The sequence below is a fragment of the Microtus pennsylvanicus genome, chromosome 11 (assembly GCF_037038515.1).
Source record: "Microtus pennsylvanicus isolate mMicPen1 chromosome 11, mMicPen1.hap1, whole genome shotgun sequence".
Lineage (NCBI taxonomy): Eukaryota > Metazoa > Chordata > Mammalia > Rodentia > Cricetidae > Microtus > Microtus pennsylvanicus.
The window spans coordinates 36,273,150-36,395,045 of NC_134589.1; the positions used below are offsets into that span (position 1 = coordinate 36,273,150).

Genomic DNA, 121,896 nt, shown 5'->3' on the forward strand with positions numbered 1-121,896 from the left:
CTACAGAGAAACCCTATCTCGAAAAATCAAAAACAAAACAAAAAACAACAAAAACAGAAGCCAGGCAGTGGTGGTGCATGCCCTTAATCCCAGCAGTTAGGAGGCAGAGACAGGTGGATCTCTGTGAGTTTGAGGGCAACCTGGTCTGTAGAGCTAGTTTCAGGACAGCCACGGCTGTTCCACAGAGAAACCCAATTTCGAAAAACAAAACAAAAAGCAGAAAAGGAACTTCAGAATCAGTCTCTCTCACTCTCTCTCTCTCCTCTCCTTCTGTTCTCCTAAGGCCTTATTACTCAGTCCAGGCTGGCCATAAACGCCTGATCTTCCTGCCTCAACCTCCCAAGATTGCGGACATACGCCACTATGCCCATCTGTACTTCACTTTCTAATTCCTTGGCCTGGTCCAAGTATCTACTTCCAAGACCACAAGGTGGTGTTTTTCTGCCAGCTTAGCAGCCACACCTGAAGCTACTAATGTTTTAACTACAGTTTGCATCCCATGGCCCTGCAATCAGCAGTCCTGCAGCTCAGACCATAGTCTGGTGGGATTTATGGTCAACCACGCCACAAAATGTAGGTTTTTAACTAAGTATCATTCTGTTTATCAACAAAGACGGGGTAGTCAGATACTGGGGTGAAAACCTAGATTCTCTGCTAGATCAGAGAAGCCAACCAGCTGACCTTCCTTTTTGGCCAGAGACCCAGCAAGAGAACACTTCTCCAATCATCCCAAATCAAAAAAGGCCCACCGTACTTCTCCTATGCATCTCTCTATCATTCCCCTGGGTGCTCTTGTATATTGTTTTACTCTTTACTCTTTCTTCTTGAGGGGGCACCCATCTCCCAAATAAACACAGAGTCTTATTCTTTCTTATAAATGCCTGCCCTTAGCTTGGTTTCTTTTCAGCCAACTTTTCTTAAATTAACCCATCTACCTTTGGCCTCTAGACTTTTACCTTTTTCGATTTCTGTATATCTTTTCTTTACTTCTGACTCCATGTCTGGCTGCGTGACTGGATGACCAGCCCCCTGGTCTCTCTTCTCCACCTCTCGTTCCCCAATCCTCTTTTCTCCTATTTGTTCACTCTGCATGCCTGTCCCGCCCATTTCTCCCTCATGCCTAGCTATTGGCTGTTCAGCTCTTTATTAGACCAATCAGGTGTTTTAGAAAGGCAAAGTAACACAGCTTCACAAAGTTAAACAAATGCAACATAAAATAATGCATACATCTTTGTATCATTAAGCAAATATTCCACAGCATAAACATATGAAACGCATCTTCAACTACCTAGGTGGAAACAACACCTGAGTCCTCCATCCTTGCTCTGGCTAATTCCTGTCAGCTAATCAATGACTCTTCCCCCCCCACCCCAATCCCAGGTTAATTTATTCATACAGTCTCAGAGTCTCCCAGAGCAATCAAATATCCTGCAACAATAAGGGGAGAAGATAAGGCAGGAAGAATAGCTACAATAGAGACATGTGAGGTGCTCAGGAAGCAGAGGCAGGCCAAAGTCTGTGAATCGGAGGCTAGTGTGGTCCACATAGACCAGCCAAGGCTACATAGTGAGACCTTGGCTAAAAACAAACAGTCTACTGTAGTACCTGTATACATTAAGCTATGTCAGCTCTTCTCAGGTTTTTTTGTTGTTGTTGTTTTGTTTTGTTTTGATGTGCATGAGTGTTTTGCCTACCTGTATGTCTGTGTACTGTGTGTGTGCCTGGTGCCTACAGAGATCAGAAAATTGTGTCAGATCCCCTGAGACTAGAGTTGCAGGCACTTGTGAGCCACCATGTGGGTGCTGGGAGCTAAACACAGGTTCTCCAGAAGAGCAGCCACAGTGCTCTTAACCACTGAACCATCTGTCCAGCCCGTCTATGTCATTAGTAATCAGTTTTTGCTACTAACTTTTTAAATCAATTTTTCTCAAGAGTTTTTTTATTCTCCTATAAGATCTCCTATTCCCTATGTTCTAAAATAGCCAGATCTTATATCCTAATTTACCAAACTTGGTTTGAATTTTCTTGCTCTTTGCCTTCTCTTTTTCAATTGACAACTTTCACCGAACATATTTTTAGGTGTCTCATTGTATTTTAATTTGTAGTACCAACACAGGTACTTGTGCCAGTCTTTACTTAAGATACATCTTCTGTTTGGTGTTTTGTTGCAGGATATTTAATCACACTATAAACCCCAAGATTTTGTATGTACTGTAAAAAAAAAAAGTTTCTAGTTGTGGTATGGCTCAGCCCTAGCACACACCTTTAACACAAGATTTTCCTTCTTAAATATTGTAAACAGGGTTAAATGAAATCAAGTGCAAGGCCAGCCTGGTCTACAGAGTGAATTCCAGGAGAGACAGGGCTACACAGAGAAACCCTGTTTCAAAAACAAAAAATAGACAAAATATTGTTATGCCATTCTAGAGTCTCTCAAAGTATTCAATTTATTTTCCTGCACTCATATCGTACATGTTATGTAACATTTAATTAAATATGCACTTAAAACAAGAAGAACTAGAATAAACTGGTTTGTGCACAAACACTGACCAAGTACGTGGGAACTTTAGTATATGGTTAGAGCTCAGCTGAAGCTAGTTCCCAGAGGTTCAGCATTTTCTGGGTTTCATTGCTTTTGAGGCAGTGGAGAGCATTGTTGAAACAAGTGAATCACCCCATCAGTGACTGGCTGAAAGGGTTATTGGACTGCTTCCAGTCAGGTTTCACATACTAATGAGGTGAAGAAGTCAGAAGATTCAGGCTGGGTGTGGTGGTTCATACCTGAAATCCCAATACTCAATAGATTGTGGCAGGAGTTCAGGGACAGCCTGAGCTGTATAAAGAATTCCAGGCCAGCATGGTGAGATTGCATATGCCTTTTGTTCATTTATTTTTAATGCGCATGAGTGTTTTGCCTGCGTGCTTGGTGCCAGGGAGGTCAAGAAGAGGGCATCAGGTCACCTGGAACCAGAGTTACAAGGACTTTGAGAGCCACCATGTGAGTGCTGGGGACCAAACCTAGATCCTCTTAACCACTGAGCCATCTCTCCAACCTGGAGACACTTAATCCCAGTACTCAGGAGGCAGAGGCAGACATCACTGAGTTCTAAGCCATCCTGGTCTACGCAGCAAGAAATTCCAGGACGGCCAGGGCTACAGAGAAAGACCCTGTCTTAACAACCCCGAGAGCCCCACCTTACCCCCCAAAAAACACTAAGAATTCCAGACAATAGAAGATAACGTGTACAAAAAAAAAAAAAAAGCACAGGTTCAATGAGGTGTCCCAGGGGACACCAAGAAGCCTATCTTTGCCCTGCTGAGCAAGACCTTCACCCTCGAGCAAGGCAGAACCCAGTTAACCCAGATCAAAGTTGAGATCTAAGACAAGGAAAACATCCCATCCAACCAGCAGCAGCTGACTGTCAAGGCGAGCAGCTGCAGGGTGCCTGCACTCTGTCCTACTACAACACCCAGGGAGTCCACACTGCAGCTGGTGCTAGGCCTGCATAACAGCTTTGCGGGGCCACGTCTCCCAGCTCCTGCGGGATAACTAGGACAAAACTGACCAGCTGCAAACCTGCCTGCTGCATTCTCATACTGTTAAAAGGCACAAGAAACATGGGCACACACAATCTCAGAACCAAGAATAAGGTCAAAGCGGAGAGATGCCTGCAGGCCCATGACCCTGAAGCCCTGATCAAATGCCCTTCCATGGAGGAAAGCGAAAGAGGGCCAGTGAGGCCAGGCTATGGTGGCGCACGCCTTTGATCCCACCACTTGGGAGGCAGAGGCAGGCAGATCTCTGTGAGTTCGAGACCAGCCTGGTCTACAAGAGCTAGTTCCAGGACAGACTCCAAAGCTACAGAGAAACCCTGTCTCGAAAAACCATAAATAGATAGATAGATAGATAGATAGATAGATAGATAGATAGATAGATAGATAGATAGATAGATAGGAGGGCCAGTGAGATGGCACTTTCTGCCAAGTCTGACAACCCACGTTCAATCCCTGGAACCCACATAGAGAAAGGGCAGAACCATACCTCCTGGCACCTCTTTCTCTCTCTCTCTCCTCCAACACATACACCGCAAATAAATATTCTGATTAAAAACAATTTGTGTTTTTTTTTAATAACAAAAAAGAGCCAGAAGTAGGCCTAAACATGGAATCCCCAGCATTCAGAAGCTGGATCAAGTAGATCCTTAGTTAGCTACACAGCTGGTTCAAAACCAGCCTGTGATACATAAGACTTTTTTTTTTTTAAGAGTGTGAAGGTGCTCCGGCTGCCACCCCACTAATTGCCAGGACTGAGCCAGCTGATCTGGCTGCCAAGGCCAGAGGCCCTTTCCTCCCTTACTGCTATCTCATCCTTCCAAAAGCTGTGCTGGGTCCAAGACGGCCACCTTTCCTGATGGAGGAGGGCCAGTCTTCAGTAGAGGGCATACCAATATCTGTGCTTCCCCTCGGACCACTAAACAAGCTCTCAAACAACAAACACCAGCACAAATCAGAAGGTTCCTAGGCAATGACCAACAGTGCATTTGTAATGCAAATAATAGCCTTCACTCCGCATACTTACAGAAATTAACTAAAAATTACATACAGTATGTTCTGCTACTCTGACAGACACTTCTATTTTCCTGTCCCACACCCATTCATCTTTCCCTTAGTAAAACAACACAATAATTTTCTTCTAGGTGAGCACCCCTTGTCCCAGTCTGAAGTCAAGTGGTTGAGTAGTAATGGCTCAGAATCAGCTTTGGAAAACAGCTCAGACAGCAGTAGGCCAATCCATGGCTTTAAGGATGGGTCCATTGGCTGGACAGGGGTGGCGCACACCCTTAATCCCAGCACTCGAGAGCCAGAGGCAGGCGGATCTCTGTGAGTTCGAGGCCAGCCTGGTCTACAAAGTGAGTTCCAGGACAGGCTCCAAAGCTACAGAGAAACCCTGTTTCAAAAAACCAAAACAAGATGGGTTCATTAGTGAATTCCTAACCCAAAGCCAAAGAGACATACAAGCATGCTCTGGGGCTCATGGGGAAAGTGTCCTTATCCTAGCAGCAGAGCTACCAACAGCAAAGCAAAGTCTTCTCAGGACCCTGAGTTCCAGCAATGGAAGACCATCACCCCTGCCACCATCCAGCCAGTATAGGTGAAACAGTGTCAAGAAGAAACCATGTAGCCGCCCCTATAGCCCAGGCTAGCTCAGACTTGCAGCAGTCACCACTGTCTGTCTCCCTAGTGCTGGGATTACAGAAGTTTGCGGCTCTAGCGCTGCTTTCAGTCCAGGCGGCAGTTTGGATCTGTTCTAGATTGATTTATGGTCATCAGCGTAAAGTTCTGTTTATCTGCTTACTGTTGCTTCTGGTTTTTTTCTGAAACAAGGTCTCATTCTCTTTCACACATTGGTCTGAAGCTTTTGTAAATCAGGCTGACCTCAAACTGATGACAATCCTCCTGCCTCAACCTTCCAGGTGTTAGGATTACAGGCATAAGGAGCCATGCCCAGCAGCTTAAAGTTCTTAAATGTTATTTGCTGATCTCTTTCTTTCTTGTGTCTACCAGTTTTACGCACTCAGACACGTCTATCACCCCATGACCCTTCCCTTCCTTGGTTGTGTTTAGGCCTCAGGAAAATGATGGGAGGAGAAAAGTATGTTAAATGTTCAGCTTTTGTTTCTAAACTCTTGATCTCACCTTTAGCCCACCAGAGAAATGCAAATCAAAACTACAGTGTGATCCTATCTCACACCTGTCAGAACAGTTTTTATAAACAAATGACAAATGCTACAGAGGATGTGGGGGAAAGGGAACCCTTAAACGCTGTTGGCGGGAACCCAGGCCAGTGCATATATTATGCAAAGCACGATAGAAGCTTCATTTTAATAAACAATCACCATATGATCCAGCTGTACCAGTCCTACACGTATATCCAAAAGCAAGGAAATCAGAATACATTGACGTATGCAAATGCTCCTTGCAACAATATCCACTATAGCCAAGCAATGGAATCAGAATAGGAGCCCATCCTCAGATGAACAGATTCAGAAAACATGGTGTGCTTACACAATGGAGTTTATCTAGCCATAAAGAAGAATGTTGTTTGCAAGAAAATAATGGACTGTTCCACCCATTAAGTGAAACAGGCCAAGCACAGAAAGATGGGCTAGAGATACAGTGCAGGGGTAGAGAGTTTACCTCAAATGTGCAAGGCTCTGGGTTCAATCCCTAGGGCTATTTTTTTAAAAGGCAATCATAAGCTGATCTTTGTTTGTTTATTATTTTGAGACAAAGCTCTAAGTAGCTTTGAAGCCTGTCCTAGAACTCACTCTGTAGACCAGGCTGGCCTCAAACTCACAGAGATCCACCTGCCTCTGTCTCCTGAATGCTGGGATTAAAGGCGTGCGCCCCTACTGTCCAGCTAAATTGTAGATTATTAAACAAAACTCCTAGTGCCAGAGATTGGCCAAGGAGGCCCCAAAGCCTCCCAAACAATACAGGCAATTGGTATTTGGGCTGCTTTGGGCTGCCTACCAGAATCAGTTAGCATGATCTTATGCCTTGTTTGCAGGATGTGGTGGTGTGAATGAGGGTGGCTCATAGATTTGAATGTGGAGTCACTGGGGAGTGGAACTCTTTGAAATGATTAGAAGGATTAGGAGGTGTGGCCTTGTTAGAGAAAGTGTGTCACTGGGGGTGACTTTGAGGTTTCAAAAGCCCATGGCAGGTCCAGTTTGTGTCTCCCCATCTCCCTTCCTTCTTCTTTCTCTGTATCTCTCTATATCTATCTATCTATCTATCTATCTATCTATCTATCTATCTATCTATCTATCTCCCTTTCTGCTTATGGATCAGGATGTAGTTCTCAGCTATTTCTTCAGCACTGGGCTTGCCATGCTCCCTGCCATAATGATAATAGAACTGTAAGCAAGCCCACAATTACTTCCTTTTATAAGAGTTGCTCATGCCGGGTGGTGGTGGTAGTTCATACCTTTAATTTCAGCACTAAGGAGGCAGAGGTAGGTAAATCTTTCTCTTCTCTCTCTCTCTCTCTCTCTCTCTCTCTCTCTCTCTCTCTCTCTCTCTTTCTCTCTCTCTTAAGATTTATTTATTTATTATGTATACAGTATTGTGTCTGCCAGCAGGCCAGAAGAGGGTACCAGATCTCATTACACATGGTTGTGAGCCACCATGTGGTTGCTGGGAACTGAACTCAGGACCTTTGGAAGAGTCATCTCTCCAGCTCCTCTTTTTTTTTTAAGTTATTTGTTTCATTAGATTTAATTTGGAAGTATTTTTTCCACATAAACTACATCAAGTTTTTTTTTATACATATCAATCCAAGTCCCACTCCCTCCCCTCTTTCCATTCCCTCTACATACCCTCCCACCCCACCCCCATCCAATCCTCAGAGAGGGTAAGGCACATTGCTTTGGGGAAGGTCCAAGGCCCTCCCTACTGGATATAGGCTGAGCAAGGTATCCTCCAAAGAGAATAGGTTCCCAAAACATCATTACATGCAGCCGGGATAAATCCTGGTGCCACTGCCAGTGCCCTCCGAGTCTGTTCCAGCCATGCAACTGTCAACCACATTCAGAGGGACTAGTTTAGTCTTATGCCTGTCCCTTCCCAGTCCAGCTGGAGTTGGTGAGCTCCCATTAGCTCAGGTAAACTGTTTCAATGGGTGAACTCATCCATCGTGGTCTTGACCCCTTTGCTCATGTCTCATTCCTTCCACTCCTCAACTGGGCACTGGGAGCTCAGTTCAGTGCTTTGATGCAGGTCTCTGCCTCTGTTTCCAACAGTTGTTGGATGAAGGTTCTATGATGATATTTAAGGTAATCATCAGTCTGACTATAGGGCAAGTCAAAATCAGGCCCCCTCTCCTCTATTGATTGGGGTCTTAGCTGGGGTCATCCTTGTGAATTCCTGGGAATTTCTCTAGAGCCAGGTTTCTTGCTAATCCTATAATGGTTCCCTCAATCAAGATATCTCTTTCCTTGCTCTCATCTCTGTCTTTCTTTGTTCTCGACTATCCCATTCCCTCAAGTTTTTCTCAACCCTCCCCTTCTCCCCCCTCTTCCCCTTCCACACTCTCTTCTTCCCCTACCCCCATGCTCCTAATTTTGTCAGGCGATTTCTTCAGTCGAGAGGCATTTAGGCTATTTCCAGGTTCTGGCTATTACAAATAATGCTGCTATGAACATAGGTGAACAAATGCCTTTGTAGCATGATTGAGCTTCTTTTGGGTATATGCCCGAGAGTGATATTGCTGAATCCTGAGGTAGATTGGTTCCCAGTTTTCTAAGAAACTTCCATACTGATTTCTAAAGTGGTTGTACAAGTTTGCATTCCCATCAGCAATGGATGAGTGTTCTCCTTACTCCACATCCTCTCCAGCATAGGCTATCCTTGTTGTTTTTGATCTTAGCCATTCTGACAGATGTAAGATGATATCTCAGAGTTGTTTTGATTTGCATTTCCATGATGGCTAAAGATGTTGAACATTTCCTTAAGTATCTTTTGGCCATTTGACATTCTTCTGTTGAGAATTCTCTGTTTAGTTTTGTACCCCCATTTTTCAATTGGGTTATTTAGAATTTTGATGTCTAATTTCTTGAGGTCTGGCAGGTAGAGTCTGAGGACATTCTGGTCTACAGAGTGAGTTCTAGTACAGGTCAGCTAGGGCTGTTAAACAGAGAAACCCTGTCTCGAAAACCAAAAAAAAAAAAAAAAAAAAAAAGAGTTGCTTCCAATGGAGTGTCTTGGACACCAACCCAACCACAAACTCTTCAGCCTACAATTTGTCCTGCCTACACCATGTCCTGAGGCAAATATGGCACAGAAGTTGTGGGGGTGACCAACTGATGACAGGTAGAGCTGGAGATCCATGCCCCTGAGAGGGAGCTCACTGAGGGCCGGGACCCAAAAGCAGGATACCCCAGAGTCTTAGGATAGAACTAAACATGAATGGCAAAAAAGAAGTCAATGAAATGGCTTCTAAGGCTATTCTGCTGTACCCATAGATGGGTACCTAGCCCAACTGTCATCAGAGAGGCTTCACACAGCAACCGATGGATACAGATGCAGAGACCACAGCCCAACATTAGGCTGAACTCAGGAAGTCCTGAAGAAGAGGGGCAAGAAGGATTGTAGGACCCAGTGGTATTAAGGGTCACCACAAGAAAACTCACAGAACCACCTAACCTGGACTCATAGGGGCTCACAGAGGGAGCCTACATGGGACTGACCTAGGATCTCTGCAGATGTGTTACAGTTGTGTGACTTATACTGTGGGACTCCTAGCAGTAAGAGCAGGAGGTGTCTCTGGCTGTTGCCTGACTTAAGGACCCATTCCTCCTGCTGGATTGCCTTCCAACCTTGGGGAAAAAGAGGGTTTCCGGTCTCACTGCAGCTTCATATACCAGGGCTGGTTGATATCCATGGGATACCTGCCTATATCTGAGCAGAAACAGCGGAAGAGGAGTGAATGGGGTGGGGAGGGGGTTCTGAGAAGAGGGGAGGAAGGGGGAGCTTTGGTTAGGATGTCAAAACAAGAAAATAAAAAAAAATAAAAGAGTTGCCTTGGTCATGGTGTCTCTTCACAGAAATAGAACAGTGTCTAAGAGGAAGACATAGGAAACCAGGCTGCGACTAGCCGAAAGCTTTCTCTCTGCTTCCCCTAACAGTGCTGCAAGGGCCCATGAAGGCTGCAGAGGAAAGACTTTCCTCAAGGCCTACTCCGCTCTGGACTCTGCCTGCAGCAATGCCAACCAGGAAAGCAAGATGTGAACCTTTAAAAGTGGTTATACTGACTTTCAGCATGGCATGGCCATTAAATTCTTTTTTTTTTTTTTTCGAGACAGGGTTTCTCCGTAGCTTTTGGTTCCTGTCCTGGAACTAGCTCTTGTAGACCTTAAACTCTTTTTTTAAAAAAAAAGATTTACTTATTTATAATGTATACAGTTTTCTGCCTGCATGCCAGAAGAGGCACCAGATCTCATTCTAGATGGTTCTAAGCCACCATGTAGTTGCCAGGAACTAAACCCAGGGCCTCTGAACAAGCAGTCAGTGCTCTTACCTGTTGGGCCATCTCTCCAGCCCCGCCACTGAAGTCTTGAACTCACAGAAGCTGTGACTGTCTGTATAAAATCTTGCCTGTCAATATCATGCCACGGAGGGGGGATGGGCTTGTGGGACCCCACACTTTCCTGAAGATTTATATAAAAATAATAGTTGGTCAAGGGAAGGACATTTTCTTCCATGGTGTAGACACCAGTAAGGAGCATATGGAAACAGCTCTAATGAGAGCTGGAGTAATGGCTCAGTGGTTTAGAACACTGCCTGCTCTATTAGAGGACCCAGGTTCAATTCCCAGCACCCACATGGCAGCTTACAACTGTAACTCCAGTTCCAGGGGACTGGACACCCATGGCAAAACATCAATGCACACAAAATAAAATTAAATAAGTTAAAAAAAAAACTAATGAAAATGTTCTGTCACAAGGAGCGGGGGAACATGAAAGTAGAAGGGAGCTAGCAGCTGGGAAAAGGAAAGGAATTAACAGTGGGAGGAGACAAGAGGAGGGAACCGGTAGGGGTTGAATATGGTGTAAACACATTATATACATGTATGGAAATGTCTTCATGAAACTCATTATTATGTACAATTAGCATGCTAATCAAAAAACAGACAATTACCATGTTTTCTCTCTCACATGTGATCTGGAGGAAAGGACAATGATCTGAAGGCAGATGAGCTGACGGAAGGGCAGGGGCTGGGAGTGGAGGGGAGAGGAGAAGAGAAAGATGAGCTGACGGAAGGGCAGGGGCTGGGAGTGGAGGGGAGAGGAGAAGAGAAAGAAAGCATGATGTTCAGAATGAGTACCAAAGAAACCATAATTCTGAACAACTGATATGGGTTAATTTAAAGAATAAAATTTTGAAAAATAGTAATTAATGTGACTGGAGAGGTGGCTCAGGGGTCAAAAGCACTGGCTGCTCTTCCAGAAGACCCAGGTTCAATTCCAGCACTCACATGGCGGCTCACAGCTGTCTGTAACTCCAGTTCCAGGAAATCTGATGATCTACCTCTTTGACTCCACAGGATCCAGCATGCATGTGGGGCATATAAACTCACATAATCACAAACACACACACATGTGACGTGCATCCACACACAGACACGATAAATAAAGTTTTAAAGTAAAAACTTAAAAAAATTAACTCATGAGATGGCTCAGATGGTAACGTGCCTGACATGCAAACCTGAGGACCTGAGTCTAATGCCCCAGAACAGACAGACGAAACCCAGGCACCATGACACATACCAATAATCCCAGCACTGGGGAGGCAGAGGCAGGTGGAACTCTGAGTTTGAGGCCAGCCTGGTCTTTAGAGTGCATTCCAGGACAGTCAAGAGTACATAGAGAAACCCTGTCTGGAGAAAAAACAAAAATGGAACACTATTGTGAGCTCTTGGTGTCAACTTCTGGCTTCCATTCATACATGCACACACACACACACACACACACACACACACACACACACACACACATTGAACTTCAAAAATTAAAAGGGGTGTAGAAAAATGGCTCAGTGGTTAAGAGCACATACTTCTCTTTCAGGGGATCTAAGTTCAGTTCCCAGCACTAGCATCAGGTAGATCACAACCACCTACATAATTTAAGCTCCACGAGACCCAATAACACCTTCTGTCTTCCACAGGTACCCCATATAAATAATAAAAGTAAAACCTTTAAAAATAGTCAAATTGAGCCAGGCAGTGGTGGCACATGTCTTTAATTTCAGCACTCGGGAGGCAGAGGCAGGCAGATCACTGTGATTTCGAGGCCAGCCTAGTCTACAGAATGAGTTCCAGACAATAATAATAATAATATATCAATAGGGAAGTGTGGCACATTCACAACTCTTTGTTTCTTGAAACAGAATTTGTGTTACAGCAGCTCAGCTCCGGCGGTCCTGGAACTCTCTTTGTAGACCAGGCTGGCCTCAAACTCAGAGTTCTGCCTCTGCCTCCCAAAGTGTGCCACCACTATCCAGCTTTTTTTTTTTTTTTTTTTTTGAGACAGGGTTTCTCTGTAGCTTTGGAACCTGTCCTGGAACTAGGTCTTATAAACCAGGTGGACCTCAAATTCACAAAGACCTGCCTGCCTCTGCCTCCCAGGTGCTGGGATTAAAGGCAACCCGACAAAAAAGGAAAAGAAAAAAGAAAAAATTGTGTAGTCCAGGCTGGACTTGAACTCCGAGTCCTCCTGCCTCTGCCTCCTTTAGCAAATCCTACTGGTCTGCACCACCAAAAGTGGCTAACCATTCACAACTCTTAAGAGGAGTAAGAGAAAGTATTCTTTTAGGAAGTTTAGCAGACATACATCAGATGACCCATCAAGAATCCTTCACTCCCGTCTCACGACCTTCTCTACTGGAGTGGGACCACCTACCTACCCCCTTCCCTAAACTCCACTGGAAAATAATGATCTGTGATATCTGTGGAAAGTTTACAGAAGGTTCTTAAAGGTGCATGTGTTGTGGGAATTCATTCCACCAATAGCTTTCGGGATTCAAGCCATAGGGTGTGACTTCTGTGTGTGGAAGGACGTGATCTCTTGTAAAGGAGAGGAAAGGTCCCTCACGCTCCCTTGGGAGGTCGGAGCAGAAGCAAGCTTGTGTGACTGCTCACATCTCCCCGGGGCAGAGCAGCGGGACAGGGCGGCTTCCACCTCGTTCTGTATTCTGTGAGTCTGTATTTCCCTTTGAATCCCTGTAACAAAGACAATTTGTAACTCTCGCATCGCCTCTCCCATTACACAAGCATTGGCATAGCCAATTTTCCTGCCCACAACCGAGACAAAAATGCCAGGAAAAGTGAGGGGGAGTCTGGCTACTACTGAGTTACTCCTGCGAAGGCCAAGAGTTTAGCACTCTCAGTGAAGGGATTATAGGCATATCCCACTATATATGAATTATGATTTTTATATTATTATTTATATTTTAAAGATAGCTTCTGGGGGCTAGAGAGATGGCTCAGCGGTTAAAAGCACTGACTGCTCTTTCAGAGGACAGGTTCAATTCCCAACACCCACATGGCAGCTCACAACTCTCTGTAACTCCAGTTTTGGGGAACCCGACACGCATGACAAAACACTAATGCACATAAAATAAAAAAGTAAATAGATTTTAAAAAACCCAGAAAGATAGCTTCTGAATGATATTTAAAACAACAACAGCCTAATGATATGTGGCAGATGAGCTGGAAAACAAACAGGCAGGCATGGTGTTTCCGAGGGTTTTCTCCTCTGCTTGGCTTTGACTACAAAACGCCCTGGGAGTTGGCTGGACTCACTCGGATGGTGTGGGGCTCCCGTGCAGCGGGGCAAATGTCACTTTGTTCTACAAACCTGTCCTTAGGCCTCCCGTCTAATTTCCCCAGGGTCATAGGCCTCAGAACAGACATGGTGCTTCTGAATTTGAAGGATGAACCCGAACAGCGTCCCGGTTCTGCAGGGAACAGCGTGTCCTGGGAAGTGATAGAGAAGGCGATCACAGCGAACGCCAGAGCAGGCTGGTGACGCAACAGGCAACAGCTGGCCCGGTCACCACGCAGCTCATGCGAGGAATTAACTTGACCTCAACAATTTGAAAGAATAACCCACTTCTGGAGATTAATTTTTCATTGTTTGGTAAAGCAGAGGTATTACATACAAACTTTAAATTAAGAATTCCTTCAGGTCTGATTTTGTATACTCAGCGCTCTAGGAGGCCTTTGATTCTCTCTCTCGGGCATTTTCCTCAAATAGATTGGGTGAATCGATGGTGGGCATGGTGGTGAACGAATCTCTGTGCCTCTGCGTCTCCCTGTCCGTCCCCGTCCCCGTCCCGTCCCCCCCCCCCCCCCCGTCCCCGTCCCCGTCCCCGTCCCCCCCCCCCCCCCGTCCCCCCCCCCCCTTCTCCCTTTACCCTAGAGGAGCTTATGTTACTCCGGCTGTCCTTGCTATGTCTGGTCCTTGAACTTCTGATCTCCCTTGCTTCTCCTCCCAAGTACTGGGATTTCAGGTATATATGTCCCATGTCCCATGATTTTTTTTGGGGGGGGGTTTGGTTAGTTTGGGTTTGGTTTTGTTTTTGAGGCGGGGTTTCTCTGTAAAAACAGTCCTGGCTATCCTGGAACTCACTCTGTAGACCAGGCAGACCTCGAACTCACAAAGATCCGCCTGCCTCTGCCTCCAAAGTGCTGGGATTTAAGGCGTGCGCAACCAGGACCAGGCTTGAGTTGATTTTTAAAGGTGTCTTTCCACTTGCAGAGCTCCCATCAGGCATCCCTTCAGGCTCTCTGGTCTCTTCTGAGTCTCTTTTTCCTTCAGATACTGACCAGAGTCAGAGTCTGGGCCTGCGTTCCCTGATGACCAGGTTCTCCTCACTCATTCTCTGAAGCCCTACCTACCCACTTTCCCAACCTTCCGCTATAAGAAAAAAAAGTATTTTTCTTTAGACTTTTTATGCGTTTGAAGACCACCTTATAACCCTTTTTTTCTGAATTACTAACTGAAAACCAGAGGCAGCTCCGTCTATTGATTCATGCCTGTAATCTCAGCACTTAGGAAGCAGATTCAAATGTTCATGGACAGCTTCAGCCCAGGCTGGCCTCAAACTCACAGCAATCCTCCTGTCTCAGCCTCTCCAGTTCTGCATTTACAGCCAATGTCCTTTCCTTGTAATTTATCGGGCTGGAGAGTCTTGGTTGTCATGGGTGTCTGTAGTTTATCTAGATTCTAAGTAAGGTTTCTAGAGAGAATTTAAAGGACCCTGAGAGCACAGAAAAGTAGCAAGACTGAAAACTAAGAGCCCTGAACAGATATTACTCTTCAAGAAGTGTAGCAATTTACTAACCATGAATTCTCTGTGGACCTCACAGGTGAGTCTGCCATAGTGTCAGCAGGAGGCATTCAGGCTTGGCCATCTCTGGGTGTCCATGTCCCACGGTGGGTGCGCCCCTGCAAGTCTGCGATTGAAGAGAGTGGCCTTAGAGAGCTTCCGAGAGTACATATAGTCCTATGACGCATACAGGCTGGAGGAACTGCTAAAGACATGAAACCCAAGGCAGAGCCTACTGAGAAAGTTTAGCCAAGAAGCAGTATTAGAGAAGGAATGCACGCAGCCCCCCAAGCTCCTAACCCTAGGAAGAAGCAAGCCTGGGTCAGGGAAGAGGCGAGCCTGGGCCAGGGAGGAGGTGAGCCTGGGTCAGGGAAGAGGCGAGCCTGGGCCAGGGAGGAGGCGAGCCTGGGCCAGGGAGGAGGCGAGCCTGGGCCAGGCACATCCGGAATTTCATGGACAGCGCTGCAGGAAAGGACTCTGACCCCAGGCTTCCCTGTACATAGGTATAGGGACACAAGAAGGAGTGTGGAACACTCATCAGCAGGGTTCTGATCTGAGAATGGCCATGGATGTAAGAGGGATGTATGGGGACAAAGGGATCTAAATACTAGGGTGTTATCTGCTAGTGACGTCATCACTCCTTGCTGAGCTAGCTCTTTGCTAAGTTACTCAGAGATAGAGAAAACTGCCTTAGCAACCTAGCATGTAAAGGGTCTGTCTGCCCCGCCCCATGCCTTTGTTTTTCTTTGGTACTGAGGGTCAAGTCTTTCATTTTGCCACTGAGATACACCAACCCTGGTCCCTTTTCCTCTTCTCCTTTCTTCTCTTTAATTTGCTTACTTATTTATTTAACTGAGATAGCGTCTCACGAGGTAGCCCAGGCTAGTCTCCATGTCCAGCCTTTAACTCGATTTGCTGGTCTAGAACTCAGGGATCCTCTGATCTTGATCCTCTGCCTGCCAAGTGCTGGTATTAAAGGCATGCGCCCCCATACCTGGCTACCGTTTTCTCTTTTTGAGGGCCTTGATAAAGAGCTCAATCTGACTTTGGACTCACAGCAATCCTCCTGCTTCAACTTTCCAAGCATTGCACCACACCAGGTTTCTCTCCCTCCCTTCCTTCCTTCCTTCCTTCCTTCCTTCCTTCCTTCCTTCCCGGGCTAGTCTCAGATCCCAGATCATTCTGCTTCAGCTTCCCAGGTGCTGGGATTACAGGAATGAGCCACCCTGCCACTCTACCTGGCCTCCTCCCTCTCTCTCTCTCTCTCTCTCTCTCTCTCTCTCTCTCTCCCTCTCTCTTTTTCAGGACAGGATTTCTCTGTAACTTTGGAGCCTGTCCTGGAACTCACTCCGTCACTCTGAAGACCAGGCTGGCCTCAAACTCACAGAAATCTGCCTGCCTCTGCCTCCCGCATGCTGTCCTTGCCTCATTTCTAAATGTGGAATTTAAATGGAAGCAATGCAAAGAAAACAATGAGCCATACACGACAACCGATACTACTAAAAGTGGTTGGGGTAGTGATTCGTGAGGTACAAACCAGCTCAGGAATTAAAATGTACACCACAAGGACACCGTTAGAACTACAGAAAGGAGCCAGGCAGTGGTGGCGCATGCCTTTAGTCCCAGCAGTCAGGAGAGAAAGATAGCTGGATCTCTGTGAATTCGAAGCCAGCCTGGTCTACAGAGTGAGTTAGCCAGGACTACACAGAACTGTAGAAGGATGTTTGGCTCCCAATTTCTTTCTTCTTCAGGGAACAGGGATTCCTAGGACCTTAGTTACTTTTCTGTTGCTCCAGTAATACTCCCCGGCAGAAGCAGTCTAAGAATGGAGGGTTTGCGCTGGCTCACAGTTGGCGGCTGTATCTATGGCTGTGGTAAAGGGACAGTGTCAGGAGCCTGAGGCCGCGGGTCACATTGCATCTGATGGCAAGAAGCAGAGAGTGAGGAGTGCTTGTGTTCAGCTAGTTTTCCCCTTCCTGCACAGGGACCAAGGAAGCCGCTCTCTTTATTTTCCTAGGAGCCTGAAGAATCTCAACTATGCCGTTCTCAGCAGACCAGGTTTTTGCTTGCCTGTTGAGTCACTTGGCAAGAATTTCCTGAGCACTCCCCATGGGCTAGGACTTTCCCAGACACTTGGAGTAGAGATAGGGGGAATGGGACAGAAATTATACACTCCTGGTTCTCTTGCTTCTACCAGTCCTTTCAATCCCAAAACTTGTCCTGTCTGAATGTCCTGTTTCTGTTTCTCAATTCTGGTTTCTCAATGAGAAAGGGCCCAGTGCTACAACCAGCTGCAAATTTCAAGAAAAAAAAATCAGCCCCAGGTGCAGGTGAGGGAGAAGTGGCCACATTCCAGTAGGATAGTGTCTTTATGTCTGTGCTCCAGGCACCCCTCAGCTGTGCAGAGGTATTTGTGAGATTCCAGGTGGATCCAGAGAGCTCAGTCATCCTGACAGTGGTGTTGTAATAAGGCCGCTACTTAGTTCCGGCTGCTCAGCCCTGAAATGATCATACAGAAGCCATATTATTTGCAATACTGTTTGGCCAATAGCTTAAACATACTTCTGGCTAACTCATATCTAAAACTAACCCATCTCTATTAATTTGCCTATCACCACATTGCTGTGGCTTACTGGGTAATGTTCCATCTGTCTCTGGCAGGGCTGCATGGCTTCTCCCTGACTCCTCCTTTTTTCTCCCAGCATTCAGTTTAGTTCCCCCCCCCCCGCCCCCAGCTCTGTTCCCCTATAGGCCCAAAGTAGTTCCTTTATTAACCAATGATATTCCCAACATGCAGAGGGGAATCCCACATCACAGTGGTGACAGAAGGCAAGAGTTAATGTCAGTCTCCTCTGGGGAAACTGAAGCAGAAAACGAAGCAGCATGAGAGCAAAGTCCATCTGAAGAGAACAGAGTGAGAGACACAGCCAAAGCAGGGGAAAGGAAGCCAGAAGCCGCGCCAAGGAAGCAAGTCAGGAAGGTGTATTAGTGAAGATGAAGCCCAGAGAATCCATCTCTTCATCCCATGCCACCTGCAGCGCCAACTCTGCATGCTGGTCAGTGACGCAACCGAAACACGCCCCCTGCTGGGCTGGAAGAAAAGGACCTTCTTAGAAACCTCTGCCAAGCCTGTGTGTTTACTAAGCTAGTCACGCTGGATTTTTCTCTTTCTTTTTTTCTGCAGTGCTGGGAATAGAATCCAGGACCTCACACATGCTAGGCAAGGGCTTTACCACTAAGCTACCTCCTCAATCTACAATGTAAAGCCCACAGTTCTCAAGTACAGGCAGTGTTTTCCCCAGAGGGACAATTAGCAACATCTAGAAACAGTGTTAGAAGTCCCAGTTGCGAGAAAGTGTTACTGGCATCTAGTGGGTAGATGCTGGAATAACTGCTGAATGTGGCTGAATGCGGGTGCAATCTCCCCCAGTAGGGAGACAACACCGAGGCTAGAGAACGGTTTTTTGACACAGACCTTCTCCCCTAATGGAAGGGGTGAGGCCAGAAGAAGCTGCTTATGAGTGGCTAGAGGGGCAGAAACGAATATGGGAAAGTGTCCTTCTCAAAAGCCAGGGGAGGTTGGGTTGTGGTGGCGCACGACTTTAAGCCCAGCACTGGGGAGGCAGAGGCAGGCGGATCTCTGTGAGTCGGAGGCCAGCCTGGTCTACGGAGCGAGTTCCAGGACAGCCAGGGCTACACAGAGAAAACTCGTCTCAAAAAGCAAACCAAAACCAAACCAAAAGCCAGAGGAAGATTTTCAGAAGCACACATCGTTAAGGGTGACAAGTGATACTGAGAAGTTAAGTAAATTTATCACTCAGGCTGCAACTGTGTGTCAGTGACAGAGGGCTTGCCTGACGTGCCCAGGACCCTGGCTTCAGCTCCCAGCACTGCCGAGGGAGAAATACCGTCCATTGGATGTATCCAAAGGGCTGCACCTTACCTTTGCCCAAGAAGTTCCAGGAAGAGTAGTGTAGATGAATCACGCACGAAGGAGTGAGGACTGCAGGAAGTCATGACAGAGGCTCTGACTCCAGCACCGGCAGGCCGCTAGGGACCCGTGTCTGGGAAAAGGAGGAAGGCAGCTGAAGGGTGAACAGAATGAAGATTGGCTTTAATAATGTGTAGATGTGTGTATTTGTGTGTGGGTATGGGGGGGGGGGGTTGAGCGTGAGTGCTCTCGGAGCCCACAAGGCCTCAGGCCATCCTGGAGTTGCAGTTACAGCCCTTTGTGAGCTCTCAGGTGTGATTAGAGGGAGACCATCTGAGGCCTGCAAGCCCCCTTCACCCTGAGCCATCTCTCCAGCCCAGAACTCAGCTTTGAAAGTTGTTGAGATCCAAAAGAGGGAGAAGAGGAAAAACGGAAGGATAAGAGCAGACGGGCCCTGAGAAGAGACTTTATGTGCCTATAAATCATGTGGGGGTCTTGAACTCGTCCAGGATTTCTACTGAGCATTGATCCTGACTCACTGGGCCTGGAGAAGGAGAACCCAGGAGCTACTGTGTTTTTCTATTGGAAATGGAATCTTGTGGTATTGCTCAGCCCAGTCTTAAACTCAGGGGTTCCACGTATCATCTTGCTTCAACTTACCTCCCAGTCTGGGCCCTCAGGGATAGGCCTCCACATCCCTTCCACAACTACATTTATGTCTCTTTGTATGTTATTTGATACAGGATTTCGCTCTGTGGCCGAGGCCTTAAACTCACAACACACCCCCACCCCCCCATCCCCCCACCCCCCCCACCCCCCCACCCCCGTCTCAGCCTCCTGAGAGCTGAAACTGTAGGTATGTACCTCTAGGTCTGGCTCACGGTCTTTTAAATTTTGTTTTCCAGGCAGGATTTCATGTAACCCAGGCTGGTTTCAAGCTGTCTTTAAACTCACTACAGATTTGGAAGCATGGTGGTTTTCTTTCCAAGTGCTGGGATTATTGGAACGAACCTGCGCTGTGTTTATATTATCGCTCTCTTCCTCCTCCTTCCTCTTCTCTGGGTGTAGGAATTGAACTCAAGGGCTTTATGCACGTTAGGCAGGCACTCAACCGTTCAGCTAGATCTCCGGCCCTATATTTTTCCTTTATGTCTTAGAATCACAGACCCAAGTTTATCCTCATTATTTCTGCCTAATTGGATGAAGCTGAAATCATGGGTCAGCGAACAGTATCCCATAAACCAAATCCAGCCAAGCATCTGTTGCTTTTTTGTTTCTTTAACTTTAGTTTTTGTGCCTACAAGTTAAGAATAGTTTTATTTATTTTTAATTTAACACATCTGAAGTCATGTGGATAGCTAGGTAATAACCCTGATTGTGCCTGTTGACCCACAAAACCTTAACTCACCACCCAATTTTCCTTGTTAAAAAAAACAAAAAACACTTTTCCATTTCCTGATTAGATTGGTGTGATAGCTAAAAATACCCTGAACTTGTTTTCCGCAGGCCTCTCCCTCGTACCTGAGTGCGGCTGGAGTCTTTCATTATGTGGACTGTAATAACCCGCTCAGCCATTCAGCATCCTGCACAGAGTTCCCAGGAAACCAGAGGCATAGAGCATCTCCTCCAGAAGGCTTCCTCTGTGGACTTCTTCCCAGCGTTTGTTCGGATGGGAGCGGGGGTGGAACAACACTCACAGGCCTGTAGCCCCAGCACTTAGAAGGTGGAGATGGGACGAGTACCCTGAGTTCAAGGCCAGCCTAGCTACAGAGTTCTAGGAGGACTGCCTAGGCTACAGAGGGAGACTTAGTCTCAATAAAAGAATGAAATAAATAAACAACAAAAAATGAGCCGGTAAAGTTCTAGTTATGTAAGCATAAGGATGTGCATTCGGATCTCTAGTGCCCACAAACAGCCAAACCAGTTACGTGCATGTATAAGCCTGGCATTTTTATAACCAGATAGGAGACAGAGACTGAGGAATCCCTAGAGGTGTGTAGGCCAGCTAGCCTGGGAGGCAAGGACCAACGCCTAAGGTCCTCCGACATCCACATGTTACTTTGCATTTACACACGAACACACACACACGAACATATGCATAGTTAAAAAATAAGACTAAGCCAGGCAGTGGTGGCGCACACTTTTAATCCAAGCATTAGGGAGGAAGACAGGCGGATCTCTGTGAGTTCGAGGCCAGGCTAGTCTACAGAGTGAGTTCCAGGACAGCCAGGGCTACACAGAGAAACCCTGCCTCGAAAAATGGAAGAAAAAAAAGACTAAATTGCTGCTGTTAAAGTGACGCTGTTTATGCACCCTCTCACTCCGACTCTCTGTTTGCTGTTCTCTCTGCTTCACGTAGGTACAAGACACTGTGAACATGTGTGCGTCATTCCCGGTGTTTTGGAACTGAGTTGATGGAAACCATTCCTAAGATAAGGAGGCTTCTGTAAGGGTTGCAGCAGGCTACCTGCTCTAATGAGATGTTGAGTCAGGGAAGGACTTTGCCAAGCATATTTCTGCATTTGTGGCCTCCATGTCTGGGTCTCTATGGTTACTAACCTTCAGGAGCTATTGACTTGTTAAAGCATCAAGAGAGATCATGGGAGAAATGTCTCAGAGATTAAGAGCACTGGTTGCTCTTCTAGAAGACCGGGTTTGATTCTCGGCCCCACATGGTAGCTCACAAACATGCTAACTCCAGTTCCAGTGGACCCGATGCCGTCTTCTGCCTTTTGAGGGCACCAGGCATGCACAAGGTACATGCACATACATGCAAGTAAAACACTCATGCATATAAAATAAATAAATCTAAAAGTTTTAATTTAAGAGAGATTCCAGATAAAAAAAGGCCCTGCATCCCTCCAAATAACAACTTCCTCTGGAAAGCTTGCTTCTGTGATTGATGCTAATTGCCGAGGGAGAGGGGGCTCACCCTCGAGGTGGAGGGGAGTTGGGGGGTACCTGCCAGGGTTTCCTGCACTTAGTTTTCAAGATACCACGCTCCACTCTTAGAAACAGGTATAAAATCACATGACACATAATGACAGGCTGTGAGAACTGCATTGTTAGGAGACTCTGTCATGTGACCGTGGTGGAGCATGTTCGCACACACTTAGAAGGTACGTGTCCGTCACTGTGTGTGTGATTCAGCCTTCTGATGCAATCCACGGATGAGGCACACACTGAAGGATGAGGTGGCTGTGGGCTTCATGCGGCGTACTGGTCTGTAATAAACATTTTTCTGCAAGTAGGAGTACACAATAAAATAATGATGGTGGAAATCAGCAAAGTAACCTTGCCTAGTCTGTGTGGGGCTCTGGGTTCAATTCCCAACCTGGGAAACAGATTTTAAAGTATACAAACTACATAAGCTAGTAGCAGTCACATATGGTCAGTATCAGAGATTATGAGGGCACATACCTGCGCATGTTATGCTTTTATATGACTGGCTGTCCAGCAGGTTTGTTCACGTCAGCACCGCTGTGCTTGGATGAGCAATGCATACTATACAGGCGTAATTTGACGTGAGGACAGGTACAGCATTTAGTCATTGAGAATTTTTCAGCTCAACCATAATCTTACAGAGCCACTATTGTCCGTGGATCTGTCCTTGTATAGAATAGTAGATAGCACAGGTCTACATATTTATTTTGTTTTAGCATTTGCTACTAGGTGACAATTAGCAAGCAAAAATTCTGACTGGGATACATCTATGTCCCCTCTCCTCTATCTCTGACTTTATTTGTGTTGATATCATTTCCTTTTCATCCTTCCAATCCATTTCATAGAGAGAGATAGTGTTTTTCCTCATTTCTACTCAATCCTTAGAGGATAACGAAACTTACAGAATGTCTTTAGAGGATAAAGACATTACAGAATGGAGCTGGGGAATGCTTAGTGGCTAAAAACACTTGTCGCTCTGCCAACGGGCCTAGATTTGGCTCCCAGCACCTACACAGTGGCTCACAACCATGTGTAACTCCAGTTCCAAAAGATCTGATGACTTTTTCCAGCCTCTATGGGCACTAGGAATACACACAATGTGCAGACATACACGCAAATAAAATACTCATACACCTAAGATAAAAATAGATCAGAAGGTATTATAGAAAGTGTATTTCGAGCTGAGTGGCTATGGTGGTGCATGCCTTGGTTGGCTTTGCTAATGACAGGTAAGAAAGAAAGGGAAAAACTAAGCAGGATGTGTTAGCACTTCACCCAAGTAACCCACAATGCTTTTTTTTCTTCCTGACTTCAATGATGAATTAAGAAATACTATATCCTGGGGCTGGGATATAGCTTGAAGGTAGGGTATTTGCTTGACATGTGCAAAGCCCTAAATTCAGTCCCTAGACTAAAAACAATTAAGCAAGCAAAAACCAAAGATACCCAGACCTGATGGAGCAAGAATCTCAACTACTTGGAATGCTGAGGTTGGAGGAACACAAGTCCAATGCAAGCCTGGAGTGTGTACTCAGTTTTAGCAGTCTGTGCAACATAGCAAGATTCTGCCTCAAAGTTTAAAAAGGGCCGGGGTATTGGCTGATGATATAGGTCAGTGGTAGAGTACTTGCCTAGTGAGGCCCGGGGTTCAATTCCCAACAGTATATACATATATTTTTAATTGAGGACTAAGAATATCACTCAGGTGGTAGAATGGTGGCCTAGTTTATATTGAGCCGTGGGCTTGATTCTCAGTACCCTGGCATAGTAAGACACATCTGTAACGCAAACACTCAGAAGGTAGAGTTGGGACAATGGGGAGTTCAAGTTCATCTTCAGACTCCGAGGAACTTGGAAGCCAGCCTGGTCTACATAAGCTCTGCTTCAAAAACAAACAAAATCCCCCTACCAATAGTATCTACTATGGCTTTTCTGGTCGACTCTGCAGTACACAGAACTTAAGTTATTTAAAATTTGTTTTTAAGAGAGAGAAAATGCCACATCCAGCCTTTGGAGGTCAGATAACTTTCACAATTCAGCTTTGTCCTTCCACCATGGATTCTGTTCTAGGTGTGATAATCTGGTTTATGCAGCAACTCTTTTCCCAGCTGGGTCATCTCTCTCTCTCTCTCTCTCTCTCTCTCTCTCTCTCTCTCTCTCTCTCTCTCTCTCACACACACACACACACACACACACACACACACACGCACAAATATATAACGTAGCAATTTTTTTTTTTTAATTCACCAGTCTTTGGCGACTCCTTTTGGAATCACTTCCTTGCTTTGGGGAGCTTCCAAAAGATGCTGCTTGCTTGTTCTTCTAAAACATCCTTTTTGCCTGGTGGTGGAGGTGTGCACCTTTAATCCAGGCACTAGGGAGGCAGAGGCAGGCAGATCTCTGACTTTGAGGTCAGCCTGGTCTACAGAGCACCAGGACAGCCAAGGCTACACCCAGAAACCTTGTCTCAAAAAAAAAACCAAACAAACAAAACCCAAAAAATTAGTAAAAGGTTCATTGTCTGACTCTTCCCTGGTGGAAGCAGAAGCAGGACAAGTTTCAAGTAAGACCTTTCTTCTAACGCTCTAGGAGACCCGAGAAAAACCTTCCAGAAGAGCCAAGCGGGTCCTCAGTGGACCAAGCCAGGGGTGGGGGGTGGGGGGTGAGAGTGTGGAGAATGGGGGGGGGGTTGGGGGCTCTCGGCAGAAACTCACTCTCCCACAAAAACAATGAAAATATCAACAAATCCTCTAAAATCCACTTCAGAACTTCTGAAGTTCACCAAAGCCAAAGAACAAAATGAAAACGGACCACAATCAAATTACTCTTCGGTAAATCGGTAAGCCGGTGATGTATGCGATGCACGTGTGGTGCAGCCAGAGGGGCGTGGCTAGTGGAGGGGGCAGACCCCTCGAAAGCTTAGTTAAAAGAAACAGCCTGAATACAGTCAATGTTTTGTTCAACCTGCAGCTCCCGAAATTTTCTATTCCTCAGGAGTTGTGACTGTTTGATTTGACTGAGAACTCAGATGAACTGAAGAAAAGTGCCCTACTCTGGCTTGACATCTAGTCGGGGGAGGGGCATAGTGGTGTATACCTTTAGTGCCAGCAGAAGCAGGGAGATCTTGGAGTTGGAGACCAGCCTAGTCTACACAGTGAGTTTCAGGCCAGCCAGGGCTATCTAGTGAGACACTATCTAAAATCAATCAATCAATCAATCAATCTAAGTATTGCTTGAACTTGCTTTCAGTTGGGGTTAGCGGCTCAGACTGAGATGATGAATACACACTGTGGACCCTGACAACCAGGGGCCATTCGAGGGCCTCAGCATGGAGGCTGGAATAATGGCTGCGGAGCACTGGCTGCTCTTCCAGAGGACCAGGGTTCCACCCCTAGCACACAGGATGGTTCACAACGACCGGTAACTCCAGTCCCATGGAGATATGATGCCCTCTTCTGGTCTTTGATGGCATTGCATACTTGTGATACATGCAGGCTGGTATACACACAAAGTAATTAAAAATTAAGAGAAAAAGTGAAAGTCTTGGCACATTCCCGAGAGTCTAAATGGTTCTGTGAATGTCCAAAGCTATGCACATGCCCAGAAAACATCAGGTAACAGAGAAGGTCCCAGCCGCTTCCTTCCTGCTAACTGTGAGCTGCGGCGCTCATAAACTGTCTCACGTGTGAAGGTGTGCTCTCTTACAAAAGAAGAGATGAGAAAAGCACACACCATTAAGGAACTCCTCTACGGGGCTGTTGGCTGGTCTCCAGGTTATATTGATCAGGAAGACCCTATGAACCCAGGCTTTCAAAAACAAACTAATGACAGAGAACGCAGTTGCTACAGAATTAGCTGAAGGAATTCATCAAACAGATAAGTACCAGGAAACAAAAATATATCTTGGAAAGTATTGTCCCCTGCACAGGGCCGAGATCAGTGGATGGAAAATGTCCAAGAGGATCCCAGATTTAGACCCTACAAACTTAAAATCCAAAGACATGGGGCTGGAGAGATGGCTCAGTGGTTAAGAGCATTGCCTGCTCTTCCAAAGGTCCTGAGTTCAATTCCCAGCAACCACATGATGGCTCACAACCATCTGTAAAGAGGTCTGGCGCCCTCTTCTGGCCTTCAGGCATACAGACAGAATATTGTATACATAATAAATAAATAAATATTTAAAAAAAAATCCAAAGACATGTTCCAAAGACATACAGAGAATATGAAGAAGCCATGGTGAAGGACCTGAAGGAGCACATGACAGAGTCTTCTAGAGAGAGTCAAGTATGGTGGCTCCCAGCCTTCTGTAGCTCCATCTTCTGGTCTCTGTGTGCTCCTGCACGGAAGTGGTGCACACATACCACACACACACACACACAACCAGACACAAGGTAACACACTACACACCACACATACACCACATACACATGCTCACACACCCACACACACCCACACACATACTCACACACACCACACACACACATACACCACACCACACAAACACACACACAACATCTAGTTGTGGGTTTTAAGAGACTGCAACTCTGGTCCATCTAACCCTGCTCCTGGCATCACTGTTGGCTCTTACTGAGGAAAAGTTTGGTCATAAAGCCACATCTCAGCCATGGCTCCAGAGGCCATGATTTTAGTTATGAGAATTACCCCACTGGGTGATAGTGGTACACACCTTTAATCCCAGCACTTGGGAGGCAGAGGCTGGTGGATCTCTGTGAGTTTGAGGCCAGCCTAGTTTACATAAAGAATTCCAGAATAGCCTTGGTTACACAGAAAAACTGTGTCTCAAAAAGAGAAAAAGAAAGAAAGGAAATAATAAACAAAAATGATCCTAAGAAGGCGTGGTTACTGGGATCACAGGCACACAAAGGTGTGAAAATGTGAATGACCAGCTCAGCTCAGACTGAAATAGAAAAAGGGACAGACTCAAAAACCCCAATCAGCAAAACATCCAAACCAAACCCGGCAAGTTCTCAAGCCCCGAGTCCACAAACCTGTCCCCCATAGCCTGGGAACTCCACCCTCAACAATGTATGGAATGCACCTGTCCCTTGTCACCAGAGGGAAATTATCCACCAGGTGCAGGACGGTGCCTGAAGTCTCCAAGGACAACCTGTCCACTGACTGCACAGGGAAAGCTCCTCTCACCATGAGAAAGAAACGTTTTCAAAATACCATTGTCACCATTCCCAAAATGGGCTCTCTGACAATCATATGCAGGGACTGCACCCTTCTGTGTGAGGGGTACCTAGATCTCCCCCATCCGACCGTGCCTTCCCCCCCCCCTCTCTCTCTCTGTGTGTGTGTGTGTGTTTCACACAGGTTCTCTCTACATAGCCTAGATTGGCTTCCAACCTGGGATCACCTGCTTTACTGCTGGGGTTTTAGTACCTGTTTTAGATGGGCTTGTGCCACCATGCCCATCTTAGAAAGGCCAAAGCTCTTTTCTCTTTTAAAGACTTGCTTCATTTTTAATCATGTGTGGGGACTGTGCACACGAGTGCTGGTCCCTTGGAGGTAGATGCCCTGGAGCTAGAGTTAGTGTGGCTGTGAGCGGTCCCACATGAGTGTTGGAACTGAGCTCAGGTCCCCTGGGAGAGCAGCATGCATTCTTAAGCAATGAGCACCTAAGGGCACAGTTCTTTTTGTTTTTTGAGACAAGGTTTCTCTGTGTAGCCATGGCTGTCGTGGAACTTGCTGTGTAGACCAGGCTGGCCTCGAACTAGCAGAGATCATGAGCCACCACTGCCTGGCTAAAGGGCACAACTTGTAACTCTTCCCCAAAGGTTGCTTTTCCATTTCTATCCCCAACCAGAGCAGTCCCACAAGGGAACACAAACTGTTCCCCCAGTGAGCTAGACCTCACATAGCATGTGTGCCATCACACACACATAATAAACAAACAGAAAATAAATGTAATTTGTTTCTTTTTTTTCTGGGGGCGAGGGTATGTTTTGAGACAGGGTTTTTCTCAGGGTTTTTCTGAGTAGTCCTATATATCTGTAGACCAGGCTGGCCTCACACACACAGAGATCCACCTGCCTCTGCCTCCCGAGTGCTGGGATTAAAGGCGTGCGCCACCACCACCCAGCAAATAAATGTAATTTTAAAGGCGCAAAGGCAGTCATCACCAGGGCCAGCCACACAGAGCCACAGGAGGAGGGATGTGCTCTGGGCAGAGGGAAGTTACTCAGATTGGCAGGTTTTAGACAAACAGCGATGTCAGTGTATCCACGGTTTCCTGAACACCGAAGAGAAGAGAATGGGAACAGATGTCATTCTAGCTAATCAAACAACAGGGAATACAGAAGCAAATATATTCTTCTTAGATGACTAAGAGAGCCTCCATCAGTGCCTGCTTCCTTGTCTCTCAGGCACACATCGGGTTCACTGAAAGAGAGCCCGGCACAGCGGGAGCAGGGAAGGGGTTTCCTGGGAAGGTGACCGCAGCATGAAAGATCACTTAAGTTTCATTATTACCTAGGTGCTGTTAACAGCAGAGGCCTCCTGAGAAACCACTGAAACAGGGACATCAGAACGGTCCCTCTGAAGGACAGGAAGCTCCCATCTCCTTGAATGAGGGTGGCCCTGACCTGCACGTGCCTATGACCTCAAAGGCTCCCACGGAGAGTGTCCTTGGACAGAATGTACTAGATACAGGGTGCACTTGTGGCCGCTGTGGGTACCAGCTGTCTCTGCACAGTTCAGTTTGGCCTTCAATTTGTGGCAATCCTCCAGTCTCAGGCTCCTCAGGCTGTTTTTATGTGCATGAGCTGCCCGACTTGACTTCTTTTGTTGCTGATAGCGTTTCATTGAGTCCAGGCCGGCCCGAATTCGCCAGGTAGACGAGGATGACCTTGAACTCCAAACCTCCCTATTTCTGCCTCCCAAGCACTATCGTGGCACCATACTTTATTCATTTCTCATGACTTTTAAAATTTTCTCATCACAGTTGAATATTTTCCTGGGTCTGCTGTTACAAACCTATAATCCCAGTTACTTAGGAGTCTGAGGCAGGAGGATCATAAATTCAAGGCCTGTCCGAGCAACTTGGTGAGACCCTGTCTCAAAATGAAATTCACTGAGGTGTGGGAGCACATACTTGTAACTCTAGCACGTGGGAAGTGGAATCAGGACAATTCGGAGTCTAATGTCATTGGTGACGTAAGAAGTCATAGGCCAGTCTGGGCTACAAAAGACCCTGCCACAAACAGAAAGACAATGGTGCCCGGGCAGGATGACTCATCAGCTAAAGATGCCTGCTACCCAGCTACCTGGGTATCATCCCTCACAGAAGGACACACAGAGTAGAAGGAGACAAACAACTCCCAAAAGCTGATCTCTGACCCTCATGCAGACATCACCCAAATGAATTTTAAGTAAATAAACAAACTTTAAAAATACAGAAAGGGGGGCTGGAGAGATGGCTCAGTGGTTAGGAGCATTGCGTGCTCTTCCAAAGGTCCTGAGTTCAATTCCCAGCAACCACATGGTGGCTCACAACCATCTATAATGAGATCTGGTGCCCTCTTCTGGCCTGCAGACATACACACAGACAGAATATTGTGTACATAATAAATAAATATTTAAGGAAAAATACAGAAAGGGCGCAGTGGTGAGGCCGCTTGCCTAGCATGTTTGAGACCCTGTATCCAATCTCTAGTGCTACCCAAATCTCCCCTGTGCTGGGTAGTTTCGTGTCAGCTTGACAGAAGCTAGAGTCATCTGAGAGGATGGAAGGAACCTCAGCTGGGAAAATGCTTCCATGATATCTGGCTATTAGGCAAGCCTGTAAGGAAGCAGTTCTCAACCTGTGGGTCTCGACCCCTTTGGGGGTTGCAGACCAGATCTCCTGCAGATCAGATATTTATATTAGGACTGATGACAGTAGCAACATTAGAGTTATGAAGTAGGGACAAAATAATTTTATGGTTGGGGGTCACCACCACATGAGGAACTGTATTAAGAGCCGCAGCGTTAGGAAGGTTGAGAACCACTTGCTGTAGGGTGGCTTCCTAATTTGTGATTGACGTGAGAGAGTCAGACCATTGTGAGTGATGCCATCCTTGGGCTGGGGGCCCTGGGTTCTATAAGAAAGCAGGCTGAGCAAGTCATGGGAAGTAAGCCAGTAAGTAAACCCCCCTCACACACACACAAAACTTCTACATCAGCTCCTGCCTCCAGGTTCCTGATCTGTTTGAGTTCCTGCCCTGAGTTCCTTCAGTGATGGACTACAATGTAGAAGTGTCAAGCCAAATCAACTCTTTCCTCCCCAGCTTGTTTTTGGCCCTGGTGTTTCATCACTGCAATAGAACCCTGACGAAGACACACACACCTCACGAGTAGCCCAGTGGCAGTGTGCTTGCCTAAGAGGCACAGGGTTCTGGATTTGGTCCCCAGCAAGCAAAATGGAAACAACTTTCTCATTGGGCATCATTATCTACGAATTAGCCTTTTATTTTTCTCCTCTTTCATCTTCTCGCTGGGATTCAAACCTAGGACTTCAGGAATAGTCGGCATGGGCTCTATCATTGAGCTGCCACAGCTCCACCACATAAGGTCAGAGAGCAGTCTATTTGTGTTCCTTCTGCAAGCTGGAATTCAAATGTGCAGTTCCGGGAGACAGAACAAGGGAAGAAATGGCAAAGGCTGTACTTGTGATCCCACAGGTGCATTCGAAATCTCACAGATAATTCGAAATCTCAGAACTTGATCATTCTTTTCTGTCTATGCTCGGAAATGGGGATTTCAGTTTGGCTCTTACATTTCCCATGAGAGGATTTCATCTGTGGGGATGGAAGGATAGTTCAGGGACTGGGAGCTGCTCTTCCAGCCCCACGTTGACTTCCCTGAACCCACAAGGTTGCTCACAATGCCTGCAACTACAGTGCCAGGGGACCTGATCCCCTCTTCTGGCCTGTGCTGGTAACTGCAAGTCAGTAGCACACATACCCTCAAGTACAAAAACATGCATATAAACTAAAATAAAAAGTAAATCTGGGGCTGGAGAGATGGCTCAGAGGTTAAGAGCATTGCCTGCTCTTCCAAAGGTCCTGAGTTCAATTCCCAGCAACCACATGGTGGCTCACAACCATCTGTAATGGGGTCTGGTGCCCTCTTCTGGCCTGCAGGCATACACACAGAATATTGTATACATAATAATAAATAAATATTAAAAAAAAAAAAGTAAATCTGCGGGGTGGTGGTGAGGCACAGAAACCTTCTCTCTCTCAAAAACAACAACAACAACAACAACAAGATTTCCAGGTGCTTTGTAAAGATTTATTTGTATCTGTGTATCACGTTAGAAATTCCAGAAGAGGGTGTCAGCTCTCCTGGAATTGGAGTTATGGACAGTTGTGAACCATTATGTGGGTGCTGAGAACCAAAGTTCAGGTTTGTTTTTTTTTTCAACACAGGGTTTCTCTGTAACTTTTGGAGCCTGTCCTGGAACCAGCTCTTGTAGACCAGGCTGGCCTCGAACTCACAAAGATCTGCCCGCCTCTGCCTCCCGAGTGCTGGGATTAAAGGCATGCGCCACTACCATCCAGCTAAAGTTCAGTCTTATGCAAGAACAGCAAGTCATTCTCAGGTCCCATGGCTGAACTGCTATTTTTTCCTTTGCAGATAAAGTTCCCTGGTGAATATGATTAAGGAGAAAGCATCTTTATGAAGCCCTTTGGAGTGTGGGGCTTACCGCTTTATTAGGGGACCATAACCTCAGAAGAATTTAACCCCACAGAAACCAAAAAAAGAGACAATGAATCAGCCACCATGCTGATTTGTCTGAACTTCTGTGAGATGTGCGTGCGGCCAGGGAGGATGCATTCAGCCCTCGGCAGCGCGTGTCACATGCTTCTCCTTCTACAGCTCCGTGCAGATGGCTCTGATGACACGGCCAGTGTGAACCCTAGCCACCATGGCCTGGGACTTCCCAGAGGCACGTCGCAGACCTGCCTGGAGCCTGGACTAGGAAAAGCACCAAATCAGAGGCGAGTGGCTGCTGGAAAAGATGGTCTCCAAGGTCCCTAAGGGAACTCCTGCAAGAAACAGGCCGTGTCTGTGCCTGAGTGGCTGCTACAAGAGGAACCCTGTCAGCAATTCTTACCTTTTTGTTGAGAATAAAGGCTGTGTTTTATGTATACATACATGTATATACATTCAAGTATAGAAACATCTGTCGAAGTCATGTGCGATCTGTAGGGTTTTGGTTTAGGAAGTTTCCTATTGGGATGAATTATTCTGTGTTAATGGAGAACGGCCATATCGCTCGCTGCCTTCCCTCTTGGTTTAGCACCTATGTACTTTGCTCTCTATACTTTCCAAAACTTGTTTTGATTTATTTGAGGTGTGTAGTCGGAGGCTGCTCATTTGTTCCCGGCCGCCCAAATAATCACACCGAAACTATACTAATTACACTACTGTTTGGCCAATAGCTTAAGCATATTTCTAGCTAACTCTTACATCTTAAATTAACACATTTCTATTAATCTATGTATTTCTACTAGGTTGTGGCTTACCGGTGCCAGCATGTTACTCCTTTGGCAGCTACATGGCATCTCCCTGACTCTGCCTACTCTCTATCTATATACCTCTGTTCAGATTTTCCTCCTGACAATGCTCTGCTAAACCATTGGCTGAAACAGCTTTATTCATCAATCAACAAAGCAATATCTATACAGAAGGACATCCCACATCAGAGATGGAGTTTCATAATGCCCAGGCTGGCTACTCACTACATAGCTGAAGATAACGTTGATCTTCTGCCTCTCCTGCCCCCACCTGCAAGTGCTGGGATTACAGGTTTGTGCCACCACCACCAGCTAATCCCTGAAAAAGCCTGCAGGTAAAGCAGCAAACAACACAAATAGCAGAATAAGCATTGGAGGAATGAACTTTTTTCAATGACTCCGTAATTGTTGTGTGACGTTTTGATTGCATTCTGCTTTGAATAAGAGGGTTGAGCTGGCTACTAGCTAACCAAAATTAAGCATAGAGGTTTTGGAGGACTGAGGACAGGTAAGTCTGATTCTGAAAAGGCTGATTCTGTAATTACATATTTATTAGAAGTTATGGCCATCATGGGGATACCTGTACAAATTAAGACTGACAATGCTCCAGCATAAATCTCTAACAAAATGAAATAGTTTTTTGCATACTACAACATAAAGCATATTGCAGGTGTACCATACAATCCTATATGACAGTTATAGAAAGATCTAATCACACTTTAATAGATATGCTTAATAAACAGAAAGTGGTAATAAAGACCCCCAGAGATAGATTGCATAATACTATTATTATTATTATTGGTTTTTTGAGACAGGGTTTCTCTGTAGGCTTTGGAGCCTATCCTGGAACTAGCTCTTGTAGACCAGGCTGGTCTTGAACTCACAGAGATCCGCCTGCCTCTGCCTCCCGAGTGCTGGGATTAAAAGAGTGCACCACCGCCACCACCACCTGGGATGCAATGTTTCACTAACTTTAAATTTTTAAATGTTAATAAAAGAATGACAGCTGTGGAAGACATCAGATAGTAGAAATAAAAACTGCTGAATTAAATTAGCCTGTATAGTTTAAGGAAGTATTGACCTCGGAATGGAAACCAGGATATGTGTTATGATGGAGAAGAAGTTTTACTTGCTTCCACAGAAGAAGAAAAGTTATGGATACCATCAAAATTGATAAAGATTAGATTTGATCAGGAGACACCTGTGTGCGCCACAACTGCCTGGCTTCCTTGGCTAACTAGTGCTTAGCTCTGTACTATGATCTTCAGGAAAGCTTTGTTAGATTACAAACAAAATATTGTAGGAGCCAGCCATGATAAGCTAAATATGAACAGATCGCCCAAAGAAAGTTCTCTTCCAACCATTATCATCTGCCAGAGTAGGACTCAGTCATCGATAAATTTAACAGTGGCCTGAGTCTCAGTAGTTTACCCTAAAGCAATACCTGGTTGCAGGAAGAACCACAAACTGAGATTACCTGAGCACCACTCAAAACCAGACCATCCAAAGGAAATGCCTAACATTCCAACCGCTGTAGATAGGATCACCTGCCAGCACACACTCACCAGGACACCCCTAGACAAATGTCAGCCAATCAGGGATCCTGAACCTCAGAAACCCCTCACCCCCACCTTTACTACTATAAAAGCCCTATTCTAATTGAGCTCGGGGCTCTCCATTTATTCCAGTATGTTGGACATGCAGAGAGACCGAGTTTGCAAACTTGCATAAAATAAAGGCTCTTTGCTTTTACATACGTGACTCAGTCTCCTTGTTGGCTTTTAGAGGACTTCGCTGATTTGGGCATAACAATATCACCACAAAAGTCTGTCAGATATTCTAGACATGTAGGCTAAAGATGGATTCCCCAACGTTGCAGAGGAACCTTGGGTGACTGACAGACAGTCAGCTGTTTCTGTCATTTAGTTTTGGAAGTAGTTTGCTCTGCACTTCCTGTTTACTAAGGTAATATTATATCCTTCTGAGGTCTTGGATGGAGTTGAAGACCAAATAGTCATAGTCATAGTTTTCCTTAGTTATGAAAGGTAGAGTAGGTACAGAGTCTTGGACTCATCAAGAGAGAATAAATAATGGAGTATTTTCTCCAAATATGCCAAATACAAACGGACTGGACATTGTAATGTAATTCCCACCTGATAATTGTTCTTACTGTATATAGGATTTCCGTGTAAGAGTTAAAAACCGTCTCTTTTTATTTAGACAAAAAGAGGGAAATGTGTGATATTTTGATCGCAGTTTGACACTCCCAAAACTGACACTAAAATTTGCTTTGAATCAGAAAGTGAAGCTAGTTACTAGTGGACCAAAATTAACCATAGAGGTTTTGGAGGACTGAGATCAGATCGAGAGACAAGAAGTAGGTAAAGAGAACGTCTCGGCCCTTTTGGATGCAGGAACGAGAAAGAGAGAGAGGAGGTCACTGGTGGCTTCTCTGCTGCTTCTCTGGTCATTCAGGTTCTTATTCTGATATCTGACTCCTGAGTCTTTATTGATAAAGAATAAATAGATAAACACTTTATATAGTGATTAAAACTTGTAGGTAGGTGGCATCAAGTCAAACATTATGGCTTGTTTGCTTAACAAAATGGACCCTGCTGGAGGGACTGTTAACCCCTTGTGGTTATCATTAAAAGCAATACTGTATGTGGCCACTAGGGGGCTTTTCCAAAGTGCAATGCATAAAATTATGAAACAAGATAGATTCTATGGAGAATGACCCAAAGTTACAAGGTTGATGTCTAGTTTTTTGGCAAGGTATACCCTTCATGAATAAACCATCCCCTTTAACACTTGTTAGGGAGTGGGGAGATAACTCAGTCAGCACTGTGCTTACTTCAGGTCCCAAAACCCACATAAAATCCCTGGGTGTGACAGTTCATCTTGACAGTTACCAAGGTGGGATTTAGAATTACCATGGAGACAGGCCCATGGACATGTCAGGGACGGTATTTCGAGAGTAGGTTAACTGAGGTGGGAAACCCATCCTAAATGTGTGGGTGGCACCATTCCTTGGGCCTGGGTCCTGGAATACATACAAAAGGAGAAGGGAAGATGAGATCAGCACCCATCACGCTCTGCCGCCTGAGCAGCCAGCTCACACTCCGGCCGCCGTACCTTTCCTGCCATGCTGGACTGTGATCCTGGGAACTGTGAGCCAGTGTAAGCCTTCGTTAAGCTGTCTTTGCCAAGTAGTGTCACAGCAATGAGGCAAGTATTGAATCCAGCTGCATGGTGGCACATGCTTATGATCCTTATGCTGGGGAAACAGAGACTAGAGATTCCTGGAACTCACTAGCCAGGCAGTGCTAACCTGATTAGTGAACTCCAGGCCAATGAGAGACCTTGTTTCAAAGGAAATAGATAGTGTTTCTGAAGATCACAGCCAAGGTTGTGTGTACACATACAACCTGCATGTATGCACACATACAACCTGTGTGTATAATACATACAACCTGCATGTACACACATACAACCTGCATGTATGCACATATACAACCTGCATGTATACACACATACAGCCTACATGTGTACACACATATAACCTGCTTGTACACACACATACACATGTTATTTGGATAAAAGAGGGTTTTAATTGTCAGCCCTCAGAGAGCTAGACATTAAAATGTCACCTGGGCTCATGGTGGACTTTTCTACAGAATTGACAGAGGACAGACTAGGAGTTCTCAGGAGAAAGGGGCTTAGCAGGAAGAAAGGCTCTGATCCTAGAAATGAAATGGACATAAGAAGAAACCACGGATCTAACAGCCATAAAAATAGTCTTAGAAAACAGAGAGGCTGCCTGGGACCTAGGCAGGAATTCACGAAGTAGGTCAAGTAGCCGGAAGGGTTTCTGATGTAGCCGGATGCCCCCAAGGGAAAGGTGAAGTGTAACCAGCTAATAAAGAGCAAGGGTGGGAGACCTGGCGGGAGCAGTGGCGGAGAGAGGGGCCAGCAGGATGGCTCAGAGGGTAAGAGCACTTACCTCCAAGTCTAGTGACCTGAGTTCAGTTTCCAGGCCCCACGCGGTGGAATGAAAGAGCTGACTCCTGGAAATTGTCCTCTGACCTTGACAAGGGCATAGCGGCCAGGCCCATGGAGTATTCCCACACACAGTAAGAAAGCAGATAAAAGGTAACAAAAATGTTTTAAATGGGAGAAAGCCAGAAAGCGCAGCAGGCAATGGAGCCTCTGCTGCCAAGCCTGGGGACCTGAGTTCAATCCCCAGGATCATGGGGGGGGGAAGCAGAGAACCAACTCTGACAAGTGGGCCTCTGTCCTCCACAGGTGTGTCATGTGTGCACAAGAGTGTGTGCACAAGCTGTCTTAAATAAATAAATGGAAATTTAATGTATTTTTAAACGGTGATGGAGCTCACACTCAGGGTCCTGTGAGAGTATATACACAATATAGCTTTTCTATAATTTAATCTTGAATGTCTGGCCTTGAGTTTCTATGCTGATACGGAAAACAGTATCGCTAATTTATGACAAATTCAATTAAATTTCAACTCAGGCTGAAAATACAAGTATGGCCGGGCAGTAGTGGCACACCTTTAATCCCAGCACTCAGGAGGCAGAGGCAAATGGATCTCTGTGAGTTTGAGGCCAGCCTGGTCTACAAAGTGAGTTCCAGGAAGAAACCCTGCCTTGAAAAACAAAACCCAAAGACAAAAAAAAAAAAAAAAAAAAGAAAAGAAAAAAGAAAAAAATGCATCGTGTTTGGGTCTGGTGTTTTTCTCTGGAGTGGGAGGATGGGGATAGAGAGAGATCAAATTCTCAGTCTTGACCTTTCTTTCTGGTCTTCTGCTGGCTGATGTTTGGCGTTGAGATCTATCAACTTTTGAAGGTGAGAACCAGAATTTACCCACTTTCATTCCAGACATTCCTCGGTGCTTGCTCCAGTCTTCACCCGAAAATTCAGAACTAATTCTAGGTTGTGAGAAAACTCTGCAAGAGACGGACTAGCGTGTACGGCAAAGGAGGGCAAATACACATTCCTGTCCAAAACTGAATTCCCACCCCACCCCCCAGCCACGCGAACGCCGGTGTCTGCTGAGGGCGCTGTTCTGGCTGTGCAGCCTCATTTGGCCGGAGCTGACAACCGAAGTTCTTGGCTCGCCTTGTTGAGATGTAAAACCCCAGCCTTGGCCTCCGTCAGCACACAGTGCTCCCCTTGTCAGGCTGTCCCCATAACTCACTTTCAGCCACAAATGGTCGATCACTAGAGGAGGGCCTCCTACGCTAATCTTGTGGGACCTTATCTCGGCTTGGCTGCTTCTGTTCCTAAGTTAGGTCACATTCTGAAACATTGGTGGAGAGGATTGCAACCTAAGTGTGGGACTGTGGAGGGGAGACTTCCAGCCGGAGGAGCATGATTTTGCGGCAGGTTACCCTTTGGTATTCCTTGCCCTGAGTTACGTGGCTGTTTGGTTTCAGCAAAACAGAGGCACCCTTTGCAAGGTCTCACAGTGACTTCCAAGACCTTCAGACTTTCTGATTTTTAAATGTTATTTATGACTAGGGACAAGACACACAAATGCCGCGGCTCACACGCAGAGATCAGAGTTAGTTCTGTCCCTCCACTGTAGCTTGTAGGGAGCGCCCTCAGGTTGTCGTCCTTGCTGGCTGCACTGGCTAGTTTTTTGGTCAACCTGGAACAAGATAGAATCACTTGAGAAAAGGGAACCTCAACTAAGAGTGCCCCACTATTTGGCCAGTGGGACATTTTCTTGATTAAGAACTGATGTGGGAGGGCCCAGCACCCTGTGAGTCATGCCAGTTCTGGGTGGTCCTAAGTTGTACAAGAAAGCAGGCTGAGCAAGCCAGTAAGCAGCCCTCCTCCACAACCTCTGCTTCAGTTACTGCCTCCAGGTTCCTATCCTGACTTCCCTCAGTGAAGGAGTGTGACAAGAACTGTAAGCTAAATAAACCCTTTGCTCCCCAAGAGACCCTAAGGAAGACCTGGGCAAGCTCGTTGCTTCCCAGAGCTACCTCAGAGTCCTCCACAATTCTAAGAACAAGGTCTAGTCAGACACAAACACAGAGGTCTTCTTGAATTCTGGTTTCCTTCTGGGCACCGTAAACTTGGAGCTTTATAAATTAAGAAGAGCTCACAAGTGTGCTCTGGTGGCTTGCGCCTCTGCTCTGAGCACCTTATGAGCTTGAGGCAAAAGAATCGCCATGAATTTAAGGCCCCTCTAGTCTATACAGCAAGTTTCAGGCCAACTTGAGATATAAGGGGAAACCCTATCTCTAAAATGCAAATTACGGGGCTGGAGAGATGGCTCAGCTTGCTCTTCCAGAGGCCCGGGTGCAATTCCAGCACCCACATGACAGCTAGCTAACAACCCTCTGTCACTCTAGTCCCAGGGGATCTGACACTCTCTTCTGGCACCCACAGGTACTGCACACACTTGGTGCACACAAATACATGCAAGGAAAGCACCCCTACACACAAAACAAACAATACAATCTCAGCAACAACAAAAATCTGGTTGTTGAGTTGGAGGGGTGGCTTGCTACCAAGCCTGACAAACTGAGTTCAATTCCTAGAACCCATATGGTAGAAGAGAACAAATTTTGCAAATTGTCTTCTGACCTCCCTCTCCCCTACACACATACACACACACACACACACACACACACACACACACACAGAGAGAGAGAGAGAGAGAGAGAGAGAGAGAGAGAGAGAGAGAGAGAGAGAGAGGCACATATACAAAATAAATAAAATGTAATAAAAATAAAGGATTAAAATAAAAAATTGGATTAGATTGCTTATATTCTTCCTAGTGAGTAGCTAGCTGCCTTTCTATACTCTAGATGCAATGCCTTTCAGATATGGACATAATATAGCTTCCCCCACTTTGCATTCCTCTTATGGCACGGTTGAGCATCCTTTGGCTATATACCCAGAAGTGGTATTGCTGGGTCTTGAGAAAGGTTATTTCCATGAGTCTGTGTATGCTCTAGAGTTTCTCTTGCCACTGATGTGCAGGCTTATTCCACTGCAATTAGCAGGAAGAGAGGGAATTATTTCAAGTCTTTGTTGAATCCTCTCCCATCTCATGCGTCACTTCCCTTATTTCAGCCAGCTGTGGCTTTGGCACACTTCCAATCGTGAGTTCTCTCTGTGAGATTTTATCTAGATCACCTTCCCTAGATCCCATTACTGTAGGCCCACTCTTTTTTTTTTTTTTTAAGTTTTTCGAGACAGGGTTTCCCTGTGGCTTTGGAGCCTGTCCTGGAACTAGCTCTTGTAGACCAGGCTGGTCTCGAACTCACAGAGATCCGCCTGCCTCTGCCTCCCGAGTGCTGGGATTAAAGGCGTGCACCACCACCGCCCAGCTCATTTTTTTTTTTGAGGAATTATAGTGTCTTGATTTTTTTTTATGTTTTTTTATGTCACTACATTGGGATTTAAACATGTTATTTAGTTTCTTATTTTTCTTTAATTTTGGTTTTTCAAGACAGGGTTTCTCTGTAGCTTTGGAGCCTGTCGTGGAACTCACTTTGTAGACCAAGCTGGGCTTGAACTCACAAAGATCTACCTGTCTCTGCCTCCCAAGTGCCATCTTGGGATTAAAGGTGTGTGCCACCACCGCCCGGCTTATTTTCTTTTTTTATCAGTCATATTCTTTCCATTGTTGGAGTACTTGCAGTGTTGAATTCAGAGAACAATCTTAGCCCAGGGACTTAGAGTGCCTGGGTTCATTTTCTGCTATTCCCCGAGTGAGCCATTAACCGGAAGAGCAACCACAGCTGCTTGGTATCAGGTCTATGCAAATATATCATAATATATCACATAGTGTATGCAAATATACTAACCAACTAATAACAATGGCTCCTTTGACTTCAGCAACTGCTGGAGGATAAATAACCAAGGAGACTATGGGGTTTAGGTGGATTTTAGCTAATGAGATTGGAGTGGGAAGGAAGTGGGGTGAGGTAGGCTAAGGATTAAATATTAGTCAACTTGGAAAAGAAAACAATCAAAGTGGGTAAAGGAGTCTGTAAGGGGAGTCAGGATATTGTTAGGGTCCGCATGTTTTGAAGATTGTTAACTCTGTGGAAGGTTTAATTAAGAAATAAAGTAAGGAGGGGATAAGGGTGAGGGAAAGAAGAGGAGACTAGGAATAGTGAGGGAGTGTGCGAGAAGTGGCCTGAGAGCGAAGAATGTCCTTGGTGAACTAGATGGGGAAAAGAAACAATTCTAAAATCTAACTGAGCCGTGTGCAAACAAACAAAAACCAAACAATCAGAAACCTGTGTATGCAAGGTTGAAATTTAAATAATCCGAAATGAGAGATAAACAGAATCTTAGGGATTGACCTGTTGCGCTGAGTTGAAAGGTTAAATTCTGATGCCTCTGACTCCAGGAGGTTCCACTTAGGGCTGTGTGGGGAAGGGGAGAAGGGGAGCCAGTGACCTCTGTAGCCTCAGTGTTCTTGGGGTTCTGGATGAGAGGAAGGAGAGACTGCAGTCCTCTTTGGTAGTTCCTTGGGACCCCTGTACTCTCCACGGCTTCTGGTCCTGTAGGTCTGGTGGTTCTGAGGACCAGCAACCACTCTGGAACATTCCACAGTTATCTTTTATCAGGAAGTTTACCCCAGCAGCCCCTCTTGGGAAGGGATTCTGACCTGTAGTTGGTTCTTCAACACTTTGCAGCATTGAGGTTCCAGTGGAGGTCCACATGTTTGTCTGTGTTCTGACTGCCGGGAAAGCATGGGGAGGGGAGGGGAGAGGGTGGGGGAGAGAAAGCTTGGTTGGTTTTGGTTTCTGTGGCTTGTTCTGAATGTTCACTATGGAGAAGGTTGAATGATAAGCAATTAAAGGAAGAGTTAAATTATATTACTTATGTGTGTGTGCACAGGTGGTACAGTGTGTTTGCACACACACACACACATACACACACACACACACACACACACACACACGGAGATCAGAGAACAACCTTCAGGAGTTGATTCTCTCGTTCTACCATGTGGGTCCTGGGGATTGAACCTGGTTGTCAGTCAGACTGCCTACCCTAGGCTGACTGTCAACTCCCAATTCTCCGGTCCCCAGCTCTGAAGTGCTAGGATAATTGGTCTCAGTTGAATTTTAACTTCTTGTGTGACACGCTCTCAGTAGCTGGGATGAACAGATAGCACCCTCAGCAAATCCAGAACAAAGACTTTTCTCTTTTGCCTTTATCCATTAACCAAGGAGCCCATATGTGAGAGTTTTAGGTTTTCTTTCTTTCTTCCTTCCTTGCTTCTTTCCTTTCTTCCTTTCAAGACAGGGTTCTCTGTGTAGCTCTGGCTGTCCTCTGTAGACCAGACTGTCCTCAAACTCAGAGATCCACCTGCCTCTGCCTCCCCCCCGAGTGCTGGGATTAAGTTGTGAGCCACCACTGTCCAGCTTTCAGTTTTCTGGCTGGGAATGTAGCTTAATGGTAGTCAAGTTGCCTAGCACACACAAGATCGTGTGTTCAAATTGCGTCACTGAAAGAGAAATCTCCTAGCCCTGCCGTCCGGGAAGAAGCAGGGGTTTGCTATCAGTCTGGTCTCCTCATCACAAGGGGCACTGTGCTGCACTTGTTGTTGTGGGCTTTCTTCTAGCTGACCTATTTGTCCATTAAATTTGTGGTGCTGCGCTCGAACCTATGACTTTGCCCATGCCAGGCCAGAGCTCTACAACTAAGCTATAGATGTTCTTATTCCCTCTCAGTTGAGTTGTTTTGGAACAGTCTGTGGTTGTTCCTGCGGGCCTGAAACTTGCTGGGCCTTTCAACCCCCGATTCTCCGACCTCCACCTCTGAGGTGCTGGGATAACAGGCGGGCATTGGTTTCAGTTGAATTATAACTTCTTGTGTGACATGCTCTCAGCAGCTGGAATGAACAGTACCACCCCCCAGCAAATCCAGAACAAAGACTTGCCTCTTTGTCTCTCTTTTCTCCCCCAACAGCAGGGCTTCTGCTGCTGGACAATGACTGGCACCTTGCCCGTGGACTCCGTTGTCCCACATCGTTACAGAAAATCACCACGGCTTGGGAAATGAAGCTTTTCGGGCAAAGATATTTTGCTGGCACAGTATCCTAACTCCTTTCAGAATCTGGAAAACTGCAGAATTAGGAGAAACATCCTGAGGAAAGATGGAAGAACCAACGCAGATATATCAGGAGAAAGACAAAGTCATTACTGTCTAGAAAGGAACAGTGAAATAGCCCATGAAAGAAGAATCAGGAATGCAGAGGTTGATGGGGATTAAAATGTTTCTTTGAGAAGAAAAAGGAGTGGGGACTCATTTGGGAAATACGGATTGCTCTTTAAGCATAAAGGGAAAAATATACTATTGAATTTCAGATATTAAGTTTTCACAAAACCGATGTGGCACTGTCCCGTGGCATCCAGTAAGTTAAATGTAAGAAGGTGGCTGAGCAAAGAAGCTGTAAGTTCCCATTTTACAGAGAATGTGGCCGGTGGATAAAGCGTGAGGGTTCTCCTTAACTTTTTGCAGGCTGGTATCAAAGAGACGCTCACAACGGCCTTGACAAGCTATTGTGCTTGTGTTATTGTCCTGGACCAGAGTCAGGAGTGTGGGAAGGGCCTGTCTGGTATGACCATGGTCTCCTCCCCTGGATCATCACTGGGTACACAGGGTTATTGGAAGAACACAGTGGTCAGGATATGACAATTCTGAAAAAAATTGTCCACTGATTTCAAATATAAAAGGATACCAGAAAACAAGACTGCATATTTAAAGTTAAAGCATATCTTTTTTTTTTGGTTTTTTGAGACAGGGTTTCTCTGTGGTTTTGGAGCCTGTCCTGGTAGTAGCTCTTGTAGACCAGGCTGGTCTCAAACTCACAGAGATCCGCCTGTCTCTGCCTCCCGAGTGCCGGGATTAAAGGCATGTGCCACCACCGCCCGGCTTAAAGCATATATTTAAGGCCCCAAATAGCCACAAAATGGAGACACATTCCAAAGGACAACCCAGGGGAAATACATGAGACCACTTGATAAAAGATAAGAATCTAGTTTTGTTTTGAGACGAGCGAGGTGCCTCTATGCAGCCCTGGCTCTCCTGGCTGAACTCAAAGAGATCTGTCTGCCTCTGCTTCCCGTGTGCACCCCCATGCCTAGATAAAGATGAGTATTTACATATTTTGGAAGAAAACTAGGGAATGGGGGAGAAAAACATAACTAAGAAGGTCATAAAAACAACAAAGGGAGCCGGGCAGTGGGGTCTCATGACTTTAATCCCAGCACTCGGGAGGCAGAGACAGGTGGATCTCTGAGTGTGAGGCCAGCCCGTTCTATAGAGCTAGTTCCAGGACAGGCTCCAAAGCTACAGAGAAACCCTGTCTTGAAAACCAAAAAAAAAAAAAAAAAAAAAAAAGAATGAATGAATGAGTAGACAGAAATCTGACCTTGAGTTACCTAGTAACCCAGGCAGGGCACACCCTGAGTAGTAACTCGGGGTACAAAGGACTGTAGTATTGACAGGAAGTGTGCGGAGCAGAGGAGGTGATTCATCGTGTGCTGTGAGACTAGGAGGTGCATGGTGACAGTGCATGTGTGTGTTTAATATAATTGGACCAGGATATAAAAAAAAAACAAACAAGAAAATTAGGTAAGGGGCTGGGAACAAGGAGAAGTAGAGAAGAAGATTATGATTTGACCGTGAAAGACTGTAAAACGCCACTGCTGGGAGGTGCAAACGCTGCCATTGGGGCAGCAATGAATCAGCAGAAGTCTTGAAGCAGGGAAGTAAAAGGGACACATTTTGGTTTAGAAGTACAGCTTCCCAGCCATGATGGCCTTGATCCCTACGGAACGGAAGATGACCTTGAAGTTCTGATCTTCCTGCTTCCTCTTCTCCAGTCTTTCAGACCTGGGCCACCACTCTTGGTTGGCAGGGTCCTGGGAACTGAACCTAAGGTTTCACCCATGAGAGGCAAGCCCTCTACCCACTGAACTATAATCCCAGTCCTTCAGTAGTGTTTGCAGTCTTCAAAGTTTAAGACATTTCCCAGAAAGGTTAAAAGAACCAAAGTCTCAAATATGGGGGGAAAAATAAAGGACCAGGCTGGGAGGAATGACACTTTCAATTATGACTCCAAAGAGGCCCAGCACGGTAGAGCATGTCTTTAATCCCAGCACACATGAGACAGAAGCTGGAAGATCTCTGTGAGTTCAAAGCCAGCCTGGTCTACACAGCAAGCTCCAGACCAGTCAAGTTTATATAGAAAGGCCTTGTTCAAAACAAAACAAACCCAAGAAATCACAAAGAATATGTTACACAGACATCAAATGTCTGGGAAGACATTTCTTAGTGGAACTGCTAATGTATAGACTCTATACATAATTTTGAAAGAAACGTCTCCAACCTTTGTGGGTTGGGGATGAAGCTCGGTTGGCAGAGCGCTTGTCTAACAAGCCCAGAACCCTAGTTCCACCACCGAGTGACATCCCCAGTTCTCCATCGTCAGATTTTAAATCCCAAGAGCTCCTTTGCTCTCGAAAGTTTAAGTGTTTCCTTATGAAATTGCATGTTGCTCTTATTTAGTTGAAGAAATAGCTCTGAAAGTGTCTTAGTTAGGGTTGTTATTGCTATGACGAAATACCATGACCAAAAACAAGTTGGGGAGGTTTATTCAACTTACACTTCCGCATGACAGTCCATCATTGAAGGAAGTCAGGACAGGAACTAAAACAGGGTCAGAACCTGGAGGCAGGAGCTGATGCAGAGGTCATGGCTTGCCCAACCTGCATTCTTTTCTTTCCCCTCCCCGAGACTGGGTTTCTCTGTAGCTTTGGAGCCTATCTTGGAACTAGCTCCTGTAGACCAGGCTGGCCTCGAACTCTTGGAGATCTGCCTGCCTCTGCCTCCTGGGTGCTGGGATTAAAGGCATGTGCCACAATTTCCTGGCTCCAATCTGCATTTTTATATATCCCAGGACAACCAACCTACAGGTGGCACCACCCACAATGGACTGGCCCTCCATCAATCACTAATGAAACAAATGCTAGGGTGCCTGAAGGCAGGTGGATCTCTGTGACTTCCAGAACAGCCAGGGCTTACATCTTGCCTACAGCCCCAGCTTACGGAGTCATTTTCTCAACGAAGCTCCCTCATCTACGATGACTCTAGTTTATGTTTCAAGTTGACATAAAACTAGTGACTTAGGGTTTCTATTGTTGTGAAGAGGCACCATGACCACAGTAACTCTGATAAATGAAAACTTTTAATTCGGGTGGCTTACTTACAATTTTAGAGGTTCAGTCCATTATCATCATGGTGGGGAGCATGGTGGTGTGCAGGCAGACATGGTGCTGGAGAGGGAACTGAGAATCCTACATCTTGCAAGCAACAGGAAGTCAACTGAGACAGTGGGTGGTATCCTGAGCATAGGAAACCCCTAAGCTCATCCCCACAGTGACACTCTTCCTCCAACAAGGCCATACCCACTCCAACAAAGCCACAGCTCCTAATAGTGCCACTCTCTATGAGATTATAGGGGTCAATTACATTCAAGCTACCACAATGAACAAGCACAGAAAGTAGGTGTAACTTTTGGCTTACGATTTTCTCTCTTAGTAAACAGGTTTCTTAACACTGCTTTCTGTGTTTGTTTTGCTCCTTGTGTCCTGGAGGCCTTCACCTCAGGTGAGATGATGCCTGGCCAGGCGCTCCCATCTAATACTGGGATGTCTCTAGAGTCTACATGGTGATGGATATAGGAAGCCTTGATGTTACTTTAAGTACGTAGGTCTGTTTGTCGGCGTATTAGGAGCTGAGACAGGAAGAAGGTTTGGGGAGAAGACTATCTCAGTTTGCACCGCTGAGTATTCTTCTCTTTGCTCTGGAACCCCCATCACTTAGCCTGGATCTCTGAGACCCTGTATTTTACATATCTGAACAATAACTGCCTGGCAGGATGTGAGTGGGTGGGCATCAGACTGCCTCCTGTTTTTTCCTGCCCACCCTTCTGTTTTCAGCTTCTCCTTTCCCCAATCCCAAGATACATATTGTCACCAGTCCCTGAGGATTTTTAATGAGCTTAGTGAGGTCTTTATGTGGTTAGTGATACTCATCATGTCAACATTATTTTTCCACTGCTGGCTTAAGAGTGTGTGGTGTGGACTGAGCTCCCAAGGTCCCAATGAGGAGCAGGAGGGAGAACATGAGCAAGGAAGTCAGGGCCGCGAGGGGTGCATCCACCCACTGAGACAGTGGGACTGATCTAATGGGAGCTCACCAAGGCCAGCTGGACTGGGACTGATGGAGCATGTGATCAAACCGGACTCTCTGAATATGGCTGATAATGGGGGCTGACTGAGAAGCCAAGGACAATGGCACTGGGTTTTGATTCTGCTGCATGGACGGGCTTTGCGGGAGCCTGGTTTGTTTGGATGCTCACCTTCCTAGACCTGGATGGAGGGGGGAGGACCTTGGACTTCCCACGGGGCAGGGAACCCTGACTGCTCTTAGGACTGGAGGGGGAGGGGGAGTTGGGAGAGTGGGAGGGAAATGGGAGGTGGGGAGGAGGTGGAAATTTTTAATAAATAAATAAATAAATAGTGTGTGGTGTGGTGTGGTGTGTGTGTGTGTGTGCAGAAGTCAGACATCAACACTGGGTAACTGATGAAGACAGGTTCTCTCACTGGACATAGAGTTCACTGACTTGGTAGAACAGCTAGCTAGCTAGGCTCAGGGATCCTCTGCCTCCATCTCCCCAGTGCTGGGATCACAGGTGCCTGTTTCTGTGCCCAGCTTTTTAAGTGGGTGGGGGCATTGAGTTCAAGGTCTTCAAGAACTTCACCAACTGAGCCGTCTCCCCAGGGCCAAACCTGTGCTTTTCTATTAAGACAATTATAAATTAACCAAAGAGTTCTGGTGTGCTGGGCAGTGGTGGCGCACGCCTTTAATCCCAGCACTCAGGAGGCAGAGGCAGGCGGATCTCTGTGAGTTCGAGGCCAGCCTGGTCTACAGAACGAGTTCCAGGACAGCCAAGGCTCTTACACAGAGAAACCCTGTCTCAAAAAAACAAAACAAAAAGACAGTTAGTAGTAGGGCTGGAGAGATGGCTCAGCAGTCAGGAACACCGCTGCTCTTTTACTCGCTCCCTCCACGGGCAGCTCAGTTCCAGGGGATCTGACACCCTGACCTATAGACAGCAGGCATACACATAGAATATAAATAAATAACTCATTTGAAGGAAGAGTTAATGGGGCTGGAGAGCAGAACCAGTGGTTAAATGCACCTGTGGCTCTTAAAGAGAATCTAGGTGTGTTTCCCAGCACCTGTACGGCACCACACACATGAATACACGCAGGTAAAACACTCAAATATATTTTTAAAATTAAAGATTTTTGGTTTTATGAGACAGGGTTTCTCTGTGTAGCCCCGACTGTCCTGGAACTCACTCTGTAGACCAAGCTGGCTTCATAGAACTTAGAGATCCACCTGCCTCTGCCTCCTAAGCACTGGGATTAAAGGCGTGCGCCACCACTACCTAGATCCATTCTTTTTTCCCCCTGATCTTGTTCATTTATATTTACACAAACAAACAAAATAAACCACAAAAACCTCAACTGTTGCTATAGTATAGTTTGGCAAAGGAAAAATACAGTTGTTGAAATCATATTTTGTTTTTGTTTTGTTTTTTACTAGAAGCCAGGAATATTTTAAATACTAACTTTTATAAAAGAGAGAACAATAGACAACAGTTGGCCAAGGTGGTGAAAGAATCACACAGCTCTGCTTCCTCTCTCTCCAAATTTTCCATAAGAGGGCTCAGCCTTGTAAATGAAAAATACTCCTCTTACAGCTAAACCCAAAGAGGGTCCATCTCACAGTCCCACAGCTTTACGGCTAAGCAGTTCCCCCTGCTGGGCCAGATGAAAGGCTTGCAGAGACCCTGCTGAGAAGTACCTTTCTTTCTCTCTCTTCCTTTTTCTTTCTTCTTTTTTTCTTTGTTTTTTGTTGCTGCTGGTTTTTTTGTTTGTTTGTTTGTTTTTGAGAGCAGGTCTCTCTACCTAGTCCTAGCCGTCCTGGAACTTATTGTGTAGACTACGCTCACCTTGATTACAGAGCTCTACCTGCTTCTGCCTCCCAAGTATTAAAGGTATTAGGGGTGAGCACGACCATGTCCAGTTTTATTTTTATTTATTTCTCTTTATTTACTAAAGAAGCAGTTTCTTAGTTTGAGATCATTGTATTTGGGGATGAGAAAAAGGGAGGCTGTGCACTGAGACTTTTTCCACAGTTGGCCTCTACTTGGGAAAAACAAAAGCCTGATCTTGCCTACATTTTCGGGTACCCAAACAGAGAAGCCGGGAACGTACATAGCACCAGTGGTTTTGACAGTAGCGTCAGTACCCGGACAGCCTTTCGCTCCATTCAGAACACACTTACTGGGTGCCTCTTCACACTAAGGACTGTTCTCCTCACTGGATCCTGAGATGTAAATCAAAACAGACAAAACTCCCTACTGTGGGGGGACCTTCAGAAGAGTAGTGAAAAGGCGATCAAAAATAAACGTAAGAGCTGGGGTTGTAGCTCAGTGGGAGAGAGTGCTTGCCTATCAGGTATGACGTTCTGGGTTCAAGTCTCAGCACTGCAATAATAACAGCAAAGATTAGTTTATGGGAAGCGTTAGAACGTGGTGTGTGCGATGGGGAAAAATAAGGCAGAGAAAGAAGATTCAAGTGAGTGGCCATTTGCAGTGCTGTTTAGGATGAGCAGAGGAGGCCTGGGTAGGATGCACCCCTTAAGCAAGATGTAAAGCAGAGAAGGCTAACACTTAAGGTAACCGGGGGTAAGCACACAAAAAAAGAAAGAACAGACAAGCAGGTGACCACTGTGGTGGGCACAGAATAGAGGGGGAGAGATGGGAGTTAGTTCTCTGCTCGGTAAGGGAGTGGGCCCAGAGTAAAAACTGGAAGCTGCCCACGTATGCTGTCAAGAGAACAGAGGATTAAGGGTTAAAACTGCAGAGTTTGAAACACCGAGGAAACTGAGTAAGAGGGCTTGCAGCTGGGTATGAGATCATTGAGCTAGACAGGAAGAGGGACAGAGCTCTGGGACAGTGACGGCCGCCTGGCTGGCCTCCTGAAGCCCTTGAGGAATATGCCTAAGGCACTGCTGACCTTTGATGTAGTGCTGACTCTAATTCAGGTAACTGTGACCAACTAAATCATAAGTAAATGTGACTTTGCAATAGGACACTTGGACTTAAGAGACCACCCTGTAGACATGGAGCCAGAAGGGAAGGAACAAAAAAACACTGCTGCTGCCATTTCTTGGTGCCCAGGGATAGAGCTGACTGTCAGCTACAAACCGATCATATAGATGTGAGGACAAAGAAGTTAGTGTAATCACCAGCACATGGGACATCTGCAAGGTTGGAGGGGACCCTGGGCAGTGAGAAACAGCTCACAGATGGTCAAGGTCAAAGCTAGTGTCGGGGATGGACGGAGACGCAGCACCTGGTCATCTCTCCGTAGGAACAGGGGACAAGCATAGAGCATGTGGGTCTTCCACTGGGCAGCCATGGAAGCCCGGAGAATCAACCAATCTCCATAGAAACCACTTCGGCCTTTGCCCAGTGTCTGCCATTGCTCTAAAAACTCCTCCATAGCATGGTGTCTTCCCCTCTCTCAGAAATCCCTTCCCAACTCTAAGGAATTTCTCTCACTTTTCCTTCATTTCTCACTTCTGTAATATAACTTTTTTTCTGTTTTTTCAAGACAAGAGTTCTCTGTGTAGCCCTGGCTCTCTGGCTCTTCTGAAACTCAGGTGAACTCACTGAGATCAACCTGCCTCTGCCTCTGCCTCCCGAGTGCCACCACCACCCGGGTCCTGCTAATTGCTCAGCTCCAGCTGACCAGCATCCAGTCTCCCAGCAATGCGAAGGTGTCACATTAGCAGTTCTGCTATCTTGTTTACCACAGCTGGTTACCCAGCCCTGGCTAATCAGAACCAGAGACTCCTAAGTCAGAGTAACAGATGGCCTGATAGTCTTTAATCTTCCCTCTGAAACCCCAGAAGCCAGGCCACCATTGTCTACCCTCGCTCTCAACATTCTTATCTCCCACACGCTTACAAAACAGCTTACAGAGCTTGTAATACTTAGGGCTTTTCTAGCTCAAAGTTCCAAAGTCCTCCCCTAATCCTCCTCAAAACAGCGTGGTCAGGTCTGCTACAGCAATACCCCATGATCCTGGTTCCCACTTGTCTTAGAGTTACCATTGCTGTGATGAAGCTCCATATAACCAAAGAACCTAGGGGAGAAAAGGGTTTGTTTGCTTATCCTTCCACACCACAATCCCTCAAAGGAAAACAAGGTAGGAACTCAAGCAGGGCAGGACCTGGCAGCAGGAGCTGCTGCAGAGGTCACGGAGGACTGTTTGCTGGTTTGATCTTCATTGCTAGCTCAGCCTGCTTTTTTTTTTAAAAAAAAAAATTATTTTTTTATTATGTATAGTGTTCTGCCTGCATGTATGGCTGACGGCCAGAAGAGGGCGCCAGACCCCATTACAGATGGTTGTGAGCCACCATGTGGTTGCTGGGAATTGAACTCAGGACCTCTGGAAGAGCAGTCAGTGCTCTTAACCACTGAGCCATCTCTCCAGACCTCAGCCTGCTTTCTTATGGAACCCAGGACCACCAGTCCAGGAATAGCATCACCCACAATGGCAGGGTCCTCCCACATCAATCACTAATTAAGAAAATGGCAGATAGGCTTGCCTTCAGCCTGATGTTATGGAGGCATTTTTGAAGATACGTTTGTAATTATATTTATGTACAAAAAACTTTGCAGTATATTTAACCCTGTTTAGTGGCAAGTTCTTTGGCCTTTGCCTTTTCCAGCTTGGCAATTCGAGCCACAGAGTTAGGACCCAGGACGCTGCCTCCCCAATGGCGGCGGATCTCATCATATCTGTCGTTGTAATTGGTCCTAATAGCTTTCACCAGTGTAGCCAGAGCACCCTTGTCTTCTGAGTTAACCTCTGTGAAGGCAGCAGTGGAACATGTCTTCCTGTGGATCAGGTGCCCCAGCCAGGCCTTTCCCTTGATGATGTAGTAGGGGACCCCCATCCTCCGACACAGAGCAGGCAGGAAGACCACCAGCTGGGGGGGCCATCGTGGGCCATTACCACCAGCTGAGCCTTCTTCTCCATTGAGGTGCTGAATGTACTGGCACCCTCTAAGCCACCACCCTGCTCGAAGGACAGGTGGTATCCTAGCTGGGACATCCCCTTTGCCTGCAGCTTTCTTCTCAGCATGGCCACCTTTCCCTCTTGGCCTTCTTTCCCCTGGGCTTCTTGGTCAGCTGGAGGAGAGAGCTGGAGGCATTTTCTTGAATGCCCCTCCTCTTAAAGGACATTAGCTTGTGTCAAGTTGACAGAAAATTACCCAGCACAGACAAGGGTCTCACTATGGATCCCTGACTGGCCTGGAAATGCTGTGTAGACCAGGCTGGCCTCAAACTTGTTATGTGACGATCGAAGTCACAAAATAATCCCACACTCGTTCAGAATTAAATATAATAAATGGTTATTTGTTTGGGGGAAACTCGCAGATGGCTGTCCTGGATCGCAGACCTCTGTGCGAGCGGGGAGCAGGAACTGAGTCTGGCAGCCAGAAGCAGGAGCTGCATTTGCAGTATGAGAGGCCAGGCCTGGGTGGGCTGGTATCTATCTTGGGGGCTGTTGGCCAAAGGAGCTGCTGCAGCACCCCACTGTGCTCTCACTTAGTGATGCGTACTTTTGTGCTGAAATGTATAGAACAAGATACCCATCAACTGTGTCTTACATTGTTTATTTATGTATCAGGCAGTGTGCGATCATGCTTTTCCAGTAAGGGTGTCTGTGAAAGGGTAGAGGATTGTTGTTCCTGGTTTCGTTTTGCATATCCTTACAAGTTCCCTTGAGATGTTTGCTACCTAGCCTAGATTGTATGTTAATGATTATTTATGAATATATTTGTACAAATAATCCTCATGTTGAGGTCTCTTGAGTGTAAGTCCAAGGGTAGATGATGTACCCCAACATTTGCTGTTTTGTCAACACCTTTGAACAAAGTTCATGTTAAAATGCTTAATAGAAGAGAATATAAGAAAGAGTAAATACCTTATATGTGTACCTAAAGCAACCTTTTTATCGTACTGATAGAAATGTAATAATGTAGGATAATCAGTCTTCAATTGCATATTTCACAGTATTATAGCTTGATGTCCTAATCATATGTATATATTATTTGAAATTCCATGCATCTTCCTGTCCATATTAGTTATCCATTTGTCACTTCATGGTGAAGTATTTCTTTCTAAGGGAATTATCCATTGATGCCTGATAATGTAATATCAATGAGATATATTTGATATATATATATATCTGTTGTATGTGTGTGTGATATGATTATGAGGTTCTAGGCCTGACAGATATGTGGAGACCATAAGACAACATTGTGGTATTGACTTTCGGCTCTCTTCATATGGTGATCAAGATTAGGTTACCAGCCTTGCACATCATACACATTTCCCACTGGGCCATCACCCTGATAAGTTGAAACATTAAGTCAGTAAAAAGATTGCCTTCTTTTCAGATTGGAAACATGTTTTCATATTTATATAGGTTAGAGGATAGAGGAACACCGGACAATTTGAATAATAATACCTTTTCGCAATTGAAAGTGATAAACTGCTATCTCTTTCAAGTATTTGGATATAAACTGGGATATGTAAAGGGCCCCACACTGGGCACCATTCTGTTGACTGAGATTCTGTCCTGTTGGGTCCTGCAGTCATTCAGTCCCAAAGAATCACACAGAGGTCTACATCAATTATAAACTGATTGGCCCAGTATCTCAGGCTCTTCTTTTAACTAATTCTTATAACCTACATTAGCCCATTATTCTTGTCTATGTGGCTTGGTATCTTTTTGGGGAGGCAGTCACATCTTACTTTTTCTGCGGCTGGGTCACGACAGCAGAATACGTCCTCTTCCCAGAATTCTCCTGTTTTCTACTTCCTGCCTGGTCACCCTGCCTATATACTTCCTGCCTGGCTACTGGCTAATCAGCATTTGTTTAAAATATAATTGACAGGGTACAGACCATTGTCCCACAGCAATTATGTAGCTAGAAATGACGGTGATCTTCTGCTACTCCAACCTCCTGTTGGTTACAGGTGTGAAACACCACACTAGTGTTTCTTGCATGCTAAACAAGCACTGTACCAGCTGACCCACATCCCCAGACCTCACTGAACTTCTGAAAGAGGTTTCTTCCTCCTCTCTCATGGCTTCTTGGACTCTCTAAGATTGACTGTCAGTCTGGTTTTTTTTCTTCCTTTCTTTCTTTCTTTCTTTCTTTCTTTCTTTCTTTCTTTCTTTCTTTCTTTTTTTGAGACAGGATTTTTCTGTGTAGTTCTGGCTGTCCTGGAACTCACTCTGTAGACCAGACTCGCCTTGAACCCAGAAATCTGCCTGCCTTTGCCTCCCGAGTGCTGGAATTAAACGTGTGTGCTACCACCACCTAGCAGAATGCTAATCTAAAAATGATTAGAATCATAACAATCATAACAATCATTCTGTTGTCACGGCCACCTCACAGAGGCTGGATACCTGCCTGTCTTCAGCAGTCTATGTTCCACTGTAGCATCAGGCAGTGTGTTCTGGGATGTTGTCTAAGGCTAGATGCCCTCCTAGCTCACTACCTCTGCTCTATGGTCTGATTTCATACCATACTATCTGGACTGTGAAAGCGGACCCTGTGTGTACAAGCTTCTCTCAGGTCTCTATTTTCCCCGTTTTTACTCTACCCCCCCATACATCTGGGGACAGAGACAACAGTGGCCAGAAGGTAACAATATGAATGGATGTTTTTCCTATATAGCTGAGCTTCTGTATTTTCTAAGCTGGGCTTTGCCTCCTTTTCCCTTCTCCTCTGCAGGAAAACTGGCTGCTTTGAAAAAAAAAAAAATTGGGAAGCTCTATTCTGTCTGTCCCAGGTCTACTGTGTTTTCTGTTCCCACTCACTTTGAAAAGTAAAAATGTCTTAGTTAGGTTTTCTATTGCGGTAAAGAGACACCATGCCCATGGCAAGTCTTTTTTTTTTCTTCATAATTTTTTTTAGATTTATTTATTTATTAATGTATTCAGTGTTCTGCCTACATGTATCTCTGCAGGCCAGAAGAGGGCACCAAGTCTCATTACAGATGGTTGTAAGCCACCATGTGGTTGCTGGGAATTGAACTCAGGACCTTTGGAAGAGCAGGCAAAGCTCTTAACCACTGAGCCATCTCTCCAGCCCATGGCAAGTCTTATAAAGGAAAACATTTAATTGGGTCTGGCTAATGGGGTCAAACGTTTAGTCTATTATCATCATAGCGGGATATGGCGGAGTGCAGGCAGACATGGTGCTGGAGAAGAAGCTGAGAGTTCTACATCTGAATCTGAAGGCACCAGAAGTGAACTGTCACACTGGGTGTGGCTTGAACAAGTGTGAGACTTCAAAGCCCCTCCCCTTCCTCCAAGGCCACACCTATTCCAACAAGGTCACACCTCCTAATAGTGCGTTCCCTGTGGGCTAGGCATTCAAATAGGCCATACCTATTCAAACCACCACAAAAAACAAAGGAAAGTCTACTTGTTTCTCTCACTTAAAATATAGAACCATAGAGCCACACTAGTTAGGGGCTGGAGAGATGACTTGGTGGTTAATAACACTTAAGCTCCCCTAGCACTTGGGTAAAGTGGCTGGCAACCACTTGTCTCAGGGATCTGACACCTTCTGATCTCCTTGAGCAATGCACACCCACGATACACACACAAACATACAAGCAAAATATCCATACACATGGGCTGGAGAGATGGCTTAGCGGTTAAGAGCACTGACTGTTCTTCCAGAGGACCTGAGTTCAATTCCCAGCAACCACATGGTGGCTCACAGCCATCTGCAATGAGATCTGGCGCCCTCTGGCCTGCAGGCATACATGGAGGCAGACTTTCTATACATAATAAATAAATAAAATCTTTAAAAAAATATCCATACACATAAAAACAAAGGAAAACGTTCAAACGATAATAGAATAAATCTTTGAATAAACAAAACAAAGAAGAACCCACGAGCCGCTGCCTCTGTAGGTGTGGCGGGTCTGCCGAACAAGCACTGGGCCAGGCTGAAACCCAAACTGGTATAAAGATGTATAAATGTCCTTGTCTGGACACTTAGCTGAACACAGAAAAACAGATCAATCAAACTGGAATTCGCACAGTTACTCTACAATGTTTGCCTTGGTGCTTTCCGCTCTCACTATATTTAGTATATTGTGCTTATGAGCTAGCTCATTACTCTGTGGTAAATTTATTTATTTTTCTTTATTTAATTAATTTTGAGACAGGGTCTCAGTGTATAACCTTGACTGGCCTGGAACTCAGAGATCTGCCTGCCTCTGCCTATTGTGTGCTGGGATTTAAGGCGTACATCACCATGCCCAGCTCCTCTATGGTAAATTTTTGTGATGTACAAAAATATTTCCATAGCCCTTCACACACATTAGGATGGCTATAATATTCTTTTTTTTTTTAATGTGAAAAATAGCAAGCACTGGTCAGAACTTAGAGAGACTGGAGACTTTCTGCAGTGCCTGTTGGTATGCTGTGGGAAATAGTTTGGCAGTTCCTCAAAAAGTTAAACATAGAATTACCATATGGTCCAGCAGTTCTACTTCTGAGTATATTCCCCAAACAACTGAAAGTACGGGTACAAACAGATCTTTGTACTTTAATGCTCATAGCAGTGGTAGTCACATTTGCCAAAAGGTAAGAATAACCCAAATGTTTACCAACAAATGAACGGCTAAACAAAGTGTGGTGTGTATACACAGCAGAATATTAGTAAGCCTTAAAAAAAGAATGCAGATCTACCCTTGAGACATGCTTACTTTGAAAACATAAGTACCCGAGTTTATTCCCCATAGCACACATTAAAAACAAAACTAACGCCAGGCAGTGGTGGTATACGCCTTTAATCCCAGCACTCGGGAGGCAGAGGCAGGTGGATCTCTGTGAGTTCGAGGCCAGCTAGGGCTACAGAGCAAGTTCTAGGACAGGCTCCAAAGTTACAGAGAAACCCTGTCTTGAAAAACAAAAAACAAAACAAACAACAACAACAACAACAACAAATGACTAGGTGTGGTAGCGCATGCTTTCAGTCCCAGCACCCGGGAGGCCGACCTCCGAGGCTCACTAGCCGGCAGGTCTCAATTACTTGGGCAAGCGGCAGGCCAGTGAGATACTCTGGCTCAGAAGATAAGGTCTATGTGTTCCTGAGAATGACGCTGGAAGTTGTTTTCTGGCCTCCACACATATGGGAGTGTAGTTGATTGTTTTACTCTTTTTCACTCTTCTGGCTCTTTCCTCTTTGGGGGGGCCTACCACCCAGTTTCCAAACAAATCCACATGGAGACTTATTATTACTTATGAATGCCTGGCCTTAGCTTGGCTTATTTCTAGCTAGCTTTTCTTAACTTTATCTTGTTTATCTTTTGCCTCGGGGCCTTTACCTTTCTTTAGTTCTGCATGTCTTTTCTTCTTATTCTGTGTCTGACTGTGTGGACGGGTGGCTGGCCCCTTCTCTTCTCGCTCCTTGATATCTCTTGCTTCCCTCTTTTTCTCCTATTTATTCTCTTGGTCTGCCAGCCCCACCTACCCTTTCTCCTTGCCTTGCCGTTGGCCGTTCAGCTTTTTATTAGTCTAGTCAGATGTTTTAGACAGGCAAAGTAACACAGCTTCACAGAGTTAAACAAATGCAACATAAAAGAATTCAATATATCGTTGCATCATTAAACAAATGTTCTACAGTATAAACAAATGTAACATCTTAAAATAATATCCCACAACATAGGTACACATATGCATACGCACAGGAGCATACAAAATGCAAGTCTGATGGATGCTATAACATGGACGAAACTTGAAAAAAATCTCCCATTAAAAAGAGATTTATTTATGTATGTATATGAGTTCTTTATTTGCATTTGTGACTGCACGACAGAAGAGGGCATCAGACAGAAAAAGGCATCAGATTTCATTATTGGTAGTTTTGAGCCACCATGTGGTTGCTGGGACTTGAACTCAGGACCTCTGGAAGATCAAGCAGTGCTCTTAACTGCTGAGTCATCTCCCCAGCCCCATTAGAAAACACCTTAATAAGCCAGACACAGAAGCACTAATGTTAATTAATTCCACTATGTTAAATACCTAGTTCGCTTTGCTCTGTTTGTTTGAGTCTCATGTTGCTCAGACTGGTCTTGAACCAGAATTTTATCATCACCCTATTAAAAAAATCTGAACTAAGTAGTGACCCCTTGTTCTGCTTTTCTGTCTCTGATTGCCTATTCTAAATCCCTAATGTAGAATGCTGTGGTGGTTCACGACTTTAGACTCAACACTGGGGAGGTAAAGGAGGGTTAAGGCCAAGAGTTCAAATCCATCCTCTGCTACACAGCAGGCAGTGCTCCATTCTCTTGTATCTAGACAGTTTAGTCTTACGAACAGTGTAACAAAGCCAAGGATGTTGATGCAGGCCTGGGATCTCAGTAACTGTGAGGCTAGGGCAGAGGCTAGGGCAGCAGGATATGCTTTCAAGGCCAGAATCAGCTGCAAAACAACATCCTGTCCCCCTCAAAAAAGTAAGAGTCAACAACAGAAAGTTGTCCAGCTCAGGCTACCAGATTATGAATGAATTGCATCACTTTAACTTTTCCTACATAGACCAGGCTGGCTCGGAACACATAGAGATCTGCCTGCCCTTTGTCGAGTGATGGGGTTAAAGGAGTAAAGGTGCACTATCACACCTGGCCTGTAAGTTTTTAAATTATGGTTTATTTGGAGCTCTCATCACAGAGAGGGAGAGAGAGAGAGAGAGAGAGAGAGAGAGAGAGAGAGAGAGAGAGAGAGATCGATCATCTAAGTATTTTGCCTTGAAACTTGGTGGGTTAGGCTGGATGGTGGTGGCACACACTTTTAATCCCAGCACTAATATGTGATTTCATAGCCAGCCTGGTCTACAAAGCTAGTTCCAGGACAGCCAGGTCCTGGCAACAAACAAACAAAAACCAAACTGGGTAGGTTGGGGGCTAGAGAGATGACCCTAAGGGCACTGGTTGTTCTTCCAGAAGACCAAGGTTTGATGTCTAAAGCAAGCAGATATTGTTTGGACACTGGGCTGACAGTGTCTTGGGAATTTTATGACTTTTGCTGGGCTGCATTCACCCCCTCCCCCTTAGTTAGGTCCTGTCTAAAATGGAGTTCTTTCTCAAAATGGAGTTTGTTCTGCTCCTTCATCTCCCAAATGTTGGGCTAAAAGGCATGCGCCACCAATGTCCGGTAGTTTGGTTTGGTGTTTTGAGAACTAATACTGAAGACACCATGTTTGATCACAGGACATAGAAAGATCAAGCTGGACCTGGGATGGTGACTTCCTCCCTGCTGGAGAGGTCTAGTGTAGGCATGTGCTATGCAGGTTGCTAGGGAAGAATTGTTCTCAACAGTCACATGCAGTCGAGGACCCTGTGTGCAACGTTGCTGACCACCCAGGAAAGGTGTGCCCATTGGTGCAACAGTAGCACATCTGTTGACTAATGACCAACCACTTCCTGAGTGGAACTGAGGCCTGCTCCACAGGAAGGAATTCATGGCTGGTCTTGTAAACCTGTTCAAACGCCTTGTAACTGGGACAACCTTAGTGAGGATCCTGCTACTGCTGCTTTGCTAAATGGACAGGATGTGTCTGTAAAATTGCCTTCTAAATAATTACGTTTATCCCCACAGATTACTGGTATTGTCAGCTTCGGTCAGAGAAGATTCTTTCTGTCCTATGCAGTGGTCACAGCGCTAAGAATAAGTGACTGTTGAATGCTCAGGGACAAATGGGAGATTTATATCACCTCCTCCAAGGTTTAGGGACCATGACAAAAGAGAGAATAGAAGGGATGTAGGAGCCAGAGAGTGGCGTGGGTCGTGACAGACTGCTGTCTTCCAGGCATGAAATGGCCATTGCATTCCTGAAATCCCAGCACTGTAATTACCTACACAAGACTGGGTCCAAAAACATCCTGTTATTGACAGGACAGGACTTAACTGACCCCACCCTACCCTGGGGATTGATAGATAGTTAATGTGTAGTGGGGGAGGAGAGAAACATTTTCGTCAGTAGGATAGCCACGGGTCAGGTGCCCATGCTGCTATTTATAGTCTAGAATCTCTTACCTATGCTCCTGTGAACCCCAGTGTAAATCATCTGGACACACACACACACACACACACACACACACACACACACACACACAAAAGAAAAAGAAAGAAGACAGGACATGGTAGTAAATAGGAACCCGTTGGGAGGAGAAAAGGGAGCTGAGCGAACAGGAGGGGTAAGAAAGGGCAATGAGATGGGGATGTGAGTGGACACTGGAGTGGACCCTCACACTGGACCCCAAATAGGTCCTCCATCTGTTTCTGTCAATGATTTCGTCACAGCAATAAGAAAATTAACAAATATAGTCTGTCTTTCTTTCCTCCCTCCCTCCCTTCCTTCCTTCTTTCTTTCTCTCACTGAATTATTTGACCATTTCATAGTCAAAATACCAGAGTGAAACATACATTGAAAGAGCTCATTTCAATACCTGTAGTGCCGAGTATCAGGAGTGGACATTATTGTTGCCTCCGTGATTTATGCTGCTACAGAATGACTAAGACATTGAGAAGAAACTGGCCTAGTGATGCATGACTTTAATCCCAGCACTCAGAAGGCAGAGACAAAGGTTGAGGCAGGCGGATCTCTTTGAGTTTGAGGCCAGCCTTGTTTAAATAGTAAGACCTTGTGTCAAAAACACAAAGAACTGAGACTGTCATCAACAATTATAGAGGTAACATCCTTGTTAAATTGCTAGATCAGAAAGATGCTACATTGAATTCTTGAAATCACACTGAGAAAATTAAATTACATAAATAGCAGGCGCTTATAAGAATAAAAAAAGAGCGGGACAGTGGTGGCATACGCCTTTAATCCCAGTACTCGGCAGAGGCAGGCAGATCTCTGTGAGTTCGAGGCCAGCCTGGTCTATGGAGCTAGTTCTGGACAGCTAGGGCTGTTACACAGAGAAACCCTGTCTCGAAAAAAACAAAAAACAAAAAAAGGCCGAGGATGGTGATGCACACCTTTAATCCCAGCATTTGGGAGGCAGAGGTAGAAGAATCTCTGTGAGTTCGAGGCCAGCCAGGTCTATAAAGCGGGTTCCAGGACAGCCAAAGATACAAAGAGAAACCCTGTCTTGAAAAACCGAGAGAGAGAGAGAGAGAGAGAGAGAGAGAGAGAGAGAGAGAGAGAGAGAACGCTGAATTATTTACTAACATCTCTTTGACTTAATTTCCGTTTCTGTTGAGTCCTATCACAGCCACCACCTATTTATCTTGAAAAAGATTTATGTGTACTTATGTGTACTAGGCTGCTTCCTATTGTTGTGATAAAAAACACCATGACCAAAAACAACTTGGGGAGGAAATAAAGTTGTTATTTCTGCTTGCAACTTATAGCCATCAGGACAGGAAGTCAGGGCAGAACTCAAGGTAGGAACTTGGAGGCTGGAACTAAACTGGAGGCAATAGAGAAGTGTTGCTGATTGCTGGGGACCCTTGGCTTGCTCAGCCTTCTTTCTTATATCTCCAGGATCTGCTGAGAACAGCACGGCCAGAATGCACTGGGTCCTCATACACCAATTATTAATCAAGAAAGTGTCCCCCAGACTTGCCCCTCTCTCCAGAAGGCCATAGCTTATGTTCACAATACAAGAACAAAAATCCCACCAGCACAGTGTGCCTGAGCTTATAGTATGTGCACCATGTGGGAGCAGGTACCTGAAGAAACCCAAAAGGGCATCAAGTCCCCTAGAATTGGAGCCTGTGGTGTGGGAGGAGGGAACTAGGCAGGGTCCACTTCCTGAGCTGCAAGCACTCTTGCCCAGTGAGCGCTCTCCAGCTCTGCTTAGCATTAAAAAAACAAATCCACTCATTGTAGGTTTTAGCTTACTGTTAGGTTCACTTTTTTACCAAATTCTTCCAGTAGTCTGAGAATGTATGTCAGACAAACGTTGATTTACTGTAAAGGAATTTTTACTTCTTAAAAAAAAATGGATAAACATACTAAAAAGTTACAATATAAACGGTTTTACCATGAAATACGAGCTTTCTTCGTGACTCCTAGTCACTGGACAGAGGGTGTTTAAGAAAATTTAAAGCCGGAATCTAATGAAGGATTGCTAGAGTGAAGTGATTTCCTTGAATATGTCATTTTCTTTTTTCTTTTGATTTTTTGATACAGGGTCTCTCTGTGTACCAGTCCTGGCTGTCCTGAAATTCGCTTTTTAGAGGAGGTTGGCCTCGAACTCGGAGATCTGCTGCCTCTGCTTCCCAAGTGCTGAGAGAAAAGGCATGCGCCACGCCCGGCCCAACTGTGAAGAAAAAAAATCAATTCTACACTTTTCCCAGAAGTTCAGGAGGGCTCTCGTCTAAAGCTCAGTGAGACAAGGCTGTGCTGGAGAGCCTCAGCACGCCGTGGAAAAGACTGTCACAACTCCGGCCCCGCCACCCCAGGGATCCGCCCTTCGGGAACTCGCACCCGCCGCCCCTCAGGCGGTCCCCGCTCTTTCTCCCAAGTTTTCCGCCTGCCGCATTCCTTCCCGGGCGCGTCGGCGCGCGCTGACGTCATGACGCCGCACACGCAGCCCCGCCCCTGCAGAGCTCGGGGCTGGGACGGAGCCGGGTTTGCTCTCCTTTCCGGAATGTGAGGCTCTGGGTTCGGCAGTGCACTGTGTTCGCCCCGGTCTTGCCGGTATCCCGCGGCCGCCGTCGTCGCCGGTGCTCGGTTCGCGCGCGCACGCGGAGGCCAGGCGGCCGGGGTCGTGAGGCGCGCGCTCGCGTGGTCGCCGCCCCTCGGAAGCCTCCGGGGCCGCACACGGGTTCGCTACGGAGGGAGGCGGGGGCCTGCGGGAGGAGGCGGAGGAGGAGCGAGGGAAGATGGCGGCCGTGGAGCTCGAGTGGATCCCCGAGACGCTCTACAACACCGCCATCTCCGCTGTCGTGGACAACTACATCCGCTCGCGTCGCGACATCCGCTCCTTGCCGGAGAATATCCAGTTCGACGTTTACTACAAGGTACGACCGACCTGCTTGCTCGGACCCCGCCGCCGCCTCCGGGCCGCACCCCCTTCCACGTCCGCGGTCGGGCCCGCAGCCCTCGAGGCAGGGTCCCCTCGGAGACCGACTGCGGTGGCGGCTTTCCGATACCCCGCCGTCCCCGCGTCTGCCCCCCGACCTGTGCGATCCGGGGGGTTCTTGTGCGAGTGCTGCCCGCCATCCTCTCAGAGGCCCTGGTTAGGCCCACGGGAAATGCCCGGCTCAGCACGGTCCCACTCGGTCCTCCTGTCGCTGGGGTATCCTCCGCCCTGTCCTCTTTAGTGTCAGCCTGATCTGGACTTTTTTTTTTTGCTGTGATCCTCCCCCAGTTCTCCCCGGCACTCGTCCCCCCACCCCCCGTACTGCTTTTCATTTTTTTCCTCCCTCCGCTGTCGGAGTTCTGTCCATTTTTTTCCTTTCTTCCCTCAAAACGAAGTGATTTACTTAGGGATTATTGGAAACGGTCTGTGGGCTTCATTTGCATGTTCTTGAAAGCTTTGTGTGGTTTCAGGTTTTGTTTTGATTTTTCGGCTTAGACTCGGTGTTGAGTTAGGGATTTCACTAACAGGGGAGTGTGGACCGGCTCTTTAGAAAGGACGCAGTGAAAATCACCGAAGGAAAGAAGTAGAAATTATGCCCACGTATATGAAAATATATGAAAAATAGGCAATTCTGCAGCATTTCTAAATCGCTCCCCCTCAAAAATCTGAACTGAAAGTCTTCCAAGTTGCTCTTCAAGGAGTTTCAAGGGTAGGTGTCCTTAGACGTGGACAATTTTTGCAGTGTTCTGAGAGGGAGGAGAACTTTGGGAACTCGGAGCCTCCCTTTTCCTCTCCCCACATTTGAGTGTGAACACTGGATTCATTCACTGACTCCTGCTTTGAGTCAACGAGAACTCCAGTTTGCAGTAGCCACCTTTGCAAAATATGACCGGCAGAGGTTTTATTTTTATTTTTAGATTTTTTAAATACTACTTGATTAGTAAGTTGTCTCCAGTGGTGTAATTTGATATTTAGCAGATGTGTACGTTCGTTTATGTATGTGTAGTGTTTTAGGGCGTTTGCTTTATTAGAGAGATTGTCTGCTTTTTCCAGCTTGAGAACATTTTTTCAGAATTAGCAACTGACATACTGCAGTCTATAAAATCCTGCTGCTTTGCACCAGCTCCTAACATTTAAAATCATTTCCCTCCTAAGTATTTGGAGGAGATTCATTTTGACAACGTGTAGTATAATTTTTGGATTTAGAAGAAAACCTCCCTCCATTCCAAATGGTTTTGATACACTGATTTACTTTCGTGTGTAACTGATGTTAATTTTATGCATTTAAGCTACATTAATCCCAAGGACAAATTAGTCTGCTATTCTCAAACCTGGAAAACTGCTGCAGTGTGTGCTATTTCTGTCAGTTTTATTAAATCGTATGCAGACGTGTACACCTTTTGGAGCCAATCATTGGGAATCTAACCAGGAAAGAATACTTTTACTACTTGAATTCTGTCGAAATACTTTAGTCTCTTTTATTTTCGTTAAAAGGAAAGCTTTTCCTTTTAAGATTATTAGTGTGAGCAGTTAGTGTTCTTGGCATGTGTCTGGTCTTCATGGGCTTCAGTTTTCTTCTTTTGGGTACACTGTACTATTTTATGGTTAGATACGTGATGTGAACCCTGGTGCTGAGCTGGGAGCAATGTTAATACTTTCCTCTTTCTACATTATTGTGTTTAAGCCTTGCCATTCAAATGAGAGGTAGAGGATTGAGAAAAGGCTTCAACTGTTGTAGGCCTGTCTGTCCTGGAATCTGTAGACCAGATTAGCCTCTTTTTGGTTTTTTGAGACAGGGTTTCTCTGTAGCATCCTGGAACTAGCTCTTGTAGCCCAGGCTGGCCTCGAACTCACATAGATCCTCCTGCCTCTGCCTGGGATTAAAGGCGCCACCACTGCCCAGCTCAGGTTAGCCTCTTGACTCAGAGATAAACCTGCTCTGCCTCACTGGTGCTGGGATTTAAACCTGAGGCACAGGTCATGTATATATGGAGTTCCAAAGTAGCCAGACCTACATTGAGGGATCTGGTCTCAAAAAATGAAGAAAATAAAAATAAAGGCCTAAGCCACCACTGTGGCTACAAAATTTTCATTTTGATACAATGTTTCACTAAGTTGCCTGGTATGGCCTTGAATTACCACCCCCCCCCCTCTTTCTTGCTTGGAGACAGGGTTTTTCTCTGGGTAGCCTTGGCTGTTCTCAGGCTGGCCTTGACCCAGACATCCACTTGCCTCTACCTCCTGATTGCTGGGATTAAAGACATGTGCCACCACCACACTGCTTAAGTTGCTTTTTATTTTATTTTTTATTTTTTTAAATATTTATTTATTTATTATGTGTATAGGACATTCCTTCCATGTGTGCCCGCATGCCAGAAGGGGGCGCCAGGTCTCATTACAGATGGCTGTGAGCCACCATGTGGTCGCTGGGAATTGAACTCAGGACCTCCGGAAGAGCAGTCAGTGCTCTTAACCACTGAACCATCTCTCCAGCCCCAAGTTGCTTTTTAAAATAGCATATATTTGGCTATAGAAATGCTCAGTGGTTAAGAACACTTGTTTTTGAAGAGGACTGGGGTTCACTTCCCAGCGCCCACATGGTAGTTTACAACCATCCATAACAATATGATATACAAGCAAAGCACTCATACACATAAGATAAAATAAATAAAATTTTTAGCCAGGTGTAGTAGCACAAGCCATTTTAATCCCAGCACTGGGGAGGCAGAAGCAGGTGGTTCTATGTGAGTTCCAGAGCAGCCGGAACTACAAATGAGACAGGTTGTGGTAATCTGAGGTACCTCTATAGGTAAGTTTGCAAGGAGTGACTGTCATGGATTAGGAGCTAAGAAACTTGCTCAGGGTAAGGAGTAGTAGTCTTGAGATTCTTGTAGGAAAGCTGAACAGAAGGTGGAGATAGCTACTGAATTCTGTGGTAGGAAAAACTGGCTAAAATACACAAATGAATATACAGCCAGTAGTAAATAGGTGGCTATATAAAAGTTGATACCCTACAAAATAAATGACTTTTATTCCTAATGTTTTTCTCCAAGGGTGGAATCATTTTGGCATAGAAATGGATAGAGCATACTGAAAAATTGTAAAACAGTGTACAGATTGATTAATAAGGCTAGGTGTCAGGAACCTAGCATTTGAGGGCCTGCAATAGGAAGATCACAAATGCAGGGCTTCCGTAGCCTTCATATGGAGACTGTGTCTCAAAAACAAAAAAAGCAAAAACTTAGTAAATTGGAGCTGAATTTGGTGACTTATTCTGTGATTCCAGGACTAGGGAGGTGGAAGAGACAGGAGGGTCATTGCAGAGTTTAAGGCTAGCCAGGACAACAGTGGTAGGCTCTTTCTCAAAATTAATTGACTAATTTATTAAGATTCTTAAAGATTTATTTACACAGTGTTCTGCCAACACCTATCTCTGCAGGTCAGAAGAGAAGATCTCATTACAGATGGTTGTGAGCCACCATGTGGTTGCTGGGGATTGAACTTAGGACCTTTGGAAGATCAGGCAGTGCTCTTAACTGCTAAGCCATCTCTCTCCAACTCTCCTTAATTTTTTACTTATTTAGGACTAAATTATCTGAAGGAGTGGCGGTTGGAGTTCTACAGCACAATGGTGTCTATCTTGTCATATAATAGAGGGCTGTCATGGTCATGAAAGGAAAGAACTGTGTGGCCATTGAGTAGCAGACAGGCTTTTTGGGAATCCAGGCTCAGATGGTGACCACAGACTTCCAAAAGATCTTCCCAGTGGTCACAGGTTCTATATAGGCCTGAGTTGGTTGGCCACCAACATCAAGACAGTTGCCCAGAGCCTCAAGTTCCAACTGAACCTGTATGATTTCAAGGAAGGTCATATCGAGTCTTATATCCTCATGACATGGTGGCTAGCCTATTTGTGACAAACAGTTTGGTCCCTACTCCACAGAGCCTGTCATTGGGTTGGATCCGAAGACTTAAGCCCATCATTTGCTCTCTAGACCTCAATGGCTGCCTATGGTGATTGATGACTTTGTGGTCAGTGGTACCTGCTCCGAACAAATGTATAGGATGTTTGATTCTCTCTGGGAGCCCAACATGGGTCTAGTACATCTGTTTGAAACCATTTCCTAAGCCATACTGAATGCCGTGGACCCCCAGGATGCCACATCAAGCATGGGTATCATTGTGCTCATTGAAAATGACAAGATCACCAAGATACTGAATGCCCAGCAGGACTAACCTTGTGCCTGGTCCCACTTCCCTTTGTTTGTTTGGCTTTTAGACCAGGCTGGCCTTGAGCTCACAAAGATCCACCTGTTTCTGCCTTCCAGTGCACATGCCACCACCGCCTGGGCTCTGTTGCTTTTCTTTTCAGTAAAATTGCCTTTCTTTCATTTTTGGTTTTTTGATATAGGGTTTCTCTGTAAAATCCCAGGCTGTCCTAGAACTCACTTTGTAGACCAGGTCTACCTGCATCTGCCTCCTGAGTATTGGGATTATAAGTGTGTGCCACCACTGCCCAGCTCAAATTGCCTCTCTCTCTCTCTCTCTCTCTCTCTCTCTCAACTGAACCAAGAAAAATCTGAAGCACAGTGATTGGGAGAGGTGCATTTTAAGATAGCTGGGTATATTAAAACGCTACATATTTTAATATACCATGATATTGGCACAATGACAGTAGAGTGAGAGATTGGTTATTGAGTATAATAGAAGCCCAGAAAGAAACTAAAACAATTTTAAGTTTCATTACACAATGACGTTAAGAGAGTACTGTATTTCAAATCATGGGAAAAGATTTTTGGGATGCTTTGTTTAGATGAGTGGCTGTTTGGTATGTAAGTTAGACCACTATATCAGATTAAGTACCAAAATTAACTCCGTGGATTAAATTTTTAAGTATACCTATTAAAATTAACAGAATAAATTATTGGGTCTGCATCTTACATGGAGAAATGACTGAAATATATCGTTTAAAGAAATTTTAAAGATAATTTAAAAATTACAAAAGCATCACATAAAAATATACAAAGGACTCTCTCTGCCTGATTGCTGTTATCATGGACACAAGTCAAGTACAGCCCATCAAGCTCGCTAGAGTAACCAAAATGCTGGGCAGGACCGGTTCACAGGGACAGTGCACGCAGGTACATGTGGAATTTATGGATGACATCTAAATGCCAACGGTCCCATTCAAGAGGGAGATGTACTCTCCCTAATGGAGTCAGAAAAGGAGGCTTGGAGGTTGTGTTGACCTTCCTGCTGGGTCCTGATTGTCCACCACTTGGCCCATGATGACCTGCAACTATTAAATAAAACATTTGTATTGTTTTGAAAAAATATATACAAAAGGTGAAGGTTGCTCTTCTTGCCAACACTGCAGTGCCTGCCATCTTGGCACAGAGAAGACTTTTCTAAGTTCAAAACCAAAGCCTGGAATAAAAAGCACAAGGACCTGAATTTAGTTGTAAGAACAGGCAGGCAGGCTCCCTGAGATTCACTGGCCAGCCAGCCAAGCCTAGGGTGAGCATCAGGACAGTGTAAGACTCTTCCTCAAAAGATAGCTGAGGTGGTCAGTGTTCCTGAAGAACAGCACTCAAGACTGTCCTCTGTGTGTTCTATGTATCTACAGCCGAAGCTTGTGCACCTCACACACCCCGTAAAAATAAAACCCTAAAAGAAAAAAAAAAGAATTTTAAATGATAGAAATTATTGCAATGTTTGTGGGAGTACAAATCAACATATCCTTTTTTGTTTGTTTTGGTTTTCTTTTTTTATTTATTTTCTGGGTTTTTTTTGAGACAGGGTTTCACTGTAGCTTTGGAGCCTGTGCTGGAACTAGCTCTTGTAGACCAGGCTGGCCTTGAACTCACAGAGATCCACCTGACTCTGCCCTCCAAATGCTGGGATTAAAGGCATCTGCCACCACTGCCTGGCTTTGGTTTTGGTTTTCTGAGACAGGGTTTCTCTGTGTATCCCTGGCTGTCCTGGAACTCATTATATAGACCTTTGGACTCAAACTCAGAATCCACCTGCCTCTGTCTCCTGAGTGCTAGGATTAGGCTTCATCTGTGATGTTTTAGTAACTAACATCTAATATATTGCGTGTCTAATTTCAGTTTGTTTTAGTCAAGACCCTGTATCCCACTACTTAATGGCTCTCTTTTTTGGAGACAGAATCTCATGTAGTCCAGGGTTGTTAAGAATAACCCTGTTCTGATCCTTGTGCACCACCACACACAGGGCTGCCAAGTGCTCTATTAACTGAGCTACAGCCCCAGCTCTTTTCAGTGGTCCTGGAAAATACCTTTCATGTGCAAATGTTGGAAGTATACAGTGTATAATGATGCGTAATGTATGTGCACTTGCATCTGTGTCTACCATGATCAGAGAAGACATTGTAGGCCCTACTTTATCACTCTGCCTTATCTTGAGAGAGTTTCTGTTAGCCAACAAGTTCTAGTGGTATTCATGTCTATGCTCCCTTAATGCTGGAATTAGTCTCGCATCACATTAGTGATGGGTGTTTGAATTTAGGTCCTCTTTTTTTTTTTTTTTAGATTTTATTTATTTATTATGTATACAACATTCTGCCTCCATGTATGCCTGCAGGCCAGAAGAGGGCACCAGATCTTATTACAGGTGGTTGTGAGCCACCATGTGGTTGCTGGTAATTGAACTCAGGTCCTCTGGAGGAATAGTCAGTGTTCTTAACCGCTGAGCCATCTCTCCAGCCCAATTTAGGTCCTCTTGGTTGGGCAACAAGTACTTTTATCCACTGAGCAATCTCCTCAGGCTAGATATCTCTGTTAAGTGTTATTTTAGCTGTAAATTCACCTCCTTCTCCTCCTCCTCCTCCTCCTCCTCCTCCTCCTCCTCCTCCTCCTCCTCCTCCTCCTCCTCTTCCTCCTCCTCCTTCTCCTTCTCCTTCTTCTCCTTCTTTTCATTTCTTGCTTTTTTTTTTTTTTTAAAGAAATGGGTTGTGTTGTCCTGTGAACAGAATTTCCTAGTCTGGAATTTCAGTGGTTGCTATATGAAATGTTACTATCCCCACACACATACACCTGGATGCTCTTACATTTTCTCTGTGGGAACTTTGTGAATTTCTTGGTTCATACTCGATTTGTTTGGTTTTGTGAGTGTGGTTGTACTGTGCAGTGCAGGTGTGTATGTGGAAGCCAGAGGTTAACCTTGGGTATTTCTCAGGAGCTGTGTACCTTGGTCCTTTTGTTGTTTGTTTCAGACAGGGACTTAAGAGAGAGATGTGCCTGTTTCTGCCTCCTGAGTAAAGGAATATGCCACCATGTCCTGCTTCACCTTGTTTTTGGAGAAGAGTCTCTCTTAGCCATGTAGGTTTTCTACTTTTGTATAGCTTCAAACCCAGATGTTTACACGAGAGTTGTAATATTTTTACCTTGTGTTTCTCTGTTTAAAAAGGGTTGGATGTCTGCATCTGTCACTGCTATTTGTCATAATTCCACAAGTTTTATTTACTCCCGTTCTTTTGCAGAAGTCAACTGAAATTATTTCTTGGGGAGAGTATTTAATTTATCTTCTTAAACTTCTTTAGCTACCTTCCTAGATCAGGATTGTTTTTCGTCTCTGATAGATGATGATTAATTTTGTAGATCAGAGAATAGTTTTTTTTATTGCTCTGGGATGTGTATGGGGGTCACCACTATTTTCTTCAAACTAGCATGGTGCCTTTTTTTTTTTTTGTTTTTTGTTTTTTCGAGACAGGGTTTCTCTGTAGCTTTGGAGCCTGTCCTGGAACTCCCTTTGTAGACCAGGCTGGCCTCGAACTCACAGAGATCCACCTGCCTCTGCCTCCCGAGTGCTGGGATTACAGGCGTGCGCCACCACCGCCCGGCTTAGCATGGTGCCTTTTAAAATATTCAGAGACATATTGAGTTGATAAAAGTGGGGCTGGGGTAAAGTACATGTGTAAAACCAAGGGTTTGATCCCCAGCACCAAAAATAACTAGAATGCTCCTTGTTGTAGCATTTTGGTATTTGCTATCAAAACCATGAAGATACAACAGGTGCAGAGAGCTCTGGGTTTTATGAAATGAATCTTCCTTGATCTGATGTTAAAATAGGAAACACCTATTTTTATCTATAAATTAAAGCAACCATATTCAGAATTTGTTCTCAGTTTTTCCATTTTTGTCATAGTCTCCTAAGTAGAAAAGTGAAGTTGCTGTTCTACCAGCTACTAGCACTTTGCCTAAAAAAAAGTTACTTAAATCATACATATATGGCAGTTAACAAAGAGACCCTACAACTGGACAGGTACAGGGTGCAGAGAATAAGACTGCACTGCACAGCTCATACCACCCGACTCCCCACAAGGTTCATGGCTCATTGTAGAGTAAGGGACTGAAAAGACTGTAAGAGTCTGAGATTGTAGGTAATCACAATGAAACAGAGCAGTTGTGACAGCATGCACAAGTCCTGCTTCAAGCTAAATGAAATATCAGCATGGGGGTGAGGAGGTGGACATGAATTCCCACCCCTGTCTCCACTGGGAGAGGAAGAGTTGATTTTCTTTAAGGATGTGGCGCTTGGAAACCAATCCAAGCACCAGTGGATGGCCCTACAACCAAGAGAATATGTGTAACACAAGCTGAACTTTATGCACACACACACACACACACACACACTTTTAAAAAGGAACAAAGTTGTGTTGCGGTGAAGGGAGCTGGATCGGAAGGAATTGAGGAAGGCAAGATTGACTATGACCAAAATACATTGTGTGACATTCTCAAAGAGGGCTGGAAAATAGGGGCACGCCTTTAATTCCACCACTTGGGAGTCAGGCAGGTGAATCTCCATGTTTGAGACCAGCCTGGTCAGCAGAGCAAGTTCCAGGATAGACAGGGCTATACAGAGAAACCCTGTCTCGGGGTGGGGGACAAATAACAAAAAACCTTGATCATTAGACTGGCTATAGTGATACACACTTGTAATCCCTAGGACTCTAAATCTCAGCTGCAGGATAAGAGGCTAGAGGATCACAAATAGCTAGACAGTGAGTTCAAGGCCAACCTGGGCTGCTGAAACCTTGTCTCAAAAACCAACAGAAAACAAAAATTCCTTCTTTTTGTGGGAGTGGGGGTTGAGATAGGGTTTCTCTGTGTAGCCCTGACTGTCCTGGAATTCACTCTGTATCCCAATCTAGCCTCTACCTCTGAGTAATGGGATCAAAGGTATGGTCCACCCCTTGTCTCAAAAATCCCCTCTTAATTGAGCAGTTCATTTTTTTAGACTAATAATTTATCCAGTAGGAACTGTACATAGGCAAACCTTACTTTGGAAACTAAAACACCAGGAATGCTGCCTACTCCTGGAATCTCCAGGGTGAGAAGAAGGTCAAGAAGTCTTGAGAGAAAAGGCCAGAAACAGGGTACATCTGGTGAAGAGGCAGATTAGATAGTGCAAACTTCTATTTAAAAAAAAAAATCTATTTGCAAGGGCTACAAGGTGGCTGAAGAGATTGAGGCCTTGGGGGAAAAGAAGGAACCAAGTAGATAGGTGTGTTTCCATCCCTCTGCCCATAATTTCTTTCCTCTCCACATCTAGTTAGATTCTCTTTAAAAGTCCACTGCAGAGTTGAAACTGTTAAGGGAGGACCCAGAGGCTGGTAAAATTCATTTACCTCGGGACTGTAGAGATGGTTCAGAGATTAAGAGCACTGACTGCTCTTCCAGAGGTCCTGAGTTCAGTTCCTCGCAACCACATGGTGGCTCACAACCATCTATAATGAGATCTAGTGCCCTCTTCTGGCAGGCAGGGATGCGTGCAGACAGAACACTGTACACATAGTATATAAATCTTTTTTTTTTTTTTAAAGAATTCATTTGCCTCTGCCCTTTGTTCTTGGGGTCTAGCTGGGGCAGGAGCTTGATGGGATACTCCCCATTTCCAGCCCCATTTAGGACTCTAGATGTATATGGAAGGTAGTCCAGTGGGGCCCGGAGAAAAAGTGTGAGTAGGAGTAACATCAGGCATCTGCCAGTTTGTGCTGGACTGGGTTTGTAAAATGAGGATAATGAGGCTAGCAGTTATGTTGTGTGTCTTCTGTCCATATTCCCCCAACACCTCAAGTGAGTAAGGATGAACATTGCATTGCTTGAGTGTTGGATGGTAAGTTACCAGAACCAGAATTGGAAAGGGGTTGAAGAAGCAAGCATTTGCTGAGGGACTGGGTTCTGAGACACTCCAGTTCATCTAAGAAGTTGTGGACCTAGGCCTCTAACAAGGAGAGCCTTGAGTCAGGTGTGGCCTCCAGAGGTTCCAGCTCCAGAAGTGGCATCTGAGATTTGAACACCTTTGTGCAGACAGGAGCTTGATGTGGAGAACTTGAATCTGTGTCATTGGTTCATCTTACAGATTTATTGCTGGGTATTTCTAATACCATCTTCTCAAGAACTAATTCACCCACTGTCCCTGGGGAAGATGAGCTGTCCAAGGAGAGGAAGGGCAGTGTTCACCCAGTATTCAACCTATTGACCACATGCTTATAGACAAAATTTCATCAGTGACTCCAGAGAATAGCAGTACCAAAAACAAATGCAGGAAACACTGGGTTTCCTAATGAGTTAGTAGTGTCGGAATCCATCGGTAGTTTCTGGGGCTGATACGGTGATGCACCCAGTGAAGTTGATGTAGCCAAGCTTTAGAACTAGTGTGTGCACCTTAACCTCAGTGCTAGATATGGTCTGCTCAGCTTTGGCGAAATGGTGGGCTACTACACTGTCTGAGCCATGTGTTCAGCACCAAATTTAAATACAGCTCATCTTTCTGGAGACCACAGGAGAGATGTGGGGGAAAAAAGGAGCCAGAGGCTTGCAAAGAACAGTGAGAGAAGTACTAGACCTTGTGTGAAAGGCGGGCAGGAAAACAGATGGAATCAGAGTGGAGCAGTGCACGCATCCCTGGATACCCTGAGATCCTGCCTTCTCCCCACTGAAGTAGAAAGTGCCATGGCCTCATACTATGGCAGTGGTGCATCTTGGACATAATCATTAGCCACTCATTCTTGAACCTTTTGTTCCAAAGACCCTTGTTGATGAGTTCCGTTGTGCCTGCCAGTTGTGCCTGGTACATGGTTCCAGATGAGCCAGTGTCACTCACTTTGATTTCTGAGCTGAGCGGGAGCACTGCTTAGGGCAGCTGCTACTGTAGTTACCTTCCCACTGTCAGCCCAGCCTCACTCTGAGTGTCAGGAAACTAGTACGTTCATGGCTCCCATGCCTCCACCCATGTCCCCTAACTAATGCCTGCCTCTGCCACCTAGCTCTGCTAGTGGCTGAAACCCCCACCCCAACACCTATGGCTCACCATCACCACCATGGCTGTAGGGTTCAGCTGCTGGACTCCTGTGAGGCTGAAGGGGTCTGCCTGTCCTGACCTTCAGCACTGGGTTACAAACCCTTAACGTTATGCCTTTCTTTTCCACAGGGTCTGGAGTTAGAACTCAGGCCTCACGCACATTGGCTAGTACTTTACTGCTGAGGGACTCCTCAGCCCTGGTTTATTTTTTAACATTTAAAAATTGGGGGTTGTTGAGGTAGCTTGGTGGGTAAAAACCTGCAGGAGAGACTGGTTCCCGAAAGTTTTGCTCATCCACATATGTGCTTGCATTCACATACTCAAAATGATTTGAATAAAATACAAAGGTGTTAAATATTTAGGAATTAGATACTATCTTTATCTGTAGTTGGTATCTCTAACCCCCCTTTGTCCGGTCAACAATATTAATTTTATTTTGGATATACTTAAGGGTGAAAGAAACATGAGCAGGACTGTTAAATCGTTACCCTTGTCTGGTAATTTAAATGGTTATATAACTTGTTTCATTTTTATCTATTTTATAAAAGAAATTCTAAGCCTTAAGGTTGATAATGATAATCATTTTGGCAAGGGTTTGGGAGGGCATACTTATGTATAATGTGTGTGTATACAAAGTGTGTGTATGTGTGCGGGTGTGCACATGCATGCACGTGTGTTAAGTGCATGCACATGTGCCATTGCACATTTATCACAGTGTGTGTGTGAAGGTCTAAGGATAACCTTGGATGTCAGTCCTTCCCCTTTTGTTTTTCTATTGTGTATGCTGTTCAGTCTCCACCTCCCTCTTCCCCATAGGAGCCTTGCGATTGCAGACTGGGGATTCAAACTCAAGTCCTCATGCTTGCATGGGCATGGTTTTACCCACTGAGCCTTTGGAAGTTAAGATTTTTTTCTTAGTGTTTTGGAGAAATATCTAAATATCTTGGTTAGTACATTTTTGGATCTGCTTTGCATTATTTTGCCCCCAAACCGGAATTTGGTTATGAATTCTCAGCGGTATTTTTCTTGTATTATTCTGTAGTGGCCAATTGTCAAGTAAGCATAACTGATTGATGCTGGTGCATTTTACTGCGTACATTCTCAAAACTCTTTACTTTTCTGTAGCAGAAAGGGCATTTCTGGGGGCTGTAGGAATAGCTCAGTGGTTAAGAGTTCTTCCAGAGGTCCTGAGTTCAATTCCCAGCACTCACATGGTTACTCACAACCATTTGTATCTATAGTCCCCATGGTATCCAATATCCTCTTCTGGTGTGCGAAATACCCATAGACATAAAAGTTTATAAATTAATTAATTAAAAAAGAAAGCCAAAATAGAGGCTCTTTCCTTATGAACTAGGTTTTAATGTTAATTTGAATATCTTCATTCCATGAAGATCACAGTTCTGTTGGCCTTCCTGAGCGTATAGTCCCTCTTCTCTGCAGCAATTGTTGACTTTGCAGAAACCATTGTTATCTATACTTTTTCCTCTCCCGTGTTAGAGATGGAACCCAGGGCTTGGTGTATGCTGTAAGCTTTCTATCACTGAGCTGTGTGTGTACCTAATTTAATCTGACCTTTGTGTGACTAATAATCTTATGCCCAATAGTATGCTGAGTTTGTAGTTTGTTTTCCTGCACAGAGTGACCTGCCTTCCTCTTTTTTGCAACCAATGTTGTCATCAATTGAGTTAGTGTTAAGTAGCTGTAATACAAAGTGAACTAAGATAGCAAAATTTCTGTTATAACTTACATGCATTCAAAAGCATTTGGTGAAATTGAGGTCAGGAAAAATGATAAAACTGAATTTGTTTCCTTTTTAAATTTTCATTCATTGAAGTATGAGTTCCTTGACTTCTTGTGTATCTGAGTACCATGTGTTTGTCTGGTGCTCAAGGAAGCCAGAAGAATGTGTTGTACCCTCTGGAGTTGGAGTTACAGGGAGTTGTGAGTCACCCTGTGATTGCTGGGAATTGAGCCTGGGTCCCCTAAAGAGCAGTCAGTTTCTTAACTGATGAGCCATCTCTCTAGCTCCTCTCTGTATTTGTTTTTGGTTTTTCAAGTCAGGGTTTCTCTTTGTAACAGCCTTAGCTGTCCTGAAACTAGTTCTGTAGACCAGGCTGGCCCCGAACTAACAGAGGTCCTCCTGATTTTGCCTCCTGAGTGCTGAGATTAAAGGCGTGTGCCACCACTGCCTGGCCATATTTGTTTTTTAAAAACATGTTACTAATTAATTAAACTTTATATTTGTGCACGTATGTGGAGATCAGAAGACAGTTGGAGGAATCAGTTCTGTCCTTACACCCTTTGGATCCCTGTGATTGTGCTCCAGTCTGCAGGCTAAGCTGCAAAGCTCCTTTATCCACAAAGCCATTTTGGCAATCCCTAAATTGTTCTTTTTTGATTGCTTGTTTTATTTGTTTGTTTGTTTGTTTGTTTTGACAAAGTTTCTCTGTGTAGCCCTGGCTATCCTGAAACTTGCTCTGTGGACCAGGCTGGCCTCAAACTCAGATCTAACTGCCTCTGCCTCTTAAGTGCTAGGGTTAAGGGTGTGTGCCACCACCACCCAGCTCCTAAATTGTTCCTTTAAAAAGTACCGGTTCCCGCTGGGTTGTAGAGGTACACACCTTTAATCCCAGCATTCAGGATGCAGAGGTAGGCAGATCTCTGAGTTTGAGGCCAGCATAGTCTACAGAACAAGTTCTAGGATCACCAGGGAGATACACACACACACACACACACACACACACACAGAAGACACCTTGTCTTGAAAAACCGAAATCAAACAACAACAAAACAGTTCTAACAAATCAGAAATATATGAATCCTGTCGTCCTGGATCTTTAGATAGATGTACTATATACTGTTAGTGCTTGTGAAATATATGCAGAACTAAGCTGAGTATTTGAGATTGGCTGAGGTGCCCAATGGAGCATATTGACAAGCTGCCTTCTAGATACTGGCTTTGCTGTTATTTTGATAACTTAAAATTATCCAGTTTTGTTAAAGGAAAAAACAAACATTTAAGTTTCTTAAGTAATGGGCTTCTGTATGATACATATAGCTAAGTACCACATCTTTGTAATTTATAATGTTCCAGGTGCTATTCTATTTCACAATAATAATTCTGAACAATTATGTGCAAAGTTAAAGTTTTTATGAGTTATAGAAATTTATTCATTGCATTTTTTTTCATGCAAGCCTCTTTTCTGATAATGCTGTGTATTTATACTTAAAATCAGCCATTAAAATCTGCTATTAAATCCTGTTGTTTTGTTTTGGTTTTTGTTTTTTAATTAGAGAAGAGTTTATTTGGGGCTTAGAGTTTTAGAGGGTTCAAGTCCATGACCATCATGGCAGGCAGCATAGTTCTGGAACAGTAGCTGCTAAATCACAGAGCAGAAAATTAAATTAAAAAGTTAAAAATAATTATTTTTCTTATTATTACAGCTTTACCAACAGGGACGCTTATGTCAACTGGGCAGTGAATTCTGTGAATTGGAAGTTTTTGCTAAAGTTTTGAGAGCTTTGGATAAAAGGTAAAATTTGTGTGTATGTGTATTGGCTTTCACGCATTCGTCTGTCCTTCCTTCTGAGTCTCATGTGGCCCAAGATGGGCTTGAATTTGCTAAACTTCTGATCTTCCTTCATCTCCTTCATGAGGCTTGAATTACAGATAGGAGGAGACAGCCCTCCCCCCAATAAAAAGACTACTAAAACATATATACCATAAAATTTGCTACTTATACCATTTTAAAATGTATGATTCAGGGGCTGGAGAGATGGTTCAGTGGTTAAGAAGACTGGCTGCTCTCCCAGAGGACCCAGATACAGTTCCTAGCACCTATAGGACAGTGCCTATATGAAACTCTAGTTTTGGAGGTACAGTATCCTCTTCTGGCCTTCAAGGACAATAGGCGTACATGCGGGCAAAACACTCATCATACACATAAAATGATAAAATAGTATATAATTCAGTGATATTAAGTATACTTGCCTTGTTCAGCCATCAGCAATAGACATTTGCAGAATGTTTTCACCATTAAAATTTATAAGTAGACAAAAGACCACTGAATACTATGGTAGCAAGTTCCATGGAGTGAGACGATAACTCAGTGAAAAGCTTTGAATAACAAAAATAAGAGTTATACTTTATTTGACGGGAAAAGGTCAAAGAACATGTTTTTGCTTTATAAATACACATAAAGCTCTTAGTGAAGGGTTTGATAGTTTTAAGGCAGGGTGTCATGTAGCCCAGTCTGGCTTTAGATGTTGGTCTTTCTTTACCTTACACCTTACTGAGAGATTCTCTCTCTCTCTCGCTCTCTTTTCTTTTCTTTCTTTCTTTCTTTTTTTTTTTTTTTTTTTTTTTTTTGGAGCCTATCCTGGTACTCATTCTGTAGACCAGGCTGGCTGCCTCTGCCTCCCAAGTGTTAGGATTAAAGGCATGTGCCGCTACGCCTGGATGCCAGTGTCTTTAATGTTCACTGCCACATATGCTGACCTGTGAGATTCTAGCAAGTTTCTTATTTGTGCCTCCCATCTTCCTGTAGGGCTGCACTGGATTTCTAGTGCTTGTACTACTGTGTCCAGCTTTTATGTGTATGCTAAGATGCAGACTCGTTGTCAGGCTTGTGTGGCAATTGCTGAGCCTTCTCCCCAGCCCCATTGTCTTACTTTTGGAGTATATGTGATTTTTAAAATTTATTTTATATGCATTGGTATTTTGTTTGCATGTATCTCTGTGTGAGGGTGTTGGATCCTCTGGAACTGGAGTCACAGACAGTTGTGAGCTGCCATGTGGTTGCTGGGAATTGATCCCTGGACCTCTGGAAGAACGGCCAGTACTTTTAACCACTAAACCATCTCTCCAGCGCCAATATATGTGATTTTTAAAGCTAGCCCCATCCTTAGGTACCATCAGGTTACAGATGTAGCCTCACTTACCTTGTTTTGTTTTAGAAAACAATGGTATCATATTTAATAGAGGAGCAGCTATCTCTAAAGGGGCAAAATCAATTGCCTCTCTAGAATCACCTTTCTCTTCTCTTTCAGACATTTGCTTCATCATTGTTTTCAGGCTTTGATGGATCATGGTGTTAAAGTTGCTTCTGTCCTGGCCTACTCATTCAGTAGACGGTGCTCTTACATAGCAGAGTCAGATGCTGCAGTAAAGGAGAAGGCCATCCAGGTTGGCTTTGTGTTAGGTGAGTAATGGGAAAGTAGAGTAGTGTTTATTCTGTAATGGACTTGAATTAAACCTAACAGTAAGGGTTCCTACAAGAGTTCCCACAGTCTGCACAGATTGTGAGCAACTGTCATACCTAGGCGTGGCCTATTCAACTTTAGCATGTAAGTGGTGTCTTCCTGAATTCTCGTGGCATTCCAGCACAGTGACAGTAATAGTATTTGCATATGCCGAAGAAGACTTAATGAAGTTGAGTAAGTGGATCAGCTCATAACTTTTAGTGAGCTATGTTTAGAATCCCGTCTCTGTGATCCCAAAGCACGCCTTTCTGCTGTGTCATGCTGTCACCAAATTCTTTAACTGCTTACCGTATGCTGTGACATGAGACTTTAATCTTTTTAGGGCCTTGTTTTCCAAAAGTAGGTATTTTTATTTTTTTGAGGAAATACTTTATAAGCAGAAACCACTTTAAAATATTCTGGGAAGGGATATAAACATATATCCCTTTATATTTATGTATATATATATACACACTTACATATATAAATATTGTGATAATTTTATAATTTGGATAGTTTTCACAATCATATAGAATTAAAAGTACATTTCAGACAAATATTTCTTCAGATTATTATTCCCACTTTCTGTGCTGGAGATCAAACTTTTCCAAAGTTAAAAGTAAGATGTTACTATTATTAATTAATTATTTAATATTAATATTGAATATTTGATTTAGGTGTTTTGTTATAAGCGTGTCATTGTAGCTTACAGTTTACTGAGTCACTTAATGTTACTGATTTTCTTGCTCTTCAGGTGGATTTCTTTCCGATGCAGGCTGGTACAGTGATGCTGAGAAGGTTTTTCTGTCTTGCCTTCAGTTATGTACTCTACATGACGAGATGCTTCACTGGTTTCGAGCAGTGGAGTGTTGTGTGAGGTAAGCTTGGAGCAGATCCTATGATTTGGTGGTACTTAGTATAGGGTACTTGGTGTTAGTGGTTTGGGCTCAGAATTCTGGGTATACTCCCAACAATTGACTAAATCTCTTAGATGGTAATTATGCCATGTTTTCAGTAGTCCAGTCTCCATCTCCAAAATGTTCATGAATCCTAAGCACTTCAACCTTTTATTTCCATAAAAATATATTAGATCTTTAGAAAAAAATGCTATCTGATCTTAGAAAACATAGGAAGGAGAGAGACTCATTTCCTCAGTTTGCTTTCAGCCTGTGCTGTTCTTTTCACTTTGACTCAATACCTGACAGAATCAGCTTAAAGGAGAAAAGATTTCTTCTGGCTTACATTTTAGGGGTTCATGCTGTTCATGGTAACTTGACCCCATTCTGCACTCAAAGATAAACATGGTAACAGAAGCACATCGGAGCAGGAGTGCAAATAAAGTCAGGACAAGTTGTAGCCCCCAAGATGTGCTCCTGGTGACCCACCTACCTTTTCCACCTCGGTCCTACCTGCTTCTCACAGTGTCCCCGTGATACCACGTCATTCATTAATCCATTGATTAGTTCCCAGTCCTCATGGTCTGTCTCTAGGAACCCAGAGGTTATGCTTTATTAAGTAACCTAGGCATTTATTAAGCCAATTAAGTTGACAGTTAAGATGCTCACATTCTGTATTTGTGTGTGTGTGTATGCGTGCATACATGTGTGTCGGTCTGTCTGTCTCCGTGTCTGTTTTAAGACATTGTCTCACTGTGTGACCCTGATTGACCTGGAACTCACAGAGATCTGCTTGTCTTTTGTCACCGGAGTACTGGGATTGAAGATGTGTGCCATCACATTCATATCATTCCATATTCATTTTATCTGTCTGTCTGTCCTTGTTTGATTAGTTTATCTAGACAGGGTTTCTCTGTGTGTAGCTCTGGCTGTCCTGGAACTCTCTGTACACCAGACTGACTTGAATTCACAAAGATCCTACTGCCTCTACCTTCTGAGTGCTGAGATGAAAGGTGTGCACAACTGCCACCTGGCAGTATTTTTTTCTTTTAATAATTTGTTTTTATAACTAATTATAAATAATATATTTATAGTTATAAATAATTTATTTTAAAATTTTAGATTTGTTTAAATTTTATATGTATGAGTGTTTTTGCCTGTGTGTATATATGTGTAGCATGTAGGAACATTGACTGCAAAGGTGAGAAGTAAGTGGGCATGGGGTCCCCTGGAACTATAGTTACAGGTGGTTGTGAGCCACCATGTGGGTGCTAAGAATTGAACCCAGGTCTTCTGCAAGATAGTAAGCACTCTTGTTTTGTTTTTTGAGACAGAGTTTGGTTTCTCTGTGTAATTTTGGAGCCTGTCCTGGAAGAGTAGTAAGCACTCTTAATTGCTGAGCCATCTCTCCAGTCCCTTAGTTTTATTTGTTTGTTTGCTTGCTTGCTTGCTTGCTTGCTTGCTTGTTTTGAGCTAGGTCTTTCTACATAATCCTGGCTGTCCTAGAACTCACTATGAGACCAAACTGGTCATAAACTCACAGAGATCTGCTTGCCTCTGTCCCTCAAGTGCTAGGGTTAAAGGTGTGTGCCACCATACCCAGTTTAGTTCCTTGATTTTTTTAAAAATTACATTTATTTTTGTATTTGGTGAAGTGGGGGCAGGAAGTTGAGGTCCATGTAGCAGTGTTCACAGGAGGAGAGGACAGCTTGCAGGAGTCAGTTTTCTCCCTCCGGCATTTGGGCCATAGTATTGAACTCAGGTTGTTAGGTCACTTTTACCCTCTGAGCCTTCTCAACAGCTGGTATTATGTAATTTGTTTTTGTCTCATCTGTCTGGTATGGATCTAGTATTATTTCTTTATTTTATTTTATTTTTGGTTTTTCGAGACAGGGTTTCTCTGTAGTTTTAGAGCCTGTCTTTGAACTAGCTCTTGTAGACCAAACTAGCCTCGGACTCAAAAAGAACCACCTGCCTCTGCCTCCCAAGTGTTGAGATTACAGCCATACACACACACACCCTTAGTCTTTTTACAAATTGTTTGTGGGGATGGAGCTTTGTCTCAGAGGTTAAGATCAATTCCCAGCACCCAGATGGTGGCTCGCAATCACCTGTAATGGGATCTAGTGCCCTCTTCTGGCCTGCAGGTACACATGCAGGCAGAACACTGTATACATAATAAATAAATAAATCTTTTTAAAAAATGTATTTGTTTGTGGTGTGTTTGTGTACATATTCATGTGTATGTGCACATGAGTAGTAGACACATATGTGAATCTATGTAGAGTCATGTAGTTGACATCAAGTCTTCCCTGACTGCTTTTCCACTTTATTTGCTGAGGTAAGGTCCCATCTAGCTATTGAGTTTGCTCCAGGAATCCCCTGTCTCTCCCTCCCAAGAACTGGAATTACAGACTGCCACCAGGCCTTATTATGTAGGTAGGTTCTGGGGAATCCAAACTCTGGCCCTTAGGTTTCATGGCAAACACCTTCTCCACTGAGACATCTCTCTAGCCAGTTTTCATTTTGTTTTGACTCTGTGGTGTGCAGGTAGACGTGAATGTACACATAAGCTCACATATGCCCTGCCTCTTGTGTGGGAGTCAGAGGACAACTTTTAGGATTCTATTTTCTTGTTCCACTAACACCTGGGGACCAATCTCAGGTCATCGGATTTCACATGCATCACTGTCTTTGCCCTTTGAGCCATCTCGCCAGTCCAGCTCTTCTGTCTTGCAATAAATATATTTATAAACTGAATGACTGAATGACTTCTATGTTTGCTTTTTTTCTCATTTGAAACTTAACATAGTTTGACCTGGTAAACAATAGTTGCTTTTTAGCCCAGCATGATGGCATATGCCTTTAATCTCAGCACCTGAGATGCAGAGGCAGGAGGGTCTTTGTGAATTCTAGAACTGCCGGGACTATGTAGAGACCCTGTCTCAAAAAAAAAAAAAATTAACCAACCAACAACAACAAAAATAAACCCAGTTACTTTTTGTGGTAGTAGTTGATAAGGGAGGTGTGATTTCACATTGTTAATTGTCAAAGTGCAAGTGGGAATCTTGGCAACACACCCGTGAAATGCACCGGAAGTTCCTTGGCTTCCATCCTGCTTACTTTCAGCCCAGATGGGTCTCTGTATGCTTAGTGTATGTTTGAACAGACCACCAGTGGGACTGGAGGAAGCAGCAGGCGGTGCCTTTCTGGCATTAAATAGTCTATCATCTCTGCATGTGCCAGAGTAATGGCCAGAAATGATCTTCCTCCTGGAGTACTCATGGTAAATAAAGGGCATTGGCAACTCTTGATTTCCTTTTACTCGAGAGAGTCTCATGTATACCAGGCCATCTTTGAACTGCCTGTGCAGCTGAGAACTACCTTTAACGTCTGATCCTCATGACTCCACTGTCCAAATGCTGGGATGGCAGATCAAACCACTGTGTCTAGTTTATATGGTTTAAACCTAGGTTTTATGTAATTGGAGGTTTCTCTCCAGCCCACCAGTTCCTGAGTAGTCACTCTAAGGCTTAATATTAATTACAAACTGTTTCACCTATTAGCTCTATTAACTATCTCTTACAACTTAAATCAATCCATTTCTACTATTCTGTATTTTACCATGATGCTTGTGGCTTGTTACATCACATCTTGCTTCTCCAGCAGCTGTTGGTGTCTCCCTGACTTCCCTTTTTCTCCCTGTATCTCTTTTGAATTTCCCACCAGACTCTATTCTGCCTGGCTGTTAGCCAAAACAACTTCTTTATTAACCAATGGTAATAACATAGCCACAGCATACAGAGAGACATCCCACATCAGTATCATGCATGCAAAATAGCCATACTACCAGCTGAGCCACATGCTCTGTAGCATGAATTCTAATTGTTCTTAATAATAATAATAAAAACCAGGAGTCAGCTATCGGGTGAAAGCTGAAGGATCAGAGAAGCAGAGCGGTCAGCCACTAGAGAGTTCTTACCTCTGCCAGTGCTCAGACCGAAGGGGTGATCTTGTCTCCGTGAATCCCCAAAGTGAAAGCACTCTCTATGAACCTCAGACTGCTTCTCTGGCCGAATCCTCAAACTGAATTCCTCCAGCTCCTGTTTCCTCCTACATTATATTCCTCTCTCCCTCCAGTCGTATTCCTCCTTGACTCCACCCCCCTAGTGCTGGGATCAAAGGTGTATGACTCCCACATACTGAGATTAAAAGTGTGAGCCACCACTACCTGGCTCTCTGAGACTGGATCAATCTTGAGTGTAAGGTGGGTGGCCTTGAACTCAGAGATCTTTCTGCCTCTGGGAGTGCTGGGATTAAAGGTGTGTGTCACCACTGCCTGGCCTCTGTTTCCTAGTAGTTTAGCTCTGTACTCTGATCTTCAGGCAGGATTTATTTGTTAGATTACAAACAAAATATCACTACAATCCTCAGCCCTGTTGTTATTTTGTATTTGTATGCAAGGTCTTTCTATGGTACCCAATATGGCCTCAGACTCATTCTGATCAGTTGATTTGGTTTCTTTTTCTCTTCTTTTTTTTTGAATTTTCGAGACAGGGTTTCTTCATAGCTTTTGGTTCCTGTCCTGGAACTTGTTCTTGTAGACCAGGCTGGCCTCGAACTCACAGAGATCCGCCTGCCTCTGCCTCCCCGAGTGCTGGGATTAAAGGTGTGCGCCACCACTGCCCGGCTGTTTTTCTTTCTTTTTTTTTTTTTTAAATATTTTTATCTGTAGATGCTTTACTCTTAAGTTCATATTCTGCTCAACCTTGACTGCCCTGCTCAGAAATATAGTCATTCCACCCACCATCTAGAGTATCGAGATTAATTCTCCTTCCTTCCAGTCCTTTCTCTTCTCCAGTGCTAGGGACTGAATTTAGGGCCTCACACATTATTAGGTATGGAGAGCCTCTACCGCCTAGCTGTGCCTGCTTCTCACATGGTTTTGACAGTTCATTATTTAGACCTAGCTCTGCCTCTAGAGTACTGATATTAATGCCCTGCTTTGTTTTCTTTTAAATGTCTTTTATGTCTTTATTGCCAGAGCATTTTCAGAATGTAGTGGCCTTATAAATAGACATTGCATTCAGCCAGCACTATAATAGATAAGTATTTGTCCTATAGTCTGTAGATGTATAGTCTACTGCGGCCTTTATGTTGATACACTTGCGTACTCATTAGGTTGTTAGCATATTAAACATTATTTTGTGTGGTGTGCTCAGGATTTTCAGCCACAGAGGGTATAGGACAAATAGGTATCATCGTTACATTATTGAACTTACCTTAGTGGTACAGTAAGCTAAAATGAACACTTAGGAAGCAGCATGAATGAGAGCAGTGGCAGCTGATGAAGTGATACACAGACATCCAAAAACTGAGAAAGAACGGTAATGGTAGGTGTAATAAGTCAGATTATTTTTTATTTTCTTCACTATTTTCTGCATTGTATTTGAATTTGGAACAAGAAGGATTCTTTTTTGTTGTTGTTGTTTAGCACACGCTGAATACACAAAATACATGAATATTTAGAGAACAGAGTGAATCGACGAGATTCATCACAAGAAGCTCTCAGCATTATCAGCAGTGCTGTAGATAGAAGTTCTTTCTAATGCAGCCTCATTTCTTGTGTCCACTGTCTTTTCATTTAGGTGCTGCACCATTATTTTAAGAGGTTTTCAGGGACCAGGTGGTGGTGGCTTATGCTGGGAGGCTGTGAGTTCAGGGCTAGCCTGGTCTACAGAGCAAGTTCTAGGACAGGCTCCAGAGCTACACAGGGAAACCCTGTCCTGAAAAACAACAACAACAAAAAGTTATCAGGGTCGCTATGCTGGAAGTACCAAAAGTAAAAGCTTTTTTGTCTTTTTCAGGTTGCTTCATGTGCGAAATGGAAATTGCAAATATCATCTAGGTGAAGAAACATTTAAGTTAGCTCAGACATACATGGATAAGTTATCAAAGCGTGGCCAGCAAGCAAACAGAGCTGCTCTCTATGGAGAACTATGTGCACTTCTATTTGCAAAAAGCCACTATGATGAGGTGAGTTGGCTTGCTGTTTTGAGACAAGGTCTTTGTAGCCTAAGCTGCCTTTAAATTTGTGGTCTTCCTCTATCAGGGCAACAGGGGTTGCCGACCTGTGCCACACTGTTTCTAGGTAGCTCCCATTGGAACAGGGTAAGCCAGTTCTCTTACCTGTCTTCTGAGTTACATTTCAGGTATTGGGTGGTCCTCAGGGTTGTTGCTTTGTTTTTTTGGATAAGACAAGACTTGGTAGCCTGAGGCTCGGGCTCCTGAGTGCTTAGATCAGTGCTGCTCAGATCGCAGGCAAGCACCACCACTCACAGCTTTCACATGCTAGGTTCCTGTCGTAGGTTTCATTGCAAAATGGAAAAATACTTCATTTGCTTTTTGGGTTTGTTTGTTTGTTTATTTGAGACAGGGTTTCTCTCTGTAGCCCTGGCTGTTCTGGAACTCTCTCTGTAGACCAGGCTGGCCTTGAACTCACAGAGATTCATCTGTGTCTGTCTCCTGAGTGCTGGGATTAAAGACATGCGCCTTTAATTTAAAAATAGATTTGTTAAATGTAAACATAGATTTATTTTTGATTGTTTCATGTATGTCTGTGTGTTGCCGTGTGTACATGAGTACAGAGGAGGCTAGAAGAGGGTATTGGGCTCCAGTTACTACAGGTGGTTGTAAGCAATCTAGTGTGGATGCTGGAAACAGAATGTGGGTCCTTTGTAAGGCCAGCAGCTACTCTTAACCACTGAGCCATCATTCCAGCCCTTTTTCATATGTATGCGTGTGTAGTATGCATAAGTATGCATATATCTATTCACATGCTTGTGAGACCATGTATACATTTCGGCAGGTGGATGTATACATTTGTATACATGTGTGCAGAAGTTCAAGAATGATATTGGGAATCTCAATCACTATTCCAGCTTGAGGCAGGACCTCTCAGTTAAGCTCAGAACTTACCAAAATGGGTTATCTTGCTGTCTTCTTTCTTTATATAATAGCAGTTGTCTATCCAGGGTAACTTACTTTGGTTTTTTTGCCTTCTGCTAATCACTAGGAAAAGGTCATTTTTGTTTGTTTTGCTTCATATTACATAGATGCTAGCTCATTGCCTGCACTTGACCTCTGTAACTTTCTTTTCCATAATAATAGACATACTATGTGCTGTGTTATCAGTTAAATGTATCAATGAACATGAACTGCTTGTAATATCCAGTATAAAGTAGGCACTCAACTAAACACATAATTAATAGGGAAAATTATAGCTGGGTATAATGGTGTGTACCTTTAATCCTAACAACTGAGACAGAGGCAGTTGGCTTTCTCTCAGTTTGAGGCCAGCCTGGTCTACATAGTGAGCTCTAGGCCAACCAAGGTTATAGTGAACCTTGTCACTGATAGAAAAATGGGTGGAGGGAGGAGCTGAAATGTTACAGAAGGGAAAGGAAACTATGTGAAAGCTAGTCTAGGACTGAAGCCTTAAAATATACTTAGTTCACTGAGGGGCTGGAAGAAGGGGAATGTTTGCTAAGGCAGGGTCAGGGAGCTGCTGTATGCAGTAATTGCTTCTGGAACATAGAATATAGAGCACACCTCATTTCCTGAACATATATCCCATCTTTAATTTATAAAAACTATAGGAGTGTTTTGATATAGGATTCATATATAGGTTCACCCCCAGCTCACTGAGCTCAGGAAACTCCTGCTGCTGTGGCCTCGCTGACTCTGAAATGACAGGTGTGTACCACCATACTTTGCTTGAGGAAGATATAGATATAAGAGTAGAAATAATGTGATCAACTCAGCACTTTCAAAAGATTACCTCAGAAAATTTCAATTATAAATATTTTTGTGTGTTTAAGTATTTTAAATCTTGTAAGAAAAATATACAATAATTTCATTAAACACTGTCATTTAGTTTGTCACTTTGTTTCAGTTCTTTCTCTTCTCAATTTTTTTCAAAGGCGTATAAGTGGTGCGTTGAGGCAATGAAGGAAATTACAGCAGGCTTGCCAGTCAAAGTTGTGGTGGATGTTTTACGACAAGCTTCTAAGGTGAATATGATGTCTAAAAATAAAATGTTTTTAACAACAGTCTTTGATAACTGACTAGATCTGTGTTCTGAGTTTCTGTGCTTAGTTTCTAATCAAAACTGTTCCATAGCTTAATCCTAGCACTTGGGAAGCAGAGGCAGGTGAGTGTCTGAGGTTAACCTGGACTACATAGCAAGCTCCAGGACAGCCAGGGCTACATAGAAAGACCCTATCTCAAAAAACAAATAAAAAACTGCCTCATAAGTTTTCCATCATCAAAGAAACCTGTAAAAATAATTGTTTGAGCTCACTGAAGTACACATCACAGTAATATTTGATGCTTGAATTTTTGTCTTCCTTAAAGCTGTGTAGTAAACTCAGTTTCTCATTGGAAATCGTGTGGACCCATAGACCTAGAGCGAGGCTGTCTTCTGTAGGATTTACCTTCCTTCTGCATTGCATTTCTCAGTGAGAAAGCTTGTTATACTGGACCTGATAGACTGCCTTTGATTTTTCTCTAGTTTCTTTTTTTGTAAATAAGTATAAAAATTCTTTGAGGCTATTTATTAGTACCTCAAAGTTAGCTTTAGTATACAAAAGCCTTGAAATAAAGCACTGATGAACTTTAATATATGTTCTTTGTATCGAAGTTACTCAAACTTGAGTATTCCATTTTGGTTGCTTTTATCTGAGTCATTTCAATCGGAAAAAAGACTGCAGATTTTTGGTTTAGAAGACATCACTGTTTCTATGAAATAGTAAAAAGTTATTTATTGAGATGTGATCTTGGTATGTAACTTCAGCTAGCTTTAAACTTGCTATGTAGTCAAGACTACCCTCAAATTGTGGTTTTACTTGGGCTACAGGCATGTTCCAGTGTGCCTGAGTCTCCATTATTTACTTTAGAGAATGTGAATAGCAGCATAAATACTCAGATGGCATCCATATGAGAAAAAGATATTAGCATGCTTAATTTAAACATTAAATATATGCTTTAGGAAGTAATACAACATGCAAAATTTGTATATGCACATGGTATTTAGAGTTCAAAAACTAGAAGTCCCCATGGTTCAAAATATTTTTTTTTAGTAAAGCTGGCAGTTTTGGTAGTGGTGGCCTTTAATTCCAGAACTCAGGTTGCAGAGACAGGTGGATCTCTGAGTTTGAGGCCAACCTGTTCTATAGAGCTAGTTCCAGGACGGCATCAGGTGCTGTTTAACAAAAAGGTCCAGTCAGATGGTAAAGGCACTTGCCACCAAGTCTGACACCTGAGTTCAGCCCCTTTGAGACTTTCTTTGAGAAAGAAAGAACCAAATGTTGTAAGCTGACCTCTGACTGCCACACATTCTATTCATTTGCATACCTGTGCATGTGTGTGTATACAATAAGCTATTAACAAATAATTTTAAAGTATGGGACTGGAGGGATGGTCGAGCAGTTAAATATTGCCTACTTTTCCAGAAGACTCAGATTTGATTCCCAGCACCCATATGGCAACTCACAAACACCTCTCACTCCAATTTTAGATCTAACACCTTCTTCTAGTATGCATACAGACAAATACCCCACACATGAAAACCATATTTAAAAATATATACATGTATATGTTCATATAAAGAAAGTGAGAAAAGTTCATTGTAACCCATTCCAGAAGTGGAATTTGTACTTAAAAATATTATGCTGAATCTTCCCCCTGACATTTTAGTATAGTGTTATAAAGAGGTAGGCTTGTACCAGTTTGTGAATTACTTTTGTTGTAACATTTATACTGGAAATAATTACCAGAATTTTCCCAAGTTGTTTACAGATCTATTTCTTTAAAAATGTATTCGAGACTTGGAAAGAAATTACAAATTGAGGCTACCCCCCCCCCCCCACCTTCTGCTACAGGATTTCTTTGTGTATTGTTGACTGTCCTGGAATTTCACTCTGTAGAACATGTTGGCCTCGAACTCAGAGATCTGCCTGCCCATGCCTCCTGAGTGCTGGAATTTGGAATTAAAGACATGACCACTCTTGCCCAGCAGAATCATCGATTTTTTTAAATTAATTAATTAATTAATTGCTTTTCAAGACAGGGTTTCTCTGTAGCTTTTGGAGCCTGTCCTGGAACTAGCTCTGTAGACCAGGCTGGTCTCGAACTCCCAGAGATCCTGCCTGCCTCTGCCTCCCGAGTGCTGGGATTAAAGGCATGCGCCACCACCGCCCAGCTTCGATTTACTTTTTTTAATTGACTATTATAGTGTGGTCTGAAACTATACTTAATGGTCGTGCACTAATCAACTGTTTAATAATTTCCCTTTTTGTCTTTAGGCTTGTGTAGTAAAACGTGAATTTAAGAAGGCAGAACAATTAATTAAACATGCAGTGTATTTGGCACGGTAGGTGATTGTTATTAAAGATACTGTTTTAATATGTTTCTCAACTTTATATCCTAATAGTTCTTTATCTTTTTATAGAGATCATTTTGGATCCAAACACCCAAAATACTCTGATACGCTGCTAGATTATGGGTTCTACTTACTCAATGTAGACAATATCTGTCAGTCTGTTGCAATTTATCAGGTATGTTAGTGGTTATTTCCCTTTACTTCTAATCTAAGTTGATTTGCTGACCTATATTTGTTGCCATTTTATGTAAAATAACTCTTCGAAGGGCTGGAGAGAAGGCCCAGTGGTTAAGAGCTTTTTTTTTTCTTCAAAGGACCTGGGTTGTATTCCCAGCACAACTATCTCTAACTGCAACTCCGAGGGATCTGACACCTTCACACAGACATACATGCATATATGCAGGCAAAACACCAATAAAGTAAAAATAATTAAAAAAATAAAAAGGCCTTCCTTACTCTTGTAGGTCTCACCATTGCTCTTGTAGGTCTCACCATTGCTTTACTAAGTGTTATGTAAAAGACATAAAAGTCAAATGTTTTAAGAATTGAAGAGAATCATCCAGGACTATTATCATAGACTGTGGGTCCATATTCCACCATACTTTCTGTTGCCTAGGTGATGGCTTTACTTTGTGGCATATTTATCAAGGGTCAGTCTACCTGCCTTTTTGCCAGCAAGGGTTGATAGCTATAATTTTAGGCCTTAAAATCATTATTTCAGATAAATGGTATCCTGTACAATGGCTCTAGACAAGGTATCAAAGATTTTTTTTTTTCCCTTGGGACAGGGTTTCTCTATATAACAGTCCTGGAACTCAGTCTGTAGACTAGACTGGTCTCACACACAGATATCCACCTGCCTCTGCCTCTTCAGGACTGGAATTAAAGATAATTCTTATTTTACAGTTCTCTTTTAAAGAAGGGTGTAAAAGAAGCTGTTAGGGCCGAGGCTATGGCTCTGTGGTGAAGCGTTACCTTGTTCATACTCTTTGTTTCCTTACTACAAAAACCAACTGATGGAATTCCCAAAGCAGGTGTTATCTTCACAGAACCAGGTTGTTGTGGGGTGACTTTCAGGTTCTGCTCTTGTTTAACTCCAGCATGACTTCCCATTTGAAATTTAAAGGATTAGGTACAGAGAATGTGAGGATAGTTAATTTAACTTCAGTAGTATACAATATTACTAAATGTCTATGGTTCTTTCAGGCAGCCCTTGACATTCGACAGTCAGTGTTTGGAGGCAAAAATATTCATGTAGCAACAGCTCATGAAGATTTGGCTTACTCTTCCTACGTTCACCAGTACAGCTCTGGGAAGTTCGACAATGCCCTGTAAGTTCCCCCTTTTCCAACAGAGATAATACTGTTCCCCTGTAGTGTACTAGTCCGTAAGTATTGTGTGGATAAATTTGTCTTCCTGTGGTAAAATGTGTGAAGTCATTTAAAAATCATTTCAGTTGTTAAGGCATCCATTTAGGCTTCCTTTGGTTTCAAATTAAAATTTATTTATTTCTGTACGGAATGAGCTCTTTTCAGTATTTCCTTCAGTGATTTTTCTTTGAGTAATTAATAGTTTCTGTCTTGGTGACAAATTTAACAACCTCCAAACTTGTTTCTGAAAACAGAAAAACTGGGTAAACTATAGCTCTTTTTTTTTTTTTTTTGGTTTTTTGAGACAAGGTTTCTCTGTAGCTTTGGAGCCTGTCCTGGAACTAGCTCTTGTAGACCAGGCTGGCCTCAAACTCACAGAGATCCGCCTGCCTCTGCCTCCCGAGTGCTGGGATTAAAGGCGTGCGCCACCACCGCCCGGCTATAGCTCTTCTTTTAAATGTATATCTAAGCCTGCAAGAGTGAGGAAAATTCCCATCAACAAAGAATGGTCTCTAAAACCCTCAGCCATGAACTATGACCTACATGGAAAACTATTTTCATGGGTCATAGGCATGCCCATTTGTTCATCTGTTTCCTATGACTATTTCATGATATTAGACTTAAGTAGTTGCAAAAGAACTTGTTACCAGCTGGGCAGTTGTGGCACACACCTTTAATCCCAGGACTCAGGAGGCAGAGGCAGGCAGATCTCTGAGTTCAAGGCCAGTCTGGTCTACAGAGCAAGTTTTAGAACAGGCTACAAAAGCTACAGAGAGGGGGCTGGAGAGATGGCTCAGTGGTTAAGAGCATTGCCTGCTCTTCCAAAGGTCCTGAGTTCAATTCCCAGCAACCACATGGTGGCTCCCAACCATCTGGAATGAGGTCTGGTGCCCTCTTCTGACCTGCAGACATACACACAGACAGAATATTGTATGCATAATAAATAAATAAATATTAAAAAAATCCTTGATTACATTTGCGCTGGAGAGATGGCTCAGTGGTTAAGAGCACTGGCTGCTCTTCCAGAGGTCCTGAGTTCAATTCCCAGCAACCACATGGTGGCTCCAAACCATCTGTAAAGAGATCTGGTTCCCTCCTCTGGCGTGTGGAGGCAGAAAGTTGTATACATAATAAATAAATCTTAAAAAAAAAAAAAAACTACAGAGAAACCCTGTCTCGAACCCCCCCCCCCCAAAATGGGGGGGGGATTTGTTGCTACCATAACAAATTTTCTGTGTATACTCCTTACAAAGAAAGTTCTCTAGATCTGATATAGACGAGGAAACCAATAATATTTTGGAGGAACAATGAAGGCAAAAAGAAGGCCAGGTAGGACATACCTATAATGCCAGCACAATGCTGGGTCTAGAAGATGAAGAATTCAAGGCACTTGCTGGCAAGTGTAACAAGCTGAGTTCATCTCTGAGACTCGTGAGGTGGAAGGAGAAAATTGACTCTTGATCACTTTCCTCCAAAATTTTTTTAGGGCAACTCTGGGCTATCCAATGAGTTCCAGGCTAACCAGCATTACACAGCAATGTTGTGTTTCTTCAGAAAACAAACAAAAAAGCCCCAGAGACTTTCTTTTTGGCTTTTCAAGGCATAGTTTCTCTGTGCAACCCTGGCCATCATAGAACTCACTCTATAGACCATGCTGGCCTCAAAATCATACAGAGATCTGCCTGCCCCTGCCTCCCAAGTGCTAGGATTAAAGGTATGCACCACCACTGCCCAGCACCACCTGCTTCCCCTTGAAGGCTGGGAATTTTAAACAAAATTCATCCTCCAGCATGGTTGAGCCTTGTAAACATACTAACTTACAGAAGCTAGTCACAAAGGATCACAGTTTGTGTGGCTTTATTTATATATGGCTAGATAGGCAACTAGAGATAGAAAGTGAATGGTTCTTAGACCTGGGGTGTTGGAGGAATGTGGGGATTGCTAGATGTATCTAGGAATTGTTTTAAGGTGATAAAAAGTATCTTAAAATTGGTTGCAGTGGTGGATGTACTCTGAATATACTAAAAACATGGTAGCACACCATCACTCAGGTGAGACAGGATTGCCAGGAGTTTGAGGCCAGAGTGGGCCACCAAATGAAACCATGTCTCAAAGAAAGAAATCAACAGAGCTAAGGAAAAGGCACCTGTATAGTCACTGATATCAAAACTGTGCAGAAGCCGGGTGGTGGTGGGCGCACGCCTTTAATCCCAGCACTCGGGAGGCAGAGGCAGGCGGATCTCTGGGAGTTCGAGGCCAGCCTGGTCTACAAGAGCTAGTTCCAGGACTGGCACCAAAGTTACAGAGAAACCCTGTCTCGAAAAACCAAAAAAAAAAAAAACAAAAAAAAAAAAAACAAAAACCCTCTGTGCAGAAATCAAACAGCATGTTAGTTAAAAACTAAAGAGAACTAGTGAATTTGAAGATAGACAGAGATAAGAACTTTGAGTGGGGAACTAAAGAGATGGCTCAGTGGTTAAGAATGAATACTGTTCTTTCAGAGAACCTGCGTTTGGTTTGCAGTGCTCATGTCTGGTGTCTTAGAACAACCTGTAATTCCAGCACAAGGGAATGTAACACCTCGCCTCTGGGCTTCTCACATGCACATACCCATACTCAGATACATAATTTAAAGTGATAAAAATAAACCTTTTTTAAAAAAAAAAGTTTGATTTTTAAGGGAATAACAGGTATAATAGGCAAGTAGTTTGTCTTGTGTTTAGTGGGCTGGGCTGTGAACAGACAACCAGGTGTTCCCATGGACAGGTAACGGAAAAATCGGGGAAGTGAATGTTTTTTTTTCCCAAGGGACTTTATATACTCTGTTCTGTGAAAGTAAGCCATGCGTGCATGGAAGGAAAACACTGCTGGGGTGAGAGCATGGGTTTCTTCAGAAATTGCTAGGTGTATATGACTGGAGGCTAAGAGGGTTGGTGTGGGAATGGCAGGAAATGACGTCAGACAGAGAAGTGGCAGAGATCAGTCTTGTAATGATAATTAGGACTTTTATTTTGAGAGAGATGAAAATACAATGGATGTTAAAAGTTCAATTCACAATAGACTGAAAATTTAGGGCTGGGAATGAAGCTCAGAGTGCTTGCCTAGCATGTAAAGAGATCCTGGATTTGACTCCAGTTCATCAAAACAGGAAACTCTGATCCTTAAAACCTCATTTTTTAAAGCGTTATGTGTATGTATCAGAAAGAGTGTGTGTGCGCGCACGTGTACATGCACACACACACGAATACAGATGCCCATCCAGATCCTCTGAAACTGGAGTTAACAAGAGTTTGTGAGCCACCCAATGTGAGTTCTTGAACCTGAACATGGGTCCTGTGGAAGAACAGTCAGTGCTCTTAACTGCTGAGCCATCTCCCCAGCCCCAGAACTCTATTCTTTGTAGTTTTCCTAGTACTTTCTGTCAGTATTGTAATACATGTTGTTACGGTTTTTAAATCACTTCTAACTAAAAAGAAACACTAGACTCTATCTATGTCTATTGCAGATTTCATGCAGAAAGAGCCATTGGTATCATTACCCACATCCTACCTGAAGATCATCTTCTTTTGGCCTCTTCAAAGAGGGTGAAAGGTACCCTTTGTAATCTAGCATGAGACTCTTAATCTCAGGGTTGTGGGTTTGGGACCCACGCTGGGCTCCAATTTGTAGTAGGAGCACGAGGCAGGCTGCGTTGGCAGCCCAGCTAGCTTACATCCGAAATAATTACACAGAAACTGTATTCATTAAAACACTGCCTTGCTCATTAGTTCTAGCCTCTTACTGGCTAACTCTCACATCTTGATTTAACCCATTTCTATTAAATCTGTATGTCACCACAAGCTCGTGGCTTACTGGGATTCAGCATGTCTGACCTGGCAGCTTTATGGCAGGTAGCTCTCTGCCTGCCTCCTTCCTCCCAGTATCCAGTTCTCTTTTTCCCCGCGTATTTAAATTTTGCCCTATCAAAAGGCCAAGGCAGTTTTCTTTATTCAACCAATGAAAACAAAACATAGAAAGAAGACCTACACCATTCTCAGATGGTTGTAAATTGATATATGGCATAAAGTTAGACTGTTAAATTGTGTGGATATATGACTAAAATAGTTCCTCAACTCCTGTGGTTCATCTCTTTGATATAATAACATTGTTGATTGTTTATTTTACTTCTCCCTCCTCCCCTTTGAGTAAGATGCAGGAATCATGCAGACGCGTCCACAGTAACATAGTTCAGGCTAGCTTACAGTGTGCGGTATTCCTTTACCCCAACTTTTAAGTGTTCTTGCCAAATTCTTTCTTTGCTTATTTTACCTTTTCTGCTTATCCTCACCAGCGCTCTTTCACTTAATGCTTTGATTCTGTTGCGACTGGATCACCCTTGTGGTAAATATGTCCCTGGGTGAGACTACCCTAATCCTAGGTTATCTTAACTCACCTTAATACCAGCAACAAGTTAGGTAGTAAGAAGAAAAAAATCAGTTATACAAAGCCTCACTAATACTGAGTCTCCACTGTGCTGGTTATTTAATTCCTTTCTTCAAATGAGATAGTAAAGGACTGGTGAGATGGCTGAGGGAGGGAGTGGGCAGTAGGAGAGAACTGACTGCCACCAGATTGTTCTCTCACCTCCGTTGGAATGCTGTGGAGCAAACCCACCCACACAGTAAAGAAATATTGGAGAAAGTAACTTCTATCTTTATGTTTTCTCCTGCTGTACCCTGAGCATGTTTCCCTCTCAGCACACATAGACGTGCACTTTCTTCTTTTCCTTACGGTGGCTATCTTTTCACTGCCTCTGTCCCCGGCAGTGCCGGCAGTGTCTGTGTTCTTGGTTTTATGTGGATTTGGAAACCTGGGGTGGAACTTCGACGTTGAAATGTCTTTTGACCCAGTTGAGTTAATGGAGTAAGAGGAGCAAGCACTGTCTTGGTTGTTTGGTTAAAGGTTATGTTTCCTAAAGGGTGCTTTCAGGATTGTCAGACGTGCTTAAACTAGCACTCCTCGCTAGTTGTGCAACTTAATTTTCACTTCTCCTAGCATTCATTTTTTCTTTTTTTTTCTTCTTTTTCTTTTTTTGGTTTTTTGAGGCAAGGTCTCATGTTTTCCAGGCTGCCCTTAAACTTGTCTTGCAGCCAAGACTAGCCTTAAACCCCCAGTCCTGCTCCCGCAGCCTCCCAGTCGCTCACATAGACACCCACAGCCATTCCCAGGGGGCATTTATAAAATGTAGCAGGCGATTGCAATAGAAGCTGATTCTAAAAAATAATTTAAGGAGCACCATTTCCCCCTCATTTGAACAATATACTGTGTAAATAGAATGACTTTCCCAAGTGTACTGTTGAAGTAATTTGGCTTAGCACAGTGGCACACACTTGGAATCCCAGCATAGAAAGTTGAAGCAGGAGGATTGCCATAAATTCAAACCCAGCTCGGGCTATATATCGAGAGCCCAGCTCAGAAGGAAGAAAAAAAAACCTTAAATGTAGAATACTCTGATCTTGGCCAGTTCTGAATCCCAGTCAGTTACGTATTCAATACTTAGTAAATACTACAGTCTTTAGTTTTCAGTTGAATGTTGTCCCTTTAGAAAACGGATTTTGAGTTTCCTAATTTATCGCTTTCTCTGTTCAGCACTTATCTTAGAGGAGATTGCAATTGACTGTCATAACAAGGAGACGGAACAGAGGCTGCTTCAGGAAGCACACGACTTGCACTTGTCTTCACTCCAGCTAGCTAAGAAAGCTTTCGGAGAATTTAATGTACAGACTGCAAAACACTATGGTAACCTCGGAAGACTTTACCAGTCAATGAGAAAATTTAAGGTAAAGGGGATCCTATATTCTTTTATCTCTAAGTAATTAGTAAATATAAAATAATAACTATAGCAGGGTGGTGGTGGCGCACACCTTAATCTCAGAATTTTGGAGGCAGAAGAAGTTGGTGGATCTCTGAGTTGGAGGCCAGTCTGGTCTACAACCGAGTTCCAGAACAGCCAGGGATACACAGAGAAACCCTGTTACGGAAACACACACACACACACACACACATAAAATAAATCTTCAGTAATCTTAAATAGTAAAGTATACATTTGTATTAATTTTACCTAACTCCACAAAGGAACTGAGAAGATAGGTAGTGTAAAAACACTATAGTGAAATTAAAAATGAAATTACATATTCAAGACATGAAAGAAAAGCAAGACTTCAGATCCAAAAAGCTGGTATTGTAGTTAGGCTTCAGTCATAGTTCTTAGTGAGTATAATGACATTAGAGTTGTTATATGGTTACTAAGAATTAGGAGCTACAAAATCTAGCAACACACACTAATTTTCTCTTAGAATTTTTGGTTCTAATCAGTCCTAGCGGTACATTCCTTCAAGTGTAACACTTGGAAGACTCGGCACACACATCCTCGTATTCTCAGGCACATGTCTGCATAAGTTAATACTGTCTTAATAAGTTTAAATTAATTTTGGGGAGTGGTTATTCAAATTCTTTTCTTTTTTGAGACAGGGTCTTGCTATGTAGATCAGACTGGCCTCCAACTCAGAGATCCATCTGTCTCTGCTGGATTTAAAGGTATCATACCTGTCTTCGTGTTCGTTTGAAAAGGCCCTTTACTGCTCTTTTTTTAATAGGTTTGGTTTTTCTAGTGCAGGTTGACTTTGAGCTATTTATTACTCCTCCTGCCTGTCTGCCTGTTGTTGCAACACCCAGCTTAGGATGTTTGTTTAGTGTTTACCTTCATCACTTCAGGCTTCAGGACTGTTACTGTCATCAGCTTGTGTGTAGTGCAGCTTTTGGAAAACGAATAGGATTTCTTTGATCTTACTGCCTAATGGCATTCATGAGCTGTGGTTGATATTTAAAACAAACTTGCTCAGTAAATTGTTGTCCTAAGAAAAGGTGCAATCTAATGTTCCTTTTGTTCTATTTTTCAGGAAGCTGAAGAAATGCACATAAAAGCAATTCAGATTAAAGAGCAGCTTCTTGGTCAAGAAGATTATGAAGTCGCCCTTTCAGTGGGACATCTGGCATCTTTATATAATTACGACATGAATCAATATGAAAATGCTGAGAAATTATATTTGCGATCTATAGCAATTGGTATGTTACCTTTAAATTTTTCTTGGTGTCTAGAGAACAGTTCCACATTCTTCTACGCTGAGTAAAATGTTAATACTGACAAAAAGTCGCACGACAGAAGGCAGAACTGACCGCAGAGCCATTTAGAATACCCCTGTCAAGGCTCTTCCTCAGTATTGAAGTCACTGATGAGACGTGTGACTAGATAAAAGTCATGACTTGGAGGTGTTAGTCCAGCTGCTGCCCCTGCTCCTCTTGCCATCTGGAGGTCTCACATCTTTAGCATAATCAGGTTTACCTGTTTTTGACCTCCACATTAAGTGGAAAGTATCCTTCATAGTGGGTTAATTGTAATGTGTTGCTGCATAGTAATCCCTTGGTAATTTCTATAACTGTTACATTTATTGGATTCATGTGTCATTATATGTCTAGTCTACATTTAATGAACACACCTAGCATTTGAATTGTTTCCGTTTGAATATATTGCCTCATTGTATGAAATTGCTTTTATGGTTCTTGCCCATTTTCATATTGAATTGTCTGGCAGTGTTGACTTAGGAAATTCTTCATGTACTATAACTATAACCCATGTTGGTCAGCTGTGATGCAGGGGTCTCCTCTCGTCCTGTGCTTGTTTTCCTGAGAGCATCTTGGAAAGGATAGTTTATGTCACTTCATTTTATTTCTGTTTGTTTGTTGATATGATACAGGGACTCATGTAGCTCAGGCTGGTATTGAACTGACAGTTTTGTTTCTTCCTACTGCTGGGATCACAGGCATGTGCTAGCACACCCAGCCAAAGAACTCCTTGGTGGTTTTTTTTTTTAATTGTTAGTAGTTTTTGTATTTAGTTTGAAGGAGTTTTTCGTATCGGTTATGAAAATACTCTTCTAAGAAGATCGCCTCTGGATACTTTACTTAACCATTCACTTTTAGATCTAGAGTCCTAAAATTAACTTGTTGATGGTACAAGAAAGGAATCAGACTTCACTCTTCCCATGTGCACATATAGTTGACCTGGTACCATTTCTTCAGCAGATTGTCCTTTCCCCATTACTGTCTCTGTCTGTCACAAATGGTGATCCATATATATGTGTGTTAGCCCTGTGTATTGACTTCCTTGATCTTCCCTGAGTGTGTGAAATACTAATGTTGTGAAAAGCTACAGATTCCTAGGCAAGTCTTTCCCATGGGTGTGTAGTTTACTTCATTTTTTTTCTACATGATTACCACACACCTGCTTTGGGTGGAAATCTCATTTGTTTCCGACTTACTTTTCTATGTATTGTTTTACACAAAGGCCAATGAATAAATATTTTCTTATATTCCCTTTCTTATACAAAGTAAGCATATTATAGATATTCTGTTTACTTCGTGTTCTAGTTTGCTTTTTCTGTTGCTATGACACCAGCGCTATGACAAAGGAGCTTGGAGAGGAAATGGTTTGTTTCATCTTACACTTCCAGATCATAACTCATCATTGGAGCAAGTCGGGGCAGTAACTTAAGGCAGGAACCATGGAGAAAGCCACTTGCTGACTGTCTCACTGACTCATGCTTCCATAGGCCAGGATACTACCTGCCTAAGGATGGTGCTGCCCACAGTAGCCAGGGCCTTCCACACATCATCAGTCATGACATCTTTCACACAGTGACCACAGGCTAATCCAATCTGAGCAATTCCTCAGCTGAAGCTGCTTCTTCCCAGGTGATTCTAGGTTGTATCAACTTGACAAAACTAAAGCAAAAAGCTAGCACATTTTATTTAAAAACAGAGCTAGGCATACATTTGAAATTACGATCTTTTTTTTTTTTTTATCTATACAATATTCTGTCTGTGTGTATGTCTGCAGGCCAGAAGAGGGCACCAGACCTCTTTACAGATGGTTGTGAGCCACCATGTGGTTGCCAGGAATTGAACTCAGGACCTTTGGAAGAGCAGGCAATGCTCTTAACCACTGAGCCATCTCTCCAGCCCACGAGCTTTTTTTTTTAAACCTGTGAAATTTCTTTTAGCATTCTAGTGAAGGTAGCTCCTTCGAGATACTGCCTAGAGAAGAATGATTTAAGAGGCAGTGATGGAAGGACTGTGTTTTTTCCTTCTGTGGGACTAAAACCAAGCCAGCTCATTTAAAGAACTAAACTTGCATTGAAACACAAACAAAAAATATTGTACATTCTTTGATCTGTTTCTTTCTTCTATTACTTTAGGGAAGAAACTGTTTGGTGAAGGCTACAGTGGACTAGAATATGATTACCGAGGCCTCATTAAACTTTACAACTCCATTGGAAATTACGAGAAAGTATTTGAGTATCACAATGTTCTGTCTAACTGGAATCGGTTACGAGATCGACAGTATTCAGTGACCGATGCCCTTGAAGACGTCAACAGCAGCCCCCAGTCCACCGAAGAAGTGGTGCAGTCCTTCCTAATGTCTCAGAATGTTGAGGGACCAAGCTGCTGAGGGAAGCCTCAGCTAACAATTACCTTTTCCCAGATTCCGGGGAATTCATACTGTGAAATCAAAACCATGTTGTTTTGGGGCTGGTATTTGCATTGAAACACTGGTCCAGTCCATTGAAGACCCTATTTAGGGTAGTCCTGTATTGCAGTTCCTGTAGAATAAGCATATATTGAGTTATATCAGCATGTGCCGCGTGTATAAGTAGTCCCACATTCTCACCCCATTAGAACAACAGGAAACCTTTTCCCCCTTTTTAAAAAATAATTCGTTTTTCAGAAAGCCTGAAAGAAAAAAAGAACCCCTAAATAAAACTATTTAAGAGTTTAAAAGAGTTGCATTCTTATTATGTAAGGATGGTTTAACAACTTTTTAACATAATTCTTCCATGTGGAGGTATTCGATACTGTATTGTAAAGAAATTTTATGGAAGACTCTTTATATGAAGTATAGAAAAGTAACACAGGTACTCATAAAGGGGAGCATCCTGATGGAGGTTTGGCCATCTTCCCCAGATCAGTGCGTACAGCCATTCCAGAACTGTTTGAGGGAAGACGTCAGATTCACCTGACTGGACCAGTGCTGCTCTGTCAGTCAACACCAGGTGGACCAGCAGCTCAGCTCTTACTCTTGTTTCTGGTACAGTGGTGGGCTGCTCTAACAGTGTTTGCTAACAGGACCAGGAGGCTCTGAGAGGACCAGGCACCTGTGGAAGGTGGTTATTTGGACCAGGGGCTTTAGATTATTATTTTCGTCACTGCACTTGCCTTTTCCAATAGAATAATTTCATTTAGATAGAATGCAAAGTATTAATGCAAGAGTTTTGTTTGTATCATAGATACCAAACTGGGATTTAGGCAATGTCAGCGGCAAATTTTTAGTCAAGGTACATAGATGGCAGTGTCATAAGCAAGTCTCTAACTGCTGTGACCACCCCCATTTTAGTCTTGTCCAGTGCTCCATGTTGCATACTGGCTGAGAGTCGTGAGATAACTCATGCTCAGACGAGAATTCTAGGTTTACTCTGTGGGGATTAAGACGATTGAATGCACAAGAAATGCATAAGTCTTAGAAAATCCTTCATTGTTATGGGAAATAATAGTACATCTAGTCATTTTTACTGAAACCCAGAGTCAAATGGAAAGATCCTCCAACTACAATTTCTGATTTTCTAATTTGTTAAAGCTAGCCAGGTTGTTTAATGTGGAGCTAATACTCAATTCCTAAGTTGTGACATATAATAAAAAGAAACAAAAAGGTCTCTTGCTGTTACCTCAATTCTTAGCACAGTGGCCCCTCTGGTGCCTCTGTAGTTAAGAGTCTGGGTTTCTCCCCTATTTTCAGGGGGTCCTGACTTGGCCATTAGATACACTACTCCTGACAATGCTTGGGGTAGTATGTAGGTTGAGTGGATGTGTGTCAAATTTTGTTCTTTTAGCATGCTTGTTGGGTAAGGGAGAAACAACGTTATCATGTAGAGTCCAGAAACATTAGAGACGTCAGGATTTTCTTAAACCTCTTTTTTTTTTTTAACTTTCCAGTTTTAACTTTGTTTGAAACTGCTCTTTGCGGTCTTAATGATAAGCCAGTGTGTGTAGTCCTTAGGAAGGAACCTACTGAGAGTGTGCCTGAGTAGGTAAGGCAAGCTCAAACCCTGAGATAACAGCTTTGGGTTCAGAGATGTGAATTTATTTATTCCTCTAGCTACATTTCTTTATAAATTCTTCAAAAAATAAACGAGCACCCTGTAGTTCATGCAGCTCGTCCCTCCCTGGTAACGGCAGCATTTCTAAGTTTCTCAACTCCAACCGCACGGGCCTGTATGTTCAGTACCTCCAAAGACATTTTCAAGATAGGCTTTGTATGCTTTTTATCGGCTATTTAGAGCCCTGTGGTATGTGTGTGGTATAGGAATGTCATGCTAAATTGTTTTCAATAAATATTTTGAAACTTAAGTTTCCACATGAATTATTTTTATTTAATCTGAACTTTTAGTGTTATGCATATACAGCATTTTGTATAATCAGATAACTTAAAGACTCATACCCCCTAATACAGTTTAAACTTAGCTCATACTTGGTGATATAGTAACATGCTAGTTAGAAGCGTGTGGTCACAGGGCTATAATGTCAGATGACAACCAGCCGCCACCCCCAGCATCGTTCTTGTCAAGTTTCTCCATCTTACCATTCCTTTAATATAGTTATCTGTAAGTTCAGAAAAATCTAATGCTACATTCTGGCAATCTGTTTTGTTTTTTGAGTTTTTTTATTTGGTTTGGTTTTTGGTTTTTTGTTTGTTTGTTTTTTGTTTTCCAAGACAGGGTTTTTTTTTTTTTTTTTTTTTTTTTTTTTTTTTTTTTTGTGTGTGTGTGTGTGTGTATGTAGCCCTGGCTGTCCTGGAACTCACTCTGTAGACCAGACTGGCCTCAAACTCATAGATCTGCCTGCCTCCCAAGTGCTGGGATTAAAGGCATGGCTGCCGCCACCTGGCACAATCTACCATCTTAAGTGATGTGATTTGATATGTTCTTATTCTGCTGAAAAAGTAATGCCCTAATAATGTCAAGCGGAGGACTTAGCCTTCTATCAAGAATGTTTAGAATGAGGGAGAGGAAAGCCACCATGATTTGACTTTTAAAATAAAGTGGGATGTGATAGCGCGTCTATACTCTCAGTACTCAGTACACTGAGTGAGGCAGAGAGATTCTGCCTCAAACAAAAATCTCAAAGGAAAAACTTAATATTTACCTCACAAAAATCAATGACTTGCATGTAATTTTCAATAAGGGCCTATAATCTCACCTGTCCCTGAATCTTTTTACTCCTAAAGCTTGGTGCTACTCCATTGGGGGCGTTGGGGGCTCATGCATACGACACAGGTGGGTCACTTGCATTCAGTTTACTAGCGCCAACTGGGTTTTTAGTTCATAATATTTATGGGTCCTCAAACTAGACATTGCCCTGAGGATTTGGACCTTTCTCCATCAACTCTGCATTCTTTTTCAAAAAGCAACTCACCAATCCCCTGCCCAGGTATTCCTGCATTGTCAGAATAAACGATTTAAATAAAGACCTTTGTACTATACTGTGAAAAGACTTCATAGTCTTGTGAACATTAAGTACATGAGGCTGTGGCACAAGCTTTCATCCCAGCTGCTCGGGAGGCTGAGATGAGCCAGGACAACCTAGTGAGGCCCTATCTCAAGAAAGCAAATGCAAGAGCAGCAGCTGCAAGCTTGATGTCTTGACCCTACCGTTGAACGTAGCTTTATGGTGCAGACAGCTGACCTAAGGATGATGCAAGCTTTGGCCAAAACTGCAAATCCTAAGGCTGCTTTGCTAAGTAACAGGTGTTAACTGCCACTTTTTAAAATAGGTTTCCCCCTAGGGTTTTTAGCCTTGCTGCTTCCAATCTTTTTCTGGATGGCAGAGTTACTACTGGAAAAATTATTTATAATTAATGTTTTTTTTTAAGAGTTTTATTTTTGTTTTAAAGATTAACACTTCTTTCACCTCTTGGCTTTAGAGGACTTCAGATTACCTGGACAGAAAGATTTATTTTGAGTAGAAATTTGAATTAGTCTACAGATTTTAACGTTAGTCGTTCCTTTGTCCCCAGATCTCAGGAATGTTTTAGGCAGAGTAGGCTTCTCCCTGGGGGTGACTGAAGGCGTGTGTTTGAGGATCTCTTCAGTAGCACTGTTGTTAACTGCGGTGCTAGGTATCTATAGTATGAGTGGCCTTAACGTTTGCTGGAGTGCACAGAGTACAGTTTGAGATTAGATATACATGCTGTGTATAGGTATCTAGAAAACTCAGTTGTGGTGCACAAAGTGTTGGATCACTGAATCGCAGGTACCATTTGTATAACAGCACTCATTTCTGTATATTCCTTTTATGGGAAAATATGTTGTCATGGTGACTAAAAACCTTTCCATTTAGTTTTACTTTTATTATGTGAATGAATGCTACATTTTATTAAATATTACCAGGTCAGTACTATTTTTATACCTTATTAAGCAACAGGGGTTTTAGTTTAATAGGCGCAAAGAAAAACTTTAACAGAATAATTACAAATGAATCACTAACATTCTTTACAGGAAAATCCCCACTACTAGTGCCACAGGGATTTCTCTAGATATCTGGGGTCATTAATAGATGGAGAAGACAGTTCATTGAGTCAGAACAACCTTTCAAAGCATTCTCACCTACTTGTAGCACCCACTGTTATTTGTAACTATAAAACCACACTAAGTATGTTTGTAACCAGCATTGTGATATATTCTGTACTTGTATTGCTAAATGAATTATTGACCTAATAAATAGTGCTCCTGCATTCATGGTGTATGTTTCCAATTGAGTTGTGATTGCCTTGGGTTGGAATTCGGGGCTTTCTAATTGTGTAGACTATTCTCACTGGAGAGCCGAGTGGAGGAGCTCGGCCCTAGGACAGAAGTGCTCTTGTTGAAGAAAAGCTGTGCTGCGGAAGCTCATGGAGACCGCACCAGGAGCTGTGCTCCTGGAGCCCCTAGGAATGACGGTGCAAAGGAGGGCAGCTGTCGCTGTCAGTGGCTTGGCTGTAAAGGCTGTGGGTGCATGAGACCTAGTGGAGTTGAAAGAGAGTTCTCTAGTCCCCCGTTGTGTGTGATTCAGTTCCAACTGCCCCTCTAAGAATTTGAGCGTATCATTCTAACTCCTTTTCCTCACATGAAGGAGATTGCTCCTCTAAAAAGGATTCTACCATGAGACAGTCAAAAGGACTTAAGGAAACGAGGCTCATTTTAAATGCTTTGAAGTGTGTGTGTGTGTGTGCCGCCTGTGTGCAGGTGTCTGCGGGGGCCAAAGTGGGTGTCAGGTACCCTGGTGCTGGGCCATACAGATGATAGTGAGGATGCTGGGAGTCAAACCCAGGTCCTCTGGAAGAGCAGCTGCTTCACTACTGAGCCATCTCGCCAGCCACAGGCCTCATTTTGAATAGCATAAAGCCAAGTACCTTGAACAAAAGCCTGCTTTCTCTGCTTGCTTCCTCCACATGAGCTATGAGAACACTATAACAAGGGTGGACCTGATGTGTATGTGCAACCGCACTCCGCTGTTGGGCTTCTTAGCATATCAGGTCCAACAGCGGAGTGCGGTTGCACATACCTGTATTCCCAGCACTTGAGATTCAGAGGCATGAGGATCAGTTCATGATCATCCGGGCTGCATATCAAGTTTGCAGCCAGCCTAGGCTACATGAGACCTTGTCTCAAAACAAGCAAAGCCAAATACAATTCCTATATGATTTTAGTGTAATATTCACAATGAAAGAATTTGTCAGAAATAATGGGGAATATGGTTCCTTAGTGGGTATGGTTTCTGTTTTACACAATAAGGAAGTGCTGGAGATTGGTCACACAGAAAGTACGAACATAGCTACAATAAAAATGGTTAGGATGCAGCACATGAAAGGCTGGGGATAATAAGGTGGTAACTTTTATGTACAGTTAGAATTATTTAGGAAATGTCAAACTGTGCAGGCAGGACTGGCAGAGATGTCTCAGTGGGTCTAGACACTTGCCACAAAGCCTGATGACCATAGTACAATCTCCAGTACTCACAGTAAACATTTCTCTTAGAAATGCCTGGCAGTTAAATCAGCCATGATCCATATGGAAGAAAACCCATGAGGGCCAGGGCCAGGGACACACTCTACTCCCAGTACGTGAGAGGCAGAGGCAGGGAGGGGTGTCTACAGCACTTCAGTCTACACAGTGAGCATCAGTTCAGGCCAGAGCCACATACACATGCAATAAATGTAAAACAACCACAATAACAAGAAACAGTTCCTTTTCCAATCTGTGCCTGTTTTGCCCAATTTTATTGTTATGGTTTATGCTCTTTTTCATTTAGATCTCAGTGAAATAACAGAGCTAACCCACAAAACAATATAAAGTTTAGGAAATAGACCCAAGTAAACCAGGAATTTGATATAGAAAAGCTATATCTAGACCGGGTGGTGGTGGCGCACGCCTTTAATCCCAGCACTCTGAAGGCAGAGGCAGGCGGATCTTTGTGAGTTTGAGACCAGCCTGGTCTACAGAGCTAGTTCCAGGATAGGCTCTAAAGCTACAGAGAAACCCTGTCTCGAAAAACCAAAATAATCCTTTAATCCCCGCACTTGGGAGGCAGAGGCAGGTGGATCTCTGTGAGTTCAAGACCAGCCTGGTCTACAAGAGCTAGTTCCAGGACAGGCTCCAAAACCACAGAGAAACCCTGTCTCGATGCAGGTTATGATCCTTCCTGGTAAGCCACCACCTCATGGTGCTACACTCAGTAATAGAAATGGGTTAATCAATATGTGAGAATTAGCCAGTAAGAGGCAAGATAATTGTAGTTACCCTCTACATTATTTAGACTGCTTGAAATAGAATGCTTAGCAAAACTTTTGTTATATATTTTTTGCTTAATATTGTTTGTTGTTTGTAATTTTATATTTGGTATCTGTTCCTACTGTATGTAGTTGTATTGGGTTTAGTTCAATCTTGTTTAGAGAAAGGTGGAGATGATGGGGGACTTCAGCCAATCACATGCTGCTTAGTGTGTCCCCTGGGGCCACAGATAGCCAATAAAAGCATCCATGTGCTCTAAAAAAAAAAAAAAGAAAAAAGAAAAAGAAAAAAAAGAAACCCTGTCTTGAAAAACCAAAAAAAAAGAAAGAAAGAAAGAAGAAAAATAAAGAAAGAAAGAAAAAAAAAGAAAAAGAAAGAAAGAAACCCTACATCTAGAATGGTCATATTAAAAAGGCTTTCCCCTAAATGCTACAGGCTATAAATATACTCTCACACCCACGAACAAGTGTTCATTCAGCCAATTGGAAAACACACACACTGCATTCCTACCGCACGACATCAAACAAAATAAGCTTAGGTAGCCCAGTGGTTTAAAGCAGACACTGGAAGTGGAATACTGGGAGAAAATGTGGTAGAATTTTAAATACTCTCAGTGCAGAAGTCCTTTCAAAGTCATTTAAACCCATAAAATAAAAGCTTTACGATTTAGTTATCTAAAAAATGGAAAATGTCTACATCCACTAGAAGAGGCCTTGACAGTGGGGTCCTGGCTCAGCTGTGCCGACCTCTGCTTCCCTGTCTACCATAAGGAAGTCTGGCTCACAAGTTTGACACGCAAATCTAATGGGAAGGATAAAGCGCTCACTCATCTGAACCACAGACATGCACAGAGGTGTTGCTATGGAGAGACGGTGGAGGACCCCTGGTTTTGTTTGGTTTTGTGCCCCCCCCTCCAGGATTAGCTTTACCACTGTAAGAGCACAGATCCGTGTATGATGTAACAGCGAGTTCCCCTCGGCACAGCCGCCCCAGCTGCTCTCTGATGCCTCCCCCACATCACTGCCGCATCAGACTTTGGGTGGAGACACCTTAGCTGACCACAAACAGCTAATCTTAGAGGTAATAAACGCATTAGAGGGCTGAAGAAGGCGCTCGGAGGTCAAGGGCATGTGTTGCTCTTGCAGAGGTCCTGCCTTCAGTTCCCAGCACCCAGGAAGCAGCTCACACCGCCACCTAATTCTAGTTCCAGGGCATTTGGCGCCATCTCCTGGCCTCAGAGGGCACCAGGTACACATGTAGTGGGCGTACTTTCACACAGGCAAACGCGTAAATATTTTAAAAACATACATCAGTCTGCCAGTTATTTACATGCTATGAAAAATGAAGGTTGCCCAAGAGCAGGAGGCACAGGGTCGCTGTGTGCTGCAGCGAGCGGCCCATGCTCATTAGTACCGAGTCCTAGTTCCTACACAGACTTCAGGTACAAGAGACATCAATCACCTTTCTTTGGGGGGGGGTTCTTTTCTCCTCTAGACAGTGGTTGAAAAGATGCTGTCGGATATGTTCTTTAATTTGTTAATTCAATAGAATTTTAAGTGACTACTGTTGTAATTGCTTAAGATATACCAAAAATCAAATTGTCTTCCGGCTTTCACATGTGATGGGCCCGGGCACAAGTGTGCCCACACACTTATGTGTGTGCTAAATATATAAACAAAAAAAATCCTCTTTGTAAATTTATTATCGTGTGTATTTTGTCAGTGACAGAAAACTGAAATAGCGACAGGCTTGGCAAGTTTGAGGAAAGCAAGGGTTAGGGCAGAGACGTTAGCTAAACAATTGCAGGAGTGGGATCATAGATCTAGCAGAACCTCACAACGACTTGGACTTTATTTTTACTATTTATTTTGTTTATTTTGAGACGGGTTGAATCATGCTACCCAAGCTGTCCTGGAACTCTGGATCCTCCCGCCTCATCTCCCGCCTCATCTCCCCATCGCTGAGATTATAGTGTGCACCTGCAGGTCCAGCTGACGCTGGCTTCCGATGAAATGAGGAACGTTGGAGTTTTGAGCAGAGAAACCTGTGATCTGCTGTTTTAGAATTCTAAGGGCTTACTGGGTTGGAGGAAAAAGTTAGAGAAGGCCAAACCCAGCCCGCCCTTGTTGCCTCTCCGGAGAGCTCCCCACCTGCTCCTCCCCGGGCCTCTTTGAGCTCACCGCAGCCTGGTTGGAAGGCAGAGGTTCTGCCCACAGTTCCTGTAGGTGGCGGTGCTGCCCCACAGACAGTGACCAGCGCTCTATTTTGCCAAGAGCCCCTCAGCGTCATGCTCCTTCGCACTTGTCGACCCCTCTCCCCGAAATTCTCCTGTTCTGTCACAATTGTCATGGATCAGCCAGCCAGGAGGCCCCCGGAGTCCCTTCTTGAGCACCCCGGAAGCACTGGGTCAAGGGCAGAGAGGGAGCTGCGCTCGTACCACGTGTCGTCCCCCCCCCCCCCCCCCCCCCCCGTTCTGCTTCCCTCTCTGGACTTCATCTAGACAGATGTTCATTCACAGTTAGTTCTGTGCTGAAATTTTCTTCTGGATACAAACTGAGAGAGGAGAGAGACAAAAGGTTCAGACATTTACTGTGGCCCTAAGCTACCTGGTTTCCTTATGCTGCTGCCTTTGGTAGGGTCCTTGTTAACTTGTTTAAAAAAATAAAAAAAAGAGCCGGGCGGTGGTGGCACATGCCTTTAATCCCAGCAGAGGCAGTTGGGTCCGAGTTCGAGGCCAGCCTGGTCTACAGAGCAATTTCCAGGACAGCCAGGGCTTCACAGAGAGATGCTGTCTCATAAAACAAACTCACTGGACCTTGGGGGCGGGAGAGAAGGTTATCAGAGTTAAGTGTGCTTCTTGCCCTTCCAGAGGAAGATGTGGGTGTTCCCAGCATGCACACGTGTTGGCTCAGAACCATTTACATAGCTCCAGCTCCAGAGGATCCCACAGGCTCCCTACAGTCACACAGACACAAATGCATTTGAAAAGAACGTCGCTGAGCCTATTTCCTTCTGTGGAATCACCATCTAGCTGGTCTCTGGAGCTTGAAACAGCCCGCCATTTCCACCCCTCTGGCTTCCTCCTTTCCTTTCCTGCCTCTCACAGGCATCACCCAAATCCACTGACTGACTGCCGAGGTTGTGGTTCAGAGGGATATGGTTGGCTCGAGTGGATAAGATCCTTTCTGATCTTCAACCTGGGCTCTGTCCTGGGTCTATATGGCGGAAGGAGAGACTTCCAACAACCTCTAACCTCCACAAGCAAGCTGTGGCACGAGCATGCACACACACACCACACACACACACCTACACCATATGCACCAACCAGTCAGTCAATAACAAAGTTGTTGGGTTTTTTTGGTTTGTTTGGTTTTTAGTTTTTGTTTTTTGGCTTTTTTGTGTTTGTTTTTCAAGACAGGGTTTCTCTGTAACTTTTTGGTGCCTGTCCTAGAACTCGCTCTGCAGACCAGGCTGGCCTCCAACTCACAGAGACTGACACAAGGAGAGATATGGCTGGGCAGAGAGAGAGGAATGTAAGGTGGAAGGAGACAGGAGCAGGGCAGTCTGAGGTTTAGTGGAGACAAATGGAGTCAGAACAGGATCGACCCTTCGGTCTCAGCATTGGTAGAGGTAAAGAATTCTGGTGTCTGGCCTCTCTCTCTCTGATCTTCAGCATTAAGCCCTATATCTGACTCTGGGATTTTATTATTAAGACCAATTAGGGGTGGGAGGAGACTGTGAACTAGGAAGTGTATCAGTGAGGCTGATGCAGCTGCTCCTCACCTGTTACATAGGAAAGCATATCCAAATGGAGGGAACTGTATGAGGAGCCCAAATTTTGATTTTGCATTTGACAGAAAACAATACAGCTGTAATAGCGGCAAGTGGCATTTTTAAATGATGGTGGCAAGTGGAACTCATCACTGGGGACTAGATCGCCATTCTAGCAGACTGTGGATGCTGCTTCTTTGGAATTCCGTCTCTAGCCTCTCTCACCTCCTTATACCTGGCTCCCATCCCTGGAAATCTCCCCAGTGCCCCAAGTGGCATCTGTTCCATTGCATCTCTCCTCCCTTGCCACCACCTGTCCCAAGCTACCCATATGATGGAGTCTAGATGATTCCGAGGCTGCCAGAGTTCTCACTGACTGGCCCAGTTCAATCAGTTTTCCTATCCTGTGCTTGCCTGTGGCTAACACACATAAGCCTCTTTGTTCTTTCTCCCCACGGGACCTGGATGCCCCTCCACACAGGTGGCCACACTATCTGTGCACAGGTGGGTTACCTGCCACTTAGGAAGTGTCTCCAAACATTTTTTCCTCTGAGGGTCTTATTGTGTAGCTTTGGCTGTCCTGGAACTCCCTATGTAGAGCTGGCTGGCCTTAAACACATAGAGGCCTAATTGCTTCTGTCTTGCAGGTACTGGGATTCAAGGTGTGACCACCAAGCCTGGCTCCCATATTTTTAAGCAAATAAAAGATGAATAAACTTCAGTCAAGTAAAGTAGAATTTTCCCTAACCCATTTATTCATTATAAAAATTGAGCATCCCTTTGATAAAGTAAATTTTTCTTTGGCCCATTCACCCTCCCCACCCCCCAGAGTGTACATTTAAGTGCTCAGAGAGCCAGGGAGAGCTGGCCTTCATCCTTGCGGATCTTCTCATGGGTAGCTCTTGGGAGATTCTGGGCTCTCCTTAATCTGCTTTTTCTTCAGCTTTGATTTTTGAGAAAGTCTCCTTAAAGAATCTGAAAGAACAGAAGTCATAGAGGGTTCCAGTGATACAACAACTAGGAAGAAATCCCAGTAATATATGCAGGGGTATAAAGAATCGAGTAAGAGGCCAGGCATTGGTGGCACACGCCTTAGTCCCAGCACTCGGGAGGCAGAGGCAGGCGGATCTCTGTGAGTGCTGGGATTAAAGGCGTGTGCCACCACCACCACCTGGCTTTGTTTTAAATTCTTAAAATTACGTTTATTTATGGGGGGAGATGCATGGCCCAAAGTACATGTGTGTGAGGTCATAGGACGGTTTGTGGGAATCGGTTCTCTCCTTCTATTCTGTGGATCCCAGGAATAAAACTCAGTCAACCAGGCTTAGTGGCAAGTGTCATCTCCTAAACCCATAACCCCATGTAGAGAACAAGACATTTTGGTCACCCCCGAGGCCAAGCGACTGGGAAGGCCATTCCCGTGCCGTCTATCTCACTGGAGGAGGAGTCGCCCCCATTGTCCCTTTATTCCACGCCATCAGAGTGGGCATCTGCCAGTGCTACCCCACACCTCCTGAGGGTCCATGCTCTCAGCACTTAGAACTGTTTCCACCCTGCTTCTAGTCAGACGAGAAAGGGCCGTTACACATGTTAACTAAAACATGCAGGATTCAAAACATACGCACTATGACCTCTGCAGTGGGTGTTACACAGAACACCGAAGGAACCACACTAAATGCCAACAGTGCTGGCCTCTGAGTATCGGGCAATTTTCTTTGTTTTCTATTCCCCGCATTTATCTGCATACTTCAAAGATTCTGTAATGAGTGTTTCTGGGAAGGAGCTAAAAATAGAAAAGAGACCGAAGAAGGGGGAAGAAAGGACAGAAGGAAAACACGGAAGGAAGAGATGGTAGAAAGGATGGAAGAGGGCCTGTCAGGCCCAGAGCGGAGGCTCCAGCCTGTTGCTGAGAAATCCCCAAACTTCTCCCAGCCCCCCACCCAGGTACCTCCCCTAACACCTCCCCGGACACCCAGTGGGCCTCACCTCCTCTCAAGTGGTTTGAGGATCTTGGCTCCACCAGCAGGCCAGACTCTCGACCAGGGGCCTGCATCTTGGACAACCTCTCCTTCATGCCGCTGATATTTCCATGCAAGCCCCAGGCACTGCAGAGCCTGGGAAGACTATCCTCCTGGCTGGCCAGCAAGGATCTCTCGGGTGCATCCAAGGGACAGAACGCGACCTGAAATTGGGTCCATTGTTGAGGAGAGGCTGGAGAAGAAAGTGGCCTAAATTCTACAGTACCAGCCTTACCCAGCCCCACCCCCAGCTGCTGAGAAACCGTGGGATCTCACATCTACCTAGTCAAAAGGATGAGGTGAGAGTCACAGAAAAACTGGAAACCCAGGGTGGGCTAGGCAGACAGCTGTGTCCCCTAGGTAAGTTTATCCATCCTAAGACGTCCAAGCACAATCCTCCTGTCTCAGCTACAGAAGGCTCTGATTTGTCTGCATTATTGCACCCAGGTATTTCCGTTCATTCATTAACAGCAGTGCTGGGGATGGAAACCAGGGCCTCATGCATGCCAAGCAAGTGTCCTGTTGCCCTCAGACCCCAGCCGGGTTACTGTTTATTTTAAAGTTAAACCGTCCAAGTTTTTGAGAATGATGGTGTCTTGTTTGCTTGTTTGTAATGAAACAGAGGAATGCTGCTTGCTTTCTTTTCAAAATCCTAACTTTAAAAAATAATTTAAATTGAAAGCCTGAAGTTATATTTTGTAGTTTTCCCAGCCAGTGAAATCCAGAAATCCAGGAGTCACTATAATGGCAACGTCTTCTAGTTAGAAAAGGAAGTACTAGAGTCGGACACCTAGTCAAAAGCTGATAGCACCAGCTGGTTGGATCCTGAGGCAGGAGGATCACTCAACCCAGGAGTCAGAGTCAATCTGGGCAATACAACAGGCCCCCTGCCTCTTCTCTTCAAGAAAAGACAAGACAGGGCTATGTAGATAAATCTGTAGTAGAGAGCCTAGTGGTGTCGTGCCTTTAATCCCAACACTCAGGAGGCAGAGGCAGGAGGATCTCTGAGTTTGAGGCCAGCCTGGTCTACAAAGAAAATTCTAGGACAGTCAGAACTATAACACAGACAAACCCTGACTCAAAAAAACACACAAACAGGCCTAGTGGGATGGCTCAGCCGTTAAAGGCTAGGCTCACAACCAAAAATATAAGAGTTCGGTTCCCAGCACCCACGGCTGTCCCTCCAGATAGTAAAAAGAAAACAAACAAACAAATCTGCAATAGAGCATTTACCTATTTGTGTGAGGCCTTGAATTCAACCCCAGCATTACAAAACCAAAATAAATAGAAGGAAAAGAAAAAGAATTAACAAAATGGTCCAAGCATTCGTGGGAGGGCAGCCGCTGAGATGCTGAGAAGGGAGGGACCGGCAGAGCAGGTTAAGTCAGGTATTCGTAAAGGTGGACGGAGACAGCATTCTGGCTGTCTTCGCCCTTGTGCGTCCTGGCGCAGTTATCACACCCCTGCGTTTGGATGCCTCATTTACAAATCGTGGGTAATCGTTCTGATTGCTATTCGGAGTTACTTGTGAAGATCACAGGAAGGAACAGAAAGCGCTTGGCACAAAGGCAACGTTCACTGCTGTTCCTTGGGACTGTTCTTTTGAACCAGAGGCTCTCAAATGTGTTTAGAAGCCTTGGGAGAATCCTCAGAAGGTGAGATCTGTTTAACACGCGAAGGACAGACCAATGGCTTCTGATGGAAAATAGTGAGGAGAGTCCACTGAGCGATTCCTGAGAAGGAGAGCACTGCATGACTGCAGCCGTTCTGGGATGGTGAAGCTGAGTGCAGCCAGGCCGCGGTGGTGGCGCACGCCATTAATCCCAGCACTCCGGAGGCAGAGGCAGGTGGATCTCTGGGTTCAAGGCCAGCCTGGAGTTTCCAGGACAGTCAGGGCTACCCAGAGAGACTGTCAGTGCAGTGACAAGAGCGGTGATCTGTGAGCTCTCAGGAAGGAGGGAGAGGATGGGTGGTGGATCACAGAAGGGGGGGGGGGTGACCTATCCTGAGAGACAGTGTAAGGCTAGGGACGTTCACCATACACTTACCAAAACCTCTAGTGGATGTAGTGGTGCATGACTGTAATCCCACCACTTGGGCGGTTGAGGCAAGGGGACTGAAAATTTGAGGCTGAGACTCAGTAGCAAGACCCAGTTTAAAAGAAAAATCAGGGGGAGGAGTTCACAAGGCTCCAGATCTATAGACTGACAATGGATACCCAGAGAAGGTGGGACACTTTTTTCCACCCATGTGTCACAGTTAAGTTGCCCATGCTCTGCAAATAATCCCCATGTTGCTATAAGCAACTCTAATTAAATTTATTGGGTCATATACCAAAAACGATCAGTAAGAGTGGGGGGTAAGAGAAGTATATGGAAAATGAATATGATTAAAATACATTTCATACATGTATGAAAATTTAAAAACTCATTTGTATATTAATATGTTAATTTAAAAAGTTTTAGAAATAAATTAGAAACAATAGAATATATGCAACCGCAAACCTAACTCCTGGTGTAAACCACGGGTCTTCTCTAGTAAGTGTTCTCTTACTAGTCTTGACAAATGAACCTAAAGGTGCTTTCTATGGCTGTGGAAGCATAGAAGTGTGGGTGGAGCAGCTAGACCCAAATTTTCCACTGATAGTCCTTTAAAGTGGTTTTAAACGTATTATTATTATTATTACTTTTTGAGACAAGGTCTATGTAGTCTTGGCTAGCCTGGACCACACTGTGTAGACCAGGGTGTCCTTGAACTCACAAATCACAGAGACCTGCCAGCCCCTGCTTCCCAGTGCTGAAACTAAAGGCTTGGACCACTATACCCAGATAAAAGTCTTTTCATTTTGTAGCTGATCACAGTGGCACAGTCTCTGAATCCCAGCACTTAGGAGGCTAAGGCAGGCAGACTGTAATCTGGGAGCACCCTAGGCTACATAGTGAGCTCAAGTGAGAACTTGTTTCAAAACAAAGTCTGTGGATTTTTGCTTTGTTTTTTGATTTTCAAGACAAAGGTTTCTCTGTGTAGCCCTGGCTGCCCTGGAACTTGCTCTGTAGACCAGGCTGGCCTCAAACTCACAGAGATCCACCTGCCCCTGCCTCCAGAGTGCTAGGACTAAAGTGTGCGCCACCACCGCCACATGGCAGCCTATTAAACTTTTAAAAGTTTCCCGATATGTTCAGACTCCACACAATTGAGAAACTACTACTTGTTTCATTTTTTGTTTGACAACAAGAAAAATATCTGCTCTTTCCTAAATCTCTATTTGTGTGAGGCCACACTTCCGTGCGCTCAGCTGACGATGTATCATGAGACCACTGAATGAGACCTGATCTGCAGCTGCTTCCCTTGAGCCAGACGCTAAAGACAGCTGGAAAGATCAAACCCCACCGCTCTTCTGAATTGCTTTGAAAGCAAAGTTACTTTCTCATAAGTATTTTCATAGAATATTTACATATATCTTCTGTTTTAATTTTCAAATAGTAACTATACACTTAAAATTTTCTTATCCGTGAGCTCTAATAGGGTAAGTATGAACAGCTATAGCCACATAAGCACATCTTTGGAGCGATCACTGATCTCAAGAAATAAATTCTTGAGCAGAATAAATTCAGGGCAGCTGAGAGTCACTGTGTGAGGATAGAGCTAAGCCAAGTTCTGTTTTCAGGCCCTGGCCTCAACTGTTCTCTAAAGTCCGAGTATGGAGGAGGAATAAATGTCTTGACTTGGTGGCCCTGGTCAGCTCCCCCAGGGCCCAGTGTAGAGGAAGGTATGCCTGGTGGTGCTTCCTCAGCAGTGAGCGCTGGGAGGGACAAGAAGGGACAGCTATCAAAGGGCCACTCAGTCCGATCTAAGAACACATCGACCAATCTCCTGCTGGACCTCAGAGAAGCTATCTGGAAAGCCTCACCAGGAACTTGGCTGTCTGGTTGGTTTTGATGTACTTATAAAGCCGGCGAAGCTGCTTGGATTCCAGTTCTGAGAAGAGGGAGACAAACCGCCAGAGCATCCTGCAGAGAGAAACCAGGCTGAGGGCGGCTGCCGGACCCCACTCTCCCTGTGCACTGAGGGCGCCTGCCGGAGCCTACTCTCCCTCTCGCTGAGGGCGCCTGCCGGAGCCCACTCTCCCTCGCACTGAGAGCGGCTGCCGGAGCCCACTCTCCCTCGCACTGAGAGCGGCTGCCGGAGCCCACTCTCCCTGTGCACTGAGGGCGCCTGCCGGAGCCCACTCTCCTTGTCACTGAGGGCGGCTGCCGGAGCCCACTCTCCCTCGCACTGAGAGCGGCTGCCGGAGCCCACTCTCCCTGTGCACTGAGGGCGCCTGCCGGAGCCCACTCTCCCTGTGCACTGAGGGCGCCTGCCGGAGCCCACTCTCCCTGTGCACTGAGGGCGCCTGCCGGAGCCCACTCTCCCTGTGCACTGAGGGCGGCTGCCGGAGCCCACTCTCCCTCTCGCTGAGGGCGCCTGCCGGAGCCCATTCTCCCTCGCACTATCCTGTGACCAGGAGAACCCAGGAGAAATGGGCTGCAAGTTGCTTCCTGTTCAGGTTAGGGGATGGAGGTGGAGACCAGGACAGAAATGCCACCGGCTGGTAACAAGCACCAGCACATAGCAGCTCAAGGATTCTTCTCAGGAGAGGCTTTAAAACGTGTGTGTGCGTGCGTGTGTGCGTGTGTTTGCTACAGTGCATGTGTGGAGGTCTGGGGACTAGCAATAAGATGGATCTCTCCTTCCACCTCACGGGTCTGAGGGATGGAACGCAGGTCATCGGGCTTAGTAACAAATGCCTTACTTATCTGGAGGCTCTTGGCCAAGGCTTGTGCCTACCATGTGCACAGCCAAGGAACAGTCAGTGCTGCCCTGAAGGCTAGAGGGAGCTGTTCTTTAACATCGCTGTCCCCCAGGATCTTAACCCTCTCCTTGACTGGAGGATCTCGACCATAGTGTCATGGTGACTGGAAGTGGGATAAGGCAAGGAGGCTGCCTACTTTTTCCAGTGCTTGGTCTCCCAGGCTCGGCAGTAATGCTGCAGGAAGGTGTTGATGTGGTCCCCGAGGGCCTCAAGGCTCTGCTTCATGTATTTTATCCGCTTCTTCTGGGAAAGGTCCTTGGGCAGGTTCAACTTTCGCAGGAACTTCTTCAGCGGTCTCAGGTATTCTTTACACTGAGGAGGTCACAGGTAAGGGGGGGGGGGCTGAGAGGTGGGGAGAAAGGTCTGGCAGATGGGCCGGACTGCAGTCTGTCGTGGCTCTGGGTGGTGGCAAGGCTCCAAGGACTCTCCCACCCCAGCTCCATCCTGAGTGTGACAGGTCAGGTGATGGACTCGGAACGGAAGCCTCCTGATTCCTCCCAGGCTAGTGGGGACAGGGTTCCAGGATAGCCCCTTACAATTTTGAAGGTATCCGGTTTCAGGCCCTTGGCATGACGGACCAGAGCATCTCTGGCTGGGACGGTGCTGGATCTCCTCTCTACGCAGGGAACGCTCCCCACCTGGAAGGAGGTGGCACAGTCAGTGAGGGGCTTGGGCCTCAGGCCCAGTGCCGAGCAGATATTGGCAAATATGTTTGACAGCCAAACCCTTCTCCATTCTCCTTATGATCTCTCTCTCTCTCTCTCTCTCTCTCTCTCTCTCTCTCTTTTTGAATTTTGAGACAGGGTTTCTCTGTAGCTTTTTTTTTGGTGCCTGTCCCGGAACTAGCTCTTCTAGACCAGGCTGGCCTCGAACTCACAGAGATCCACCTGCCTCTGCCTCCCGAGTGCTGGGATTAAAGGCGTGCGCCACCACCACCTGGCTTATGATCTCTTTCTTAAGCATCATTAGATTAGTGAACCTGGGAAAAAGAACCCATCTCTGAAGACCTCTGCTTAGAAAACCTACAATATTTCACCTATTTCTTTTCCAATAGTTCTTGGCTATCCTAAGAAACTTTACAAAGTCCTGATAAACATGAACTCATTTTCTTTTCCACACATTCTTTGAGGGTAGCTCTCATCTATCTTCTTGTAACTGAGAATGGGGGGGGCGTTTAAAGAATTCTGGGGCTCCTGAAGGGGACGGGCAGCAATCGCTCTTCATTTTACTTGGCACTTTATTGAAGTCCCAGGCCCATATCTGTTCATCTCTGAATTGTACCATTATGGCGTGCATCTGAAGGGCACCCCGTAGATAAGGTGGCGATAACAGGGGTCTTGTGACCCAAGTGGAGCAAAGGGAACAAAATATAAAATTAGTGGTGACAAAGTGGCTGTGAATTAGTACCAGAACTTTGCCAGAATTAGGCTGGGGCCAATGGGGCCACACCACACATTTCCTTCCTTCCTTCCTTCCTTCCTTCCTTCCTTCCTTCCTTCCTTCCTCTCTCTCTTTCTTGTTTGTTTATTTGAGACAGGTTTTCTCTGTGTAGCCCTGGCTGTCCTGGAACTTGCTTTGCAGACCCAGGCTGGCCTCGAACTCACAGAGATCCGCCTGCCTCTGCCTCCCAGTGCTGGGATTAAAGGCGTGTGCCACCCCTGTCAGTTTGCACTTCACATTTCCACAGCCTCTCAGGACAGTCAGATCACCTGCTGTCTGTGGGAAGAGCCACACTCAGAGCGCTCTGAAGGGAAGCTAGGGGGAGGTAAAGAAGGGACAGGACAGGTTCCTCCCAACTGTAGAGTGGGATCTTGGCCACCTCATAAACACAGCCACGTAACTGTACACAGACCGTCACACATATGTGTGCTCACATAGGCATGGGTGAGCCTTTCTAAGGAACAGTAAAAAGGCATATCCCATCATCTTGGCAGAAAACACCTCTTTGATAAACGTGTTTACCGCTTATCCTTCACTCCATGGTTCTGGGAAATCTAAGCCAGGACTAGGGCAAGCTACTGAGCTATGCTCTAGCCCAACTGTTTGGAGGAATTAGGTTCTCTCGTTTTTGGGGGCTCTTGCTAACTCACATAAAGCACCATTCTTTTTCTTCATCTTGTCTTCTTTGAATTTTATGTTCATGGTTCCTAAAACCAACCCCTTCCCTGTCTCCCTCGCACCAGAGTCTCGCTTCACCTCCTCTTGTGGTTTATCTCCATCACTCGCTTGCCCACTTGAGGCTTCCATCTCAACAGCTGGGCTGGCAGGCTCCAGGACCGCACTCCTAGGTCCCCCACAGGCTTCTAACTTACTGCTGCTGGGACCTGACTGCCCAGGTAGCGGGCAGGTTGGCTCCAGAACTCGGAGCAAAACCATGGCAACTGCCAACACAGAGCTCAGGCCTCTCTCTCTCCTGCCCACTCATGCCTCGGAGTGGCCACCAACCATCTCCTCCAACTGGGAACTGAACTCAGTAAGCGAGTAAGCAAGCTGGGTGTGCTGGGTACCCAGCCCCGCTCCACATCCAACACTTTGTTCTCGTCAGTGCTCACAGCTGACCAGGACCGGATGGCACAGCTCCAGTCAGACACTACTTATTGATTTTAAACCCTGGTAAGGTTTTTGAAGTAATTTTCCTGGATGGAAACCACTCTTGCCTCCGTAGTTACACGGGGAGCTTCTTGAGAGAGTGTGTGTGTGTTGGCCGAGGTAGGGTGGGGTGGGGGTTGTAACAGTCTTTTTCAGAACAAAGAGAGGACGGAATAGAACAAATCTCTACTGAAATACACTGCTAGCCCCTGTAGCCACCAAGTTAATAAACTGGTGGTGCCGAGGGATGATTGGATTGCTTTAAGGGTGTTTACAAAATTACAGCCGGCGTGTATTCATTAATCCTCACCAAAACCTTCCTGGGGCGAGGGCAGTACCAACCGTGTTTCCTAACGAGCCTGGGTAGCCGAGGTCCTATCACTTGCCTTAAGACAGTGGCCACTGAAAAAGGTGCAAGTCTTTTGAACGGATTCCCGAGCGCCCTGGCTTTCCCCTCCCGCACGCCCGCGGGAGTCCGGGGCCGGTCTGGAGCTGCGGGGATGGGCCTGGTGGGTAGGCGCTCATTCGCTCCAGGCTCCGCCGGGACCGCCTCGTCCCTTCCAGGGCACCAGCGCCCCCTCGCGTCCTCCGGCCGCTAGTGTAGCTTGCTGCCTGGTGCAAAGACCGTTGCTGGTGCAGTTTCCTCACTTAAGCCACATCTTCCCTGGAACGCTGGATTCATTCTATCGCCAGGACCTGTTGGGTGTGTCTTCAGCGACTGGAGAGCACTTTCTCCCCACCCAGTCTGATCACGTTCTCCCTCTTCGTTGTTGGCCACTGGGTCAACTTGTTGGCTGCTGTCGGCCAATAGAGTCTTCCCTCGGTCCATCTAGCCTTACACGACAGGGCATAGTAGATCTTGACAGCTTCAAGCTGAAGGCTAGGAGGC

At 44.5% G+C, this 121,896-nt stretch overlaps 2 protein-coding genes and 2 pseudogenes across 2 annotated transcripts; 3 read left to right on the forward strand and 1 right to left on the reverse strand.

Annotated features, from left to right (window-relative positions):
- The first annotated feature begins 62,243 nt into the window (after nucleotides 1-62,243).
- Appbp2 (amyloid beta precursor protein binding protein 2) lies at nucleotides 62,244-102,665 on the forward strand. Its single transcript, XM_075991242.1, has 13 exons — nucleotides 62,244-62,519; nucleotides 77,357-77,445; nucleotides 78,962-79,113; nucleotides 79,908-80,031; nucleotides 85,917-86,085; nucleotides 88,032-88,121; nucleotides 90,414-90,481; nucleotides 90,560-90,665; nucleotides 91,697-91,821; nucleotides 95,366-95,451; nucleotides 97,489-97,679; nucleotides 98,799-98,964; nucleotides 101,154-102,665. Exons 1-13 carry the CDS (start codon nucleotides 62,382-62,384, stop codon nucleotides 101,405-101,407), a joined length of 1,758 nt encoding a protein of 585 aa, XP_075847357.1. The 5' UTR covers nucleotides 62,244-62,381; the 3' UTR covers nucleotides 101,408-102,665.
- On the forward strand, nucleotides 62,754-66,817 carry LOC142859546 (proteasome subunit beta type-3 pseudogene; annotated as a pseudogene).
- On the forward strand, nucleotides 67,636-67,829 carry LOC142859548 (small ribosomal subunit protein eS28-like; annotated as a pseudogene).
- Nucleotides 102,666-112,437: 9,772 nt separating the features above from the next.
- Chct1 (CHD1 helical C-terminal domain containing 1) lies at nucleotides 112,438-120,665 on the reverse strand. The gene is made up of 6 exons (XM_075942283.1): nucleotides 120,615-120,665; nucleotides 118,955-119,056; nucleotides 118,555-118,730; nucleotides 117,477-117,576; nucleotides 113,535-113,730; nucleotides 112,438-112,523 (listed from the first exon to the last, which is right to left on the reverse strand). Exons 1-6 carry the CDS (start codon nucleotides 120,663-120,665, stop codon nucleotides 112,438-112,440), a joined length of 711 nt encoding a protein of 236 aa, XP_075798398.1.
- Between the last annotated feature and the right edge of the window lie 1,231 nt (nucleotides 120,666-121,896).

Coding starts and splice junctions, on each gene's coding strand:
- Appbp2 (XM_075991242.1), top strand. CDS start 62,382: ATGGCGGCCGTGGAGCTCGAGTGGATCCCCGAGACGCTCTACAACACC. Junction 79,114..79,907: donor CCAGGTTGGCTTTGTGTTAG/GTGAGTAATGGG, acceptor CTTGCTCTTCAG/GTGGATTTCTTTCCGATGCA. Junction 80,032..85,916: donor GCAGTGGAGTGTTGTGTGAG/GTAAGCTTGGAG, acceptor TGTCTTTTTCAG/GTTGCTTCATGTGCGAAATG.
- Chct1 (XM_075942283.1), bottom strand. CDS start 120,665: ATGGAAGCCTCAAGTGGGCAAGCGAGTGATGGAGATAAACCACAAGAG. Junction 117,577..118,554: donor GAGACCAAGCACTGGAAAAA/GTAGGCAGCCTC, acceptor TTCTCTCTGCAG/GATGCTCTGGCGGTTTGTCT. Junction 113,731..117,476: donor ACCAGACAGCCAAGTTCCTG/GTGAGGCTTTCC, acceptor ACCCAATTTCAG/GTCGCGTTCTGTCCCTTGGA.